The sequence below is a fragment of the Cnephaeus nilssonii genome (assembly GCF_951640355.1).
Source record: "Cnephaeus nilssonii genome assembly, chromosome: 3".
NCBI lineage: Eukaryota > Metazoa > Chordata > Mammalia > Chiroptera > Vespertilionidae > Cnephaeus > Cnephaeus nilssonii.
Genome location: NC_137074.1, coordinates 3751601 through 3866695, shown reverse-complemented (window position 1 = coordinate 3866695; position 115095 = coordinate 3751601). Strand labels below are relative to the sequence as shown.

Sequence of the window (115095 nt, the reverse complement as noted above, 5' to 3'; positions counted from 1 at the left end):
GAGCACTAACAGGGACTTCTGCACTCACGTCCTGAGGCCAAAGACCACCCTGTTTCCCAAACCGGAGAAAGACATTACAATGAAAGATAATACAGACTAATACTCCTCATGGGCATCGATGCAGACATTCTAAGGCAAATCAAAATACTGAATTCAGCAATAATCAAAAAGGATGGCCAAGTGGGGTTTATCCCAATGTAAGATGGATTTACTTGAAAATCCATGGACAGCCGAGGCTGGTTTGGCTCAGTGGATAGAGCATCGGCCTTCAGACTCAAGGGTCCCAGGTTCGATTCCGGTCAAGGGCATGTACCTTGGTTGCGGGCACATCCCCAGTGGGGAGTGTGCAGGAGGCAGCTGATTGATGTTTCTCTCTCATCGATGTTTCTAACTCTCTATCCCTCTCTTTTCATCTCTGTAAAAAATCAATAAAATATATTAAAAAAAAAAAGAAAGAAAATCCATGGGCATAATATAATTTACCATATTAACAGACTAAAAAGGGAAAACTCTATGATCATCCAAACTGATGCAGGAACAGCACTTGACAAATCCAACATTGATTTCTGATGTAAAAAACTCTCAGCAAACTAGGAATATAAAAGCTGAATCTGACGAAGCTATGAAAAACCTACAGCTTACGTCATACTTAGTGGTAAACGACTAAGTGTTTTCAGCCTAAGATGAGGACTAAGGTAAGACTGACTGCTCTCACCCTTCTGTTCCACATTTTGCTTCATTCTATTGTATGCAGTTCAGTAACATGAGACACAAAAGGTATCCAGATTGGAAAGGAAGAATTTAAACTGTCTTTATTCTCCAATGATATGATTATCTATGTAAAAAATTCTTCAGAATCCATTAAAAAAAAGCTATTAGAACTAATAAGCTGGTTTAGCTAGGTGTAGGATATAAAATAAATATACAAATACTACTTGTTTTCCAATACTCTAGTTATAAATAATCAGAAATTAAAATTAAAATTAAATAATTACCAATAGCATAAAAAATGAAAAATACAGATCAACTTGACAAAATATGTGCAAGATCTTTACACTGAAAACTGCAAAACATTCCTGAGAAAAATCAAAGAGGATTCAAATAAATGAAGAGATATACCATGTTCATGGAGTAGAAGATTCAATATTGTTAAGACATCAAGTCTCCCCATATTGATCTATAGATTTAATGCAATTCATATCAAAATCCAAGCTGGCTATTTTTCTAGAAATTGACAATTTCAAATACATATGAAAATAAAGACTAGAATAGCAAAAAGCAAATTAAAAAAAAAAAAGAAGTTTAAAGCCTTACTATACATGATCTCCAGGCTTGTTATAAAGAAGAGACAGTAATCAGGACAGCAGCATAAAGACAGAAAACTGTGTCCATGGAACAGAACAGAGTCTAGAAATAGATCCACACTTACATGGCCAATTCACTTTCAATAAATGCACCAGGCAGTTCCATGTTGAAATAACCAGTTAGCTGCATGCAAAAGAAAAATGAACCTTGATCTTCAGGAAACACCACGCACAAAAATTAACCGGAGACGGATCACAGACTTACTTGTAAGAAAACTATAAAACTTTTAGGTGAAAAATCTTACTGGCCTTCGTTAGTTTGGCAGATTTCTTTAAAGAAAAAAGGCACAAAGTATACAAGAAGAAATTACTTGGATTCCATTAAAATTAAAAACTTTGCCTATTTGGGCCCAGCTGGCATGGCTCAGTGGTTGAGCATCAACCTATGAACCAGGAGGTCATGATTCGATTCCTGGTCGGGGCACATGCCTGGGTTGCGGGCTTGATCCCCAGTGTGGGGTGTGCAGGAGGCAGCTGATCAATGACTCTCTCTCATCATTGATGTTTCTCTCTCTCCCTTTCCCTTCCTCTCTGAAATCAATAAAAATATATTTTAAAAAATAACTTGTATCTGTAGTATATAAAGCACTATTGCAACTCAATCCTAAGAATACTCCAATTTTAAAATGAGTCAAAGATTTAAGCAGCTGCATGGATTGCAAATCAGCACAAGAAAAGATGCCGGACACCCTGCAGTCACTGCCCTGGCCGCAACTGAGAGATTGGCCCGTCTCACTGTGGCCGGGCCTGGGCGACAGTAAGACCAGATGTGAGGAAGTGAGGAGAACGAGGCTGATGACCTGGGCTGGGGGTGGTAGTGATACTGGGGTGCACTGGTGTCCCGCAGCCCTGTGGGGCAGACCCACGGAGGTAGGTCTGTGGGGCCTGATGGGGTCCAGGATTTCAGTCAGGCCCAAGGCCCACTGGCTCACCCCATCCCGGGGTGCCCTGTCCCTCCTGGGAGCCTCCTACCCCTACACGGTTCACCTGATGAAGGTAAACCTGGCCTTCTTTTTTAAAAATATATATTTTATTGGTTTTTATTTATTTTATTTTATTTTTTTAAATATTTTTATTGATTTTTTACAGAGAGGAAGAGAGAGGGATAGAGAGTTAGAAACATCGATGAGAGAGAAATATCAATCAGCTGCCTCCTGCACACCCCCTACAGGGGATGTGCCCGCAACCAAGGTACATGCCCTTGACCGGAATCGAACCTGGGACCCTTCAGTCCGCAGGCCGACGCTCTATCCACTGAGCCACACCGGTTAGGGCGACCCTGACCTTCTTGCTCTGTCCTCTGGCAAGCTCTGTTCTGCTTTCACTCTGCCTGGGCCCCTAGGCCGTCCCCCCCTCCTCCACCGGTGCCCCCCACCTCTCCTCCACAGGTGTCCCGCCCCCCCACCTCCACAGGTGACCCCCCACCTCTCCTCCACAGGTGCCCCCCCACCTCCACAGGTGACCCCCCACCTCTCCTCCACAGGTGCCCCCCACCTCTCCTCCACAGGTGTCCCCCCACCTCTCCTCCACAGGTGTCCCCCCACCTCTCCTCCACAGGTGCCCCCCACCTCTCCTCCACAGGTGTCCCCCCACCTCTCCTCCACAGGTGCCCCCCACCTCTCCTCCACAGGTGCCCCCCACCTCTCCTCCACAGGTGACCCCCCACCTCTCCTCCACAGGTGACCCCCCACCTCTCCTCCACAGGTGTCCCCCCACCTCTCCTCCACAGGTGCCCCCCACCTCTCCTCCACAGGTGCCCCCCACCTCTCCTCCACAGGTGACCCCCCACCTCTCCTCCACAGGTGACCCCCCACCTCTCCTCCACAGGTGTCCCCCCACCTCTCCTCCACAGGTGCCCCCCCACCTCTCCTCCACAGGTGCCCCCCCACCTCTCCTCCACAGGTGACCCCCCATCTCTCCTCCAAAGGTGACCCCCCACCTCTCCTTCACAGGTGACCCCCCCCAGGGCTTGCACTCCACTGCTGCCTTCCCTGGCCTCCCCACCCACCCCCTCACCCCTTTCCCAGCTCCGTTTTGCTCCCATTCCCACTGACACGCCTACTTGACTGTGGTAGTTGACGGCAGTCCCCCCCGCCCCCCCATGGGAAGTTGAAGACGCTAGGATGGGCCTCCGTCCCTCTGTGCACGTACCTCCAGCTCCCAGAACAGCGCCCCACATGCTGGGCGTGAGAAGCGGGGAGTGAACTGGGCACAGTGGGTGTGCTGGAGTCGCGCCCACCAACTGGCCAGGCCTGTGGCTCTCCCGGGGCACGGAGGCTCCCGGGAGGCGTCAAGGGGAAGGTCCCTAGCCCATGGGGACGGGAGGGAGGGGGTGTGAGCTCAGCATCTCCCCAAGGCCTGGACGGTTAGCGGCCAGGGCTCTCCGGGGCAGGCGGGGGCTGGGGGCTGGAGGCGGGAGCCGGGCCGGCTGGGCAGCACCATGTGGTGGTTCAGGCTGGCTGCCCGCGGGCCTGGCTCGCCCTGGCCGGGGTGGCACGTCAGGACACGGCTCGGAGCGGGAGGCGGGCTCCCTGGAACGGGGACGGGATCTAAATTAAGCCCTTCGGGCACCGCATAAACAGAGCTGAGAGGCTGGAGGGATCAGCAGGGGGAAGGCGCTCACCGGGCAGCCATCACCTCGGAAGGGTCAGGGGTGGGGTCCCCTCCCCCCCACGCCCCACGTGAAACGAGGAAGGCCCCCCCCCCCCTGCCGCACCTTCAGGGCCATCAGCCCAGCTGTTTCTCCTACAGACACACTCCTGCCCCCACACGCTCTGGGGGTGGGGGTCGGAGCTGGGGGAGCCTTGACGGGCAGCACTGGTCCATGTCCGTGGTGTCGAACCCCACACAGCATTTCCACAACACGGGGCATGCGTGGTCCGTCAATTACCCCGAAGCACAGACGACACGCACTGCAGCAGGCAGCATGCCTTTGCCTTTTACAGCACTTACCTCACTGTCCGCACGTCCTTCCATTGTCAGCGGTTGTGCTGAACAGCCAGCCAACCGAAGCCCCGCAGGTTGAGTGACTGGCTCTTTTCCTGGGGCCAGGGGAGCCCAGACCTCACCCGAGCCCAGGCCCAGGGCCAAACGGGTCCTGGCAAAGCCGATGGTCCCACCTGCCAGCGCCAGGCAGCCCAGGACAGCTCGCGCCACCCTGCCACCAGGCGTGGCCTCTGGCGGCTCCTCGGGGTTTGGCAGCAACAGCTGGTTTGGCATCAGGCTCTGAGCCTTCACTCCCCGCTGAGCAGCTTCCTGAACCACCGCCCGGCTGAGGTCCCTGCGGGGGCTGCGGGGCCTGCACCCCAGGAGGGAGGCCTGTTCTGCGGGCGTCAGGTCCACTCCCAGCCCCCAGCCCCCGATGGAATCTAGTTTCACAGGCGAGGGCTTGTGTACAGGCCCAGCCTGCCCAGGGCCCGTGGTCACCACTATGCCTCCTGGACCCCAGTGACTCCCTTCTTTCTTTTCTGCTTTTGTTTAGGGTTTCTTAAAAATATATTTTTATTGATTGGAGAGAGCGAACGAGAGAGAGAAACACTGATGAGAACCATTGATCGGCTGTCTCCTGCACGCCCCACATTGGGGATCTAGCCCACAACCTGGGCATGTGCCCCGATTAGGAATCGAACTGTGACCTCCTGGTTCCTAGGTTGACACTCAACCACTGAGCCACGCTGGCCGAGCTGCTTTTGTTGTTTTTATTGAAAACAATTCGTACAAAAACGTGCACGGGCTTGACATGTACAGCTCCATGACCTTTCCAACTGACACGCTCAGACGAGCATCCCTCGTGGCTGACACACAGCCAGCGCCTGGGGCCACGTCCAGCCCCCTCCCCTCCTCCGCAGCACCTGAAGCAACAACCCTGGCCTCCCCACCCGCGTCCTGGTCTTGACGTTCACAGACGTGGGCTTGTGCTTTCTTTGGCTGCTTGGTGCTCTCGTGTCTGCTGTGTGCACTGAGAAGCATTCCACTGCACGGATGGCGGACGGCACCTGGGCTGTTCTGGCTGGAGGCTGTTCTGGCTGGAGGCTGTTTCTAGGTGGAGGCTGTTCTGGCTGGAGGCTGTTCTAGCTGGAGGCTGTTCTGGCTGGAGGCTGTTTCTAGGTGGAGGCTGTTCTGGCTGGAGGCTGTTCTGGCTGGAGGCTGTTTCTAGGTGGAGGCTGCTCTGGCTGGAGGCTGTTCTGGCTGGAGGCTGTTCTGGCTGGAGGCTGCTCTGGCTGGAGGCTGTTCTGGCTGGAGGCTGTTTCTAGGTGGAGGCTGCTCTGGCTGGAGGCTGTTCTGGCTGGAGGCTGTTCTGGCTGGAGGCTGTTCTAGCTGGAGGCTGTTCTGGAAGAGGCTGTTCTGGCTGGAGGCTGTTCTAGCTGGAGGCTGTTCTGGAAGAGGCTGTTCTGGCTGGAGGCTGCTCTGGCTGGAGGCTGTTCTGGCTGGAGGCTGTTTCTAGGTGGAGGCTGTTCTGGCTGGAGGCTGTTCTGGCTGGAGGCTGTTCTGGCTGGAGGCTGTTTCTAGGTGGAGGCTGTTCTGGCTAGAGGCTGTTTCTAGGTGGAGGCTGTTCTGGCTGGAGGCTGTTTCTAGGTGGAGGCTCCTCTGGCTGGAGGCTGTTCTGGCTGGAGGCTGTTCTGGCTGGAGGCTGTTCTAGCTGGAGGCTGTTCTGGCTGGAGGCTGTTCTGGCTGGAGGCTGTTCTAGCTGGAGGCTGTTCTGGCTGGAGGCTGTTTCTAGGTGGAGGCTGTTCTGGAAGAGGCTGTTCTGGCTGGAGGCTGCTCTGGCTGGAGGCTGTTCTGGCTGGAGGCTGTTCCTAGGTGGAGGCTGTTCTGGCTGGAGGCTGTTCTGGTTGGAGGCTGTTCTGGCTGGAGGCTGTTCTGGCTGGAGGCTGCTCTGGCTGGAGGCTGTTTCTAGGTGGAGGCTGCTCTGGCTGGAGGCTGTTCTGGCTGGAGGCTGTTTCTAGGTGGAGGCTGCTCTGGCTGGAGGCTGTTCTGGCTGGAGGCTGTTCTGGCTGGAGGCTGCTCTGGCTGGAGGCTGTTCTAGCTGGAGGCTGTTCTGGAAGAGGCTGTTCTGGCTGGAGGCTGTTCTAGCTGGAGCTGCTCTGGCTGGAGGCTGTTCTGTTTGGAGGCTGTTCTAGCTGGAGGCTGTTCTGGCTGGAGGCTGTTCTGGCTGGAGGCTGTTCTAGCTGGAGGCTGTTCTGGCTGGAGGCTGTTCTAGCTGGAGGCTGTTCTGGCTGGAGGCTGTTCTGGCTGGAGGCTCCTCTGGCTGGAGGCTGTTCTGGCTGGAGGCTGCTCTGGCTGGAGGCTGTTCTGGCTAGAGGCTGTTCTGGCTGGAGGCTGTTTCTAGGTGGAGGCTGTTCTGGCTGGAGGCTGTTCTGGCTGGAGGCTGTTTCTAGGTGGAGGCTGTTCTGGCTGGAGGCTGTTCTGGCTGGAGGCTGTTTCTAGGTGGAGGCTGTTCTGGCTGGAGGCTGTTTCTAGGTGGAGGCTGTTCTAGCTGGAGGCTGTTCCTAGGTGGAGGCTGTTCTGGCTGGAGGCTGTTCTGGAGAGGTCAGGGTGAACATACCTGCACTGCTGCCTGCATCCCTGGCACGTGTGCGCGTGGCCACGTCACAGATGCCGTGCCAGCTTTAGTCAACACTCTTACCGCGGTCACGCCCACCCCGCTGCCGCCAGCAGCGTCTGAAAGCTCAGCTGCTCCGCATGCCGACACTTGGCACTGGTGCTTTGATTTCTGCCTTCCTGGTAGGCAGCGGGGGGCATCTCGTTGTGGCTTCACTTGTTTCCCTCCTGATGGATACTGCAGAGCACGGGCCATCAAATGCCCACGGACCTGTGAACATCTGTGACGTGCCTATTCAAATAGTTTGCTCGTTTCTAAACGCATTTCCTTTTTCTTAAGAGATGTTTCTGGCCCTGGCCTGTGTGGCTCAGTGGATAGAGCGTCAGCCTGCGGACTGAGGGGTCCCGGGTTCGATTCCGGTCAAGGGCACATGCCTGGGTTGCGGGCTCAATCCCCAGTAGGGGGCGTGCAGGAGGCAGCCAATCCATGATTCTCTCTCCTCATGGATGTTTCTCTCTCTCTCTCTCTCCCCCTTCCTCTCTGAAATCAATAAATATATATTTTAAAAAAATGTTTCTGGCATTGCTTCTGGAACCCTCTGCTAGAAGTCCCCCACTTCCCGGCTTGACTTTTCACTCAGCAGTAACTGATTTAGTTCTGCGTCGTGGTGACGTTCCGTTTCTTGACGTTTATCCCGTGGCTGGTGCTTTCTGTGCCCTGAGAACCTCTGCCCATGCCGAGGCCAGGACTGCGTCCGTGGGACTTGACTCTCTGGCTGGGACCACGACCCATCTGGAGTTCATGTTTACGTACAAAGGGAGGCCAAAGCTCACTTTCTCCCATTTGTATCTCCCAAACTATTGTTCTTAATGAAGTTAAAAACGTCTTTTCAGAGGATTGATGGGCCGTCTCCTTAGGACCTTGTAGTTAACCAGCGCGGTTTAATTTCTGAACAACATTTAGGTTTTGTTTTTTTCCTTTTAGGGAGGGAATAGGAAGAGACGGCACAACCGGGAGGAGATGATGAAGTAACAACAGTCCTCACCCCAACCTGGGGAGCCGGGCGCCCGCGCCTTCTCCGAGAGGCACTCCAGCACCACCCGGAGCCAACCCCACAGCTCTGGTCCGAACCCCGACGGACTGCAAGGCCGCCATGAGAGCCACAGAGGCAAGCGTCCTTTGCCGGGGGTCACACTGTCCCGTCAACTCGCGGAGATGTCAGGAACAAACGGTTCCGTTCCAGAACGACTGAGGTGGCCTGGTTTCTGCTTGCTCTCTCCTCCACGGATCACCCCCAGCCGGGGCTACCCCGAGCTCCGCTGCTGTTCCAGCCGATCGTCAGGGCCTGAGGCTCCCTGTGCTACTCGCCCCCCCCCCCCCCCGGCCCCCGGCAATCGCTAGCTCCCTTACCAAAGCGCCCGTGCCAGGCACTAGGCACACTCTGTGAGTGTTATCCTCTCCCTCCCTCGCTCCCTGGCTGCTTCTTCAAAGGCCCCGGTGGCCTATGGAGGGGAAGACAGGCCCCGGGGGTCACCGCTGTCAGAACGGCTCCCAGGGCACGCGGAGGTGCTCCGGGCACATCTGTTCCCACTGGTTTCCAGGACCCGCCCACCACTCTGGGAAAAGCACTGGAGGCAGATGGCGACATGAGGGTGGGCATCCCCCTCAACAGATGGAGTCGGGGGGCAGAGGAGAAAAAAAGGAATTAGATGCGACTGGTGATCAATTGTTTGTAGTTATAATCCTGTATAATAAAAGCAGAAGATGCTAAGTGTCCGACTGATTGGTTGACCGTTCAGTTGACTGTTCAACCAGTCACTATGACGTGCAGTGACCACCAGGGGGCAGACCCTCCCACTAGTAGGTTAGCTTGCTGCTGGGGTCCGGCCAATTGGGACTGGGCAAGAGGGCTGGACATGCCCTGGAACGCTCCTGAGGTCCCTTCCCGGCTGACCAGCCCACATCGGCCCCAATTGGGACTGAGTGAGATGGCCCGAATAGGCCCTGATCATGAGCCAGGCTGAGGGACCCTCCCCCCAATACACGAATTCGTGCACTGGGCCTCTAGTCTATACATATAAAAAGCTAGTACCATAACGGCCATAATGACCTTAAATACCAGTCGCTATGACGCCCACTGTGGCCAGTGAACTGGCCTGATCAGGGGTGGGGCCAGCCAGCCAACCTCGTGGCCCCTCCCCCCCGCCAGCCTGCACCTGATCAGCCTCTTCCCACCCCAATCAAGAGTGGGCTGGCTGGCCAAATGCCCCCTCCTTTCCCCCGGCCAGCCCTGCCCAATCAGCCTGCCCCACCATGATAGGCCCACAGTCCCTCCCCCCGGCTGGCCTGCCCCTGAATGCACCCCCCACCCCAATAGGAGGCAGGGCTATCTGGCCAACCTCCTTCAGCCCCCCCGGCCAGCCCCACCCCTGATCACCCCCCGACACCGATCAGGGACAGGACCAGCTGCCCAACCACTCATAACCCCTCTCCCAGACCGCTGGCCCCTGATCGGCACCCCCCCACCCATTCGGGGGTGGGGCCTGCTGGCCAATCGCCCACAGCCCCTTCTCCCAGCCAGCCTAGCCCAGATCAGGCCCCGATCGGGGTGGGTCTGCCAGCCAACCTCCCACCGTCTCCTCCTCCCAACAGGCCCAGCCCTGATCTGACCGATTGGGGCCAGGCCGGCCAGACACCCGAGTATGAATTTGTGTACTGGGCCTCTAGTCCTATATAATAAAAGGCTAATTGCAAATTGTCCCTACGGGTGGGAATTTGACCAGGAGTTACACGTGTGCTGACCACCAGGGGGTGGTGCGGAACATGGCAGGCTTTGGCGATGGGGCAGGCAGCTGTGGGGAGGTCCCAGCTGGCAGGCGCTAGGGACCCTACCTGTGCACGAATTTTGTGCACTGAGCCTCTAGTTCTTTCAATAAAGTTTTATTGAAGTTTAATACAGATTAAACCACCTAAACGCACTTCCCGTTGCTCTTGTGCGGGTGACACTGGAGATGCTTTAGGTCCTGGTTCTGACAAGCCCAGCTCATCCGCTCCCTGTGTGCTTCTCATGAGCCTCCCAGCAAGCATCGTTGTTACTGTTTCCCCACCTGCTTCCTTTAACCCACTTCTCCAGGAGGATCTGAAAAATCACCTAATAGGTTTGTTGCTGCGTGATCACGGCCAACCTGCCTCCACTATATAGGCTGTGAATTACCTTAAAAACGCGGTAACGTTTTGCATTGCTAGGGCACGATTTTAGTCTTACTTTGCGTTACCCACTATTTATAGCACAGGTGTTTGGCAGGGAAAAGAATCTAAACTCTTAGGAATAGTCTTTGCTTTAAATTATACATTATTTTCAACAAAAGGCTATCAGATGGAAAACATATGATTACTGATTTTCTTCAATCATCTCTTAGTGTCAGCGTCCACGGGTCCTCGCAGAGGGAAGCCCTACCGATCAGCCTCCGTAGTCCACGAATCCATAGGCCTCAAGAAAAATCGGTACTGAGGAGTGCACTTCACCATCCTTAAATGTACTCCCATGAATAAACTTCCTGTCATCTGTGTGACCCTTCCATTCATCAATTTAAACAGCCAATCTCGTGAGCCTTTATTTGGACTCTAAAATGCCCTAAGACCTTGGTTAGGCCTCTCTCCTGACAAAGTCCCTTTAAAAAATGTGAGTGTAACAGCCTGGCAGCGGCTCTGTGGTGGAGTGCTGACCCAGGAACCAAGAGGTCCCGTTTGATCCCTGACCAGGGCACATGCCCGGTTGCCGGCTCGATCCCCCAATCGGGGTGGGCGGGGGGTGGGGGTACAGCAGGCGGCACACCGACGTTACTCTCTCTCTATCCCTCTCCCTTCCTCTCTCGTTAACATAAAAACATATTCTAAAATGTCAGCGTAACACAGAGGTCTTGAGTTTTCAAGTAGAATGCTTCTCCAACATTGGTGAGAAGGAACGGACACGCACACCGGTGGACTGCCATTTTAAAATGCTCTTTATTGTGACACTCACAGATGTGTAAGGCATGTGCACACGTCTCAAGTTATGTACAACGCACATTTCCCAGCTGCTGTGTGTCCTCGGTACCTGCTGCTACAAACTGGTCCCTGTGTACCTGCCTGCCGACAGTCCCCGGGCATTAGGAACATGCAGACAAGGTGGCAGGAGAATCTGCTTCAAAATAGGCACTAAGCATCGACAGACTGTCACTGAGACATCAGAACGCATGGAACAGGGCAGAGGAGGGCCACAGACCAGCTCAGGAACTTGGGACTGTGAGCTTCCAGGGCACAAAAAACACACAGAAAAATATATTGCTCCTTCCTGTTTGCGAGAAATGGAATGTGTCCAGAATTTGTGTTTCTCTGTTTACCACTGTCGATATGTCAGTAACGAGAACTAGTTTGACCTGTTTCTACTGGAGTTAGCACAGGAGGCATGCGTTACTTCGCACAAACACGGACCGAGGTAGCAGGGACACCGTGGGGTTGCCAGTTACACAAGCGGCCGTCTTAGGTGGTGGGGCCGGGAAGGGGAGGTGCTGCCTGCTCCCCACAGCGCCTGCTGCGAGCGCAGAGACCCCGGCACCTGTGTCTAACCAGGAAGCGAAGATGCCGCAGGAGAGGAGGAGCCACAAAGGCGGCGCCCCCTGGGGGTGGACGGTGAACAGAGCCTCGATTCGGGGCAAAGAGGCTGATCCAGGAAAGTGGTTTACCATCCATTTCCAAAGTCAGATGGTATCTTTACAGGCCGACAAATAAGCACTTTACAATCTACTTTGGGGAATGAAATAATTAACAATCAAAACCACACGATGTTTCACATGAGGAGATTCTAATCTTTTGGTCTAATTCAGCCAAAATTTTAACATTAAAGACATGTGATTAAAATGTGGTTTGCTGAAGCCCATGTTTAAATGCAGAATCTTTGAGGAAGCATGTTGGCGTGTTCCCAGGAACACTGACTCCGGTCACAATTCTCATCTGGGCGCCTGGACAGGTCACGCACTCGAGGACGGCTCTGGGGTGTCGAGCACAGAGCCGTGGTCCCAGCGGCAGCCCAGCCGCGTGACAATGTGGTCACGCCATTCCATCAGCCCCAGGGGCTGTTACTGAAGTGTTTAATCAGAGCGGGGAAATTACTATCAACTACATTAAGGATTTCCACTTATTAGCGCTGTGACAGTGCAAGGAAGTTTCAAATGTTTGCCTTTTACATCAAAAGTGTATAGTGTTATTCTTCCAGTTCCACAAACCGCTCAATCCCCGTGGGTGGGCCGTGACTACCTGGACAGCAGGCGGCCTCTTCCGGAAGGTGCGGTTACTCTCCTGACGGGAGGTCACGGCTGAGGCAGGCCGGGCAGGCGCTCTGGCCTTTCAGACGCTGCTTCAAGCACTGGAGGGAGAAAAGGAAGTCAGCAGTGCCATCGCCGAGCGCTCTGTGCTGCCCTCAGCAGGCAGCGCGAACTTCACCGCCAGGGAGGGGCCTGGCGCCCGGCACACGGGGCCACTGCGGCTGCTCAGGCTGGGAGCGTGGCCCAAGCCGAGGAAACGCCGCCTCAGAACCGCCCTGTGAACTCTGCGCCTCCCCCACCCCAGCTCCAGTTTTGGCGCTTCAGCAGCCCTGACCTCTAGAGCTGGCACTTCATGGTCCTTGGACTGACTCATCCAGTTCCTCCCCCAATCCTCCCCCGCTCCCCCCCCATCTGCCTGGCCCTGCACACCCAGCAGCCTGCAGAGCTGGGTGTGTGTCAGGTCTCAGATCCAGGCCGGGTGCCAGACCGCAAGCCCTCCCACTCCCCCAGTGGGAACACTGCATTTACCCCCTCCTCGGGTTCATAAGCCCACGTGGCAGAGCCCTGATCTCTTCTAAAACCCAGCATAGGGGTGCAGGACAAACACTCACAGCACCCCAAACACCAAAACAGTCACCCACCAATCCCAGAAGGGTACAAGTCAGAATCTGCCAGACTGGGCACAGGGACCAGTCAGGCGGAGTGTTTCTCCTCGGAAATGCTGCCCCCGCTTCACGCTCTGCACTAAGCTGACAAGCATGAGGCTGGTTCCACGTGCAAGCAACCGCCTGTCGGGGAGCTGGCCCTGCGCTCAGTGTCCGCACCTGCCTGGCCGATGGAGCCCGTGTGCCCGGCTGGGAGTGAGGGCGGACGGGCAGCTCAGGGCGCACAGCCGGGGCCCAGGAGCCTGTACCCTCCCTCAGCACCAGACTGGAAACGGACACAGTGATGCTACAGGAACGGGAAGTCTCTGGAAACACAGGACGTATGGATACCCAGGGAAAAACCCATTTGTTTCCAAAATCCTTCCTAGTCTAGATGCACGCTCTGCGGGGGGCCAGGGAACGCTTACCCCCTTGTGAAACTTGTGCCCACAGCTCAGCGCACGCACGTTTTTGGACTTGAACACCTCACGGCAGATCTCACAGGAATGTGCACCCAGGGTCTGCGGAAACCATTGTGGACGAATAACAAATTACTCAGTTCCTTTTACTGCACAAACTTCCTACACGTGCCTTCAACTGCTGCCGCCACTAAACTGGCAAATTATTCTACTGTTAGCTGAGCCCACTGATAAAACAACTTGTTTTTATTTAAAAAAATTATTTACTGCCCTGCCAGTGTGGCTCAGTGGTTAAGCATTGACCTGTGAACCAGAAGGTGACTGTCCAATTACTATTTGGGGCACAGGCCTGGGTTGCAGGCTTCATCCCCAGGGTGGGGCCTGCAGGAGGCAGTTGATCCATGATTCTCTCTCATCATTGATGTTTCTGTCTCTCTCTCTCTCTCCCTTCTCTATGAAATCAATAAAAAATATATTTAAAAATATTTATTTACTCTCATTTTTTACAAATTAAATTTATTGGGGTGACATTGGTAAACATGAACATATAAATTTCAGGTGTGGGTAAAACAACTTATTTTTAAATAGCATTTCTTAGGAAAAAATATAAATGTACAAAAAAAAAGTATACTTTTCAAATTCTAATTTTCTCAGAGGAAAAAATGTTTTATATGGTTAACGGATTTCCTGGTAAGTTTGGAACCAGCTGAATATTACAAATTAATCATGCATCTAATTCTCTAACACTTAGCGACTGTAACGTAAATTACGACACCTCACACTAGGGACTACTGGGTGGCCGAGTAAATCTTAACGGAAATCCATAATCCCTGACGTAAAAGCTGGCCACAACAGCCCTCTGAGTAGAAGCAGATACAGAACAGTAAGCCTCATATGACCATCAACTTATTTAAAACAACAGCAGCAACAGAGAATGTGTGTGCAGAGATGCCTAGAAAAGAGTCTGCAAAGATGTGAAATAGTAACAGTGGCTCCTTCTGGTTAAGAGAGAGTTTTTCTCTGCTATTTTCTGAAGTTTCTATGACTGTGGATTACTTGTGCAAATCCAAACAGACAGACGGCTAACTTCGGCACATAGGTGCCATCGAAAAAGCAGAGAGACAGGGCCCTGCCATTCACTGCCGGTTCTACAGGACAATGAATTAGGGCTAGAAATAAGATGGTAACTGGGCCTCAAAAGAACTGTTGGCCCAGAAAGAAACTCACTACAGACTGATTCATTTGCCTCTCAGCATAACCATTATGGCTTGTCTCATTTTCGGTTCTTATAAGTGTACTTCTAGTATCGCATGATCTCACTCATCTAGGGGAAATAATGAACAACATAAACTGATTAACAAAAACAGACCCAGAGACAGGGAAGCATCGATCAGACTGTCAAACCTCAGAGGGAAGGTAGAGGAGGGTGGGGGTAAGGGAGAGAGATCAACCAAAGGACTTGTATGCATGCACATAAGCCTAACCAGTGGTCATGTACAACAAGGGGGTGGGGGCATGCATGGGGAGGGGTTTGGGATGGGAATGGGAGGATGAAGACAAGTATGTGATACCTTAATCAATAAAGAAATTAAGATAAATAAATAAATAAAATATATGTACAGCAAAGAAAAAAGAAGAATGGGGCTAAACCAATGCCCCACAGGCTGCACAATGCGCTCATAAACAAGAAAACAGCTGTCACACAACAGCACTCACAGGGGCGCCTCCTGTCCGCTGGCCCCGGGCTCTGGGCGAAGGTCCAGCAATCACGGAGGGCGGGCCCTGGGCGGCCCCAGTCCCCGAGGCAGCGGAGCTGGGCTTGGTCAGCGGCCTGTCCTGTCCTGGACTTGGCTGCAGAGATAATGCGGGTGGGGAAGAAGGTTGGGTACCCAAAAGCCTGACCCCCTTGTCGTCAGGAAGCTGCTCACCACCTTCGGTGGGAAGCCTGTTTGGTTTTACAAGCCTCACAGCGACACCCAGAAGGACCCGGGGCCTCTCCCGTACCTGGATGGACACTGACCTTTTGGTTTTGCTGTGCCTCTAGAACGTGCGTCGTCACCCTCTGGACGATTTCATCAATGCTCAGTCCTGACAGCGAGGTCTTGCTTTTGCTTCGCACTTTTTTAATCAAACCAGCAAGCTCGGTGCTGAAGGAGAAAGTGGGAAGAAATGAGAGCAGAAAGTCAAAGTTTTCTACTCTGAGAAGTATTATGTACAAAAAAAGTATTAGGTGCCAATATCAACCCACAGCCAAGAGAAACAAATATACACAAACAAAAGGAACAGGTAGACAATAGCAATTGTATATAAAATAGCAGGATCACTCTTTCCAAGCGGAAATGAAAATTCCAGCGTTGTGTCTAAGTACTCATTGCAATCGAGTGTCACACAGCAGTTTATCTGCGGGATCAGCGGGGAGAGCCATCCCTCGGCAGACACCGGGCTCCAGCACCCACTGATGCAGCACCACTAATGACCGGACACCACTGGCCTGACCCACCACAAAACCTCTACCTAAGAGGAAGCCAGCTTGGCTGACGTCCTCCCTTAACAATCTAACCCACAACTCAGTTTGCACAGCCTGTTTCACCAGCACCAGTGGGTGTAGATGGATGGTAAATAACTGACAGCAACTTGATATTATACCACGAATAGCCCAAATGTTTGAACTTTCAGAAAATCGATGCTTTTCTATTTGGTTATTTAACTTTGCCAAATTTAGCCAGGATTGCAAACAATCTTATCTGTAAGGTACTGTTAGTAGTTCCAACTTGAATGTTCTTACAACTGGCAGGGTTATGGCTCTTGAGAGACTCTACCCCGCTTCTCACACGGGGCCCTCGGGCTAGATACCCCCGTGCAGACCGAACACTCACTCTGCCAGGGCAGGGCTGTCCCCGTGGATGCAAACTATCCATTCTGGCCAATCACAGTTCGAGGACTATTTGTTTAAAAAGCATAAAATCAGGGACTCCAACTAAAAGCGTATCAAAGGCGGAAATAACATGGGGTGCAGAGGGCCGTCCTGGCTGGGGAGTCCTCTCCTCCTGGCTGTATTCTGGAGACACCCCTGTACCTCATCTGAGACAAGGGCACCTCCATCTCCTCGTACCAACCTGGAGGGCAAGGCCAAGGTCCGGAGAAGCCCTGCTGACGTGTGGATTGGGAACTCGGGTGAAACAGCGCACCTCCCTCGGCCCCTCGGATTTCCTTTGTAACCTGCCCACACACCTGGTCACCAGCGGATCACACCCTTCTCTTCAACCTCACACCTGAGGGTCAGAGCTGCTGCCTCCTCCTTTTATGGGCCTTGTTTTCCAGAACCACGTGAAGCCAGTGATGTGCAGTTCACCCAGGGACTGCCTAACTAGTGCTGCATAACCAGGCAACTGCCTAACTAGTGCTGCATAACCAGGCAACTGCCTAACTAGTGCCGCACATGTCACTGACCTCATCAACATCTTAGGAAAGGGCCCGGTGCTGCTGCTGCGTGCTCAGAGTTGTCACTAGATTCGCACAGAAAAATCGCCTTTGAAAACGCACACCTCTGTGCTCGCTTCGGCAGCACATACACTAAAAACGCACACCTCTGTGCTTAAAAAAGAAAACGCAGCACCTGCCTTTCGGAATAAAACAACGTGCCATCCTTCCACTTCGGCCCCTAACGGGCACAACTGTACCTGCTCAGGAGACCTGTTCAATGGAAGCATTTCGCAGTCAGCGCATCGGACCCCGTACCTGCTGTAACCGGGGAGAACCGCCGACAGGTGCTCGATGATGCTGTTGAAGGGCTTTTTTGGAGACTGGCTGGTACGGGCGGTGCGTCCCGGAGGAACAGGCAGTTTCTGATCAGATGGGAGGCTGTGTTTTGGCTGAGCTGCCTGGCCGGCGCCCTCACACTCCTGCTGAGCGGAGGGCGATGCTGGCAGCGGTGGCGAGGGAGCCCCCACTGGGCGATCACCGGCAGAGACCAGGCTTGAATCCCTGGGAACCGCTGTGTGACTTGCAGACGTCGAGGGACCCTGGTCATCGTGACCTGGAGACTCAGGAAGGGACTTCGGGCAAATCTGGGAGGGACACACCACAGTGGGACTTAGAGAAACAGCCATGGCCAAGACTGATAATTAAGCATGACTATGAAAAAAATCAGAATCAATACAATTAAATGTTTGTTTTGTTTTTAATTACTTATCGTAACATGCCTGTTAGCTGTGAGAAAGGGCTGGCCTCTGACTTCTCAGCAACTCCCTTTATAATTAATTCCTTCTCTCTGTCAAGTCTGAACCACCGCCTGAGGAAGAACACCGCACCCCCCAACCTGCCCTCCTTCCCTCTCACAGGACCCCACTCCCCTCCCAGCTACACTCGGCGAGGAACCAAACAGCTGCTCCAACACTCCCCCAAACTGCCCTTGCCAAGGCCCCAACATCTCCACCACTGAGACCCCGGGGCACCGATGCTGCGGGCCACTCTCTCGCTCTGCACGCTCTGCCTCACGCCGCCTCCCTTCCCAGCTGCCTGCAGCCTGGCCAGGCCTGAGTGCTGAAGCTGCTCATGTCCCCGAGGCTGACCTCTGCCTCACGGGCCCCTTCCCCAGGTCATTTCGTCCTCTCCTGCCTCGGTGACTGCATGCTTGCTGCCGTAAGTGCCCCTTGTTAAAGATTCCCGTCTAGAATGTTTTCCCAGCCTCCAAATGCCACCCACCCCCTCACACACCCCCCACGCCCTCCTGGCTAACTATCCTGGATCTCGCGCTCACTCTGAGACCTCCCGAGGAAGCTCCCTGCGGCCTGGCCTCCTGCAGCTCAGTGCCCTCATGGACGCTGCTGCGGCACTCCAGGCGCGGAGAAACCTGGCGCACTCCGATTGTAACTATGGGCTTACCGTCTCCTTTCCCAAGCCCACAGGCCTCTGAGGGCAGGCCACATCTAATCTTGATCATCACTCAATGCCCAATGGATGAAGGGGCGGGTGACAGAGAGGGGGTGGTTTAGGGACCCTTATTGTACAAGCTCCTGGCACATTGAGAGCTCCCAGGTTCTGGGTGTGAAATCAGTTTGAGTATTTATAAAATCACATGAGCTAGAATTAAACATTAATAGTAAAATATCCTGCTGAGATCTAACTCTTCCCCTTCCATGTCTGCTATAAGAACTTGGAAAAACTGTAAATGATAAGTATCTTTAATTCTAAAGAAAACTATTTCTTACTCATTTAATGGAGAGAAAAAACTTATTCTGTAGAGACAAAACTTTGGATCTCAACAGAACGTTTTCCTCAGTTCAAGGAGGCTAAATGTTTTTTGCGAGATGAATGCACTGTTTGAATGCTTGGCGTGCTGTTCTGATGAGAAAAAGCCATTCAAGACCAGGCTCCCCCTGCAGGGCGCTGTCACCTGAGTGAAGGAGAGGAACGCACCTGACAGAAGGTCCCGGGGCGGGGAAGAGGCAGCGTGACTGGGCTCAGGGGAAGGCAGGACGCAGACAGGGAGGATGGGCTCCGGGTGGGGAAGAGCCAGGCAGTCTGGCAGTAGCAGGAAGGTGTGACTCAAGTGCTGGGGAAATGGTGGCCTAAAGACCATGTCAGAACCGGAAGATTTCAATATTGTGGCAAAACATTCTGAAATCTCTCTCTGATCAACTCTGTTTTTGTTGTTAATCCTCACCCGAGGATATTTTCCCATTGATTTTTAGAGAGAGTGGGAGGGAAGGGGAGAGACAGAGAGAGAAACACCGATGTGAGAGAGACACATTGATTGGTTGCCTCCCGCACGTGCCCCAACCAGTGTCGGGAAATGAGCCTACAACCGAGGTACATGCTCTTGATCGGAATCGAACCTGGGACTCTTCAGACCATGGGCTGACACTCTGTCCAATGAGACAAACTGGTTAGGGCTTGTTTTTCTTTTTTATTTGAGAGAGAGGAAGGGATGGGACAGGAAAGAGGAAGAGGGTGAGGGGGCGAGGGGGAGGAAAAAGGAGGGAGAGGAAGAGAGCGACATCATTTTGTTCCCCTTATTCATTGGCTGATTCCTATATGTGCCTTGACCAGGGATGAACCCGAAACTTCGGCATCAGGATGACACTCTAATGCACTGAGCTCCCCGCCAGGGCTCTAGTAAACTCTTGAATGGAGTCCTTGAATTCCTTTGATCCGATCTTCCTAGGGCTGAATTCATTTCAGTGGAGTATTTACTGAGCATCTGCTGTGTCCAGATAAGAAATACATATGCCAGCCGAAACTGGTTTGGCTCAGTGGATAGAGCGTCGGTCTGCGGACTGAAGGGTCCCAGGTTCGATTCCGGTCAAGGGCATGTACCTTGATTGCGGGCACGTCCCCGGTAGGGGGTGTGCAGGAGGCAGCTGGTGGATGTTTCTCTCTCATCATGTTTCTAGCTTTCTATCCCTCTCCCTTCCTCTCTGTAAAAAAATCAATAAAATATATTTAAAAAAAGAAAAAAAGAAATACATATGCCAGAATAAGGTGATACTAGGTTTAGCCATATGTTAAAGTCCACAAAGTAAAGGTAATGCTCTTTGTGACTGCTGCATATTTTAAAACAAGACAAGGCTTGGCAATCACTACTATTCCGAAGATTCAGCACATTCCTCATTCAAACCAGCAGCACAATGTGCCAGACCCACAAAGCACACGTGTCTCACAGATGGCAGTTTTTATCTGTATTTCACAAGAAAACAAATCTTAAATTTCAGATTGTGGTCTCCTGCCTCTAAGCATCACGGAATAAATTATACCTGAATCACAGGCACCTGCCACACCTGGAATGTTTGTTTAAATGCAGGGACACACACACACACCTCAGCACCCAGAAAAGAAAGGGGAGATGGAGCAGCAGTGTGTTCACCACCTCAGGTGTCTCCTTAGACCCGGATGTGGAAAGAAAGTCTTCTGTTTATGTAAGAATGTTTACTCTAACGCCTAAAGGTTAACCAGCCGCACCAATAATGAAAACATGAGGGCAACTATTCATCCATCCCATCCCCACTCCCAGTCAACAGCAGCAGCCAATTAAGAAAGAAACTGGCTCATTATGCTTTGTTTTCTTCCCTTCAAAAAGAAGACGACAGACTTACTGTGCTCCATGCGGGCAACGGAAGCTCGGAGATCTGCACTTCAGAAAGCTCACTGAGCCGAGAGCCAGCTTTAATGGCCTTAATTTGTTCTTCAAACTGAGACTGTAGGTAGGAGAAAAGGGTCAAGTTTTCTAACAAATTCCAAGGGAAAACCACAATCGTCAATGAATGCTCTTTTTCTTACTATACATTAAAAATGGCCAACAATCTTCCAAGAAACATAAATGAAATGAGGGTATTAAAACGACTGTTTCCTGAAGGACAGAAGTGCCGAGTAAGACCTCACTGACAGACACGCTACAGCCTCATCAACATGCTGCTCTCACTAAGCATCCAGGGTGGAGCTGGACAGTTAAGAAATATCATTACTTTCATGAAAAATTCTTCTTAAAATTTCAACAAAAAATATATATTGCTTTTAACAGCTCAAAAAAGTAACAGTTACCATCTGACTCTAGCCACTTGGGAATTATAACCATCATATACATTTTGACAGAATTATAAAATGTTTTACAACTTACCTCTGCTTTCTCAATTTCTTTTCTAACATCAGAAAGAAATGATTCCCATGAATCTATGTCAGACTCTAGTTCAGGATATGCTGCAGAATCACTGAAAAAGGAGAAAAACATGAAACTGCTAATGTCCACTTTAAAGTATTTTTAAAAATGGAAAGCACTAAAGGACAAATGAAAATAAACATTTAAACATGAAAGATATATTTCGCATGATCACACACACAAAATGACTATATTTTTGCCCGGCTGGTGTGGCTTGGAAGTTGATCATTGACCCATGAACCAGGAAGTCAAAGTTAAGATTCCCAGCCAGGGCACATGCATGGGTTTCAGGCTCAATCCCCAGTGAGAGGCGTGCAGGAGGCAGCCAATCAGTGATTCTCTCTCATCAATGATGTTTCTATCTCTCTCTCCCTTCTTCTCTGAAATTGATAAAAAATGTCCTATATAATAAAAGCCTAATATGCTAAGTGTCCGGGTGCCTGTTCAACCAATCAAAGTATAATATGCTAATGATATGCTAAGGCTGCTTAACTGCTCGTTATGACGTGCACTGACCACCTGGGGGCAGACGCTCCGACTGGTAGGTTAGATTGCTGCTGGGGTCCAGCCAATCAGGACTGAACGAGATAGGCCCTGGAGCCCTCCTGCAGTGTTTCCCTGGCTGGCCAACCTCCCTCGTCCTTCCCCAGCCTCAATGGTGCACCGGTGGGGTCCCTTGGCCTGGCCTGTGCACTCTCGCAATCCCGGACACCTCAGGAGATGTTGGAGAGTTGGTTTTGGCCCGATCCCGCAGGCCAGGCCGAGGGACCCCACTGGTGCACGAATTTGTGCACTGGGCCTCTAGTATTAAAATAAATAAGTAAGTAAGTAAGTAAATAAATAAATAAAATGGTTCTGCCTAATATAAGATCTTTTCCTCACCTGTAACTTTCATTTGCTAAATGACAGGCTGGGAAATATACCCATAATGCCCACAGTACCTTTGCAATTGGTTCAGGGTCTTCAGATACCCTTCAGCTTGTGATTCCACGATCCGTAACTTATACACTTCCATCTCTCTCCGGTTTTTAAGCACAGATACCTACCATGAGATGAGAGAACATTTAAGTATTTTAAAACTGAAAATATGAAACTATTTGAATTTGTTAAAACTTAAACATGCTAAACCAGAACTTGTTTATGTTGTAATGTCACTCAGGTGACTATGAAATAAAGCTTTTGGATTTGAAACTAGAATAACAAAACGACAGTAAAATGATATACCTTAAATGCCACTTTTCTCAGAGATGACACTCCCACGTGGCTCACTGCTGCAGCACAGAGCAAGGCTACCTGTGTGCATCCCCTGGTGGGCGTTACCTGCGTCTGTCTACCCAGGGCGAGCACCCACGGCTGCCCCTGTCGGACTCAGGCCGCAGAGACGCTGTGCTCAACTTCACAGGCGTCAGAAGCCCTGGCGCATGCTTTTAAAGCAGCGGACTCGCGGCTTCCCCACAAGCCAACCAGCCATTTTGTGAGTCACTGCAGGCAGTGCAGAACTGCCTGCTTCAGCCCAGGTGTCAGCACCTGGCCAGGACCAAAAAGGCTTGCCAGGTGGTGGTGAGAACTGACAGCTGGGGACGTGGGCGCAAGCATGGGCGCCGCAGACTACAGGTGCTCGGCTTTTACTCCCCCCCCCCCCCCCCACCGCTTCCTTAGAAGCAGCTACACAGTCGATATTTAACTGAAAGACTCATGTTTTCAGATTGCACAAGCTAAGCCTTTTTTTATTTTCCCAGGATAATTACAGACACATATACCCATAAACAACATTAACTTCTTAATTAGTTTCAGAACTAAATGAAGTGCAGCCAGGGGTCATCATTTTTATTTTTTTGTCTCACTCCTTTCTCAAACAACATACTGACATTAGTATCTATCCTTCTGGGGGGAGGGCGAGGGCGAGTATATTCTTAGTAAGTGGATGATTTTCAAATTCCTTTTCTAGTATTGGCAAACGTGCTTATGGCTGACTCTTGATTAAGTATAATGAAGCCATTCAAAGTGGAGAGCATAAAGAATGACTGAGCTAGAATGTTAAGTAAGGAAAGCAGGTTACAAAGTCTGCTGTACACTGAGCACAGCTACGTGACACATATAGCGTCAGGGCCAACAATGAAGAAGCCGCAGGCGAGGAGAGTGGCTGTTCCGGAGACAGGACACCCGGCCCCCGCGCTCCCGGCAAGGCTGTGGTGCCTCAGCTGCAGTCAGCACAGAGCAGACCAGGCCTGCCGCCTGTCTGCCCACCCCCCACCCGGGGCCTGGCTCACCTCTGCAGCCACAGCCCTTTGAAGAATCTCTTCATATTGCTCCTTCCCGCTCCTTATTTGCTCTTCTATTTTCGTTTTCTCATTTGTAAACGTATTACTGCAAATAGTAAAGGAGAAACACTTTTTGAAAAAAATCGTACCACTGAGATTACAAAGGCTAAAGCTAGGGTAACTCTGAGATCATGCCACGAAAAGACATACAACATCTTCCAGAGTAACTTCTTGCCTAATATTTTACTACGTAATACAGACTCACACGTGCTCCTTGCACTTTACACATGATCACAGGAAGGTATGAAATTGAAAGTGAGCAACTGGTGGGAAACTGGCTCACCATTTTTATGAGCACAGCTGGAGTATAAGCAGTTATATTAATAAACTTTATAGAATATCCATCATCCTTTGAGTCAGAAATTCTATCTTGACACAAATTACAAGGAAATAACCCAAAGGAAAAAATGATCTATAGAAAGTTGTTCATGGCAATATATCTGTAACAGCTAAAACAAGGCAGGCATGGACCACAATGTGAATGGAAATGTGTATATGAAACAATATATGAGAAAAGCAGAATTCAACTGCTTACTACTGAATAGACTGGTAACCAATACGTGAAAATATTATTTCCATTTAATAAAAGGTTAAAAGGAAACTTTTTATAGGTTCATACGGAAAATCCTTCAATGAACCTATAATCAGAGCAACAAACTACCATAATGTAGTTGAGACTGGTATTTCAAGTAACACAAGAAAAGTTTTTAAAATACACATTTAATTTCAAGTTAACTCAAGGGAAAAGAGGCGTAATAATCAACTATAAATTCAGATTTTTAAACTGACAATGTGAAATAAAAGTAGGAACATCACAACATAAAAATACTTAAAGAATAAATTTATTTAAATATTAAATAAAATAGGAAATAAAAAGAAACAATCATTTAAAGGACAGACAAGCAACAATATGTTTAGATGTCCAATGTGCTTGTGCCTCTGCTATTAAAAATATAATAAGACATACAAATAAATTTAAACTTAATTTGCCTGATTTCTGAAGACTGATCCAGAAGGAATTCATGTTCCTTTTCCTGTCCATCATTTTTCTGGGTGCACCTATGAAAGCATAATCACCAAATTTTAATTCACTTTTCAAGATTTTTTTTTACAAACCTGATTTAGAGTAAATTCTACCCACAGCAATGCAAAAATTCTTGAATTCTTTATAAGTTTTTACACTTTGTTTCATTTCTAGTATCTTCAAAATAGGCAAATAATTTGGGTCATTTTCCTTTTTGGAAGCTTTCCTTTTACACTTGGAGGGCAGATCATGGATTTCAGCCATTTTATTTGATCACTAAGTCATATGCCTGTCGCATACGTCATCCTATCTCAGTCCACTTCAAGGAGCACCTCTGGGAGGTTTAAGACAAGGCAGGAGTACAGTATGACCAGTGGTTCTCATTCAAAATGCAAACAGCCTCTCTTCTTCCTCTTCCTCTTCTTTTTTAGGATGTGTTTTTATTGATTATTATTTTTATTACTTATTTATTTTAAATATATATTTTTATTTATTTCAGAGAGGAAGGAAAAGTGAGATAGAGATAGAAACATCAATGATGAGAGAGAATCATTGATAGGCTGCCTCCTGCATACCCCACACTGGGGATCAAGCCTGCAACCTGGGCAAGTGCCCTAATCAGGAATCGGACGGTGACCACTTGGTTTATAGATCAATGCTCAATCATCGAGCCACACCAGCTGGGCTGTTATTGTTTTTATTTTTTTAATTTTTTTGGGGGGGCTGTTTTTATTGAGTCACAGAGAGAGAGAAAGAGAGGAAGGGGGTGGGTGAGGGGGAGAAGGGAGAGAGGGAGGGAGGGCAAGAGGAGACGGAAAGAGAGAGGGAGAGAGGGAGAGGGGGAGAGAGAGAGGAAGAGAGAGAGGGAGAGGTGAGAGAGAAATATCGATCGGTTGCTTTCTGTAGTGCCCCGACTGGGAATTGAACCCATAACTTAAGTATGTGCATTGACTGGGACTCAAACTAGTGACCTTTTGGTGTATGGGACATCGCTCCAACCAACTGAACTACTCGATCAGGGCCAGCCTCTGCTCTTTAAAATAGAATTTAAGCCCTAGCTGGTTTGGCTCAGTGAATAGAGCATCAGCGTGTGAACTGAAGGGTCCCAGGTTTGATTCCAGTCACGGGCACATGCCTGGGTTGTGGGCTCGATCCTCAGTAGAGGGTGTGCAAGAGGCAGCAGATCAATGATTATCTCCCATCATTGATGTTTCTCTCTCTTTATCCCTCTCCCTTCCTCTCTGAAATCAATAATACATATATTATTTAAAAAAATAAAATTTAAAGTCTAACACACACGCACACACGCTCTTGTGTGCACTGACAACCCTTCAAAACAAAGTGCCAATCTGACTCCTAAGCAATGCCCTGAGGAAAGGAGCTCTCCCTCTTCGTGCTCCCGACACACCTTCTTGGTCATCTCTACTTCCAGGGCACCCACCCCCCCGTTTCCACTAAGAACCAGCTCCGATGCCGTTCCTTCTGGTGCAGACACCTTCCTCTAAGCACTCCATTTTGCCTTGTCCTTTCATGGAACCTGCGTCACTTCCATGGATGCCACTGGTCTGTCCCATTGCAGCAGGCAGGAGCTCCCTATGACCCAGCCATTTTTAACACTAAGTGTGATCTGAAGTGTAGAGAAATCACATCATTGCTCATCTCCTTTGAGCTTCTTTAGAAGATCTAAAAGCTTTAAGATTTTGCTTTAAAAGCTAAATATAAAGTATTTACCTGGAAAGTGTAAAAGCACAGAGAAGCCTATCTTTAAAGCCTATCTGTATCTTTAAACAATGACCAAAAGAGGCAAAGAAATACATATATTAATAAAGTGTGTGTGTGTGTGTGTGTGTAACCAGTAAAAAGTTTATTCCACAGCAGAAATAGTTAATTTTTATGCTAGCAGAGAAAAAAATATTTTCTTATCAACAGATTCATTTATTTTTGTTTAGTTAGAGAGACTGTCTAAATTGAGCATGTTCAACATAAATATTTCTGAGTTTTTGGATAACAATGATTAAGACTAGACCTGCTCAAATGTGAGGAGGAAAAGAGCTTTACAGACATGATCTCTTGTGCAATGTGTTCCCTGAAGCTACGTGGACGTGACAGAGGCAGTGTTTTGGGTTTCACCATTCTCTTAAGGCTGCCTAGAAACTGCCCAGATGTGATGCTAGCGAGACATAATGAAAGCCAGCTGATCACATGGCACGGCAAATGGAAAACGCATACATGCCCTGAAAGATGAGTGTGGTGGTGTGGCCCCTGGTGACCCGGCCCCCACCGTGCAGCTCTTTGCGCTGGACGAGGCCGGCACCGCCTGAAACTGGAGAACGTGGTGGAAGGATGCCTGACAGCTCTGGCGCGGACCTGCAGGGCCTGGCAGCTCCTGCTTCTGCACTCTTGGAAGCGCCCAGGGCCACACAGGGAGTCTGGCTGCCATGCTGGAGACCAGATGGAGAGACCGTGTAGATGGAAGTCACAGGGCGGCCACAGGGAGAGGGAGAGAACAAGACACCAGCATCCCGGCTGAGCCCATCCCAGCTATGTGGGAGCACCATCAGCTACAGTGGCTGCTAGGTTAAGCCACGGAGTTTTGGGTGTTTTGTTACACAGTAGGTAACAAGCTAAGTAAATCGTAGGACAAGTCGCTGTGTAAGGAAGTGGAGTCAGTCATGGAGAATTTTAGCACCAACTTGGACCAGCTGACAACGGTAAGGCCTGTATGTATTTCCACATCCCACACTACAGGACGGAATGTGATGCTTTCAGGATTCAGGGTGAAAGCAATCATAAATGAAATAATCACCGCAGAATCTCTAGACTAGTCCGCTCATTTCAGATGCGGGGGGTGGGGGGTGTGAAAGGTCATGGCCACAGCAGAGGGAGTGCTCGGACTAGAAGGATGCCTCTTTAATGCAGTCTTACTTGATCTGCAGACATGGCAGGTTTAGAAAACGTTTCAGGTGACATACTTCCCCAACAGATGTTTTTTAAAATTAGATGAAACAGTATCTAAAATTTTCACTTCACTTGATTTAGTTTGAAAGGGAATATCAAAAATGCTACAGTATCAACAACCCCCACCCCAATAACAAACCACAGACATCACTGCGCTGAGCCTTACTTACGTTTCAGTGGCATCTGAAACCCTTCTCATTTCCTTCTTTAGTGCTGTTAGTCTCTCTTGTATTTCTTTTTTCTCCTGTTGCCATTTTTTAATTTCCTTTTCCAAATCTTCGAGGAACCAGTCTAATTCTGTCTTTGAGATCTAAAAGGATTTTAGAAAGATTTACTTCACCAAACAAAGGAGCCTGAGAGGTCAGAACGGTGCTGGTGACGCCCCTAGGCCCTGATTCGGCTTCAGCAGAACCATCACAGCTGGCTGAGCTCCCGGGCTGAGCCTGGGCTACGGCGTGGCCCAGTATATGGCCTCAGCCCCAGCAGCCCTCCCTGCCCTCAGGGCATCAGGCAGGGGAGAGGCTGTCCGGTACCACACCCAGAATAGACCATGGTGCTCAGAAAGGGCTTCTCAGAACCAGTGGCATCTGATCTCGGACTCCCAGCAGGAGAGTAAGGCTACGGCACGCCTGCACAAAAGCAAGAGGTGCGACGCAGCTCGAGTGCAGAGTGGACGTATGGAAGGCAGGGCAGGGAGAAATGGCTTCAGTGTCAAACTGGTTACGAGGTCTCAAGTATAAGAGGGCAAGCTCCTAGGCCATGGGGGTCTGTTCGACTACAGAGAAACAGTCCTAGCTGGGTTCTGGAAGCAGAGAGCTGTGGTGCAAGGAAGATAAGGAGGAAATCGGAGTATTTCCTCTGAGACAGTTTTGAAAAGATTCGTGTCTGTCCCCAGCAGCCTCCTGACCCCGCCAGCACTTGGTTTTCAATGGCCCAGGGAGGCAGACTGGCTGGCCAGCCCAGGTCCTTGCAGAGTGCCGAGTCCGACTGCAGTGGTAAGGCCGGGTCCAGCGGCCTGCAGGTGCACAGCCAACTGTTCTTGGGCAGCAGAGGCTCAGTGACAGGTCAGTGACACCCCTCAGCAGGGGAATGTTCTCCTCCATTTTCCTTGCTGCAACCTTGCTGACCCTGGATTTGCTGAGTCATTACAATGACTAAGGTGACCTACTCCACTTACAAAACCCTGGTTCTACCTGGATCACTCCTACAACTATGAGCAAAGGCCATTCGCATGCCTTGCTGCTGGCAGCCACGCCAACCTTGTTTCTCACCCACCGGTGCGTCTATTCTAAGCCAGTGATCTCACCTCTGAACCAGCCCTTTGGCTGGGAGATGATGTGAGACCAGAGGTTATACTGGGGCATGAGAACCAACTTGGCAACGAGTACCGAAGGAGTCAGGTATCAAAATGCACTAAGTATTAGACGAACACGCTCTGATAGCTCAACCACAACGTATGCTGCGTGAGCTCATCTGCTGTTTGTACCGACCACCTTCCAATGACACGGGCCTCACAATGCTAACCGGGCGCCTCCATGCACTTGTCTCTGACTCCACCAACGACAAGGACCTGAATCCTTTTCCTGTAAATACCAGAATAAAAGAAGGAACAGCCCAGAGGATTAACTGCATCCTCTACATGTACCAGTTTAGAGAGAGAATTATCATCACTTTCTGCTGATCTTTTTCTCAATTAGAGAAAATTTGGTTTCTATATCTCTTTTTTAAAACCTCAACTTTATTCCAAAATAAGTATTTGAGGTACCTTCCATCGAGCCACACTGGCCAGGCTCAATAAACGAGTTTCTTTCTTTTTTTAAAAAATATATTTTATTGATTTTTTACAGAGAGGAAGGGAGAGGGATAGAGTGAGAAACATCGATGGGTGAGAAACATTGATCAGCTGCCTCCTGCACACCCCCCACTGGGGATATGCCCACAACCAAGGTACATGCCCTTGACCGGAATCGAACCTGGGACCTTTCAGTCCACAGGCCGACGCTCTATCCACTGAGCCAAACCGGTTTTGGCAATAAACGAGTTTCTTGATTAAGGTCCCACGGAGCTAATTTTATTCTGTTTAATAGGTTGCCCCAGCTACTGATCCAGACTTCTGCAACAGGCTCTTCCTTGCTTAAACGGACACCATCCCTGTTCCCTCTGTATGGAAGACCGCACTTTAAAAAGAAACGGACCACCATTTCCCCACACCTGGAATTCCACGTTCCCCCAATTCAATCTGGCTTTGCCACTAATTAGTATTACTCCAATAGCAGTTACACGTAACTGATACTCTTAGCCAACATAATTCAAGATCAGTAGACTCAGAAAAGACACCCTTGGGTGGCTTTGCAGTTCTGGTGTGTGTAGGTTCTACGTGTTATTCTCACCCTTCCTTAGGAATAAGATGCAGACGATAATAATAGTAATAATAGTAGCAGCCAACACTCACAGAGCCCCTCCTATGCACCAGTTTTAACTACTTTATAAGTATTAATCTAACCCTAAATTTTCCAGGTAAGGAACTAAAGCACAGAGAAGTTAAGTAACTTGCTCCAAATCAGAACTGGGATAGGGCCAAGCCTGATCTGACCCCAGCCAGTCTGACTCCAGGCCTCACACTCCTAACCACTAATGCTCCACTGCCTCTCAATACAAACAAGGCTAACTTGGAACTTAGTCACCAGAAATAGCTTTGGTTAATCAAGTGGACTGAATTGTAGGTAAATGAAAACCCAGATTTATAGCCCCTTTCTTATATGGTAACTTGCAGAGGTCCTAAACATTGCAAAAAAAACCCACTAAAGACACCGCCACTTTAATACGTCACGGAGAAATTTGAAATAAGCAATACTGAGAAAGAATCCTTTGTGTAGCCAACATGCAAACGCTCAGCTCATGAGCTGCACAAGCACATTCTCCTAATGAAGCCACATGCTCTTAAAGAGAGGTTTCAGATAGCATTACCTTGTTTTCTTCCAAGTTCCTTTTCAACTTTTCTTCTAGGTCCCTGGTCTCTTCTGAGCCCTGCAGTTTTCTCTGCTCGTAATTTTCACAGGCTTCCTTAAGCTGCTCTTGTAAAACGTGGGACTCCTTTTCAATCTGTGAAATATCCCCCTAAAAGTAAATTACAAAGTTTTCTATTAAAGTAGCGAAAAGTGCCTATTTCTGATCTTGTTCTGACTGCCTCTTAAAATAAAGGAGCATAAAAGGCAGGTGAAAATTTTCAAGGGAAATGCCACAATGATTCAATGACTAAGGCAAAAACACACCCCTGCCACCTCGATAGCCTGGGACCGCTGCAGTGTCCTCTGTTATCTCTGGGCACACGGTTTTTTAATTAAAAATCCCTGAACACTGTTATGCAAAGCCAGCTCTTTTTAAAATAAAGTTATTCATATTACTGAAATTTATAATGAAACTTTTGATCTGTACTATAACTGGATCTGAATATTTGTCTTAGAAGGGTTTGGTATTGAATCAACAGTTTGATGTGAATATCATTCTCTAACAATTAACATCAAGAACTATTTATGTTTAAAAGCTGCATATATTATGCATATTTTAGATATGAACAGAACTTTTTTTACTTTGGCCCTACTTTAAAGTGTTTTAAATGGATAGTTGATGATTTTTTTTTGTTAAAATGTTATCAATGAATTGTTTTCAGTTATATAACTATCTTAAATCAGCTTTAAAACAAACAAAAAACAGAAGCCATAGTGGAATGTATCCAGTACCTTTTTTCAGCAACTATGGAGTCGATCAAATAACTTTTCTCTTAAGGTATATTAGCACAGTAAATTATATTAATAGATTTTTTAATGGAATCATTCTTTAGAAAGTGAAGGTATCTACACTAATAAAAGAGAAACATGCAAATTAACCATCACTCTGCTACACCCACAAGCCAATCAGGAGTGAATATGCAAATTAACCCAACCAAGATAACAGCCAGCCACAGAGCTGGAGCAAGCAGGAGGCTAGGATTGCCCTGGCAATGGAGGAAGCCAAGCTTCCCGCCCTGGCCTGCCCTGGCCTACGCTCAAGGCTACAAAGTTTCAATTATAGAAGATAAATAAATCTTAGATACTTGCTTCCAGCCAGCCCTGGCCTCCACTCAAGGAGGCACTGAAAAAAAGAGAAAAAAAGGAGGGGCTGGGACCTTGGGTCGCCAGGGGGTGATCAGGCAGGGGCTGTTGGGGGTAAGCAGACCAGCAGGGGGGCAGTTGGGGGTGAGCAGGCCAGTGGGGAGGGAAGGTAGGGGTGAGCAGGCCAGCGGCGGGGTTGGTTGGGGGCGAGCAGGCTGGCAGGCAGAGTGGTTAGGGGCAATCAGGCAGGCAGGCAGGCAGGTGAGCGGTTAGGAGCCAGCAGTCCCAGATTGTGAGAGGGATGTCCAACTGCCGGTTTAGGCCCGATCCCTGTAAACCGGCAGTAGGACATCCTTCGAGGGGTCCCAGATTGGAGAGGGTGCATGCCGGGCTGAGGAACAACCCCCTTCCCTCCCGCTGCATGAATTTCGTGCACCGGGCCTCTTGTGAATAAACACTATTTATCAATTAATACAGGCTCATTATAGCAGTTAAACAGTAAAGCCATTATACTATAAAATAATAAACTAGAAAAAAATCTTACCTTTTCTTCTGCTTCTCCTTACCCAATTCCAACAATAAAAACAAAACAGGACTTTTTTGGTTATTTTCTAAAGCTTATTCCATAATAACATTTCATATGGAATTACTAGTAGATGGCTCCAAAATAGTTCTAGTCAGTCATTCCCATCTAGTTAAATGAATGACATTCGAACCTTTACACAGTGTAATACAATTCTGACTCACCTGTTGTGCCTCAAAAGGATCATATGGCTCAGTATTGACTTCTTGATGTGCTACATTCCCAGATACCTTTGGGGCAAAACAAACAATTTCAATCTATGTCAATTGCTCTAGTAAAATAGGTCCATTATGTAATACCATTTAAAAACATGCTCACAATTTTTGTAAGGTGTTTTTTTAAAAAATGGTTTTGACTCATTACTCAACATATTTGTTCAAAGTTTTCTAGAAAATAAAAAACTCAGTGAGTAGGGGATAATCCAATCAGGGTTAATGAATTCGTGCCCGGTAAAGTTAACTACAGAGGAATCTACATTTATGCTTGTTAGGAAGGAACTTTTATGCACCTCCCTCCTGTTTCTCTCCATCTGGTTGCTTAACTCGCTCCTGCTCCCGTTTTGGTAGTAGAAACTGGGCACGCGCCTCTTGGGAGCTTCGTGTGCAGAGAGCACACTGTCCCTCCTTCTCTAGCCAGTGTTATGGGGCAGGCACGGTGGGAGGCCTCCAGGGTGCAAGCTGGTGCGTGGGGGTTCCTGGTAGGACATGAACTCTTCATAGAGAACCCCATCTTCCTACTGTGCCTTAATATTACTAAGGTGATGTTTGGTTCCATCTACTGATTCCTCTAGTTTATTTCTCAACTGGTGCAGAACCGGGGGAGAAAAAAAGGGTATTATTTACTAGGCCCCAAAATTCTTTGACAAGATTACCTATTATGTCCTACAAAAGGGCTCATATTTTTAAGACATTTTCAGGTGAAAGCATTAGTAACCATGTATGTTCAATCATTTTAGTGTCCATATATTGGCAATGAAAAATGGAAAAAAGTTTAACTTCAGTATTAAGACAACTTTTTCTATTTAAGTCTTACCTGTATGGCAACCACTTGTGCATGTGGAATATTCGTTGCTTCATCGGTCCTTTCTGGGTTTGCTTCCTGCTTGTGGGCAGCATTTCCACAGTGACCATCGTTTCTGCTGGGCTCACTCTGGGCTGGATCAGCACCACCTGTGCCGCACTGTGACTTGACTGAGATCTCCAAAGAGTTCTGAGGGATCTGTGTTTCTGAGGCAATCTGGTGGCCAGGGGCACGCTCAGCATTCAAACGACGGCGACCCTCACAATATACAGCAGCACTCTGACCTGGTCTGTCATTGGCTACGTAAGAGGACACCACTGTCATCGAGGTTTGCAGCTGATATTCAGTTGAAATGGTGGCCATCGGGGTGTAAATGTTAGTGTACTGGGGCAGCGTCGGCACCACGCTTATGTATGCTGGTGGTGGCGGGGCCATCTCGAATGGCCTAAAGGGAAGGTATGTACAGTACCCTGTGACCACACGGGCTTGAGTCCAATAGGCTGTTTTCACGTCCTCATGAACTGGCTTGGGAGAAATGGAGGAGGCTCGCTGGTGGCTCGCATCCTCAGAGGCTGCTTTGGGAGGACTGGGAGAGACCTCTTTGGGCTTCTCGACCTCTGAGACTGACCTGGGAGGATTCTCGGACACTGGTTGTGGCTTCTCAGCTTCACAGGCTGGTTTGGGAGAATCAGCAGATGCAGGCTTGGGTTTTACATCTTCAGAAGCTGGTGCTGAAGATAAACTGGACACTGCTTTGGACTTCACATCTGGTTTAAATTCCCTAGCGGTTGGATTCAGTGGGAGTTTAACTCGTAAATACTCCCCTGTTTTTGATATTTCTCCCACTTTTGTCTTGATGTTTTTCTTCTTTCTCTTTTTCTTGAGCCGTGATGCAACTTTTTTCAAAGCAATACAGTTGTCAATCACAACAAAACGAGGACATCCTAGGAGGAAAGATTTCAAACCTCCGGCTTGTTCTAGTATCTGACGAGTTTCTTCTGGGAAGAATTCATATTCTTCAGAGAACATCTTGTTACTCATATCCAAGGGACCATGCTCTTCCAACAACTGAGAGAAATAACTGGGAAAAAATTTGCATTTATATAAGTTGTTATAAGTACTTGTACATGTTCATTAAAAATATACACTGAGTGGCCAGATTATCATCTCTGAATGCATAATAATCTGGCCAGTCAGTGTATATTCTATATAATAAAAGGCTAATATGCAAATTGTCCCCTCGACCAGGAATATGACCAGCAGGCAGGCCAGTCGACCGCCCATGTCCCCTTCCCCTGGCCATGCTGGCCAGACCCCACCCATGCACAAATTCATGCATCGGGACTCTAATATATATATATGGGTGTGTGTGTGTGTGAATATATATATATGAAGCTGATTGATACTTCTCTCTCATCGATGTTTCTTTTTTTAATATATATACATTTTTATTAATTTTTACAGAGAGGAAGGGAGAGGGTCAGAGAGCCAGAAACATCGATGAGAGAGAAACATCGATCAGCTGCCTCTTGCACCCGCCCCCCACTGGGGATGTGCCCGCAACCAAGGCACATGCCCCTGACCGGAATCGAACCTGGGACCCCTGAGTCCGTAGGCCGATGCTCTATCCACTGAGCCAAACTGGTTATGGCATAAAATACATTTTTATTTATTTCAGAGAGGAAGGGAGAGGGAGAGAGAGATAGAAACATCAATGACGAGAAAGAATCATTGATTGGCTGGCTTCTGCACCCCCCCCCTACAGGGGATCAAGCCCGCAACCCAGGCATTTGCCCTTGACTGGAAATGAACCCGGGACCTTTCAGTCCACAGGCCCATGTTTCATCCACTGAGCCAAACCAGCTAGGGCATGGCTGGAAACTTTTATCAGTCCTATCAAGACATAGCAGGACAGTTTTAGAAGTAGAAAGTATCCACATTAGCAACTCAAACTGACAAAATAATCATTAGGAGAGAACCAAGACATCAGCACAGGTAAACATTTGCTGCCTCTCATAACCACATCAAAACTACAACTAAAAGGCAGAACAACTACCACCCAGAACTGCGGGAAAGCTGGCTGAGTGGAAGTTACACAACCAGTGAGGTGAAGAAAGTGCAGTGAGACTGGTAAGAGGTGCGGAGGTGTGGAGGCGCGGAAAGTGCTGGCACCTGGATGTGCTGCTCTTTTAATCGGGAGGGAGATACAAGCTCCCGCTTGCTCTGAACTCCAGTTCTGGGTGAGACTCTGGGGGACCCAGACACATACATGGAGAAACTGGACTGTCTGACATCGGGGCAGGAACGCAAGGGCGGCTTTCTCTCAGAGGTGCTCCCAGCGATCATTGTTCCTGCATGGGGCGTAGTACACAGAGACGCAGGGACCTCACCGGTGCAGGGCTGGCTGGCAGCCACTGCTGTTTGCTCCGCCCTGATGATTCCCAGAGACCCCGCTCCACCCAATTTACAATCCCACCCAAGCTGTGCACATTGGCTTTTGCATATGAATGGCCTGTCCTTTCTCCTTCTAAAACCTGTCAAACTGCAGCTGGGTCAGAGAGCCCCAGAGCTTCCAAACAAAGGTCCAAGGCCGGCAGCAGCAGCCAGCCTTGCTTCACAGCTGGGCCTTGTCTGGGCACCTCCAAACCCCATACAAAGAGGAGGAATCTGCAAACCTCTCTGTAGCTCCTGCTGGGCGGCCCCAGGCAGTGGCTGACCTTGCACCTCCTTGGAGATCCAAGAGCCAGTGTACGCAGTGGTCAGAGTGAGACCATACCGGATTACAACTCTTCACATCCATAAGAGACACAATCAAGGGGCAGACTCAGTGAGCACCAAAGCCCCACTGAAGCAAGTCCTGCCCTATAAGGGTGTCTCCTGTGCAACAGATCTTCCAGTACAGACATAGCTGGTCATCACAGCCAATTGGCCTGGAGGACAATTCCTCCCAGTGATACCAACAGCAATCAAGGGCTAACTACAACAAGACTGTGCACACAGCCCACAAAGGGGCGCACCAAGAGCGTCCACCTCAGGTGACTGGGGAGGCTGAGCCACTGGGCCATATAGGACACCTACCACACAAGGCCACTCTATCAACTCAGGGAAACTTAGCAGTTACTGAGTACATAGAAACAAACACAGGGAAGCAGCCAAAATGCGGAGACAAAGAAACAAGTCACAAATGAAAGAAATGGAGGAAAGCAAAATACTGGATATAGAGTTCAAAACCATGATTATAAGGTTACTCAAGAATCTTCTAGAAACCTCTGAGAAATTTAGTAAGACCCTCAAGGATATGAAAAGGACCAATCAGAAATTAAGCATACACTGATTGAAATAAAGAATATACAGAGATACAACAGTAGACTAGAGGATCCCAAGGATCAAGTCAAATATTTGAAATATGAAGAAGCAAAATACACCCAACCGGAAAAGCAAAAAATAAATAAATAAATAAATAAATAAATAAATAAATAAATAAATATGAAGATAGTGTAAGGCGCCTCTGGGACAACCTAAAGCATACCAATATCCAAATTATGGGGGTGCCAGAAGAAGAGAGAGGGCAAGATATGGAAAACCTATTTGAAGAAATAATGACAGAAAACTTCCCCTACCTGGTGAAAGAAATAGACTTACAAGTCCAGGAAGTGCAAAGAACCCAAACAAAAAAAATCCAAAGAGGACCTCACCAAGACACATCATAATTAAAATGCCAAGGGCAAAAGACAAAAGGAGAATCTTAACAGCAGCAAGAGAAAAACAGTTAGTTACCTACAAGGGAGTACCCATATGACTGTCAGCTGATTTCTCAACAGAAACTATGCAGGCCAGAAGGGAGTGGCTAGAAATATACAAAGTGATGAACAGCAAGAACCTACAACCAAGACTACTCTACCCAGCAAAGCTATCATTTAGAATTGAAGATCAGATAGAGTTTCACAGACAAGAAAAAGCTAAAGGAGTTCATCACCACCAAACCAGTATTATATGAAATGCTGAAGGGTATTCTCTAAGAAGAGGAAGAAGAAGAAAAAGGTAAAGATAAAAAATTATGAACAAAGTGACAACAAATACATTATCTATCAACAAGTGAACCTAAAAATCAAATGAATAAAAAACCTGATGAACAGAACAGACTGGTGAATGTAATAGAATCAGGGGCATGGAAAGGGAGCAGACTGACAATTTTCAGGGTAAGGAGTTATGGGGGGTGCGGGAAGAGATTGGACAAAGAGCTTACACCTATGGACGAGGTCAGTGGGGGGAGAGAGGGAAGGCCTGGAGTGGGGTGGGAACCGGGTGGAGGGGAGCATTGGGGGGAAAAAAAGGAACATCTGTAATAATCGGAATATAGATTTAAAAAAAATAATCATTAGGATTTTAAATTTAATAATTAAAAATCCTGAGTTTTATTTGTAGAATACTGAACAAAAGCTATAAGAACACTTTTCTTCCCCAGAGTTTACAAGCCAACAAACGATTCATTTAATAATCATTTGGGATACAAATTAAACAACTTAGCATCTTTAACTGGCAGCCTCCATATAAAATAGTAGTTGTAGAAACATTCTACTCACTCATACAGAGTTGAACTTTTTTGCTTTGGGTTAATGTCCCACAGCTTCTTCTTACGGACAACATATTCATTGCTGTGCTGTCCATACAAAGCTTCGAATTCTTCGACGTCTTGCCGAAGGTGGTCTGGCACTACAAATGGGCCTGTGGAATTTGAATTGCGCCTGTTGATTAAAAAAAAATTTTTTTGTGAATAACTGACCCAGCTTTAGGTGACCGAGAACAATACAGGGTAAGGCAAAAGTAGGTTTACAGTTGTTTGTATGGAAAATAATGCAATTAATAAATACAAGAATAAACTGTTTCATGTACTCACAACTATAAATCTACTTTTGCCTCACCAACATTAAATGAAAATAAACAAAGATAGTAACATGTTATGTGTAGGGAGCGGTTATAGGGTTAAGCCTTGGACTGACCTGCTGACAAAGTCACAAACAAGTCCCAGCTTGGAGGGCTCAGTCCTCTAAGCATAATTAAGCTTGATCTTGTGACTGCTCCCTAGATCTTTCCTGGGTAGCTAATGGGCTGTGGGAGGGGCAGCAAGTGCTGCCAAAACAAGTGAAACTTACAAGAACATTGTAAATTACCTTGTTTGCCCCTGACTATAAATAAAGCATCAGCTTTGCAGTCTGGATCTGTTCTGTGGCCTCAGCCAGGCACAGAAGATCCACCTAGACCCAGCTTATTCTCTTGTCTGTCTTTTCTTCATCCTTCACCAGCCCTCCCCTCAGGCTCGCCGAACCCTTGGCTGTGCTGGCGCAGCACAGTTATGTGGTATTATGATGCAAAAAAATAAAAACCCACTACCAAAGGATTTAATGCAGAGAAGTTACCTTACACAATTACAGTCAAGAAGCAGATGTACCTGACTACTGAATAAGCACTTTAGATTACCCTACTTATTCTTGCTACCAAGAGCAAATTTTTTAAAACTCCTGGGTTTAAAAAGCAAAAAGATTCAATGTTGCATTGATTGTATCTTGTTAAAGAGAAAAATGAAGTTTTATTATAACTGATATTCATTTAAAGTGAAATTGAGACTCGTACTTAATAAAAAGATTTAAAGAAAGGGGGGGATGATTTTAGCTCTCTAAAAAGATGCAGTTTGCGTGTGGGCTCTCCACCAGATTGCTTAAATTGGGCTTAAATTCGGCTCTGCTGTTTACAAGCTCCGTGTCCTTGGGCACATCATGCAACAACACTGCATTAGTTGCCTTACATATAAAATGAACAGAATAATAGTTATCTCCTAGGTGAAAGAGTGAATTGAATGAGTTGTACTATATGGAAAGCTCTTAGAATACTGCCTGGTATATAAGTGTAATATAAGCATAGGCTATTATAATTTTAACTTAAAACAATTTCTCCATTTAAAGAATCTATGAAAATGACTGTGCAAAACAACTGTTATACAACCCCTTTAAGAAATGTAGAAAAAACCCCAAACATTTTTTGTGTGTTTTTTTTTAGCTCAGAAAAGATTATGATATAAAAAGGTCACTGCTACATATTAGTTTTATTTCTACTTACATCTATTGGTTTCTTCAAAACTTAGCTTCAACAACCAGATGCTATTAAAAACCACTAACATTTAAGGTTAAACTATTACATCATATATATAACTTCCAAAACATCTCCATTTCTCCTATTTTAGCAAATATGCCAGTAATTATCAATTGAACATTCTCTTCAATAAACATTTTAAAGAACATTTTCTAGGATTGCCCCATAGTATCTTGCACATAGTGGGTTCTCACAATTATCAAGTGATATCATCAGCCTTGTGATTTTATTTTTTTTACTAGAGGCCCAGTGCACGAAATTCGTGCACTTGGAGGGGGGATTCCCTGCATCTGGACTGCACCCTCTCGCTCTCCATAGGGAGCGGGCCTAAGCCATCAGATGGACATCCTCGGAGGCAGGAGAGGCTCCCACCACCGCTGCTGCACTAGCCAGCCATGAGCCCGGCTTCTGGCTCAGCGGTGCTCCCCCTGTGGGAGCACAGTACCACCAGGGGACAGCTCCTGCATTGAGCATCTGCCCCCTGGTGGTCAGTGCATGTCACAGCAACTGGTCTTTCTGCTGTTTGATCGATTTGCCTATTAGCCTTTTATTATATAGGATAATGTCTTATGGGCAAGGCCTCTAATTCAATTTTTTTTTAGGTAGTTAAAGGGAGGGGCAGAATTTTCACTTGAGCCTGAAGCTAAAATTGCCCTTAGCTCAAAAATCTGCATACCACTGAGACACATCTTGGTGAGGCTCATTCTGAACCCCCACACTGTTCTAGTCATATGTGTATAAGTATTGGGAACCATCTTATCTCTTTAGTGAAAGGAACCTTTTGTTATGTTACAATGACTAACTATCTCATGAGTTGTGTTTTGGCTTCAAGCCTGTATCCAGTATTCATGCAGCAACTTCAGCTCTTCTGTTCAATATTTATCAGGCATATCTTTTATTTTATTTTCTCTAAATCTTTCTCGATTTTTATGTATTAGATAGGAATAGCCAATGGACACAGTCTGGCGAAGCCCTGGAAGGGGTGGGTGCAGGGTGGAGGAGATCAATGGGGGGAAAAAACCACCTAAAACAAAGGGACATCTGTAATACTTTCAACAATAAAGATACATTTTAAATAAAGGAAAATATCTTAGTTGAAAGAGTTTTATGTGAAATAATGTAAGTAATTGCTCTATACTGTACTTTATATTCTCAACTCCTCTCAAAGGGATATTAATTGACGCTATGTTCACTGAATGCAGGACTGCCTTCCGCTATACCGACCCAGCACTGACTGCCATGGGGGCTGCGATCAGACCCTGCTTTTCTCTCCCGGCCTCTGTCCGGGCCTGATCGCAGCCCCCTCGGCAGTCAGTGCTGGGTCGCTGAGGCGCCCGCAACGCGGCAGTCAGTGCTGGGTTGCCAGGACTGACTTCTGCCACGCCAACCCAGCACTGACTGCCACAGGGGCTGCGATCAGAGCCTGCTTTTCTCTCTGGGCCTGATCACACCCCCCTTGGTAGTCAGTGCTGGGTCCATGAGGTTCCCGCAGCGACTGACTTCCAGTGTTTGGTCGAGCCTTCAGTCATTTTGGACGTATGGACCCTGGCTCTTTATATATATAGATTGTCCTCACCTGAGGGTATGTTTTTTTAACTGGTTTTAGAGAGAAAGGGAGAGAAAAACATTGTTCAGTTGCCTCTCGTACACACCCTGACCAGAGATCAAACCTGAAGCCTTGGTAGGTGCTGTGGCTGGGAATCTAACCCACAACCTTCTGGTGTATGGGACAACACTCCAACCAATGGATCCACCCAGCCAGGGCAACCTTGTGATTTTAATGCAGTTTTTATAAATTTTCAACACTGACAAGTCATGCTATAAATTCAACCAAGATGGTCACATAAGGTTGCTGTCCTAGATGCTTATCTTTAGACAGAGAAGTTAGGGAAAGCACAAATGTAAAGTACATTAAATTAACATCGCTTAAGTTAAAACACTTGCGTTAAAATGAAGCAAAAATTTAAAAACTGTACTTACTTATGGTCTTCACCTGAAGCGATATTCTCATTGTTAGGTGCTACTGAAGTTGTTCCAGACCCAACCAACATAGGCTGGATTAAAAGACAGAAGAATGAAAATAATGTTCTGTTAAAATTACCATTAACACTGATGAATGCTTCCATAAATATGCATGCAGATTGACAATATATGAGACTTACCTAAATTGTCTTTTGAATAGGAACACATTAATAATAAAAGTTTCAACAACCATAAATAGGCCCAAATTAACATTTAGGTAGCTTACCCCACTCCAAAAAATTGAAAATGAGTTCAAAATTCCCATTAGTTTTATTGACTGCTCTCATCCTTCTCTAATATTTGTTCACTGTTTCCACACCTGCCCCCAACATGACCCCTAAATACATGAGCGCTATGAAGAGCCCCCTCGTGACCTCATGGGTTTAGAGCTCGGCCTTGGTTGAGAGGAAGGAAGGGAGATTCTGCTTTAATGGTTAGGATTCATCACCTTTATTCGGAATGTTTTCGTTATTTATAAGAGGTATCATCTCCTCATACAAACGGTTAACACTAGGGCACAGGAAAGTCAAATAACTTGCCCAAGGTCACAGAGATAATAGAAACAGCAATAAAAATCACAATAATTTGTCAAGAGCCAAGCTATAAACTCAGGTCTAGCTGTCTTGGTCACCCTGTTCTATAACCACCCAGCCCAAACTCCACATTATGACAATTGTCTTTACTCAGAAATTTTCAGAAAGTAAAAAGGACAATAAAAATAAAAGTCTCTTTTAAGAGTTACTTATATATAATATGACCTTGAACTTATTCAAATGTAGAAGACTGCCAAAATATCTTTAAAGCCTAGAAAGTCGTCTCAACAAAATACTTCAAAATATCCCAAGAACTGGTTAATTCTAATTTACATATTAAATTATTTTACATAAGAATTAACTCATGAAATACTCCATACCTTTAAATCTTTTGGCTTCTTTTTCTTGCCTTTGTTTTTTATCTTGGGAGAATTAAGCTAAAAAATGGAGAGAAAAATCACTGACCACTCAAATAACAGCATTATGAAACTACCATATATTATACCATGATTTTGAGACTGGTCATAAGTTGAATTACATAAAACGTTTAACAAAAATAACACTACGGTGTGTCAGCCCTATTGTTATGATTTATAACAGAAATTAAGAAAAAGTTTAATGTTGCCTAGTGTTATAACTAAAATTACATTGTTCCAACATTTTGAACTCATTTTCAATAAGGTTTACATCAGACTTTTAAGGTAATTCCAGTTACACGCTAATAGTATTTTAATGATTTTCCTTTTACTTAGGCAAACTAAACATGTGCACCTGGCCAGACACGGGAGCACTGGCAGTGCATTTAGGAGAAGCTTGAACCTCTCACGGGGTATCAGCTGTGCTTGCATATGTAGCTGGGCAATACCTGATAGAATGGATTAAGACAGAGCTCCCAAGTATAGATGACTTGATACTAAAAAGTCAGTAAACAAGCAATTTTCTGTTTGAAAACTGCCACAACCTACTAAGGAAGACAACTCTGGCATTCTGGTTTAACTCAATTTGGAGGCACTCAAAACACAGTCCCTTTATTCTTCTTAAAGAGCAAAACATGAAAATTTTCACAATTACAGATAACTTTTCGTTTTTATGCCAGGAAATTATTCAAGAACTGCTTTCCTCTGTCTAAGACTAATATTTATGAGCTGTGAAACTTCAAGGCGGTTGTCTAATGGAAGCCTTGCTCCGATTCCGAGGGGCAGATTGGGATTAACTGCCTAATGAAATAGTCCATGTTACCAGAAGTCCTGCAGATTGGGTTCTGGAGTGCCGCCCAGGAAGGAACTCCATGGGCCTGGGGCCTCCCCCTTCCTTTGGCTAACACAAGCCAAAACACAACATTTAAAGTGACCAAATGACTCACTGGCACATCACCGCTGTCTTGCTTCCTCAGCACAGTGCAGCGGCTGTCTGCAGGAAGAGAGAGTTTTGTGAGCAAGCGAAGCATTAACATCGCCATATAATACACTAAAACAGGGGTGGGGAACCCTTCTCCTGCCAAGGCCATTTGGATATTTTTAACATCATTCATGGGCCATACCAAATTATCAACTTAAAAATTAGCAGCTATATTTGTTCAAACATTCAATTAACTCATCCCTAATGCCTTGGCAGGGCCAGACCACATGATTACTCGGGCCTTGGCGGGCCAGACATTCCCCACCCTGCACTACGGCTTTAAAGAAAACCACCCCAGGTACACTGACACAGACTATGCTCTATGCCTCATCTGGCTTTGACACAAGTCTAGTTTGGGAGGCAAGGGTGAAATGGCTAACTAAATGGGAAACCAACTACAAAGAACCACAAAATTTCAATCCATTTCAGCATAATTTGAGTGCCTTCTAGGTGCCAAACTCTATGCCAGGTGTTGGGAATAGAGAAGCACAAAATAGTCCCTGCCACCCACATGCCTATTTCTACAAAAAAGACAACCAGGCAGATGCCTGCCACCGGTGTGCTAACCCCCACAATACATACACGGAACAAAGCTGACGGAATAATGAAGTCTTCGAGGGGAGAGGCCCAGAGGGATCATCAAGGGCTTTGGGGAGGAAGGGGCTTGAAATGAACACGCAACGGGGTGGGATGAGGCTGGAGGAACTGGATGAGCAAAGACAGGAGGCAGGAAAGCACAGGGCAGGTTGGGGCACAGTAACTGGTGTGGTGGTGTTTCAGAAGGCAGATGGGCAGAATGGCGATGAGTCCAGATACATGATGTGAATTTAATCAGCAGGCAAAACTATGCAAGTGGTTCCCAAAGAGAATAGTTTCAGGACCAAAGGGATGTTCCTCAAGAGTCCCTGGAGGCAACGCAGGAGGAAGATTTGGAGGGGGAGGGTCTAGGTATGGAGACCAGTTTGGAGGCTACTGACCTTTGCATGGGAAGACCACTGCGCTCCTGGCTAAGAAGTGGGGATGGACAGGGAAGGACAGATCCGAGATAAAGCTCATATGGATTGCTGACAAACTAGGTATGGAGTAATAGGGAAAAGGAAGAAAACAGACCAATTGCAGGTTTCCTCTTAAAAACCAGATATACAACAATGTTACTGCTCAGATAAATTCAGCAAGTGGGACGTAAACGAGGTCAGCCACATTGCTCTCAAGGGACCTCTTGGCTTTCTACACAGAAATTCCAACAGGGAAAATGCGCGCAGACTTCAGGAGGCAGGTTGGGGCTCCCAACTTACCTATCTACAAGATCTGTGGACTTTTTAAACTTTAAAGAAATATAAGTACTTCTACTGAAAGGAGACAAAACTGAAAATGTCAGGGTAAAGGTGAGAGGCAGAGCTATGGGACTTGAAAATCTGTTGGCCAGTCATTTGGCTGCTGGCTTCCGACTCTCTGGCTGAGAGCAGAGAAAGGGCTACAGCCCGGTGGACTGTGCATTTTAGGTACAGAACACCAGATTCGGGAACATGCACACAGCGGGAACTGTGTCCTTTTTAGTTGTCCTGTGGTGTGACCCAAACATGCATCAGGCTGTGCAAGCTCAGTCCCGGGACAGCATTTTATTGTCAGCAGCAGCAAACTGATGGAATAAATTCAGGCTGGCCCGTGGCCTGTCACCTCCAGTCATGAAGAGAGTCCTGGAGAAATAAAGCCTTCTATACGCCGGGTGTGCTCTTCACAAGAACCGCAGCAAAAGCAAGCCTCTGGTTCCTTATATGAATTTGAACTTGGTAACGTGACATTTTTGTCCAGGGCCAGACTTTTAATGTACATTTTAAAACAAACAGCACGAAATTTCCAAGTCTAATGCCTAACAATAAAGTCAACTTCTGATGATGGGGGGAAGGGGAGAGGCATTACCATAAGACATGCAATGTAGTAGCAAAAATAAGAAGTTCAAATTAATTTAGGATCTACAATGTTATAATTTAAGCAAAATGGGACGACACAGATCACTGGCTCCAAATTGTCTTATTTTAATGAAGAAGCTATGAATCAAGAGAAGCTAAAGAATTAACTACCAGTTATCACATTCAGCCAAACTGCACTCTGAGCCCTTACCCACACAGGTCCCTGATTGCCCGCCATCCTCTGTAGGCCAGGCAATCACTCTGTCCAATTCCACCTCCAGCTCGGACCTCACCCCCACACCAGCTTTCCTCTTCCCGGGAGAATGCACGTGCTCACTCCTTCATCTGAACCCACTTATCCCGTCTTTTCTCACTGGGCTTACCCCCACATTATATGTATATTCATCTTATTCCCTTCGTAGAGCCAAAGGTGCTGAGGCAGGGAATAGCGTAAGCATTCCTGAGTTCCTTGCTAACACCTAGCATGGGCCTCAAAGCAGCGTGAAAACAAGCTTTTAAGGAATGAGGGGAGAAGTGAGCCAGAGCCCACTATTCCTGACTCTCAGTTCCCACTCCTCCCACAGCAGATGTGCGTCTGGCTGTGTTAGCTTCTGCAAACATCACCTCCTGCGGCCATTTTCCTGCCTGCTCAGATCAAACCCATCTATATGTATAAAAGCCTAAGCCACCATTCAATTGTTGACTGGTAGCTATGACATGCACTGACCACCAAGGGGCAGACACTCCAACCAGTAGGTTAGCTTGCTGCTGGGGTCCAGCTGACTGGGACTGGGTGAGACGGGCTAGACACGCCCTGGAGCCCTCCTTAGGTCCCTCCCCAGGGGCCAACCTCCTTTTGTCCTTCCCCGGCCCCGATTATGCACTGGTGGGGTTCCAGATTGAGAGAGGGCGCAGGCCAGGTCAAGGGACCCCACCGGTGCACAAATCTGTGCACTGGGCCTCTAGTTTTGTAATAAATTCTGTCAACTTAACATGCAATCTCTGCCACAACACTGTCAAAATATCGAAGATGAGAACAGTGATCTGAATATGTCCACAACACTGAGTTCTTCCATAGAATAAAAAGGTTTGAACATGAAAAAAAGTACTATTCTTAATCACTACCCTCCACAAATATAGGATTCCCCCCAAGACTAGGTATAGTATAAACTGAAACTCGACCCACATACCCATGATATCGAAGAATTCGTCTAACGCATTGTGCAAGGCCGGAAACTTGTCTCTGTGTTCTTCCAGCAGCCAAATCAGACACCGGGCTTCCTTCAATGATGCCTGCTCGCAGAAATAGTCAAGTTGCTATCCTTCTATAGAGTTTAGTTTATGACCATACTTCTCATTCCAGAGAAAAGTCATGATGCTAAAATCAAGCTCCTTGAGAGATGCTCCATAACGAGAGAAAAAAGATTCTGTGGCATCTAAGCCTGTGATAAAAACAAAACCCAAATCAGACGGAGAACCACTTACTGTAAAATCACATTCACCTTCACATCTTGAAAATGGTTTCATTACAGTTCGCTTACAATTGCAGTGAAAACATGTAAATACTTGAGAATAAACTTGTTTAAGCTATTATACATTTCAGAAACACCATTTAACATGGACATGCAAATTACAATAATTCGTATCTATTAGTTGAATAAAGAAGGTCAAAGGCTTCTGTTATTAGTTATTTTTATTAAACTTAGGAAAAGAAAGGAATTAAATTCCTTTAAAAATACAGCAATAACCTTTTCATTAATTCATAATGACTTTCATTCCAACCAGTACAAACTAGTAAGATTTTATAATGCTTTACTACACATATTCCATAGTGACAAAACATCAGTAATATGCACAAACAAGTAATATTCCCAAACACCCTTTAAAACAGGAAATGGTTAGACAACAACTCTGCCTGCGGCCGCCTTCCCCAGTGCCTGCTTGAGGGCCTTAGGCAGAGAGACTGGTTAGGCCTTCCTCAACCAAACCAGGAAAACCAGGAGAGAGGAACAGTTTTATAACCTGTGGTAGATTTGCCTTAGGTGATCCTAAGCAATTCTTCCATCTATCCTTCCCTCTAACTTTTCCATTAAGGAATCAGACTTCTGAACCACACAATCCCAGCGGGCACGGCAGGGGGTGCTATTTACCCATGGCTGGGCCCAGTATTTACAGTTCTTACATTTTACACGTTACAAATATTTAGCATAATATGGGACTGGATTTTCTAACTGACTGAGCTTTTTTGTGTTTATACCTTTTGAAAGTGTATATTATAACCTTTGTGTAAAATAAGCTATAAATTGTGAGTTGGAAAAATAGTATTTTTAACCTTATCCATTTGTAGTCCTACTTAAGAAAAAATACAAATGACGACAGGAAAACAAAAGACTCGGAGGCCCACGTGTCCTTTCCACTAAACCGCATCTCTGAAAGGAAATGACATACCAAAGCTGTTAAGTTTCTGGATCCAAGCGGCTAACTTTGGCTCCACCTCTTTCAGCTCACTCAAAACATGCAGGAATATCCTTGTTTTGACTCTATTCTTTTCTTGAACCAAGTGACGAATGACATAGTCCACCGCTTCACTTAGGAAATTTCTGCTGGAAAAGCAGGTGGTGTAGTCTTCTGTGCTCAACACCTTCCAGGAGAGCAGCTCTTTGAGGAGCTTGGACGCATCCAGCACCCCGGACTTGATCTTGTCGGCGTACTGCTTGATGCACTGCAAGATCCTGTCGTCCAGGAACTGGCAGCTCTCAGCACGGGCTACAGTTTCTGAGGATAAACCACAGCGGTGAGTTACAGTGAGGAACAGGACCAACCTGCAGAGACGGAAACTTAGAGAGAAATGCGGTAACCTTACAGAGCAATATAAACGTGGCGCAGATGGAGTCTTGATGTTTTTAAATAAACAACTCAATAAATTTTAACTTAGGAATATAAACACAGGGTGGGGCAAAAGTATGTTTATAGTTGTTCATATAGAAAATAATACAATAACTAATAAATAACAGAAGAATAAACTCTGTGTTTCACTCAGTCACAAGTGCATTTTTGTTCCACCCTGTATTTAACAATACCTTTGAAAAAATATAGTTCACGTTCAACAAAACACAGCAAAAGTACCTTATCTCATTCACTCTGTACCACTCATGAACATCTAAAATTTGAGTCCCTCTAAAATAAAATTACTTCCCTCAACCATCCTAACCCAGCTTCATCAACTACCTAAAATTATAAATTTTATATTCAATATAACATGGTGATATCCAATAAACATGTTTAGTCATTAAAAATACCAAGGGGTTTTTTTTTGGAGTTAAAGGGATCATTTATTCAGTTACAGATTCAATTAATATATTATTCATCTTATTGTTAGATCCTAAATTGCAGACCTGTGGACTCACTGAGTACTAGTGGGAAAATATCTCAGAAGTTCATCGTCCTGCCCACTCATCTTCCTACAGGATGGCCATGTAGCCTCTGGAAGCACCCAAAGTTAAAATACCAACATTCACTGAAAACCTTTTCAGTAAGAAAGATCATTTTGGTTGATTTGTGAAACATTAATGGAATACTAGATGAAACAATAAGACAGCAAGAGGAAATATTTATTTTATAGATGGCCATCACAGAAAATGAGAATAACTTACTTCAAATCATCTGGAAGTATACACACAGACCAGTATGTCCACAGAAACAGTGAAATTACCAGATACATTCCCATGTTGATCATGGAATGATGACAAGATAAACATAAAAAAGGCTGCACTAGGCAATCTCTATGGTACCTTTTATGAACAGCTTCATTTGAACTCAGCATTGTTTCAGATAATTAGTAGTGACTTCATAGTTCACACTTTTAGGACCTAAATCCACATAGTGGAGTCCACAGACCGTTGTCAAACATTATTTCCACCTTCAGTTCAGCAATGAGTAAACGTACGGTCTGCCCCAGGTTGGCGGCAGGTAGTGTTTTGAATCCCTGTGTACCTCTTCCAAAATCAGTGCCCTGTGTACCATCTGCACCCGTGACAGTATTAAAATATTAACTGAAACCAAATTTCAATTCAGTAACAATTAATCTAAGTCCCAGAAAGATGAGTATTCACATTTATAGTCCAAGCGAGAATACATCATCATCATTATGCCTTGGACTCCAGCATACCTTTCGGCTCTTCCGTTTTGGGTGGATTACTTTCCCTTAAGTCCTCTTCCATTCTTTCTTGTGCTAATTTTTTTGCTTCCTGTTTTTGGATCTTTCTCTTCAGTTTTTTGTCTTCTTTCAGTCTTAGCTTCTTTAGGCTGATAAACATTTACAGTTAGTGATAATTCACCTGTTATAAATGCAACTATTTTCCTTTGGCTACTATAAAAAGCATTCTCTAAGTCTAAGCAGTAAGTTAGAGTGCAAGTAAGTTAGGAGTGTTCCTTTCTAGTCAGAGCTCAGTCTGCATCTTCTGTTCAATATCAAAAGCTGTTGACACGTGGTCAATGCAGTCAAACTAACGGAACTTGTTTCAAGAAAACAAGGGCTTCAGGGGACTGAGTGACTTAAGGATGGCAAGTATAGATGGTGCAGATATCATCTACATGTTTATAAGTTACTGCTTAAGGTGAATAGGAAAAATAAAAATTACTCTGCAAGATAATACATGTACACACTTATTTCAAAAAAAGATTCCACAGTAAACTATTATTTTCACATCCCAATAATGGCCCACAACTACAGAATTTGGTTAATATGGTTACAATGAATTCTCTTCAACAAATAAGTCTGTTCCTCTTTTCTTTTGCTTTTTCTTGATCACCAATGATGAAAAAAATCACTTATTAGAATGGAAAACAAGAGGCAGGACCAAAAAGAGAAGCAAAAAACATTGAAATTATTTGATCTGAACAAGAGGATACAAAGAAGGAAATAATTTTGACAGTACATTGAGTATATCAGTGTGAGAAATAAGTTACTGGTTCAAAGTGTTTGCTAAAGAGAGATAACAAGAAACTACGCTTTTGGAATTAAAGTTTAAACAACTGAGAGCTAAGTATACAACTTTTATCTAACTGCTAAATCTATTAATCAAACGTAATTTCACAACATCAAATGCCATAATTTTACTTGTAAATTCAACCACTAAATAAGGCTATGATTCAAGTTTCAGTATTAACCATTCCAGGCAAGTTCTCTTTAAATTTTAAATATCCATAAAAAGCATTTAAAAACCACTTAATTGGACATGTGTGCACAGCCAATTCAAAAACAGCATAATTTAGAAATCTGTACATAATAGAATTATATTGTAAAAGACATCATGAGGCTAGTGACGGATTGTTAAAAATCTTACCTAGAACATTTCTGTTTCAGAATAGGTTTTGAAGGAACCTTCTTTTCTTTTACGACTTTGTGTTCAAACTTTAAATAAAACAAAGATACCAGAAATTTGTCTCATACTCTCAGGACATAAAGCACAAAACCACAAGAAACAAGCATTTCAGAAGCACACACAGTCAATGGTCGGTTTGGCAGAGAACAGTGATGATGCTCTGACCCAGACAAAAGCCCAGAAAACTTCAGTAAAATAATGTATTGAAAAGAGAAACGAGAGTACACACACTTTAGCAAGAAATGTTTTTTTAAATTAAAAGTAAGCAGAGATAAAATAAACTAGAAATCTATATATATAAAACCCTAATATGCAAATAGACTGAACGGTGGAACAACTGAACAACTGGTCGTTATGACGTACGCTGACCACCAAGGGGTGCATGCGAAACATGGCGGGCATTGGCTGCGGCGGGATGGTGGAGCAGGTGAGCAGGGGTGCCAGACCAAGGCGGGGCGCCAGTCACTGTCATCGGGGAGAGCCTCTGGTGGTTAGTGAAAATTCTTTGCTCCCGCGTGCCACAATTCCGCCAGGCGCTGGCACCCAATGCTGGCCCTGATCGCCCCTGAGGGCTTCTCCACCTCCCCCTGCTCCTGAGGGGCGATCAGGGCAGCAGCGCCTGCTTGCACCCACTGCTGGCGCTAGTGCAGTCAGCGCACGGGAGTGGTGGTGGCGGGAGCGGGGCTGCTAGCAGACATACGCAGCGGGAGGGGCCTGGCAGGGATGCGGAGGATGGGTCAAGACCTGCCCCTGTGCCCACCGCAGCCTCGGGGCCCAAAGTTGCTTTCAAGGTGCATGAATTCGTACACTGGGCCCGTAGTATCAGTATAACAACCTACTCCTGCCACCTCCATATAGACTGGGTAAAGGTAATCCCTCAAGACACTCCTCCCCTCCCTAAGTACTCTCACCCCTCTAAAACCAGAAGTTTACCGGGAATAAAGAAAACAAGGTTATAAAAAGAGTGACAACAGTAAAACTAAACTGTAAAAGCCTCCTTTTCCTGTTAGGAAATAAAAGAATGTGAGAATCCTCTATTGCAAAGAAGCATTCTCACATCCTAATCATTCGTATATTGTCTGAAATTAAGTAACTGTTTCCTGGAAAAGACAAAATCCAAATCATACAACTTCTATAAATTTAAATCATGCTTTAAAAGGTATAAGCATTCTCATTGTCAACTTAATAAGATTTCCCCTCAATTAGATACTTACTTCACATTTAACTTGACCACCACTGCTGAAGATGATAATCTTAGAAATAATACCTTCACAGTCAGGGGTAAGACAAATTCCTTGTAGAAAATCCTATTTGATTAAAAAAAAAAAAAAAAGAGTGCTGTATATCAGAATAAATCTAAACATGTATACTTTTATAACCATTGGGAATGGTTAAAATAGTATCAGAAACCAGGGCGCACTGAAAGTCCCTGCTCATTGCCATGGGACCTGCAGAACCTCCCTGCAGAAGGAATGACTTGCTTGGTCAATACAAGGAGAGCTGACAGGACATACACCAAGCACGTCCCAACAAAAGCTTAAGAAATGCTGAATGGATTGGCCCTTGATCTTTATTCTCTGTCACAAGAACATGTACCAGGCAACTTCGATTCAGACACAAAAAAACAGCACACCGCCACAGTGCCCAGCCGGCATGGATCAGTGGTTGAGTGTCGACCTATGAACCAGGAGGGTATGGTTTGATTCCCAGTCAGGGCACATGCCCGGACTGTGGGCTCCATCACCAGTGTGGGGTGTGAAGGAGGCAGCCTATCAATGATTCTCTCTCATCATTGATGCTTCTCCCTCTCTCTGAAATCATTAAAAACATATTAAAAAAACAAAACACCCAATCTTATTAGTCTTACCTTGTCAATTTTATCATTAAAGGTTGTTGTTTTTAACTTCTTCCAACAGTTCATGTGAAATTCTATTTTGCAGTACTGGCAACAGCTGATTCGTATAAAACCCTGGGGGGGTTAAAAAAATATTTAATTCACATTTTAAAGGTGCCGTGTCTCACACACATACACTCCCCCCCCCCCCTCTAACTCACTAAGCATATTAAGATAAAGAGAGAGCTGTTTGCATTCACCTGGTAGACACAATTAAATACCACATTTCCTCATGGGGGAGCATCCTACTTCTGTACCCCAGAATGCCTAGTGCCAGAGATACATGCTTGACTGACATATTCCCTTTCATAGCTTACAGTTGCATTATTCTTTACAGTATATAAAATATTTTATAAACAGTATTCCATCTCAGCTTAATCAGGGACAGTGCCACAATGGGCAGCTTATTATCTTCTTGAATAAACTAAGGCCCAGTAACTTATTCACTCAACTATGTGCCAGACTTGAACAGGCAGTTGATGACACAGAGGCTAGAAAGGGGAAACGGAATTAGCCAGCCGGCCCTCAGTGTTAATTTCAGTGGCTCTGGGTTCCCATGTGAGATGATGCAGACCTAAAGAAGTCGAGGGGAAGGGGTGGACAGGACATAAACTGCTGGCACCCCGGAGAACTTGGGTGCCTCTAATTACAGGATTGGTTCTAAATTCATTGTGAGGCACAACGGTGCAAGTTAATGACCCAGTGCACAGTCATGACTTACCTTAAAGTCTGGATCTGTGATGTATATCTGGATTTTGGAATATCCATGGCACTTCTGATAGCAACAAACAGCATCTGGCACTGGAGGGAACCTGCATTCTTCAATAAATTTCTCTAAGAGCATCTAAAACAAAAAAGATACTGTTACAACACTCGTTCATCAATCAAAATGCATGTGATTTCAAATGACTAAATGTTTAGCCAAGAACAAACTACATACCACTTTTTAATGGAGGCTGATACAGAGACATGTCCATAGAAAATGATGGAATTGGGGGGGGGGGGGGGCAAGAACTAAAAAAAGGTTTTCAGAATTTCAGTCAGAATCAAAACCGTGCCGTTGTAGCCATCAAACCTCACTGTAATGTATAGCTCTCAGAGATCTCCTTTATCATACGGCGGAACGTATGCTGCCAGCGGCAGTCCTAAGGTGAACCCCCGTAGGACGCTCCTCTCCTCCTGATGCCAAGGGCTTCTCACCTCCTCCCGGAGCCCCTGCTACCTGGGCTGGTTCTTGCCCTGAGAATGATCCCACTGCTCCTGAACCTTTGTTATCAATAGTTCCCATGCCTCCATGCCAATCTAGTTTAAAGAGGAAAACCCAATGATCCTTTGTTTTACCATTTTTTTAATAGCAGCTTCGGGTAAGATATCATTCACATACCATACAATTCATATATTTAAAGCGTGTTTTTAGTACATTCACAGGGTTGTACGACCATCCCCTCAGTCTAAATGTACATTTTCATCACCCAACAAGAAACCCCATCCCCATTAGCAACCCCTCCCCATTTCCTTCAATCTCTAGCTCCTCCCAACCACTAATCTACTTCCTGTTTCTATGTAGATTTGCCTATTCTGGAGTTCCTATATAATAAAACCCTGATATACAAATTGACCAAATGGTGGAATGACCAGTCGCTATGATGTGCACTGACCACCAGGGGGCAGAAGCTCAATGCAGAAGCTGCCCCCTGGTGGTCAGTGCACTCCCACAGGGGAAGCGCCACTCAGCCAGAAGGTGGGCTCATGGCTGATGAGCGTAGCAGCAGTGGCGGGAACCTCTCCCACCTCTGCGGCAGCGCTAAGGACCCCTTGGGAAATGTCCAACTGCCAGCTTAGGCCCACTCCCCAGAGCCGGAAATACCCCGGGGGTCCCAGACTGCGAGAGGGTGCAGGCTGGGCTGAGGGACACCCCCTCCAGTGCACAAATGTCATGCACCAGACCTCTAGTTTCATATAAATGGAATCCTACCATCTGTGGCCTTTGTGTCTGGCTTCTTTCACTTAGCATAATGTTTTTGAGGTTCGTTCATGTTGTAACATGTGAGAACTTCATTCCTTTCTATGGGCTGAATAACATTCAATTGTATAAATAGACTATATTTTATTTAACCATTCATCAGTTGATGTAACACTTTTTGCCTCCTGTGAATAATGTTGCTATGAACAGTCACGTACAAGTTTTTGTGAAAACGTGTTATCTCTATATATATCCAGGAGTGGAACTGCTGGGTCACAGAATAACTATTCTTTAACCCATGAGAAGTGCCAGACTATTTTCTCAAAGCAACAGCACCGTTCTAAATACCCACACCAACGCAGGAGGGTTCTGACTTCTCCATATCCTTGTCAACACTTATCTTAGCTGCCTTCTGAGGATAACCATCCAATGGGTGTGAAGTCGTATCTCACTATGGTTTTAATGTGTGTTTCTCTGGTAGCTAATGTTGTTGAACACCATTCATGTGCTTATTGGCTATTTGTATAACTTCTTGACAGATATGTCTATTCACATCCTTGGGCTATTTTTAAATTAGATTAGTTGTCTTTCTATCATTGAGTTGTGCTTCAGGTAAGATATCATTCATATACCATACAATTCACATATTTAAAGCGTGTTTTTAGTACATTCACAGGGTTGGTCAAAAGCCAGTTCTTAGTACATGACCAGGTTCCCCACAACTAAAGGCCCATCCTAGTCAATTTACATATAATTTAGTCTCTCAAAAGCTAGCAAAGCAACCTCTGCTTCTGGATTTGAAACTAAATTTACACTTTGAGTCTTCAAGTACCCCTCAGTAACGACAGTAACTATGATGAAACAGCAATGCTACACCTTTCTGAAGGACTGCATACCTTAAGAATGCACACTGAAGTCAGAACACCTGGATTCAAGCCCAGCTCCACCATTTCCAGGCTGTTTAACCTTGAGCTCATTACCTAACCTCTCTACACTTAATCTTCCCCCTCCATAAAATTGGGATAAATCATAGTACTCATCTGTAGGACTGTTGTGAGGACTGAAGGTAATGAAATGTGGCAGGTGTGTGACTGGCAATAGGAAACATTTAGTAAATGTTAGTACTTCTCACTAGTCCTTAAAGGGGAAGCACCTGTGGGGGAGCTGAGGCCAGAAGGCTATCTCCTTGCCTTCTGACACCTGAGCCAGCCAGTGAAGGCGAGCTTTTGCAGTTGGTAAGAAGCTCTCTGCAGAAAGAAATGGTTACCTTTATTTTCCCCGGCCGAGTCTCTTCAATAACCACATTACTTGTGGGCCAAGTTAGCACTCCAGGGAGTCGACAAATCAGGGTTCTTGCTTTCTCAAAGTGATTAAGAGCTTCTAGAAATCTAGTCATAATAATGAAGGAAAAAAGGTATTAAAGATGTTACATGAATTTTCATTCCCACAATAAAAGTCAGAGATTTCAAGATAACTAGTAAGAATATTTGAGCCCAACCAGCATGACGCAGTGGTTGAGTGTCGACTTATGAACCAAGAGGTCATGGTTCACAATTAGGGGTCAAAGCACATACAAATTAATCCCCAGTGGGGGGCATGCAGGAGGCAGCCAATCGATGATTCTCTCTCATCACTGATGTTTCTCTCTTTTGCCCTCTCCCTTTCTTTCTGAAATCAATAAAAAATATATATATATGTAAAAAGAATACATTTGATAAATCACTGCATAGATATAGTACTATAAATATAGAAATACTTTTTTTAAAACATTTTTTTACTTTATTAGGACATCTACTAACCTGTTTTTTTTCAAGTATACTTTTCCAATTCCACAGAAGGCCAAGCAATCAAGGCCCTCATTGGGGTAGTGTTCAATCATCCTTTTAAATTGGTTTTCAGCTTCAGATAATTCCTTCAAAGGCAATAAGAACAATAATCACACAAAAAAGAAATGCTGGAAGTGATTTTATCTGAAGGCTGATTCTTTTTGTGTAACATTAAAAACAACTATCTGTCCAAAACTTATTTGGCAAAATTACACCTTCCAGATTTCATTTTCTTAGCAATTTATAAATTGTGACCAAATGTATGATACTCACACCCAAAGTGATTCAGCTCCAGAATGAAAAGCTGGCACTGAACACATCAAATCACCAACCAGATGAGCATTTACACCCACATACAGAGGCCCGTGGTGCTGGCAAACACCACATAGTGTGACTTCACGGTAAAAAGACTGATGTACACAATGACACCGTGCATATATCCTGGTTGAGTGCTGTCTCCTTGGGGGCACAGCATGCCAATGATGTTGCTACATGCTTTGTGGTATCGGGCAGATAAATGCTCAACCTTAAAACCAGCCCTTTAGTAACAGCTTCACAGACAGAAGTGTGTTCTTTTGAATATTATCAACTGTGGAAACCTATGCTTTACATGAATTTTGTTTTGAAAAAAATCCAAAGACACTTAGATCCAGGCAACACTGCTAACCCCATTGTGGGTGAAAAAAGAAATGTCACCACAAAATGGAGTTCGTTAGAAACTTTGAGGCCAGTTCCAAAGGAGGCATTGCAAACATGTCTTAAGCAAGGGCTGTACTGGAGTAAGTATATTGCTTACTTCCCGTTGGGGCTACTCTGAATAATGAAATTCTTTTAAAGGTTCAAGTTTTATCACATTGTTTTATTTCTGTGATTAGTCTCACTACTTCAAAGTAAATCACAAATGTAATAAACTATCTCTTCAATTCCAAAAAGGCAGACATAAAATAATTATTATTGCTCTGCCAAGAATAAAAGAATTGAGATCTTGAACTTTGTCTCCAACAATCTAAAAAATGGGCAGGTCTTAATGGAAGATATTCACCTGTCACATCCAGAACAAGGAAAGAAGCAGGTCACTAGGAAAATGAACTGCAGGCACTGGGGGCCAGTGGGAGAGTGAACATAAAAAATGACTTGCTCCTCATTAGGTAGCAATTAGAGTTAAGCCTTCATCTAGCCAAGGAAGTTAGGAGGCCATATTGGTAGCAAAAGTATATTACACCTGAGATAATTCTAGAGCCATTTCAATCTTCAAAGTTGAACTCTCTTTCCTAACTTCCCCAGGCCCGCTCCTTTCCTCCATCACTAAATGCAACCATTATTTTAAATTTGATGTAGGGCTAGTTCATGTTTGTAACCTTTACAAGATGCACAGACAGCCCTTGATGTGTGTTTTCCAAATAGTACCTCAGTGGTATCACGATGTTTATGTTCTCCAACTTGCCTTTATCCCTCAGCATGTTTCTGAAATCTATCATTATGTCCTTTACTTTTCATACAAAAAGTAGATTTCTGCTGGCTATCTGACAGCTTTTTTCTAATGAGAATACAAAATAAAATTTCTTTTCAAAAAATAACACAAACTAAATTAAACTTAGGCATTTCAGAAAAAATCATCAAGAAAGTATGCAGATGGAAATAAGCCCATATGGGAAAACAACTGTGTTTACATATCTTCTAAAATCAATGACATATTTAAATTATTATTTCTGTTACAAGTCTTACCTCAGGCTGTCCTATTCCAAGGAGAGAAATAGCAAGCCCGTAGACCACTAAGACATAGTTAATCATGGCCAGGTTCAATTGCTGCCAATAAAAATGTTTCAGTTAAAAATCTGAAGATAATTCTGCCCAATTTGCATCATACCAACCTGATAGCCACAACAGAAAAAAAGTGTAATAAAATCTCACTAATCACTATGATTGAGATAAAGGTCAAACTGAATTATTGCAAAAATATACTGCTATCAAGTATTTAAAACACAGACTCACTGTCTCAGAGTTCCTTGAAGGCATGGTTCATAATAGATTAGAATAACAGAAGTTACTCTCTTTTGAATGTTTGTGGGTACCAGTGACAGATGAAGACACTTATTTGCTGCCTTACCAACGTGCATGAAGTGTTTGCCTAGCTATTACTTTCTTTCTGAATGAAAAATGTGACCAAATCTGGTCCAAAACCTTGCTTTCGTAGTTTATCAAGAGAGAAGGCCAGGAGGCCTAAGGGACACCAAGGAGAGGAGGAGGGAGTCGCACGGTGAGCGCAGGCGTGAAGGCTGGGTCAGCGCGCCCTCTCCGCGAGGCAGAAGGTCACTGGTAACAGTGAAGGGAGAGCCCCGGTTCTCCTCCACATGCATGTGGAGCCATCAGCACTCTGAGGAGTTAGGAGACGGCAATCCTACCTTTACTTTCTGCGGATCTAGGCCGTTGAGCAGCTCGGAGAAGGACTGGGCGGCGCTGCGGCACCGCTGCTCCAGCAGAGCTGTGTAACCGTCCTGGATCAAGCTCCTCAGCATTTTCATTATATTAGCAAAGTCCTGCAGAGCAGAACAAGAAACAAACTGTTTCCTTTGGGAAGCAACAATTCTACAGTGTCAATCGCTACTTTAATCTCTGGTTAACGTAATTGAAAAATTAGTTTCTAAATTAATAATAGTTTGGTTTCTTAGCAATCACATATGAAATAACATGTCCACAAATAAAAGTCTAAAAAACAAATCTTAAGAGGTGTACATGGTTAGACTGGGCTCTTGTGAAAAGTGGTTTGCTCCCAGAGTTTGCTTTTTCCTTGGAAAAACCTTTTCTGTACCTGGTGTGCAGCTCTGGAAGATTTACAGAACTGTTTCTCCAAGAGGTTTTTCAAATCTGCTGGAAAATTCCCTTGTGAACTACAACTAAAAGAGAAGAGTGTTGTGTTGAATTATTTAAAATAAAACAGTCTGCTAGATAAAGAAAAAATACTTTTACTGAAGGTCATTTTAAACACTGAGTAAATAAGTCACAAGCTCCTGAACTGAAATATTACTATGATGCCATTTCTCCTCAGATTAATCTCTAAATCCAATGAAATCTCAATAAAAATCCCTGTAAAATTACAAGTGGAGGGAGGCCAGATAAATTAATGATGATGATATGGGGAAAAAAGAAACAAATTAAGGGGAATTTGTGTGATGATTATCCAGTTATTACCAATCTACAGTTATCTATGACAACACAGCCCCGAAACAAGAAATGTGCCCATAAATGTTGCACAGATGCTCCTCTCAAAGGAAATCTAAGAGATAGAACCTTTCAGAAAGCCTGGACCCAGTGCTGGTGAGGGGAAGAAAGATTCGGTTCTCTAGCTGTCTTCTGACACCACTTCTAACACTGATGTGTGTGTGTTTTTTATACCAGATGACTATCGTTTTTAACACCAATTCTCCACACCAACTGCGTGTCTAACAATTCCATTCAATTTTGACATTAATTCTGAGTCAATGCAGGCCCCACAGTTGCCCTCACTTCAGACCAGCCACACCGGGGTGCTAAGGTTACCTACCAATTCTGCCGAGCCAATTACAAATTCAGGGGTTCCCGTGACCCCAGTTCAGATTCAACAATTCCCTAGAACCATGGTCGGCAAACTGCGGCTCGTGAGCCACATGCGGCTCTTTGGCCCCTTGAGTGTGGCTCTTCCAAAAAATACCACAGCCTGAGCGAGTCTATTTTGAAGAAGTGGCGTTATAAGAAGTTTAAGTTTAAAAAATTTGTCTCTCAAAAGAAATTTCAATCGTTGTGCTGTTGATATTTGGCTCTGTGGACTAATGAGTTTGCTGACCACTGCCCTCAGTGGTCAGTGAGCCACATGCGGACACACAAGATGGCCGCCCCATGTGGTCAAAGATGGCCGCCCCCATATGGACACAAGATGGCTGCCACAAGATGGCCGGCAGGGGAGGCCAGTTGCTTGCGATCAAGCCAGCAGGGGAGGGCAGTTGGGAGGGACCAGGCCTGCAAGGGAGGGCAGTTGGGAGCGATCAGGCCTGCAGGGGAGGGCAGTTAGGGGTGACCAGGCCAGCAGAGGAGGGCAGTTGGGGGCGACCAGGCCTGCAGGGAAGGGCAGTTGGGGGGAACCCAGGCCGGCAGGGGAGGGCAGTTGGGGGTGACCAGATCTGCAGGGGAGGGCAGTTGGGGGCAATCAGGCTGGCAGGGGAGTAGTTAGGGGGTGATCAAGCTGGCAGGCAGAAGCGGTTAGGGGCAATCAGGCAGGCAGGCAGGTGAGCGGTTGGGAGCGAGCAGTCCTGGATTGTGAGAAGGATGTCCGACTGCCCGTTTAGGCCCGATCTGGGCCTAAACGGGCAGTCGAACATCCTTTGAGGGGTCCCAGATTGGAGAGGGTGCAGGCTGGGTTGAGGGACAACGCTCCCCCCCATGCACAAATTTCATGCACCGGGCCTCTAGTAGAATTACATAATATTCTATGCCCTTGCTTTGTATTTACTTTGTAGTAGCATGAAAAAAATGGTCTTTTTTTTTTTAATTGGGCTTTACTCATTCCTCTTAGTGTTTTGATCTTCAAATCATTCTCTTTGAAGAATCTATTGAGGAATCAGCCTTAAGAAATGAAGAAAAAACTGACAACTGGTATAACTGGCAGAAATGGCTTTGCAGCTTGTCCAGCATCATTTTTCATTAACTTCACAAACTTCTGTATCTACTGTATGACCAACAATTCTACTCTGCAGTCAATTCCTATTTTGTAGGCGATGGGGGATTAACTATAAAGATAAGTGACAAGAGTTCCTACTATTAATTTTAAGGGGTATGTTCAGTAGAACGAATTTTATAAGTGGTTGGTTCATTAATAAATACTTTCCTCCAGTGATAACTGCTCAAAAGGGCCTCGCACTGTACACATACCCATGCCTGTGTGTGCAGAGTGAGCTTCCCGGTGGCCCACAAATGGTTAGCAGTGAGTTCCTATACGAAGCTACTGGAGAAGTGTGGGAAATGCAATAAGGTGAACAGGGAAGGCAACTAATTTGCACTTTATACTTCTCTGAATATTTTTTCCTCTTATGAGCATGTATTTTGGAGTTTTAAAAAATTAATACTAATATATCTGTAGTATGACTTTCAGAAATCAGTATTAACATCCAGGATTCAGAATTCTCTAGTCCAGTGGTCAGCAAACCGTGGCTTGTGAGCCACATGAGGCTCTTTGGCCCCTTGAGTGTGGCTCTTCCACAAAATACCACGGCCTGGGCGAGTCTATTTTGAAGAAGTGGCGTTAGAAGAAGTTTAAGTTTAAAAAATTTGGCTCTCAAAAGAAATTTCAATCGTTGTACTGTTGATATGTGGCTCTGTTGACTAATGAGTTTGCTGACCACTGCTCTAGTAAAAAATGATTGTCTCCAAAAGACATGCCTTTGGTATTTGAAAGGGACTTTAGTACTCAACATAATATACATAGGTAAAGGTAGCTACTACTTAAAAGAGATTTCTTTTTTCTTAGAAAGAGGACATTAGGAGAAAAAACAGTATCTTAGATAAAAACATACCTGAACTCCAACTCATTGTTTCGAGATTTTTGTTTTCCTTTACATTTTGGAGGCTGGCCTGTGAATATAAAAGTATTTGTTCCTGAAATCTGGACATAAAAATCTATGAGCTTGAAAGTAAAATAAAAAATAAGTAAATTGCATAAGAGAGCAAAGGAAGTAATATTGTGAGCATTAACTACAAACAGGTAAGCCAAAAATAAGCTACTGATGATGTTTGTCTATGTATGCTATGAAATTATTATCTACCTAATAAAAGAGTAACATGCTAATTGACCGTACCTTCGCAACACCCACCAGCCAATCAGGAGTGCGTATGCAAATTAACCCAACAAATATGGCAGGTTAATTTGCATATACAGCTGCCAAGCGGCATTCCACGCCACCCCAGCTGCTCCAAGCCTCTGGGCAGCAGAAAGGCGCCTCCAGGTCGGAGTGGAAAGGCGGCTCTGGCCAGAGCAAAGGCCATGCCGGCAGCCAGGGGAAGGAAGGCCCATTCTTGCACGAATCTTCGTGCATCGGGCCTCTAGTAAATTATAATGGTCATTATTATGTAGGCCTAGAGCAGATACAGAGATATAGGCTAAGTTACTGTTTTCAGGTAGTTTACAATTAGATGACAAGAAAAGACATTTGTTGCAATAATTAAACAGCAATCCCATTAAGAAGAAAAGGAAATACTGAATTACAGGCCCCGTGTTTCCTCTTGCTCCTCCAGCTCTACGAGCTCAGCCTTGTCCCCTGGCAGGAGGAGGGAGCCTGTGTGCTGCTGGGTGGGGACAGATGTGCAAAGTTGTGCAGAAGAGAGCACAGCAATGGGGTCAGGTGGATCTGATGAGAGCTTTGGGGAGAGACGCAGAGGCAAGTCAGAGCCCCTGTGTAAGGACGGGATGCGAGCCTGAGCTGGTTCTGGTGGCCTCAGAAAGCAAGAGGCTCTGGAAAGGCTGTAGAGTTCCAGTGCGACTTCTGCTGTGTGACCTGCAGCGAAACCACTGCACCCTGACCGCGGCACCTCAATTTCTTCCACTGAACATAGATGCTGAAGTGTGGATGGTACTTAAATTATTTAAATGTACTGTCTGATGATAACTGCCCAAGAAATATTGACAAATGTTTTATCCTCAAAGATTTTTCACGTGCTTTTAGAGTTGCATCAGGGAAGACAGCCACCTGCGCTTCCCCTCGTTCTAATGCTGGTACTGTGCTAACCAAATGGAAATGCTCAGGAATGGGATATGTGGCATGGGAGCCTAAGAAAAGACAGAACTGCAGGAAGCACAAGACAGAAATGGCTGCCAGAAGCAAAAACACTGAAAAGAAAACAAAAAAAAACAACAAAGGAAAGGGGGGCAACAGGAAGTTCATAATCTCCCTGTCAGAGCCCAGAAGGAATGCATGAAAGATGGAGGTAAGTAACTTGTGGGTAACAACAGCTATCTTAAGTAAGTCATCAAGAAAATCTGTATTTCCTTAGGTGTTTAAAAGGCAGGGAAGCATGTAATCCACTTTAGATGGATTTCCATCAAAACCTGGTAGTATCAAGGGAGATTGGGAAATAAATGAAGCGAAAATATTCAGGCTTCTGTGGGCCCTTCATTTCCCATGATGCCAATGCCGAGTCTATGAGGTCCTGCTGTGTCTGCCTGTTTCCTAGGGGCATAAGCAAACACATGCACCAAGCACAGACAATTTAAAGTAAACTAGGATGAGCCCTGCTGGCTTGGCTCAGTGGTTGAGCATCAACCTATGAACCAGGAGATAATGGTCGGGGCACATGCCTGGGTTGCAGGCTCGATCCCCCTATATGGGGCATGTGGGAGGCAGCTAATGAATGGTTCTCTCTCATCATTGATGTTTTTATCTCTATTTATTCCTTCTTCTCTGAAATCAATAAAAATATATATTTTTTAAAAAGTAAAGTCAGCTAGGATGAGCCTAAAGCATCCATTCTCAGTAGAGGTGTCATCACCCCCAACATGAGGCAAAAGTAGGTTTACAGTTATGAGTACGTGAAACAGTTTATTCTCGTGTTACTATTAATTATTGTATTATTTCCATACGAACAACTGTAAACCCACTTTTGCCCCCACCACAGTATATAAAGCAGAGATGTACATATAGTACATAAACAGATATACAAGATCTGTGGTATTAAGATTTCAAAGGGAGGCAATTAGAAAAAAAATAAAGTATAAAAAGGCTCCTTGGCTGGGGGAGATAATGATATAAAGGTTGAAAAACACTGGTCGGCAAACCGTGGCTCGCGTGCCACATGCGGCTCTTTGGCCCCCTGAGTTTTTAGCATAGGCCAGCTTAGGAGTACCCTAATTAAGTTAATAACAATGTACCTACCTATATAGTTTAAGTTTAAAAAATTTGGCTCTCAAAAGAAATTTCAATCGTTGTACTGTTGATATTTGGCTCTGTTGACTAATGAGTTTGCTGACCACTGCCCTTAGCCAGTTTGGCTCAGAGGATAAAGCGTCAGCCTGTGGATTGAAGAGTCCCAAGTTCCAGTCAAGGGCACATGCCTGGGTTACGGGCATGATCCCCAGTGGGGGTGGGGGGTGCAGGAGGCAGCCGATCAATGATTCTCTCTTATCTTTGATGTTTCTCTCTCTCTCTCCCTCTCCCTTCCTCTCTGAAATCAATAAAAATATATATTTAGAAAAAAAACCTCGCCAAATAGAAATTAGACAGTGAGCCAAGAAGAGCTTCATCTTTCCTTTCCATCAATTTTAGTTGGAGTTCCAAAATTAGATTTATTAAATAATATGAAAAGACTGAATACTGGTTTCAAATAAATAATCAATGTTTTAACACAGAAGCACTGCAAAGTAAAAGGAGAACAAGAGCAAATATAAGTGAGGCTTGTGCGAGTTTGGGGGCATAGAAGTTTAGACACCACCACATGAACTCAGCAATGATTTACAGGGAAAAACTCACCTGATGGTGGTAGAAATTCAGGATGACAGTCACAATCATCTATATTCAAAGCTTCATCTAACACCTACCCATGAAAATAAAATTAGTGAGACTTACAAAAGAAAAAAAAGTGAAAAAATAAACAGAGACATGAATAGCTAAATAATGAAGTGGATTATATCAGAATTTATTCAAGCGCCTAAAATAGCTAGGTGGTTATTAAGCCTAAGTGAATAAACACACAAAATGATAACTGACGATAAAAGATTATGGTATGACAAATTCTCCAATGACAATTCCATTTCTGACACCTAGCATGAGGCCAGGCCGGGAAGCTGTTCAGTACTGAGTCAGCACTATCACATCTTTCCTGAGGCTGCTCTCCCTAAATGAACACAGCTTCTCTGAGATTTTCATTATTAACAAAAGAACTATGCTCTGGTCTGGTTAGAGCATCTGCCTGCGCACTGTAGGGTCATGGGCTCGATTCCCAGTCCAGGGCACGTACTTGGGTTGCAGGTTTGATCTCTGGCCCCAATTGGGGCTTGTGTGGGAGGCAACCAATCAATGTGTCTTTCTCACATTGATATTTCTCTCTCTTTTTCCCCTCCCTTTCTTCCTCTCTTTCACTCTTTCTAAAATCAATAAAAATAATATCCTCGGATATTATTAACAAACAAATATAACTACAGAGTGGGTTTAAAAAGTTCCTTCAATGACTACTATCCATCTAACCCAAGACATCGTTTTCCTTTTCCCCATCAGACACTGGAGAGGAATATAAATGTGGACTTGGTGATATCTGCTGAGTTTTGAGCACACTACAGTTCAGAGAAAAACTCAGGTGCAGATTGCCTCGGACCCTGGTCCCAGGACCAGGTTAGAGGCCTAGCAGTGCCTAAGAAGCCATCAGACCAAGGTCCAGCTGAACACAGCACAGAATCAAGGGCTTTGGCTATGGTGAGGAGCAGCAGAGGCTGCAGAAACACCTTGGGCCGAGATAGGATGGGGTGGCTCCCAGGCCCAGCATGGCACAAATTGGGTGGGTGAATGGACTGGTGCAGTGCGGGGCAGCCATGGAGTCTGCAAAAAATAAAAGATAGGAAAAGAAAAATCCAAAGCATTGCAAGGGGTGGGGGGATTTGACCACCAGTCAAGGGCACATGCCTGGGTTGTGGGCTTGATCCCCAGTGCAGGAGGCAGCCAATCAATGATTCTCTCTCATCATTGATATTTCTATCTCTCCCTCTCCCTTTCTCTTCGAAATCAATAAGAAAATGTATTTTAAAAAAATTCTCTCTTAAAAAGAAAAAAGACATGTAAAGGGATCTCACTCATTTGTGGAATATAATGGACAACATAAACTGATGAACAAAAATAGAGACAGAGAAACATCAATCAGAACGTCAAACCTCAGGGAAGGTAGGGGACAGTGGGAGTAAGGGGGAGAGAGCAACCAAAGGACTTATATGCATGCATATAAGCCTAATCAATGGACACAGACAACAGGGGGATGGGGGCATGAATGGGAGGTCGGGGGTAATGGGGGAATAAGGACACATATGTAATACCTTAATCAATAAAGAAATTTTTAAATATATATATATTAAAAAAAAGATTCTCTCTTAAAAAAAAAAAGACATGTAAAAGGAAGGCATACAAAGAGAACCATCCAAGTGTAAAATAAAATTTAGAAAAAAATAGTTTGAAAATATACAAATGTGACTGCAAAAAAATTCTATAACAATGAAATATTATTTTTATGTAATTATAGGAGGTAGCCTGAATATTTAAAAGACAGAATCATTCTCTTGATATCAATAGGCAAAAAAAAAGGTTCATATCAACAAGATATTCAGTTTCCCCTTTCACCAAAATATTATTGCAAACATATGAGACTATACTGGAAATAATTTCATTTTTAGTTTTTAACTGAGCTTACCGTTAGTTGATGATTACCACCGTATGCCATTTCGTGGTAGCTTTCTCCGGAATCTCTTTCGATCTCTACAAAGTTAAGTGAAGTACTAAACGCAGGTGCTGCTAGACTAGGTGTGTAGACTCTGAGTGGGGATAAAAGGAATTATTATTTTATTTATATTGAATAGTATACTTTTTTTTAAAAAAGTTAACCTTCAAAGAAACAAGTTCCAGCAAATTCAGCCTTTTTTTCTTGAAAACAAGATCATTTTAAAAGAATCCCTACTGCCCTAGCTGGCTTGGCTCAATGGATAGAGCCTGCCGACTGAAGGGTCCCAGGTTTGATTCCCATCAAGGGCACATACCTGGGTTGTGGGCTCAATCCCCAGTGGAGGGTGTGGGGGAGGCAGCTGATCAATGATTCTCTCTCATCGTTGATGCTTCTCTCGCTTTCTCTCCCTCTCCCTTCCTCTCTAAAATCAATAAAATATATATATATATATATATATATAAATAAAATAAAAGGATCCCTATCTCCGAGAGTGGGCCTTATACATAAACATTATTTTACATTTGGTATTAAAATCCAAAATATAATTTAAAAAACTTAAAATAGATTAAGAACAGCTCAAGAAGTGTATTCTGGTTCCTAATATTAAAATAAGTAAGTCTCCTTGTTTTAAATTAACAGCTTCAGTATCTTAAGCATGTGAGGAAAAGCTTAATCTTATTTAATTGTTAAGTAACAAATGCAGACCCTGGGTGCTATTGGCTTTACTGCAAGCATACGAAAGTCTATCTGCCGCCTACTAGTATTTCTAACAGGAAGCATCTCAGCCTTTGAAAAAAATACCGGGAGTCTAGAGGCAGTTGTTTCCAGAAGAGGCTAAGGGTTAAAAGGCAAAGACTGTGTCCTTGCTCTCTGCTGTCAGGACCATCCAGATGGCCAAAACTGGTCCCATTCAAACACAGTAATATCCTATAATCATTTCACTCCTTCCCATAGGCTAAAGCTACTGATCGCTAATATATACATATGCAAATAGTTCAGTAAAAGAGTGGGCAAAATACATTTGGCAATTCACAGGTCACCTCATCTTAGTCAGGAACACTTTAAAAACCACCTATCATCCTCCACCCACAACTTCATTGTGGTTGCTATTAGCTACTAAAGCATCAAACACAGAGATTCTTAAACTCACAGGGCAAAGCCATTCCTAATAACTTACCTGCTTTCATAAAAGACTTTAACTGGATTCCTAGTTGATGTCCCGCCTATAAAAATCAATCACATACACAGTAAACAGTGCATTGGTAACACATACTGTAAAAGATTTTCAAATTCAGAGAACTGAAAAGTAAGCCTAACCAATTTTACATTTTGAGATGCTTTTAGTTGATGAGCTTGTTAACAAAATGTTCTACAGCCATTATTTGAAATCCCATTGGATGTGATCACTGACTAGATGCAGCACTCTGAAGTGTGAATCAGAGACGGTACCTGTTTCAAGGAGCTCACAATCTTATGATCACGTTATGTTGGATGACATTTGCTAGTGAAACAGAACACTCAGCTCAGCTCTATAAGACACCAAATACCCAGAGAAGAAAAAACAGGAAAGACCTACACTGAGTGTAGAGTAAGGGGTTGTAGAATTCCTAGCCTGCACAGCAAATTTCTGAGATATATAAAATCAGCCACAAACTTGGTGCAAAAACACCAAACAATGCTATTGAAGGGGCTTTTCTTCAGGAAATAACTATAATAATAAAGGAGATAATTTTAAAACAATTTTGTTTCAAAAAGGATGTAATTTATTTCAAAATTCAAGAAGGAATACTTTCTATGCAAGAGTATATAATAATTCATTGATGAATGTTTCAAATAAAAATATCAATCATTTATAATTATCTAATGGAATATAACATTAATATAATTCTAGATAGAAATGGAAACTTAAGTGACTCAACCAAGATAACAAAGTAAGTTCAAATCATCTGAGCATTGATTTGTGGTCCTCCATTAATCCAAGAAGCCCACCCTCAAAAGTTTTAAAGGAATTTGACTGATACCGAAAGAATCTTAGGTGAAATACCTTGCAGATCTTCTATTTGTTTTTGTAACTTGACATGCTGCTGAATTAGATCGTTGATTCCCTCAGGGTCATTTTTACAGAGTTTTTGAGCTTTAATGTTTGCTTGCAGGGCCCAGTCATATTCTCCCAGCATAGAAAGAGCAGCACAATAACGATAATGACCCTGTTCCAAAAAGATAAATTTAATTTTTCTCAAAAATATGCTTAAGTTAAATGAAATCAATAAGGAAAAATATTTCACTTGAAATCTGATTAGTTACTTAAAGTGTTAAATTAGAACCTACCAATGAAAAATGAATAAAAATGTTAATACCTCTCAGGATATAAAATTACCGAAATGAGCTAGGTGAAAAGCGATGAACAGTATTCATAATAATGTTTAACAACTGCCTAGGGATCAGTATTTTCACTTAAAGAGATTTTTTTGTATGCCCAAAGAAAAAAATTCAACCTTTATTATATTTTACTAAAGAGTGAAATAATTTTTATTCCAAATAAAGTATAAAATAATTCATATAAATAACATAAATTTGCTTCACAATACTTCAAGGCAGTAGTAGTCTCCGCGTGATTACATTCCTTACAGTTTGGAAACCCATGGAATCTGAGAGCTGGAAGGACAGTCAGCTAGTGCAGCAGCTTTCCCACCTCTGCAGAGGAGCATGGGCCCATGTGAGGGTAAAGCTAAGCTAGCCACCGCTCTCTTAGCAGCTTTTCATTCTTTTTTTCCTCTACGTGTATTAGTTGGCTTTAAGAAAGAAAAGGTCCAAAACCACTGATTTACTCTTAATTCTAATGATCAGTTTTTTTGTTCTGTTCTGTTTTTGCTACAGAACCACAGCCCTGGCTGGCCCCATTTATGCATTTTGGGAAATCTTCTGTATCAAGCATGAACATTTTAATCTAGAGAGCTAACATGATCAAACCTGGGCTAACGAACTCTCCTCTAGCCAGCTACTCACAAACCAAACTCCCATTTCAGGCACAGCATCTCCACTTGAGCAGTGACTTCCAAGTGAAAAGGTTAGGAACTTGCCTAATGTCACTCACTCACAGGCCAAACAAAGAACCTGATCTATTATTCTGGGGCCAGAGCTCTTTCCTCTTTACTGCACACTTTACAAAGACCATTCTGATTCTGAGATAAAAACAAACAAACAAACAAAAAAACCTCAGAGATACAGGCAATAGTATGGTGATTACCAGAGGGAAAGGGAGGTAGGGGAGGCAAAAAGGATAAAGGGGGGTAAATAGTATAGTGATGGGAGGAAACTTGATGGGGAACACACAATATAATATGCAGTTGATGTATTAGAGAACTGTACACCTGAAACCTATGTAATTTATGAACCAATGCCATCCTAATAAATCCAATACAAAGGAATGTACAAAAAATACTAATTGGGAAAAAAAGAAAACTATCCTTTAATTTAATGAAAATATACCTTACGAAGCACAATGGTGGATACATGTCATTATAAATTTGTCCAAACCCATAGAATGTACAACACCAAGGCAGTGAACCCCAAGTTAAACTGGACTTTGGGTGATGATGATGTGCCTGTGGAGGTTCATCAATTTCACACTGCACCACTCTATAGGGGGATGCTGGCAATCGGGGAGGGTATGTGTGAGTGGGGTAATGGGATTATGGGAAATCTCTGTACCTTCCTTCTGTTAATTTTGCTGTGAATCTAAAACTGTTCTTAAAAGAAGAGTAAATATTTTGTTTGATAAACTAAGACAGGAGTAAACATTCTAAATAAGGTACTCAAAGTAATTTTAAAAGTTTAGTACTCTTTTTCTAAGTTGATACTAGATTAAAATAGCAAAAGATATCTCTGGAAAACCAATATCATGGTCTAGGTTTTAGTATTAAGAATTCTACCATCCATTCATTCTTAAAATATTTATGGAGCAGTTGCCAAATGCCAGGTGCAGAGGTCAGCAAAGACTGTTCAAGCACAACAATGACTTATATTGAAAACAGCAACAAACATCACCCTCAATCCAGTTTTGTCTTTTACTTGTAATGGATCCTTGCAAAGTCACTGTACTTTTCTGAGACTTAATTTCTTTATCTGTAAAATAATGTATTTAGAAAGTGACTCCAAAAGTTGGATGCAGAAGTCCTCTTGAGAAATTTCATAATTCCCAGATTTTACACCCTTAGACCACCTGAATCACAAATTGAAGGCTCTAAAATTCTCTGACTCTACTCACTCTGGCTTAAAAACAAATTATGGCCCTGGCTGGTGTGGCTCAGTTGGTTTGAGTGTCATCCCATTCACCAAAGGTGGAGGGTTCAATTTCTGGTCAAGGCATCTGATCAGGGCATGTACAGGAGCCAACTGATCAATGTTTCTCTCTCTCTCTTTCTCTCTCCCTCTCCATTCCCCTCTCTCTAAAAATCAATGAAAACATATTTTTAAAATAAATCAACAAAAGCATATCCTTGGGTGAGGATTAAAAAATAATAACTTAAAAATAATCTACACTAATAAAAGAGTAAGATGCAAATTGACCATACCTGCACGACGCCCACCAGCCAATCAGGAGCGAGTATGCAAATTAACCCAACAAAGAGGACGGAGTAATTTGCATATGCAGGCGTCGAGCGCCCCGCCCCAGCTGCTCTGGGCCTCTGGGCAGTGTGGGAAGGCGGAAAGGCAGTTCCGGGCCGGAGCGAAAAGGGGGCTCCGCCAGACCGAAGGCGGTGCCGGAGAGAATAAGGAAGGCCCATTCTTGCACGAATCTTCGTGCATCGGGTCTCTAGTAATAAATAAAAGCAAATTATGAAAAGCCAGAAATGAAGTCTGAAACATGAATCTTTCTGAGTCTTAACGAAGCTCTGCTTTTAAAAAACTCAGACTATTTTTATAATTTAGGAAAATATAAATTACTATAACAAACACCAGAATTAACTGTTAACATTTTGTTGTACTGGCTTCAGATTCTTTAATGCAAGAAATAATACTATACAAATATGGCTGAACTCTCCTTTGTACTTTTAATCTTTCCTGTCTCTCACTGCCCAGAAGCAAACACTATCATGAGTTTGATAAGTATTTTTCTAGAATATTATGCTTTTACTGCTTTGTTCATTCAATATTGTTTTTTAAATCTATTGATAAGCCAGTTAATTCATTTAAGCTGTAATCTAGTGTTCAATTCATTCACTAAGTCAACAAATATTTACTTAATGAGTGCCTGTATGTGTCAGGCAGTCCAGATTCAAGAATGAACCAAACAAAAAACCTGTCCTGATGGAGCTCACATTGTACTGGAGACACACACACCATAAGCAACATACTGTAAATAGTGCATACTAGTACAATATGTTTACTAACAATAAATGCCAAGAAGAAGCGAAGTCAAGCAGGGAAAGAGGAGAGCCAACGTCTAGGAAGGGCAGCTTGGCATGTAGCACTGTGGCCAGGGAAGGTTTCACTGTGAAGAGTACCTGCAGTGAAAACGAAAGGAAGCCAGGGGGCCAGGGGGCCAGCTCGTGCTCTGGGGAAAGGCATTCTCATTCCAGGCACAGGGAAGAGCAAGTACAAGTGGGGAGTGGGCCTGGCATGTTTAAGGAACTGAAAGGAGAGCAACGGACCAACAAAGAGTGAACGAGGGAGTGAAAAAAGGGGAGAGCAGAAGATCTGAGGTCAGAGAAATAATGGTTGTTCAAGACAGGGGACAGATCTGATAGAGCCTGGTAACCAAGTGAAAAACCACAATCATCACTGCTTCATTAATGGATACTTAGATATTTGCACTTCTGTACCATTAAAACATGGTGCAATGACCAACCTGTACATCTCACTATACACACATAAGCAAGAATGTTTGTTGGGTTCACGCTTAGAATCAAGTAATGACTGCGTACGCACATCATAATGCTCTCCAATGTGCTTGTAACCAATTCAACCCACTGGTTTATCGAGGGTTCCTGTTGGTACAGACACTCACCAGTACTCAAGGCTATTGTCTCGTTAATTTTTGCCAATCTGAACGACCCAAACAGTATCACATTGTTTTATTAACTCATGTACATGTAGGTCTGTTTGGAGGCTCTCTAGGTTTCGTTTTTCTGTCTCTGTACTATTTTAATGACTGGGAAACAGGGCTTAGCGTTTTTCTATTTCCCATTCAGAATTCTTCTGTGAAATGCTTGTTTATTGGCCTATTTCTACCGAGCTTTTTATTTAGCTCTTTGCATATTCTAGATATAAATCCTATCAATTATATAAGTTATATATATTACAAATGATCTTCCAGACTATGATTTCATTCATGGTGTGTTTTGACATACAAGAGTTTTTAAGTTTGATAGAGTCAAATTTATGTTTTCTCTAAGAATTTATGTACAAACACCATCTTCTATAGCTCCTTCTAAGCTTTACGTTTCACTTTTCAGTAGGTCTGTAATACATCCAGAGGAGATGCTGACAGCTCAGTGATTAAAGTGCCTTCAAGGGCCTCAAGGTTCCTCCGGGCGACCTGTGCCCTCAGACACTTGCAGCCTCGCTCTAGATGAAATCATTCTGTAACTGTACAACAGTCCGCCTCCTTTCTGACTATGGAACTGAAGAGCCCTATTTTATCCACATCTCTACATGCAAATGTACATCCTGTCATTAGATTTTTCTCCAAGTTGTATGGCATTATTTGCCCAAGGTAAAATATAAAAGAAACCTACCTTTGGCCAGTTGTTCTTCAGAATAATGGCTCTCTTTCCATCACCAAGTGCATTTCTAAGAAGAAAAACAAGAAATAAAATATTCATTTTTATTTTAATATAGGTACATAGATCATCTTACATTTCTATTTGTACTTTTTGAATTTTCCATATATAATCTAGTTAATTTTTTTTTTTAATTTTTAAGCATCCATATATGTCCATTATAGGAAATTTGGAAAATACAGAAAAGTAAAACAAAGGGAAAAAGGCATCCAGAGTCACAGTCACAACTACTCAGGAATAACTACATTTCTGGGATATTTCCTGCACATATCTTATCTACACCTCACTCTATGCCCAACTTGTTATTCATTGTATAGTTTTTTTGCACTATTTTTGTGTATTAGCAAGACTCCAGAAATAAACTCCCAGATCTTTCACACAACACCTCTGCTAAGCTACAGTGGACAGAGCATGAAAGCGGGGACTTGAAACAATGAAGCCCAATCCCTGTGAGCTGTTAGAAAGTTAAAACCTCTTCCGGCCTGCTTTCTCATCTAAAATGAGACCTGAGGGAATCCTCACTCTGAAAAAGAGATTACAAGAACAAAACTCGGTAACATACTACCACATAACAATACCCACTAAAAGGCTATATACTTTTTTTTTTTTTTTAAGAAAACACTATCTAAAGATAGATGAGCTGATCAACAGAATGGGATATGGAAATCAGAAACAGACCTTACCCACACAGTCACCTGATCTATACGACCAAGGTGACATCACAGGACACGGAGAAAAGGCGCTCTAAGAAACGGTGCTATGTCAGCGGGGCAGTCACACCCGATGAACCCCACCTCACACTAAACACAGAAACCACCTGCAGATGGACTTTACGTCTAAACACCAAAGTTAGATGGTCGAGATTTTAGAAGAAACAACATTCTGGTGACATGTGTGCTGGCAGAGATTAGAAACAAAACACAAAACTGCTTACCATAAAGGAAATAAAATAATTGGCTAACTGTACTATATTAAAATTAGTAACTTCTGTTTATGAAAAGAAAACATCAAGAGTAAAAAGCCAAGCCAGAGAGAAAATATTTGTAATTCAAATATCTGACAATGACTCATATCCAAAATTAAAAAAAAATAAACACTACTAATAAATAAGACATTCAACTCAAAATCCAAACAGGTATTTCATAAAGGAGAAAATCCAAGTAGTCAATAAGCAAATGAAAAGATGCTCAACTTAAATATCATTAATCAACTTAAGAAAATGCAAATTAAAATCACAGCACTACATCATTACACACCCACCAGAATGTCCAAATGAAATGACACAAAATAATTATTAGCGAAGACATGGAATTGAAACTCTCATATGCTGCTGGTCGGAGTGTAAAATCACACACCCACATTGGAAATTTTGTTCTAAAGCTGAATATAAGGATACCCTGCCCCTAATTATACACCCAACAGAAATGAGTACATATGTTCACAATGACACCACCTATAAAACCCAAATACTAGAAACTACCCAAATGCCCATCAACAATAGAATGGATAAAATGTGGTATATTCATGCAATAGACGAACACTTTACAACTATACATGCAACAATATGGATCTCAAAAACAATGTTGAAAGCCAAACATAAAAGAGCACATACTGTATACGTACTATGGTTTTTTTATGTTGTGCAAAAATAACCAATGGTGCTGAAGTCAGCAGAGCAGTTATCCTGCGGGGGAGGAGCAAGGGGGCGTCTGGGGTATTGGGGTGGTGATCTAGTTACGGTTGTTTGGTTTCTGCAAATTCAACCTACACACTTATGAATTGTACACTTTTCAGTATGTGTGTTTTTTTGAAGATTACAACAGTCATCCTTCTGCTGGAGACTGTACTATCCGGTTTGATGTCTGAATTACAGTAGCATCTCACATCCTGCGGTGGCAGCCGGAGGTCCAGGTCACACAGTGGGCTGGGAAAAGCCTACGTCTTTGAGGACACTGTTGAAACTCCTTCTTCTGGAACTCTGAATAAGGTAAGTTTTTTTCACCATTTAAACCAGTTGAATCAGAGTTTTGTTACTTGTAGCCAAAACATCCCAATACAACGGCACACCTTTTCTGCTCCTCACTGCCTCTCCCAATACCTCCAACAGTTGCCTATGCTGTCTCCATTTTCTCCCTCTCATTTTTCAATCCGCTCTAACCCAGATTCTGCTCCAAGCTGCCAACTAACACCTCCCCCTCCGGTAACCAAGCCACGTCCACATTGCTAAATCCAAATTCTCAGCAGCAACAGGCCCTGCTGGCCACACTTACCTCCTCGAAACCACAGAGTCTCCCTGCCACCTCTGGCAGCAGCGCAGCCTCCTGGCAGGTTCACCCTCCCCTAACTGGTCTCCAGTTGTGTGCCCCCAGGCTCAGTCCCAGGCCCTCTCCTCATCTCAGCTCACGCTCTCCAGGAGTGGGTCTCAATCTTGGCTGCACATCAGTACTGTCTGGGGGCTTCTAGAGCCCAGCACCCAATTAATTAAAGCCGAGTCTGGGGGAGGGGGTTATTGCTTCAATACTCAAGAGATTCCAATGTGCAGTCCATGCGGAGAACCACTTATGTGAGCAATGTCACCCACCTCCACAAGTCCACCGAGGTTAACTGTCCCAAACACTTGTCTCCATCCTCTCCTTTTGAGTCCAGACCCACGGAACTCATGGCCGGTACAACATTCCAATTTGGATCCTTCAAAGGCACTTCAACTCAGTATGTTTAAGAGTGAAGTCAAATTTCTCTCTTCCAGTGACCCCAGTGTCAGGGAGTGGGCCTATAACCCATGAAGCTGCTGAAGCAGAAACCTCAGAATAGTTCCAAACACAAAACTATAAGCAACTTGATTTTACCTCAAAATATTTCAAATCCTCCCACTTCCGCATTCCCACTGACATTCCCCTCTCTGAGCCACCACCTCCCGCCTGGAGCACCACAACAGCCTCCTAATCCACATCACGCTGCATCCCCTCCACACACTAGCCCGCTGCAGCCGACTGGCCTCTTGAAGGTACTAATCATGCAACTCCGCAGTTCAGTCCTTCTCGTAAAGGCTGGCAGCTGTCACGTAGCCTACGAGACCCTCCTTGGTCTAGCCTGACCACCTCCCCACTCCGTCTCCGTATTCAGTCCAGTGGGCGCACTACTAATCCTATGAATCAACATGCTCCCTCCCACCACAGGCCTTCACACTGCTGGCCCATCGTCTAGACCAGCAGTCGCCAACCTTTTGGACCTCACGGACACCAGTGGTCCGCAGACTACCGATTGGCAACCGCTGGTCTAGAACACAGGGACAATGTCTGTTTTTGTTCATTTCTGACCTATTTATAAACTGAACCCAATAATGTGTGTTAAATGTTTACTACATTATCCTATATAATAAAAGTGTAATATGCAAATCGACTGACTGGCCGCTTTGACACTCACCACCAGGAGGCAGACGCTCAATGCAGGAGCTGCCCTGCGGTGGTCAGTGAGCTTCCACAGGGGGAGCGCCGCTCAGCCAGAAGCCGGCTCACTGCTAGTGAACGCAGTGGCGGTGGCAGGAGCCTCTCCAGCCTCTGCTGCAGGACGGTGGTAAGGAGCGAGGGGTCCTGGACTGTGAGAAGGATGTCTGACTGCCAGCTTAGGCCCAATCCCTGGGGCCTAAACCCAGGCCTGGCTGAGGAACCCCCTCCCCCAGTGCACGAATCTCGTGCACCGGGCCTCTAGTAGTTTATATTTATTACTAGAGGCCCGGTGCATGAATTCGTGCATGGGTGGGGTCCCTTGGCCTGGCCAGTGATCAGGGCCAATTGGGGCCGGCCGGCTGGCCGGGGGAAGGGACCACGGGAGGTTGGCTGTGGGAGCACAATTGCGGTTCTCCAGTCAGTCGTAAAGGTCACTTAGGCTTTTATATATAGATAATATGCATACTCACCAAGGTTCTAGCTCTTACAATGCAACAAAAGCAAAACTCAGATGTAATAATGGTCAGTCACTGCTACATGTGCAGTGACTAATGCCATCAGCGAATAAACACATTTTAAATCAAAAGTCAGTGTCTGGAATTAAAATTATAGATGCTGTTTCATCCAAGTAGAAGAAATTTATCAGAAATTTATCCTACAGATATACAGGACTTGGCAGGGACAAGCTGTGACAGGAGGCAGCACGTTTCCACCACCCCTCCATCACTCCAAGCCCTTTCCCCACATTCCCAGTGCAACCTCCTGCAACCGCCACAGACCTGGAGGTGCGCTAAAGGTTTGCCTGGTTCCCAACGTGGTGGTCTACTTACATACTGCGACTGGCATTTACACCACCACTGCCGCCGCCATCTTGACCCTTTCAGAATGAACCATTTCCCACACTTGCCTCACCTCGGGTTCCCTGCCCTTGACCTTCCTTACATTTCTCTCCTTTCAAGATTATTTTTCACTTGTTTCATCCTTGATGTTCAGTGATCACTGTTGTTCTTTTTTTTCTTCATCTTAACATGTACATTTTTAATTACACTGTATTGCTTTTCAGCAAGTGTTTCAAGTACACATAAAAGTAAATAACATTAACATAATGCACACCACCTACCAGCTTAGCAAGATCTGAACGTTTTGCCGTGCTTGCTTCAGATCTTTCACAGAAGCCTGTCACAGTGGACGTCCCGGGTACCACTCTCCCATCGCCAACCTTGTTCCCTCCCTCGCTTCCTCCCTTCCCCCCATGAGACAGCCACTCCCCGGTTTTAAAGTGCCCATGCATTTTAAAACATTTTTAACACATAATAATTATGGAGATGCATATCATTTTGCATGTTTTTAAACAAAATATAAACGGTATGAGACCATTCAAATCATTTCTGCAACTTGCATTTTCACTCAGCATTGTATTCATTTTACCAATTGCATAGGTTTCCATTGTATGAATATACCATATACCATAACTGATTTATCCATTCCCCTACTGATGGACATTTAGGCTGTTTCCATTCTTTACATTGACCAACAAGGCTATAATGAAGCTTGGCACATCTCTTCTTGGGTACACGTCTGTGAGTTTGGCGTGGGCTGCAGAGGGCGCACGTTCTTCAGCTTGCCAAACTGCTCTCCAACGTGGTGGCACCAATTTACACTTTCTCCAGTGAGTATATGCAAGTTCCCTTCATTCCACATCCTCTCAAACACTTGGTATAATGAGTGTTTTACATTTTTTGCCAATCTGACGGGTGTGGAAAAAAAGACTCGTAGTTTTTAGCCTGCATGTCCTGTAAAGATGATCGTATTCACTATTTGGACCATTTATTTAATTTTTCCCCCACCTTTCACACTGCCCTTTGGTTCTATCACCACCTCTCTGTGGTGATTACTAGAGACTCTACGTCCAGGCTGCCTGGGTTCAAACTCTGGCTTCATCACATCCCCCTAGTGTCCCAGGACACCTTGTTCAACCTCCCCAGATCCCTCAGCTACAAAGACAGCAGCACCCACTCTCACAGGCATGAGCGTGCTGAGAGTTAACGTGTGTAAAGTGCTCAGAACAGTGCCCGAGGGGGGATGCTTCACCCCCACCTGTCCCTGGAGCTGCTCAGCCAAATTCCCATGACAGATCTACCAACCCCAACACATGCGAGCTTCAAAACATCTCAACCTCGGTAAGTCAGCTAAAGGACAGGTGTCCTATGTCAACGGCACTTCTGGCAACATGTTCTTTTCTGAAGCCACATCATCTACTTTCTTGATCAGGAGTTATATGTACTATGGATTCAGAAAACATCATGCCTACTTCACTGAGCCCGTCGCATCAAGAATGTGCGAGGTGGGGACCACCACCAAAACCAGTGTGGCACGAGCATTCTGCCATTAAAGAGGCATCCGATGCATATTGGTGATTAACTAAGAAACTGCTGCTGACCTGCTTCCAGCGAAAACCTCAATGGTGCTGAACCACAAGCTAGACTATCAGGAAGGAGCACGGGACAGATGCACAACCCTGCCCTTGGCCTTGACCTCACCAGGCTACCTGGCTTCTGTATTTGTACTCCGATCATCTCCTTTGCAGTGGAGTCTTAGAGAATCCTCCCCGAGTGTCTAGCATTCAGCACTCATGAAGAGGGCAGAATCCCCTGGTCTGCCTCTCAGCTCAGAGCTCCCCCATGCAGAGGGAATGACCTTCCACCCACTCAAGGTTTCAGATCAGCCACCTCCGTTTTCACAGGTGGCTAGCCACGATGCTAACCTATTCATGTTGAAAACATTCAGATTCACCTTCAAACAGCATAGGATATCTGCAATTCTGGACCTAGCCAGAGGCAATAACCTAAAGACATTTGCAGCTCATTCCTTGTCAGAACAGTTGAGGACAGTGGTAGTGATGGAAGACTGTGTCAAGCCCATCCATTCCTCTAGTCTAGACAGCCTCGGCTTATCCACAGCTTAAGCCATCTAAAAGCTGCATAACATAACACAGCGATATTCTCCAAGGTGGTTGGGTTACTGGTGATTTTTATTTTCTTCTTTTTAAACTCTTGTATTTTCCAAATTTTCTACCATGAGAATGTTTTCTGTTTATGATAAAAGAAAAACATGTTATTTTTAAAGCTACAAACTTGGAATATACTTCTTCCCCGCTCCCCACCCTCCCACATCCCAACACGGGCTTCCACTGAGGAACAACTGGCATTGACTCTGCTTCCTGAGAAAAAGTAACAGAAACTGGGAAGCCCCAGACAGCCCTTTCCAGGAGCTTTCCCGATGAACAGAGCATTGCTGGGCTCTCCTCTACTCCATCGCTAACTCGTAGCGCCCGTAAGCCACAAACTCCAGGAACACTGCTTCACCTAAGCAACCGGGCCCTTTCTTCATGGACAGAGAGAATTACATCACTTGTCAAATTTTCTTATTTTGACCTTTCTGTTGAAAGGTCAGGCACAAATAATAAGCAGGACCTCCTGCCTATGCCACTTTATTATGAGGATCCTAGGCTCTAATCTGGTTCTTCAGTATGTTTTGTTTTTATTCTTCTTCTACTGAATGGATGTATTCATTTTTTAAAGTATTTTTTTATTTATTTCAGAGAGGAAAGGAAAAGGAAGGAGATACAGAAACATCAATGATGAGAGAATCATTGATTGGCTACCTTCTGCACACCCCCTAGTGGGGATCAAGCCCATATAACCTGGGCGTGTACCCTGACCAGGAATCAAATCACTGAGCACACTGGCCGGGCTGAGTGACTGCATTCTTGAAGGTCACCTAAACCCTTACTGTAAGGCAGGACATAATTAAATGGAACCGCTTACCCTGCTCAATAGTAACGCTGATAATTTATGTCCTGGTTTTTTAAACTGAGGAACAACAAAATCATAGCATAGTGTCAACAATCTTTCTCAATAAATAAAAGCTAAGTTCAACATTAGGAACTAAAAATTCATTGTATTTCAGTCTCATAGTTAAACCACTAAATTTATTTTCCTTTTCACTTATGAAGGACATTTAGTGAATTATGTTATAGCAGGATGGAGAAAACAAGCACAACTTCTCCCAGAACTTTCTAGATTAATTCATAGAGCAAAAGGAGGTAATTTAACATAAGTGTTATAAACACAGACTTTTATATCATCAGATAAGATCTGTGTTTAAATCTTGGCATAACTACATACTAATAGTATGAGTTTGTCCAAATGTAAATGTGGAGAATAACATTACCTACCTATTTAGGGTGTTGTGAGAATTAAATAACATTAGTAAAGTGCTTAAAATAATGCATAACATGTTACCCACTCAATCAGAATAATTACTGCTGTCACTGTGATTGTTATATAGATAGCTTACAAAGCCCTCTTTTAATCATTTAACTATTTCTGCCAAAGAACTACTGAACGATTTTCTTGCATGCCTGCAAAACAGAAATGGGTGTTTAGCATAATAATTAGGGAACACTGACCAACTTACCTGAACTGTCCCGTGCGAAGAAAACAAAGAGCTCGGTTACCATAAAGATGGTGGTTTTCAGGACTTAAAAAAAAAAAAAAATGTTTAGTCAGTAAAGGAAATTACATATGAAACTAACAAAAATCATACAGAAAACCTAAGGCATGAAAAATTTTTCAAAAACTTTCTGTCTGTGGCAGAGCAGAAAGAATATAGGATTTGAAGTCCTAACTGACTAAGTCCTGGTTCCTTCACTTCCTACCTGAGTGAAGGAACTTCCTAACTGCTCAAAATCATCCTCAACTTCCCTGTATTCGAAATAAAGATTCCCACTTTTCCGGCCTACCTCATTCAGCTGTTGTGAGGATCACATGAGACACATTAACAAGCTAAAACTACAAGTATGCTGTAACTGTGCAGGATAGAATTACATATCTAAGTCAGGACTGGACACATTGACAAAGAACTCAAAAAAAGTCTGTAAATTAACAGTAGTTTAATAGCTTCACTTCTAATTCTGCCCTCTTTAGCCTTATCTGGTTACACGTGGCGGAACTTCATTCCCTTTCCTCCACCTCCTCGGAACCGAGCAGCAGCCTCCCAGGTGTGCCATGCTACCTCGATCCGCTCGTTCCCCGTGGAGACTGGCAAGGCAGGAGCAGCCGTCTACTGCACACCCTCCCAACGCTGCTACAGTCTTAGGTGGACCAGCTAAGATGCCAAGGGAGGCACACTTGCAAAAATGCTACCAAATTCTAGCAGCTGAGCAAATGCAAGACGAGGTGGAGAGAACGCATGCACTCTCAACAATCCCAACTAGTATCCTTTCAAAGTTCCCTCTTAGAAAGCAAAAATCCTTAAATGGGTGACATCTTAAGAACTAGTAAGTAACCCTGGTGATCAGTTAATAATTTGAGAGAAATTAGTTGAAGGCAAAATGAAAATAAGAACATATGAGTCTGTCTAGACCAGTGGTTCTCAACCTTTCTAATGTCGCAACCCTTTAATACAGTTCCTCACGTTGTGGTGACCCCAACCATAAAATTATTTTCGTTGCTACTTCATAACTGTAATTTTGCTACTGTTATGAATCGTAATGTAAATACCTGTGTTTTCCGATGGTCTTAGGCTCACAGGTTGAGAACCGCTGGTCTAGACAGCTTGAAAGAAAACAGAGGTGGGCAGAACGGAATTCACAGGTTTGCAAGACTTGCCTGAGTTATTCTATCTGACTAAGTTCATGCACTCAGACCCTCGAATGCTTCCAGTGCCTGAGTGAGAAACTCTCTTCTACACAGCAAGCTGAAGACAGTCTCCAGCCCCTCCTCTTTTATTTCCTGACGAGCACTCTAAGTTGATCTGCCACATAAAAAGGATTTCATTGTTCTGTTTAGTTCTTACCTATATTCAATGGCTCTGCTGTAATAGATAATAGCTAGATCAAATCTTTCTTTGGAAAACTCTTCATTTCCTTTCACTTTCATTAGTTCTCCTTGCTGAGAAACCAAGGTGAAAGAAAACCCATCAGTTAATTGCAAAAGACAATTAAGAACCCCCTTACCTAGGAAAAACGAACCTAGGTTTCTATCTTTGCTATCAAAAATAACCCAGGGGGGGGTCACTTATGTAGAAAATGATGATGCAACATTTAATATTTTGGTATGTGTAGGTAAGGAAACCTGTCCCTAAGGACTCAGTGCTAACTTTGTTAAGGGAAACTAAAACGTGAACAAAACCATTACATCACAGGTAACGGCTAACCACCGATCCCCTGGTGCAGTGCTTGCAGGCCCACGTTTACGTGTACTCAGTAAGCCTGCCGCACGACAGGGAAAAGAGATGCGAGGTACAACTTTAATTTTAGGCTAGAAAATGTGATATTGTTCAATAAACCTGGGTGCTTACAAAACAATATGTAATTCAGTAACACATATAGGCAATGCTGATTATATTAATTGCCAGAAAAGAGGCAACAAAGTCAGGAAGAATGACATTAAAAGGATATCAAAGATGCTCCAGATATCACTAAAATTTACTTTAAACACTCAAATTTTCAAAATAAATTCACTAAAATAAATTGGATCACATCAATGACTTCAGAGAATTAACTAGAACATTAAATATGTTTCTAAGTCCTTTTTTAAAAATTTCGTTAAAGTCATCTTTCTTATGAGTAATTCTGTATGGCATGTAATTACATCTCAATAATGCTGTTAACAAAGAAAATCGTATTTACTCAACTAATTAAAACTCTTTTAATTAAAAAAATCAAATTTTAGTATTTTATTAACTTTTAAAAACCTGTAACATTAGAAAATTCTCACCAAGATGCTATTTTCCTCTTCCAAAAAAATAAATATTCCAATAAAAATTTATTAAAATTTCCCTCAAACATGTTATTGGTTTTTATAGTATTACGTAGCAGTTCTACTGAACTTTCTCTGAGTGTTAATAAAAAGTCTAACAAGCAAATCTTGAAATATACTTACAAGTAAATATTTATTCTCACCTGTATACACTCCGCACAAGTTTGTCTTTCAAATTCTTCAAGTATATTGCAGTTTTCTGTTACAACTTTAGTTATGTGATACTTGTCTATTTTTTATTTTTAGGAGAGAGAGGACATTTATTTTTAAAAAATGGTATTGTTAATGTTCTAATTCTTAGGTTAGGTGAATCCATAAAGTTCATTATATTATACTTCTAAATAACATATTTGTTGTAATCTTTTACATGTATCAAATAGTATATTTAAAAAAAACAACTAGTAACATTAGATTCATTAATGCTATGAATCTAATCAGTTACATTTCTAGCATTAAGAAAATACTTGTTTATTATTATATCAGTTCTAACTGTAATTACAACAAATGCTCCCTCATAACATATTCCAAATGGGCTTCATAAACACTCAAGTCAATTCAACAAATATATCTGAGCACCTGTAGTATACCTGGCACAATTTCAATAAAAATGAGAAAGTCCTGTAAAACCACTTTCTAAATTAATATAACAAATGAAAAGTTTAAATGTCTTAATTCAACATTTGACTCTCCTGAATGAAATGTTAAAATTAGACTTTATTTGAAAGATTATTCTTATATAAATTTAATAAAATAATAAAAATGCTGTAATAACCAAAATTTACATCAAAAGTTTTACCAGGTTTCATTTTCTGTATTTTAAGCTATTCTATAAAAATATTTTTTAAGGTGTTAAAGAATAATTTTATTACAACAAAAATGTAGTTACACCTCTAGACAAACATTCATTTCAATGGCAAAAAAGAGTACCTAAAATGTAAGATTCAAGAAAGGATTTGGGTAAGTCACCAAATGAAGTAAAGTAACGCTAAGGGTCAGACTGAGATTACAGAATGAAAACCCGGGCTTTAAGATTTAAGAGACCCGACTTCTCATCTAGGTTCCACTACTTACTAGACTACAGAAATACCACTTAACCTCTCAAAGTCTTAGTTTGCTCATTTCTAAAATAGGGATAACAGCTACCTTTAGACATATTTTAAAGAAGAGAGAACAGAGACAGAGTCAAAAGTGAGCCAACATGGGTGCCTAATACATGATACTGGCCCTCTATTTCTACCATAAAATCTAGACAAGAACTAAAGGCCTCCAGAACAGAGAGACCCACCTTAATACAGCCCAGTGCCTGCTAAACCTATCAGAAGACCTGTCTCCGTGTTCAAGCTTAATCTTCTCTAACATTTAGATCAATTGTACAAAATTTGTCCTCACTGGAGATGGCAAATTCTTACCATCTACTGAAGAGCCAAATATTCCTTGTTTTAAGATTCCTATAACTGTACTATAAGAACATTCAAATGCTTTAGAGAAAAGTATTCCCCAAAGTAAAAAAATAAATATAAAGCAGTTTCATTATACATAAGAATAACAGATTCATCAGGGAAATGAAAATTATAATCTTAGCTCTTACTTAACTTCTCTTACCAGTGAGAATACTAGGTGTACCAGTTAATAATGCGGATTTTTTTCAATCGATGGGAGTTACACATATGTTGATATATATTCAATCTGATATGTATGCTATTTTGTTGTATTGACAGCAAGCTTCAAAACTTCATATGTCAAATTTTCTGAAGGTGTTAACATCATAGATATTTTTACGCTTAAAAATGTCAAATTTCATGCCAAAAAAAGAGCATTTGCGGGAAGTTTAAATTCATTATTTTGAAGAAACAGTTATCGTATACTTCGGGAAGCTTATGGAACACGTTCCATCGCAAGATACTGTGAACGCTGCTTTAAATGCTTTAAAGTGATGATTTCGATGTGAAAGACAAAGAACGTCCAGGTCAACCAAAAGTTTGAAGATCAACAATTACAAGCATTGTTGGATGAAGATGCGTGTCAAACTCAAAAACAACTTGCAGAAAGATTAAACGTTGCTCAGCAAACAATTTCCGATCACTTACAAGCAATGGAAAAGATTTTAAAGGAAGGAAAATGGGTGCCACATCAACTGAATGAAAGACAAATGGAAAACCGAAAAGTCATCAGTAAAATGTTGCTTCAACGGCACGAAAGAAAGTATATTTTTGCATCGAATTGTGACTGGAGATGTAAAGTGGATTTATTTTGAGAATCCCAAATGCACAAAATCATGGGTTGATCCAGGTCAACCATCAACATCGACTGCAAGGCCAAATTGCTTCGGAAAGAAGACAATGCTCTGCGTTTGGAGGGATCGGGAAGGTGTGGTATATTATGAGCTTCTAAAACCAGGTGAAACTGTTAATTCTGATCGCTACCGACAACAAATAATCAACCTGAACCACGCTTTGATCGTGAAACGACCAGAATGTGTCAGGAGACACGGCAAAGTAATTTTGCTTCATGATGATGCACCATCACACATTCAAAACCAGTTAAAAACACATTAAAAGATCTTGCCTGAGAAGTATTAACCCACCCGCCGTGTTCACCAGACCTTGCTCCTTCAGATTACCACTTGTTCCGATTGATGGCACACGCACTTTCTGAGCAGCACTTTAAAACGTACAAAGAAGTGGAAAATTGGGTCTCTGAATGGTTTGCCTAAAAACAAGAAAAGTTCTACTGGGACGGTATCTATAAATTGCCTGAAAGATGGGGGAAATGTGTAGCTAGTGATGGACATTACTTTGAATAAAGCAGTTTTGATGTTTCTCTTGAAATTATCATGTTTTCTTTGATTACAAAATCCACATCATTAACCGGTACACCTGGTATATGAGCCCCAGTTGTGGTCTTTTTCTGAGTATTGTATATAACTAGGGGCCAGATGCACGAAATTTGTGCAAGGGCTTGGCCTTCACAGCCCTAGCTGCTTGACGGCCCTGCCCACAGGTCGTCCCGAAAGGTCATTCTGGAGGGTTGTTCTGCCTTCTGGTCTAATTAGCATATTAGCTCTTTATTATATAGGATAACTTAAGTATTATATAGATAACTTGTGACATCTATTTGGCAAAAAAATTTTAAAGTATCAGTGTTTGAGCATCGACCCACGAACTAAGAGGTCACCAGTTTTATTCTGGTCAGGGCACATGCTAGGGTTGCAGGCTCGATTGTCAGTGGGAGGCATGCAGGAGGCAGCCAATCAATGCCTCTCTCATCGATAATTATATCCCTCTCCCTTCCTCTCTAAAATCAATAAAAACGTATTTTTTAAAAAATTCAATAAAATATATCATAAAAATCATTAAGATAGGAAATACAGAATGAAACTAACTATAAGATTAAAGTTCTTTTATGCAGGCTTTTCCCTTACTCAGAGAAAAACATTTTTTTAAATCCTAAGATAAATAACTACACATTTCATTAAAAACTGAGTCAAATAACAATCTAAAGCATTTATACTTACATTCAGTAAAGAAAATACTTAACATAGGCCAACAATTTTCAACTGCTCCTAATTTAGATAGCATTGTTACATCGCCTGTGTATTTCACCCAATTCAAAGCTTCTTCCATTGCCAATATATTCTGTTTCAAAAAAAGGGATGTAGAATGTGATTTTGGTATTAATTCTAAATGCACATGTGGCATTATATATTTATCTTATATAGTATTTCAGATTCTTAATATAAAACGTGTAACCTCATATTTTCATTCCTCTAGCACAGAACTCAGAATAACTGGACCCCAACATACACGTTAGCGGACACCACGGACTGGTGTATGTTATGTTTCAGGCCACCGTGGGCCACCCTCAGAGCTCAAGATGCTCTGCAATGATTAGAGACCTGACAGATGAAGTCCACAGCCCAGCCCGAGACGGCCCTGGGTAGCAGAAGAGTGTAATGATACAAGATGAACCTGGCGTCTCGGATCTCATCTAAATGAGAACTTCCATCCTTGTCTCAAGGTTAAAGGTATAGATTAAGGTTCTCCAAAGGGATATGGTTTTTAAAAGGTCTGTGGCAAATAGAACAATAGGAGGTAAACAAGAGGGTGTAGCTGGGCAAATGAGCACGGAGTGGGATGACCTTCACAGAACTTTCAATCGTACTTGTAGTGTCTGAAATGACTTCAGAAATTAAACAGTGGAGTTATCAGTGCAGGTGCTAGGCTTAAGAGAAACGTGTAGAAGTCTATGTTACCAATAGCATTAAAAATTGGTTTATCATTGTATGTGACGATTATCTAGTAATTATATAGCAAAACATGGTCATACCAGGGACCTAATAATTTCATTTGGGAGAACATATGCCAGGTAAATAATCTAAAGGAGAAAAAAGAATCCACTTGTAAAAGAGGTTCAAAATTATACTAGGCATAATTTGGGGGGAAAATATAAATTATGTAAACCGCCTAGAATAAGGAGAGTGCTTAAGTAAAACATAGAAATCAAAACTACCAAACACTACACATAAAATGTTGACTATGTAGACCCAGACGTGGGCAACAAGCAGCAAGACAAGTGCCATGGTCTCACAGCGGTTGTGCTGGGATCCCGTGTTTAACACTTACGTTTTCTATTTTATAACCAATTCTCAGTAAGCCTCCAATAAAGAAGGAATCGTTCTGCAAAAAAAGAGCACAAAACACATTTTTCATCTTTATTCGGTCAATTAGACATGAATTTTCCAGTGAACAATAAAATCCTACATTTTAGGAATACATAGTAGTCCACTTTCCACAAGCACTTTCATGCTCAATTTACCGCTTTAAGGACCCTAAAACAAGAATTCAGAAATAGTCCCACATTGGGTTCTAATGATAAAAAGATTTGGTGTCACTTCTAGATATATGAATTTTTATATTTTTTATAAAAATACATTGGCTGATATAAGTTACTGCAAAGGATTATCAACAGAAAATAAACATCAAATGCCCTTTCTAAATTTAAGTTTGCAATCAGAATAATACCGAGAAAAACACTTGGTTAATACTTTCAACAATAAAGAATTTTTTAAAACCCTAGTTGGCTCCATAATCAACTAAAATAAGAAAACTTATCCAATGGCTCTCAATGAAAAGCCCCCAGTGCAGCACGAGGACACCTGCTCAACTAGACAGAAGAGTACCCACACGGAAAAATACTGGGGGCAGAGGCATGAGTCTAAGTTAGAAAACAGAACCCCTCACTTGCAGAACCTGGGACAGAAGTTTCTGTGAATCAAGAGAAAACTTTCATTGGTGACAAATTCCAATTTCTATCCTTAGTAACAGAGAGCTGTCCTGGTTCTCAACATGTCCTGTCAGAACCACCACAACAGCAGTCTGCCTGATCTCTCCAACACATAGTGCAGACTCATGGAAGGCAGCACCATCTCAGGTTGATCAGAACTGAAACCTCCTAACCATTATAAATTAGTCACGTAGCCTGACACCATATACTTATAATCTTTAACTAGAGGACGACAAAGCCATATTCTACCACTTACCATAACTTTCTTCGCCAAATCCACAATATCTTCCATCAACTCTAGATGTTGCAATTCCTTCAAACTTATCTCAGAAGCATGAGAATTGCTTAAAGAAGAATTTATTTTTTAAAAATTAGGTTCTTGTGTATAAGGATTCATTAAACTTTACACTTAACTGCATGTTACTCCTTTAAGTTCTGTTCCTCCACTCTAAGTAATAATAAGTTTAACGGATAATATATTATACCTTTTCTTTTCTTGTATATAATGCTGATATTTATTTTAAAAATCATATTAACTTTCCTTACTCAGTTTCAAATTTATCATCTAGTGCTCTTCAGAATTTCATTCATTATATATAATGTTATCATGATTATTCATTCACATCCAAATCCCAAGTACCAACTTTATCCACTCTACTAAACAAGAATACAGCTGAATAGTATATAAGCATGAGACATATCCTTCCACTGTACTTGGCATTCCTCAGTACTGGGCATGTGTTTACCACTGTTTATACAAAATGAATAGTAACTTACTTGGCCTCCACACAGGGATACAGCCGTGATATTATGGAACTGTGTTGATGTTGAAACAGAAGTGGCCAGAAGATGTGTATTTTAATGGCATCACAGTAATCTCGCAGGACAGAAACTGGTTTAGTACACCACATATTGCAGATGTCGAATTCTTAATTTAAAAATTGTTTAAATTAATATTTAGTGCCTCCTTTTAGAATCAATCAACAGTGTTAATAGGAAAAAGCAAAAACAGATTACGGGAAAGTAAGAAATGAATGGATAAAATATTTCAACCTGTTAGATATTAAGAATATTCAAGTGAGCTAAAACTCTATTTTAAAAAAGGTTTTGGTTTCTAATTAAAAAGAATAGTAAGAATACATCTTCAGCCCTAGTTGCTTTGACTCAGTGGACAGAGCATCAGCCTGAGGACTGAAGGGTCCTGGGTTTGGTTCCAGTCAAAAGTATATGCCTGGGTTGTGGGCTCAATCCCCAGTAGGGGGTGTGCAGAAGGCAGCCAATCAATGATTCTCATCATTGATGTTTCTATCTCTCTCTCCCTCTTCCTTCCTCTCTAAAATCAATTATAAAAATAAATAAATAAAAGCTCTTGAGCAAAATATGTTACTTTAAAAAAAAGAATAATTTTAAGAGCTATTTAAGTCTGTTATATTAATGTGAAAGGATGAACTTCATGTGATAGTCTTTTAACAAATTACAGTTAAAATACCAGTGTACTTACCCAAGTTTCTCTCACTTTCGGCATGATCTTTATACTGCCTACCCTAAAAAACAAACACACACACACACAAAAAAAACACAGACAAAAAACCCACATTTGATTGATGTCTGATAAGATGCAAAAGCATGGTTCTTGATTTTTAATGTAAAGATTATTAGCACTGAACTAAAAACTTTCAGTGCACATTTATTTATACACTTTGAATGCAGCATCTTCAACCAACACGTCGCTAGGCCTTTTCCCGGATAGATATGTAGTTTCCCTGAGAACTCTTTAAACTCAGGCAGAAACACCTTCCACCACGCATGCTCTGGCACTGCACCTTCTTGCTGCTGAGGCGCTGCTTTCCTCTCCCTTCTGAAGTCACCTCCTCTAAAGCATGTGCAGCTCTCCGTAAAAACTCACGTAGCACCAACACCTATACTCAGATAGCGCTAAGTCAAACATCTTTAAGAAGCAAATCCCCAAAATTCTCATCACAAGAAAACAACTGTAACTTTATGTGCTGATGGATGTTAACTAGGTGATTTCACATATATCAAATCATGTAGTACACCTGAAATCATATGTTATATGTCAATTATACCTCGATTTTTAAAAACCTTATAGTAAAATCCTTTAAGAAAACATAATATTAAAAACAGAAAGTTAACTAATCTACTTACCACCACATTACAGTAGAGCTGAGTCACACGAACATAATCATTGGGAATATACTCAGAAGCAAAGACACTGTCGCCCACATACGGGCAATCGTCTAACCAGGCGTAATCGGCCGTAGTGCACTCTCCCAGGGCCAAAATGTCCATGGCGCAGCGCCCTAAGGAAACAACACAAACCCGAGTCAGTGACTAAACCCCTCGAGGTTTGAGAAGCAGTCTGCCTGGCTTCTAGGACATTTTAGAAAAACACCTGGAACTTACGCCCCAAGGAAGTAACTCCAGTAAGAACACTGAGCTCCCTGAGAGATTCCTGTCCTTATTCTGCAATTCCTTCCCCAACTGTCTTCAACTATCAGTTTAAACTATTTCTTCTTTTCCTCAAATTCAAAGTCGCCAATCTCTACTCTGAATTTATCTATTTACACGTCTCCTTCAGAAGGAGGGTAACTATGGGCCTCTTATTCATCTTCTATGTGCCTAGCACATGGAAGCCCTCAGATAGTGTTTGCTGAATGAACAAGACATCTTTCCAATATTGTCCTTTTACACCATCTGCTTTTACTGCATCCTGTGAAAATCATTATTTCACAATCCACACACTGCTACATTCTCAACCTTCTGGCCAGAACTAAATCCTGACTCCACTGAGAAAACATTTCATTTCAGCTGCTCATATTGTCTGTCCTATTCATCCCTCCGTGCGTTTATGTCTTGGGCAAAGGTGCACAGCCGAAGTGGTACCGGGTGAGTCTATCAATCTCTTCATGCCCACAGCCACATCCAGACCTTCCCTCTCAAGAGCTTCCTAACCATCCCTGCTCCAACACTCACAACTACAACAAGCAGTCAGCTCTGCTAGACTGCAAAGGTAGGCAAAAACCCTCATGTTAACACCCATGTTTAAAAATAACTATTTCAATGGGGAAAAGGAAATTAGGGCTTCCCTTTTCAAACTAAGGTTTTTTTCCCCTGAAGAAAGTTCAATAATAAGATTTAAAGCTCTCAAAGAAAAGCTGCACAACCTAAACATCATTGAAAAATGCAGCATTTATTACTTTTAAACTCTACCCAAGTAATGGCTTTCTTTTCCTATCATCATCAGCACCATTTTTTTACACCTTTTTGCTTCCCCACTATTATCTCACTATTGCTAAGACAAACCAGCTTTCTGTTTTCCTAGGCAAGATCACTATCAGGTCTTGAAACACAAATCATTTCTTTAATTCTTCTTATTACGTCAATTTGCTGTATGAAAAGACCTCACACTATCAGAAGTGAACAACAACCTTCCTAGCAAACTCTGTACTATTTGTCACGTTATTTCAAGCATGTCACATGCATCTCCTCAATCCTCACAGCACATCTTCTCAGTCCATTACCATCACCCCCACTGTTCGGATGAGAAACATTCTCGGTGAAATTAAGTAATGTGCTCAAGGTCACCCAACGAGGAAGGATTCAAACCTAGGCCCTCCGATTCCATAGTCTCTCCTCTCAAGCACTCTACTGTACCACATATACTTTTCCTTGTCATTGCCAGCTAGGTACCTCCTGGTTGTCATGTTTAAGAACACTGACAACTAGTTCAGAGTGTTCCCCTCTCCTGCAAATTCTATCATCCCAGACACACCAAGGCCCACGCAGACGACCCCTTCAAGACCTAGCCTTGCAGTTTACCTACCTTCTCAGCTAAAATGAACTGCACTGCCCACCTCCCGAAGCTCCTCCTTCCCAAGGTCACACCTCAGATCACTGCCCAGGTCTAACCGGTTTCCAAATCTAACTCTCATTAGCTCCTCTGAGAACAACCAAGAGCCATTATAGCTCGTCTCCCCTGCCGCCTACCAGAGACATTCTTCCACCTCACCAGGGCTCTTCTTCCTCTCGCCCCTCCAAATACTCTTCACATTTACTTTGTTTCCCACAACTGGGTCTCCTCTTCCAATATAACCTTCTACAACAGGTTGATTCTATATAACGTCTGGACCCTGACCTATTCTAGGTCAGTGGTCGACAATATTCTGAGTTTAGCATTTAACTCCAAAAGTGAACAATGACTTGAAAAAAATAAAAACATTTGGCACCCAAAGTGGCCATATAAAACAGGACCTATGCTATCCTGGGAAATATATACACTTTTAAACTCATTTGTTTTACAAATGTTTTGTGTGTGTAAATACAGAAAGCCAAAACTGTCACAGCCCACATTCACTGTCATGGCATCGATTACAATACAACTAATGGGCTCACATCCGGCAGACTGAGCCACTGTGACCTGTCAGCCTGGCAGATCTCACCAATTCCACCCCCCACACCAACTATACTGTAATTACACCATTGGTTTAATTTTTATTTTCTATTTTGTTTTAACCAGAAAGGAGATATAGCATAGTGGTTAAGAGCATGGACTCTGGAACCCTGGGCTTGAACCCTGGCTCTCCCATTTCCTCAGTGCGATCTTGGGCAAGTTACTTAACCTCTCTGCACTTCAGTTTCCTCACACACCAAATGCAGATAGCACTCCTACCTACCTGATTAACCAGTTCATAAATTTAAAGTGCTTAGAAGAGTACTTTAGCATATAGTGAGTGCTATAAATATCAACTATCATTAACATTAACACTAGATGAGTATTTTTCTAACACATTGTTTGGATGCTTCCAGCTAGATGGTCTACCTTAATTGCTAAGTCCAAAGAGCACTTTTCAGCTTACAACTTACTTGGCGCTGTTGACCACTTCCTCCTTTTCAGAACTCTTCATGTGGACTCCAGAGACCATCTTCTGGTTCTCCTCCTATTCTTCTGGCTGCGCTTCCTCAGTCTCCATGGGCTCTTCTTCTCCATTCCCCGCCACCCCAATGCCAACTCTCCCCTCTTTTCACGCTTACTCTCTCCTGGGTGAGCTTATCCACCACACCCATGGCTTAACAGCACTTTCTGAACTTCCATCATTTGCATAGCTTCACCATGATTTTTGCCTTTTCCACATGTCACATGTATTTTTATTTACTTGATATTTCTTTTATTGGTCTCGCTTGGCCTAATTGATAATATCCATGATGTCACAGGTTTGGTGTACAATGTATGCTTTCATACACATTAAATTCCTAACTATTCAAAAAACTGTGTTTATTTATAACCAGTTTCGGTTACCTCATACTACACAACAGTGGAAATGTCCAAACGCTCACGACTCTCAAAGCTCTCCAGACTGGGTTGTAGCTCATGATTCTAGAACCTGTCAACTGCTACTGGATTTAACCTAGATGTCCCACAAGCCTCTCAGATTCAGTAAGTTGAAAGAGAAACTTATCATTTTCCTCAAAAACTAAGGAAACCAAGTTCTTTCCTCTTTCTGTATATCATCAGTTAATTGCTCTACATGCCAGCTGCTTACCCAAACCAGAAACCTCGGGGTCAATCTAGAATCCCCAGTTTCTTTCAACATTTCTACCCAACTGACCACAAAGTCTTGTCATATCTACTCCCCTAAGAAATCTAAAATTAGCACACACACCTCTTCATGCCCAGGGCATGTTTCTCCTCTGAACTGATTTAGCAAGCAAGTCTCCTAACTGGTGACATGCCTTCAATCTTGGCATCCTCTAAAACTCTGATCATAACATCATTCAACAGCTTCTCTTCATCTTCAGAACGAAGTCCAAACTCACTAATGTAGCATCGAAGGTCTTCTGTGATCCTGCTCCTGCTTCTGTCTCCCGTCACTGCATGACACTCAACTTACAAGCCAATCGTACTCAGCAACTACCTGCATTCCTAAACAAACCTTACGCTGCCACCTAAAGCCTGCCAGTCCTTAAGACTAGATTCCAGGAGGCATTTCCTGATCTTCTTGCTCCCACCACGCTGACTGCTGGACCTCTCCTCTGGGAGCCCGGAGCACCCTGCCCATATCCGCTGACAGCTGTTTTCACAGTTTGGTCATCACAGGTTTATCTCTGCAGGTTCATTCTGGGTCCAGAGGGTAAAGTGCCCTACCCATCCTCATTCCCTAGCTCAGTGTTTCCCAAAATCTTATTCACATTCCCCAAGGTAGAAAACTTTGCAAAATTACCTGCCACCTATACTGACATTTAATATTTTTCTTTAGAATAACTTCAATATAAACATGTTTTAATAGAAAATTTGATATTACCAAGAAATCTTACGTTTGGTATGACAATATTTTTCTAGTACAAACTAAAATATTTGAATAAAATTAAATATTAAAGTAATTGACTTCCTGACTATCACTGCCAAAAAAGTGGGTCCTAGATTTTAACATTTTTTTATTTTGCTGAGTTCATAGAAATAGGGAATATTCAAAGCCACCCTTACTCTGCAACAAACAAACAAACAAACAAACAAACCCTCTTGCTAGAACTAAACCTGGCAGTCAAGAGCTATACATAGTAATGTCAAGAACAGTAGTTGGATCAGGACACTGAGCTCTGGACCAGAAACAAAGTGAGGGAACTGAAAAGTGGTCCCACGAAAACTCCTTGACTCCAGTCAAAGCTGATATATAAATCCTATCAGAAGGAAAGCGCCCCCCAACCAGACTCTTAAGAGTCCCAGAGAAAGATCAGATAGGAGTTCATAATTGATGATCACTAAACGCAGAAGGTTACAGTCCACCATGAGGGAACACAATAGAAAAAAAAAAAGCAACAAATTTAGACCTCCTAAGTACATCAGACATTGGGATTGCCAATATAGTCTATAGAATATGAATGGATTAAAAAAACTGAACAAGAAACATTAGACAAAAACAAAAAACAAAAAACTGGGTATATCTTAGAAAGAACTAAGTGAAACTTTTAGAAATTTAAAATACAGTTGTTAAAAGTAAGAGAAAAAAATGGATGGGTTAAAGAGAAAATTAGGCACAGTTGAAGAAAAAGTAATGATCTAGAAGATGTGCCTGATGAAATTACCCAGCATTGTATATTCTGGAAAAGAGACAAGGAAATAAAAACATGAAAGATAAAAAGTAAGCAATTTTCATACAGTCTAATACATATATATTCCGTTAAATTTCCAAAAAGAAAGAATAGGTAAAGCCAAAGAGAGACAAAATTTAAAGAACATATGCCTCAGAATCTTCTACACCCCATGAAAGACAAAATTCAGAATCAAAAAACATGGGTATATAAAAGAGGATAAATAAAAAGTAATCTCCATCTAGACTTAGAAATGAAAGATCATAACATCAAAGACAGAAAATCCAATGTAGCCAAAATAAAAAGAATACTTTCTTCAAAGCTTAATAAGTAAAACTGGCAGCAGACCTTGCATGTAAAACATCTTTGCTATGCAGACAGAAAATAACTATCAACCTAGAAGTGTATATACCTCAAAATTATCTCTCAGGAACAAGGGTAAATAAAAGTAATTTTAGATAAAAAACTGGATTTAACCAAGATGTCCCAGAGTTGACACCAAGAGACTGAACTAACTTCTTAGAAAATAGCAAAGACATAGTCTCAGTGAATTAAAAGAGAAATCCAGAACTATGTTCTTTATAAGAGACACATAAAATATAGAGATTTTTTTAAGTGACAGTAAAACAAAGGAAAAGAATATCCTGTAAATTATTACCAAAAGAAAGGTGGGATAGACAAAACATTAGGCATGGAGAGGATCACAACATATTTCCACTAGGAAAATAATAAGCTTTCATGTATCTAATCAAATAGCCTCAAAATACAGAAAAAGAAAAAGTGTTAGGACTACAAGAAGTCTATAAGAATAGTGGACACTGCAACACATCTCTCTCAATGAATCATAGGTGAAACAACAAAAATTAATAGACAGTCTGCACACCACAATTTACAAGCTTGACCTAGTGGATACATAGCAATTAGAATGCATACTCTTCACAGGTATACACAGAATACAATTCACTATTTACAAGGCCATAAAGCAAGGGCAAACAATTTTTTAAGACAAAATGCACATTATGTTCTCTGACAACAATTAAGAAATGAGTAAAAAGAAAAAATGTTAATGTAAATAAATTTGAAAATTTAAAAACATGTAAGTCAAAGAAGAAATCAAAATGGACATTTTAAAAATGCTTAGATTTGAAAGTTAATTAAAACATTATAAATTAAATCATGTTAGATAAAGCAAAAATGAACTTTGAGAAGCTTATGGCTTTATATGCTTATACTGGGAAAACTGAAAAAGGAATAACTGAAAATTAATAAGCATGCAATTTAAGTTAAAAAATAATATAAAAATAAACTCAAAGGAAGAAAATAAATTTAAAAGGTACCAATGAACTAAATATATATATATATATATATATATATATATATATATATATATATAATATAAAGGACTACTTAGGCCAAAAATTAATCCTCTGCCAAGATTAATAAAATAGATAAACTTTTGGCAAGACTAACCCAAGAAAAAAAGAGTAGTTGCACACAAATAAAAATCAAAATAAGACAAGGGAACACAATCACAGATAAAGATTTAAAGGGAATTAAGACAATACATGAACTTGATGCCAATAAACATGAAAATTTTGTTGAAAGGTCAAATTTCTAAAACTTACTAAATTGGCTAAAGGAAACACCTAATTTCAACTGCTAATTTCTACTAAACTATTAACATTTGCAATCCTTCCACAAAGAAAACATTCGCTCTGACAGTTAAATTCCACTAAACTTTCAAGAGACAAATCACTCCAATTCAAACTGGCTCAGAAAAGAGAAAAAGAGGACCTACTTTCTAACTGGTATAAGGCATGTGTAACCTTAATATCAAAGTTAGACTAGATAGTCAATAAAGAACAATGGCAAGTGATTTCATTCATAAGACAGATACAAAAATCCCAAGTAAAATATTAGCAAGTTCTATCTAGTAGTTTGCAAAAAAGACAATTCACCAACATCAATTTGGGTTTATCTCAGGAAAGAATGTAAGAATTAAGAATTTTAAAATGTTTTAATTGGAATCCATTAAAGGAGAGAAAAAACTCAAGACATTCCCAACAGATGCAGAAATGTGACAAAATCACAAAGACTTCCCTAACTTAAAGGGTATCTACAAAAATTCATAACAGAGTTTTTTAATGGGGAAGCATTCCCTTATAAGTCAGGAACAATACTTTTATCTCCATTATAATCACTTCTAATGAATAACCATAATCACTTCCACTAAACATAGATCTAAAAGCATGCCAGCATATTAAGACAAGAAAAATAAATAAAAGGGAAAACTGAAAGAACCCGAAGAGTCACTATTTGTAAATATAATTATCCACATAGAAACCCAAAATTACAGAAAATATTAGAAATAATTAGAGTTTATCAAATGGATGACTAAAGATCAATATTTTAAAATCCATTAAATTTCCATTTACCAACAATAAACAGAAAACAGAATCTTAAAAAAATAAGTTTATAATAGCAAAAAACCCTACTAGAAACATCAAAATCAACATTTAAAAACTGTTAGATGCGTATGGAGAAAATTACAAAACTCTACTAAAAGACATTTAAAACCTAAATACATAGAAATACCACGTTTTCAGACAGGAAGGTTTCAATTCTCCTCCAAACTTATTCAATCAATTCCAATTCATTCCCAAAGAATTTTTCATGTCACGTAGAAACTGATTCTTAAAACAAGAACAAAGATCCAACAGCTGAGACTCAAGCCCCTCTCCCGCCCCCCCCCCCCGCCCCCCAATTATCAAGATTTCTGGTTAAGCTATAGCATTAAAAATTAAGACAGTGGTATCAACACAGAGACAGACAAGTGGACAAGGGGCACAGAAAGCTTAGCCAGAAACAAAGCCATGCATGTAGAATGAAAAAGAGGGGGTTCAGGGTATCACTGGTGAACAGAATCACTTCAATGGATGATCAGAGGACAACTGTAGCCACTTGGGGGAGAAGGGGGTGGAATGAGCATCACTACCTCACACCATACACAGAAATCAATACCGATGGATTATGAAGTTAAATGTGAAAGGCATCATTTTAAAACTTCTAAACAGGAACACAGGAGAATGTCTCTACAAGCCCAGGGCTACGGAAAGTTTCCAGTTAGACTACATTAAAATTAAGAACTTCTGTTCACCAAAACAAAAACACAAAAACATCAAGAGTTAAAAGATAGGTCACAGAAGGTATTTACAGTGCATATAATCAATAAAGGATCGGACTTACAGTTTATTAGTTTTAAAAGTCAACCCAATAGAAAAATGGGTAAAAAATATGCCAAGTATTTCACAAAAGGAAAACAGAAGGTTTGTAAACATGAGAAGAAAACTCATTAATAATCAAAGAAATACAAATTAAAACCACAATGATACATCACTTCATCCCCATTTGATTGGCAAATATTAAGAAGTCTGATGAGAACAAGTGTTGGAGAGGATCTAGATCAACTAGAACTTGTACACACTGCTAAGCAAAGTATATAATGTGAAAAACTGCTGGCCAAAGTATAAGGCAGTACAACCACTTCAGAAAACAATTTGGTATCACATTGTAAACTCCAACATTCATGACCCATAACCCACAATCCACTTCCACCAGATAGCTTATCACAGTGGTGTCCACCCCTTTTTACTCACAAACCATCAAAATGCTTTTTAAAATGACATACTCTTCATAGTTTAAGAAGACAATGAAAATTTTTGGCCTAAATTTAAATAACTGCAAAGGATGAATTTCTGGAATATCAGTGACATTTTAGAATAAAAGTGACATATCACTGGTTTAAATTATGTTATAATTATTGCAGCAGAGTTAATAAAAGGACTAACTATATACAGTGACAATTACACATAAAAAGTTAAGTTTTTTTGGAATGCAGCTCTTAAGGAGATGGGAAGTGCCTGCATTGAATGAGGCTTTCCCTAACACTAAACACTGTATTTTAAGTTATCCTTTTTTTTCGGTGGAGTTTTCCCACTTGGGGTAATGCCCTAGGCAGATTCCATGTGGGTGAGTGGTACTGTGAAAAGAAGGGGGGAAACTAGAATCAGAAGGAGGCCACTGTGATAAGCCTTAGGCATTACCAAGTTCAGAGAGTCCATATGAAACTTGACCTAGAAGCTGATTCATAAACATCACGTGTGTCCAAATCCTCCCTAGAAAATCATCATCATTCCCTGGGGAGCATATACCCAGTGTGAAAATTAGAGAAATTCTTGCAACGGAGTACTAGAATATATGTACAAGAACCTTCATTAATAGCAAAACCTAGAAGCAAAATGCCCATCAACAGAAGAATGAATATACTGTGTTATATTCACCCATGGAATATTACACAGCAAAGAAAATTGATCATTTAAATCTATACTTGGTTTTGAGAGAAATAAGCAAGTCCAAGAAAACTGTATCCAATATTCTTTTTTTTTTTTTTACTCAAAAACAACAAATACCATACACTGTTGAGGGTTGTATACATCTCTGATAAAATTATTTTTTAAGAAGCAATGAATGACCAATTCAGAAGTCACTCTGGAGGTGAGCACATTCAATACAGGTTATTTTGTGGGGGTTTTTTTTGAATAAGTGGTGGATTGATAGGTGTTCATTTTATTATTTTGCTTCACAACTTAAATAGGTTATATATATTCTGAATGTATCAAATATTACATTAAATAAAAAAAAAGATCTTTAAAAACAATTCATATAAAAAAGTAATTTCACCTGCCACTAGAGAGGTACACGATGGAAATGATTAGTTTTTTATCAACCATAGGAACTGACATACCTTAGGTACAAAGTAAATGTTTATTGCAATTAATCTTATGAGGACAAATTAGATGAAGACTGAGCCAGTTAGCTGCTTCAGATAAACCTGGCTAGAGCAGAAGCCAAATTTAGCCGCAAGCTCAAATTATAAGGTAGCTGGTCATTAAAGAGAAGGCAAAAATGTACAAGTTAGCAAAGCAAGGATGTGAGAAAATGAGCATCCTCACTCAATACCAGTGACAGTCACAATTAGAACCACCATTTGGAGAGCTTCTGTGATTTTTGGTTAAGTTGAAGATGCACATATCACTACTATCCAGCAAAGGACTAGGTGTAATTCCCGGAGAAATTTCCAAATGTGTGCACAAGCATACAAGTACAAAGATGTTTATTGTGGGTTTGTTTTTAGAGTAAAAAACCAGAAACAACCTCAAAAGTCCCATCAACAGAGAAATGGATAAATAATGGTATATTCATACAATGGTTTTCCATACCAGCAATTAAAATGAACGAAAGATAACTCAAATTTCCAATTTATTTGTTTATAAATATCAAAAGGTAATGCTGATTGATAAAAAAGCAAGTTGCAAAAAGATACATTTTTTTCATACCATTAAAGTTTAAAAATACACTATATTATTGCTTATGGATTCACCGTGATCCAAGTAAACTAGTAAAATATGCAAAGGAATGATGTTCACAAACCTAAACACGGTGGCTACCTCTACGGAAGGAAGGAGAGGACATGAGACCATCTCCAATACCTACAATTTTATTTCTTAAAAAAAAACAAAAAAACGAATCTAAAGTAAATTTGGCAAAATTATTACATCTGTAAATCTGAGTCGTGGATTGATTCGATCCCCCTTAATAATGCATATATGAAGTATACCAGAAATTAAAAAGAAAGAAAAAAAAAGGGAAATTAGGCAAGTGTAAGACAATCGAGCAAATGAACACCAAAACGCAGCCCTTGAGCGGAGAGCAGGAACCTTTGCACAAGAGGAGTAGTTGGGTCCCTAATGGGTTTTTAAGTTTCTTTGCATATCCTTATAATAAATGCCATTTCCCTTAGAATAAAAATGCAAATGTCTTGTAATAGAAAAATGTCCTAGCTAGAGCTGTAACAATGAGAAATCTGCTCCCAGAGGAGGAGGAGAAGGAAAATCTTAAAAACGTCTCCCTGGTTTCCCTCGCCAGGATGTTGGGCAGAATGGAGAGAGGGAATTTCTGTGAACGCCATAAAACACTGCGTGAACCGTTAAGTATTATCGAGAATGCCAGGGTCGGCTAGAATGTTATTGGTTTTGCAAATATTGGAAAAAGTCTGCAATCGAAGGGCTTTGGGGGGGGGGGGGGGGGGTTAGGGCGCCTCTGGAAAAGGCGCCCATGGTAGCGCCCCAATTCACCTCCGCCTCCGCTCCATTTTTGGTCGCTGGCCCCCCTCGTGCCTGGGCTGGCTCGACGCAGGCGATGGCGTCAGCACCACGCAGGGGCTGGCCAGACCCGCGGCACCCCCTCCCCATCGGCCACGGGGGCGGAGGGTGCGCTGCAGTGGCGTCAGAGAGGGGAGGGCCCCCTCCGTGGGGACGGGAGGGGCCGGCCCGGCCTGGAAAACAGGTGTCGCAGACAGAGGAAACACAAGACACGGAGGACGAGGCGTGCACGAACGTTCCCGAACACCCGCACACGGACCACGCACTCCACAGGACCCAGGCGCACGCCGCGCCCGGGGACAACCGAGAACGCACACCCGGGCGCGGGATGCTGCAGGCGGGGGGGTCGCGACCGCAGGAAGCGCGGTGACGCGCGCACCCCCCGGAGAGGGGCAGTGACCCAAAGCGGGGTCACGCAACCGGCCGGGGGCGCCCACGCCGACACTGGGAAGAGCCCGCCCGACACCAAAGGGCTGGAGGCGACCCACGGGCGCGTGCCGGCGCGCTCCGGCCGGAGGGCTCCTCGCCCAGCAGCGGGGTCGCCCTCCAGACGCGGGTGCGCGGGCGGCGGGGGATGCGCACGCCCAGGGGCTGCTCCCACCCTCGCACAAATACCCCGCGGGGCCCACGCTGGCCGAAGGGGGACGCGAGACAAAAGGGACACACCCACTGGGGCCGACAGAGGCGGCCACACCCCCAGCGCCCCGGCGCCCCATCCCACGCCCCTCATCCCCCGCACCCCGTCCCCCGCAGACACACCGCGGGCACCGCCGCGAGCGACGCGCACACACCCACACTCACCACACACCCACGGAGATGAGGAGCGCCCCTCTCCCCGGGCATCGCGGCCGCTCTGCGACACGGTGACACATCCAGAAGCCTTGCCGCGCGCCGGGTGACCAGTCACCCGGGCCCGCCGACCGCAAGCCTCGGTCGCGGGCCGCCGACGCACCCGCTGCCGCCTGCGGCCCTCCACGTCAGCCAGCGCGAGCGGCTGCTGGCAGCGGCGCGGGCGGCACAGCATCACGTGGGCCGCCGCGCACATGCGCAGTCGCCCCGCTCCGCCCCCTCCTCCGCGGCGGCGGTGAGCGAGCGATCCCGCGGGACCCCGCGCTCGCGAGGTCCGGCCGGACCAGGCTCGCGCTGCGCCTGCGCCCGGGCGGGAGGCGCCGTCGCCCCTCGGCTCCTCGCTCGGCTTTTGCTCTCTCGCCTCTGCGGCTGCCGGGCCGGCGCTTGCGCAGGAGGCTCCTCGCGGAGAGGCCGAGCTGTCGGGAGGGGCCCAAGTGGGCGCTTGAAGGAGTCAAGGTCGAGGACCACCTTGACCTCGTACGTGAAACAGTAGCCTTCCCCCCACTCCCCCCGAGGCAGGTGCTCGGACCTGGGCGCCGCGGCCCAGACCCGGGGAGGCCGCGCCCTGCCCAGCTCTTCCCTTTCCGCAGAGGCGAAGTCTGCAGACTGCGGGGGCGTCTTCCCTCCAACCCCCTCATCCCCCCCTAACCCTCCAAACCCCCGCCCCCCCGCGATCCACGGCAGGCTGTGCGCGTGCTAGCGTGTGTGCGCGTGTGCACGCGAGGTTTGGCAGCCGGTGTGCGCGTGCAGGTCAGGCGTGGGTGCTGGTGTGCAAGCGGGCGTGTGTTGGGGGTGTGTGCGCAGGATAGCCATTCGCAGTGGTTTAAGCTGGGGGGAAAACACTGCAGAGGCTGCGCCCGTGGCCCGTGGCAAAGCGATGAGGTTATAACAGACCAGTGAGGGGAGTACATCACTAATGGTGATTGTGTTTCCTTCCCACAGATTGTCTCGAAGGGAAAATGGTGGAAAATTCACCGTCGCCATTGCCAGAAAGAGCGATTTATGGCTTTGTTCTTTTCTTAAGCTCCCAGTTTGGCTTCAGTAAGTACTTTGCCGATGGAAGGGTGGCCACGGCCTTCCTCTGGTGTCCAAGGACAGGAAATGACTGCCTTTGTTGTCAGAGTGCTCCCTTGAGCTGTGATTCTTTCTACCCATGTCTCTTCTTAAGAAAACCTGAAGGGGGGGACTCATGTGCGTTCAGAGGGTTCTGTAAGCCAGGTAGTAGCCTGAAAGGTTTAATCTCAGCTGCTGTTTATGCAGCACCAGGTAGGATTGCACAGTGAATAGAACCTGGGGCCGGTGGTCATGGTCTCACGGACAAGACAAGTAATCCACACTTAACACTCAGGGTGGTAAGTGCCTGGGAGCCCAGCGAGAGACATGAAACAGTTGAGGAAATCAGCTCGCTTTCTTCCCAACAATAAGGAGGAAGAAAGTGGGAAGGCCTTGGATGAGGCTTTGGAATGCATGAGGCGGGGTCTCACTCCATCCCTGTAAGATCCCATTGCACAGGTAAAAGAAACCGATGCTCACAGAGACACTAAAGCCAGAGTCACATACCAGACACACCAGGCCCCCCATCTCTCCCCAAAAGGAGTTGAGAATTATGAGGGGACAAGAGGGAGAGAACTGGGTACTCATCATCCAACTTTTTGGAATTTTGTGGAAACCAGGAAAGTGGGGGGTGTGGACCTTACCTGCATCAGCCAAGCTGTTGGGTAGAGAAGTCTATGGAATGAAGTTATAACTTGGGTTCAGAGCTTGGCTCTTCCACGGATTAGCTGTGTGACCTGAGACCATTTACTTAACTTCTTTGAGCCTTCAGGTTCTCCAGGTGTAAAAAACTGGTGACAGTGTTTATTCAGTGCTTATCATTCCCACGACAATCCTGTGGGGTGGATGTTATTATTACCCTCATTTCACTGATGAGAACACTGAGACACACCGTCCGTAAAAAACAGCTAGAATGTGAACCCAGACGCTGGGCAGACTTCACTTTGCTGCCTCTTGTGGCCTGTTGGAGCCCCTCTTGTCAGAGAATCTGTGCTCCCACCAGGAATCGAACCCTGACCCTCTGGTTCATAGGTCAACGCTCAACCCCTGAACCACGCCAGCGGGGCTTCGGTCACTTTTTTACCACAATGGAAAGATGGGAGGTAATTGTGATAACCAGAGTGATGCAAATAAGGAGCTAGGAGGTGGGGAAGGAGGGAACAGTCATTTATGAGCGAGTCAGGGCGGCTTTACGGGAGCTTTTTGCTTCACGTGATCCTTGGAGGATGAAATGCAAGCTCACCGGCCTTTTCTCCCCTCCTTACAGTCCTGTATCTCGTGTGGGCTTTTGTTCCCGAGTCCTGGCTGAACGCCTTAAGCTTGACCTATTGGCCTCAAAAGTAAGTTTAATATGTTGCTTAAGTAAAATAAGGGTATATTAATGCTGTTTTGAAGGATCAGATTTTTTGTTAAGACTACTCAAATCTTAAGTACCCTTTTAAGATCCATAAATAGCCAAATAGAAATGTAAAGCTTTTTAAAGGTCATTATAGATGTATCTCCAATTAAAAAGGATGTGTTGAATGTATGTTTGTCTTCATTTCCTTCCAACACCTTGCTAAAGTAACTCTGTAGGGAAAAAAATATATATTTTAAAGGTAACAAATAATGGGATAGCAAGTAAGAAGCATCAACAAAATTTTAGAGTTGTACATAGGTGAGAGGTAACTGACTTGGTTCCCACTTTTTCACACTGCTGAAGCAGAGAAGCCAGCAAGAATATCTGTGCCTTAGAATTCCAGAAAGGCTAAAAATGGGACGTACAGATACCTCTTTAAGGTGGTCATTCTGGATTGAGCTGAAAACAGTGTTTAAGGAGCACAAGACCCCCAAACCTTCTCCTCATCCCTTAAGGCAGGGAGACTGGCCCGCCCTCCCCTGCAGAAGTCAGTTTTACTCCCTGGAACGTTGAATAAGAGTATGTAGACATGAGGTCTGATCCTGGGAATGAGGCACCTTACTAAAGACAGGGAGGAGAATGGAAATCATTGCATTGCTGAATAATAAGCACGTTTCCTCTACGCTCTCAGGCTTGTGGCTGCCAGGCCTATACCACCCTGCTCCTCCCAGCAAAACAGGAGGCTCCCCCCTAAGGAAGTTAACCAGCTTAGGGGAAAGCATCTGTAATCTCTGACATTTGGTGGTCCTCAGTGAAATGGCTGGGTCTCCTACAGTGAGACTCGCCAGTTCGCCATCACGGCCCACATATACACGGGCCTTCCAATAACCTTGTTAGTACTTCATTTTTAAATGTGAGTGGACAACCATAACTTACTATTTTATAAAAGCCTCTAAAATGAAATACAAAAGAAAGAAAGGGAACTTGAAGGAAAGGGAGCTAACGGAAGGAACAGAAGAAAATCACTGTAAAACAAGAACAGAATGCTATAAAAAATGGAATGTTTAAGGAATTACTACTGTTTTTAGAAATATCTATATATATAAAAGGCTAATATGCTAAGTGTTCGTCCAACCGGTCGCTATGACGTGCACTGACCACCAGGGGGCAGACGCTCAATGCAGGAGCTGCCATGATGTGCATTGGCCATTTACAGAGAAAGGGCACCACGGACCTGGTGCCCAAAAAGGAACACTCAGCTTCCCCCAAGTGGGACACAGGCCCTGCCACCACCCCGGAGCGACACCCCACCAAATTGCAGCTGACACTGCCAAGATCCCATGGTGCAAAATGTGGCCCACAGCCCAGCCCAGCCTGGAAACAGTGGCTGTGGGCGCTGGGTAATGATGTCACCTAGCAATGCCCGGCTTCCTCTCCCTAGCAACTAGCCTCCTTGCAGTTTCTTCAGCCCAGGAACACAACTTGCTTTCTAGCCAGGTGGAAACATTTCACACTGTAACCAAATGTCTGTGAAGCGTTTTCCTGTGCCTCATCTCATTTGATCCTCACAGAAGTCCTGGAGTAGGTAGATAGGAGATTCAGTGGAGTCCTATTTTCTTTTCATTAGCCAGAAAACAGAGATTTAGAAAGCTTAGTAACTTGACCCGACTGAAAAGAAGTAAGAAATGGTGGACCTTGAAAATTACTTCAGGTTTTCTCACTGTGCAGAATATAGTCAAACACTGCTGCGGTTAAATATTTTACCCTTTGTTCTCCCTGCGTGATCTACAATAATAATCTGCTTCACGTTGATGTATACTGCTGTGTTGCTGACAATTACCTGAAAGAGAAGTTGGGGTGCTTCACTGGGCTGGAAAAACTTTAGCTCAGTCAGAAAGCAGGTCTAATTAAGCAAGTTTATTCTATATCTATAAAAGGATAAGTTGACTCGTGCATGCACAATACATATAACACTCTCGCTGGCGCCAATCGCACGTGTGTGTTTGGATCTGTCATTGTCAATCGTGAATTTAGTTGACACTTCTATTATAGAGAAAGGGTGAATAGTGATATTAAAATATTTCTTCTAATGTCCTTTCAATGTGCACGAATTCGTGCACCAGGCCCCCAGTGTATATATAACAGCCAAAATTGAAATTTTAATTGATGGGTTAAAGGATAAACCAAAGGTAATCTCCAGAAAGTAGAAAAAAGACAGCAAATGGAAAAAATGAGGAAAATATAACAGGGTGAAAAAAATCTTAACTCTTTAGAAGTTCCAGAAAGGGAAAACAGTGGGAGAAAATGACTAAAGAAACAGTGCACCCAGTTCAGACCTGCAGTCACTTGATGTGCTTGCTCAGCTGCATTGAGAGTCACATTAGAGCCCTTCCTGTCAGAGAAGCTGGGGGTTGAGTACTGATGGGAGCATGGAACATAAGCAAACAGACAAAAAGATGGCAGGCCTCGTAACTGTTTGTCTTTTGTGTACAGTACCTGTTTTACTTTAAATTTTATTTTATTTTATTTTTATTTTTTTTAAAATATATTTTATTGATTTTTCACAGAGAGGAAGAGAGAGGGATAGAGAGTTAGAAACATCGATGATAGAGAAACATCGATCCGCTGCCTCTTGCACAACCACTACTGGGGATGTGCCCGCAACCAAGGTACATGCCCTTGACCGGAATCGAACCTGGGACCTTTCAGTCCGCAGGCCGACGCTCTATCCACTGAGCCAAACCGGTTTCGGCTTTACTTTAAATTTTAAATGTTATGTTAACTTCCTGATGGACTCATAAGAAGTGTGGCTTTGGGGGAAGTCTGTTACCCACTGAATTTTCTCCTCTGCAGGTACTGGGCGGTCGCACTGCCCGTCTATCTCCTCATTACTATACTAATCGGGTATGTCCTCTTATTTGGAATAAACATGATGAGCACCTCGCCACTCAACTCCATTCATACAGTCACAGGTAAATTATACCAAGGGGAAGTGCTGGGGGACGGAGGAGTGGGCTCTTAGCGCTTTTATCGAGAAAAGCAACCAAGAACAGGCTGCAAAATGACACCTCGGCATACCAACCTGGGAGACATAATGCAGAGGTATACCAGAGGCAGGTTTACGTGGGAAATAAGTTCTGATGAATACCCTGTTCGTAGCACTAGTCAACAGGTGCATTTGCCCATAAAAACCACAAGTCTGTAATATGTTCCTCGGCAGCTTCGCTGACAGGAACTTCCTTTCTCCTCAACAGGCAATGTGGATGGGGTGCACGCAGGCCCATGCAGAGCTTGTCCAGGAGGAGGGATTGGGGGGGGGGGCGGTCCTCAGGATCTCTGTGTACACCTGACTCCAGTAAGGGGTAGACAAGCCACAGCATGTTTTTTGCAGTTTTATTTTTTTAAAGTTCTTTTTTCCCCCAAATCTAATGATTAAAATAGGCAGATTCCTAAGCTTGCTTAGATTCTACCAAGTAAAGTATTTTTTCAGTTTCCAGGTATGATTTTTTTTAACTTTTAAAGCCTTTTTGTGTGTGTATGAGCCTATACATTGTATTCTGCAAAAACAGTTATAGTTTTTTTTTGTTTTTAATATGTATTTTTATTGATTTCATAGAGGAAGAGAGAAAAAGAGAGAAATAGAAACATCAGTGATGAGAGGGAATCATTGATTGGCTGCCTCCTGCACGCCCCACACTGGGGATTGAGCCCGCAACCCAGACATGTGCCCTTGACCAGAATCGAACCTGGGAACCTGCAGTCCACAGGCCAACACTCTATCCACTGAGCCAAACCGGCTAGGGCAGTTATAGCTTTTATATTTCTTTTTAAAATATATTTTTATTGATTTCAGAGAGGAAGGTAAAGGGTGAGAGAGAGAGAAACATCAATGATGAAAGAGAATCATTGATTGGCTGCTTCCTGCATGCCCCACACTGGGTGGGGATCGAGCCCACAACTTGGGCATGTGCCCTGACCAGGAATCGAACCATGACCTCCTGGTTCACAGGTTGACGCTTCTTTTCTGGTAACCTACTGTATTCCCTACATTCTTGACTGGAATCATGGCAAAAAGACAACTTGTGCAGAAGGGGGAAAGTGTTAAGTTTATATGAATGATTGTACCAAATGACTTAATAGTTTTTAGGTGATTTAAATATATTCTATCAGTCTGAATAGGATTCTGTTCCTATGAGAAATGTGCAAATGGGACTTTAACACATCATTGTACTAATGAATGAAATACTACTTTCTTATCCAAGTTAGAGATGCAAAAAAGTACTTTGCTAGCCCTAGCCAGTTTGGGTCAATGGATAGAACGCAGCCTTCAGACTGAAAGGTCCTGGGTTTGATTCAGATCCAAGGCACATGCCCAGGTTGCAGGCTCAATCCCCAGTAGGGGGTGTGCAGGAGGCAGCTGATCGATGAGTCTCTCATCATTGATGTTTCTATCTCACTCCCTCTCTCTTCCTCTTTGAAATCAATCCTCCTATATAATAAAGAGCTAATATGCAAATGGTCATCACGCCCTCATGCCATCTTCAGTAAGGCTCAGACACTCAACACTGGGGAGAGAGGAATAGGGACCAGCCAGGCACAAATGAGCTCACGAGAGAGGAATGGGGACAAGCCAGGCTGCGGCCCAGGAGAGGGACAAACCACACGCCCTGCAGTCCCGGGCGCCAGCACCTGGGGCTGCGGCCCAGGCTAAGCTGCCCGCCCATGGTCCCCTGTGGCTGCAGCCAGCCCAGGTGAGGCCGGCCCGGGTCCTGGGTGCCTGCGGCTGGCCAGAGGGAGGGAAGCCCGGGTCCCGGATGCCCATGACCAGCTGGAGGAGGGAATCCTGGGTCCCGGGTGCAGGGCGAGGCAGAGGTGGTTAGGGGCGATCAGGCCAGCAGGGTAGCAGTTAGGGGTGACCAGGCAGACAGGCAGAGGTGGTTAGGGGCATTCAGGGAGGCAGGCGAGTGGTTAGGAGCCAGTGGTCCTGGATTGCAAGAGGCAGTCGGACATCCCCCGAAGGGTCCCAGATTGGAGAGGGTACAGGCCAAGCTGAGGGATAACTCCCCCCCCATGCACAAATTTCATGCACCGGGCCACTAGTCTATATAATAAAAGTCTAAGTGACCGTACGGTGGAATAACCAGAATGAATGGTCGCTATGATGTGCACTGACCACCAGGGGGCAGACGCTCAATGCAGGAGCTGCCCCCTGGTGGTCAGTGCACTCCCACAGGGGGAGCTCTGTTCAGCCATGGCTGGTGAGCGCAGCAGTGGTAGCAGGAACCTCTCCTGCCTCCACGGCAGCGTTAAGGAGCAGCAAGCAGGCAGGCGGTAAGGAGCGAGGGGTCCCGGACTGGAAGAGGGATGTCTGACTGCTGGCTTAGGCTCAGACTGCAAGAGGGCACAGGCCAGGCTGAGGGATTCCCCGCCCCACTCTGGTGCATGTATTTCATGCACCGGGCCTCTAGTAAAAGTATATATTTTTTAAAAAGTACTTTGCTAATGTCTAGTCTAATTGGGACATTTCTTCTAAAGAGAGCATTCAAGTAATCTTTTAATGACATTTAAACGTATTTGTCATTATCCAAGCATTAGCCTAGTAAATTATGTACTGGGTCTCCATAAAGAAGGTAGAAGAACTCATTGGGTAATCAGAGCCTTTTGTCCTCTTGCAGATAACTATGCTAAAAATCAGCAGCAGAAGAAATACCAGGAAGAGGCCATCCCAGCATTAAGAGATATTCCTATTAGCGAAGTAAATCAGATGTTCTTTCTGACTGCCAAAGAGTCTTACACCAAAAACTGAGTTGTATGTACACTACCATCAAACATGTATTGCAAGTTTTGGCATAATAATTTTGACCATAATTATCTCTCTTATTAATGCCCAGTATTAAAATATTTTGAAAAACGTAAGTTGAACTTCTCTTAGATTGAGCTCCATTAATATTGTAAAAGTTCTCCAATGTTAGTTACTAATGGACAGAATAAACAAAACATTGATCATTACCACGGAGCAGGCGTTTTAACAAAGAAGCATCCGTAGAAGCAGGAAGTTCCTCCAGAGAGTCATTCATGTTGTCACTTCCAGAGAGCAACTGTGTCTTTCTCACCGTTTATTCTCGAGACCCAGAACTCAGACTCCCGTTTGGGGGAAGGGTTCATCTTCTGTGTGTCCTTGCCATCAGATTCATGTCTCAGATGCAGATATTTATTTATTGAGTACTCCTAGGGACCAGGGATTTTTCTGGGCAGTGGGACGTTGCAGTGAGATTCTCAAAGAGCCCACATTTTAGAGGCAGGTGGAAATAGACCAAGCAAACCAATAAGGAAATGAGTGCTGTGCAGAGAATTAAGATAGTACAGTTTCTAGAAAGTGACTGCTTTAGATCGAGTGCTCAAGTAGGCTGCTCAGTTAGTGGCAGATGAGCTGAGATTTGATTGGCGCAAACAGGAGCCAGTCATAGGAAGAATGGCGGGCAGAGTGAGCTTCCAAGCAGCCGGAGCACTGACTTTCAGGTGGGAGGTAGCTGGTTTTCTGGGACCTCAGCACTTTGCATAACACCTCTCCAATAATGAAACATCTGTCTCGGCCTAGCTCGGCAGTAGCACCCACGCTTTGCTTTTACAGGTCATAGTCACAGAGTCACATGGCCAGGGCTGGATGACGCCAGCCCAAGACTCACAGTGACTCAGATGTCGCATTGCACCCTAGTCAGCCAGGATGGCCCCACATGAGTTATAAATCCTATTTATCTGGCTCCCAAATATTAGGAGCAGCTGAGTCAACCTGCGTCAGCTGCTGAGGCGCCATCCAGCCCTCTGGTTTCTCAGTTAATGCACCATGGATTGGCATGTTCTGGAAGCCAAAACCAGGCTCTCCTCCCCAAATCTGGTCTGAGGAGGCTGGGCCTGCAGATCTAGAGACTTCGCCCAACCAGTGGCAGGCACAGAGACTGTGGTGGGCGGGCTGCAACCTGGAGGTCGGGGCAGATAGCAGGCAACTCAGTGTGCAGCCAGTCACCTGTGCCCATTCTCACCGTCTGATCCATCACATCTCCCCTGAGTGTAAGGAGCGTGGGGAGGAGAGAATGGTTGGGGTGTCTTCCCCCAGAAGGCAGGAGGTTTCAGTCACTGAGGCAGAAACAGGAGAAGAAAGGTGATCGTTCCCTTACACTGGCCACTTGGGTTGTCTGCCTTCCCCAGTTTTAAGTAATTAGTTCAGCGAACATCTTTTATGGATAAAAATCGTGTGTGATGCCCAGCCGGCGTAGCTCAGTGGTTCAGTGTTGACCCATGATTCCCGGCCAGGTCACATGCCTGGGTTGTGGGCTCAATCCACAGTAAATCCGTGATAAATCTCTCATCTATCTTTATAGATCCTATTAGTTCTGTTTCCCTGAGTCATCCTTGGCCCCTTGTTCCTAACACAGAGAACCTAGTACAGTGGTCAGCAAACCGCGGCTCTTTGGCCCCTTGAGGATGGCTCTTCCACAAAATACCACGGCCTGGGTGAGTCTATTTTGAAGAAGTGGCGTTAGAAGAAGTTTAAGTTTAAAAAATTTGGCTCTCAAAAGAAATTTCAGTCGTTGTACTGTTGATATTTGGCTCTGTTGACTAATGAGTTTGCCGACCACTGACCTAGTATCTAGTTGGTGAATGAAAAAAAGTTCAAAGGCTCATATCTGGAATCATCAGAAGTGTTACAATTGTTTTGAAGATGTAATGAGAGAGAGATGTGTATACTTTTCATATTTTAAGGAGTTGAATAATTGAAGAACCTAAATAATCAGAATTATCACTGGAGATCTTGTAACAACCTTAAATTACTAGAAAGCCATCATTATTTGCTTTCTACTTTCAAATTTTGATGTCTTTTTAAGATATTATTTTGAAGTTACTAAAGTTTGTGAAACTAGTCCAATAGCCACTCCAGATCAAATTCCCCATCAGCATCTAACGTGAAGATTAAATTTAATGTGTGAAAGATAGATGGCCTGCTGCAGGATCAAAAGGCAGTGAGAAATAATGGCCCTGGCCACACAGACACACAAATCAAAGAATGGTCGGCCCAGGACAGAGATTCTATCAGTGATGAATCTGTCGTTTCACTTGACTGCTGATCCAGTACAATTATGGGAAAACTAACAGAAATGACCTGAGTGAACAGACAGACTGGGGCCATTTGTTTCTTAAGTGAAATTTCCAGGCACCCCACCTCAGCCTTTGCTTTTCCATCACCACCGAGTGGCAGTTGGCAGAGAGAGATGACCTTTACTTAACCTTGGGAATAACTCTACCCCTTTCTGGTCAGAATAAGGGATGTATGTCAGTGCCTATTGACCATCCAATTGCAGGAGTTATTGGGTGTTTTTGGTCTAAGTCAATGATGTCTTTGCCTTTTTGAACTTTATTTTACAAAATAAATATCTTCCTTAGGTCATCCTGACAGAACAGGCCACACACCTGGTGCAGATGCATGACAAATTCAAAAGTAACTTTGATCTGTTTTGTTTTGTTTTGGGTTGTTTTTTAACTCAAACATTCATCTGAATGAAGATAGAGAAATAACCAGGTTTCAGTCTACTTTCATTCCTTTAGGTATTTAAAAAATGCTTATTGCTGTCAGCAACCCAAGAGATAAGTAGTTCCAAAACAAATCTTAAATCAAGCACTGCTTCGAGACTTAACCTCTTCCCTCCCAAACATACCTGTGTAGTCATTTGTTCAAAGATCTGACATAAATGAAATCAGATCAGATATCCAATCCCTCAAAGAAAATGGTTTCAGTGAAGGTAGATCCCAAAACTTGCCCTCGTTTTCACCTCTCCATCCATCCTTAGCAGGACCTTCTTGTCACCAATAGGACTAGTGCATTGGGCTAAATCAGAGTTTCCCCGTTGGATAAATCATGAAAATGCCATGAGCCCAACAACTTGGGTGATTAAAAGGTATTGATGAGTCCATCAACCATACACTCTATGGATTAGTTATAGATTATTTCAGAAATACCCTTGATTAAAAGTCTATAATATCATGGCTAAGGTTATTTCATGATTGTACCATTTTAAATCTACATTAATAATATAAAATGGTACCTAAGGACTGATGTTTTAAATACTTTCATTGTTTTTATTAAGTATCACTTATTTTTAAAGTAATACAAATACATTGTAGAGCATTTTAAAACTATAGAAAACAACAAAGAAACAGTTATTTATAATCCATCACCCAAAGATAATCTTAAATAGTTTTGTATAAGCCCTTCTAAGGATGTGTTTAGCAACAATATCAACAGATTCACACTGTAAATATGTTTGCCTTATTTTTCAAATAACATCATATTGTGAGCATTTAGCAGCTGTATAATATTATATCATATAGATGCACCATAATTTATTTCACAAATTTCTTGTTATTGGATTGTAGGATGAATTGTAAGTTTTCATTTTTATAAATATTATTTTAACAAATATCCTTGTATAAAAGTATTTGTATTTATGTCTGATTATGTCCTTAGGAAATATTTCTGTAAGGGTTAGGGATATGAAATTTCTGAAAGTGCTCATCACCTATTGCCAAATTGCCCGGGAAGGAAGGCTTAATTTTATACTCTGACCAGCAAAGCATGACTTTTCACTACTCAGCATCATGTATAATTAATTATTCATGAACGTGACAGTGGGTCTTCCATGATCATTTCCAGAGTAACAAAGTGAGTTCAAAGAAGTTGAGAAGCGTCGTTTGG

The 115095-nt window shown here is 43.5% G+C and overlaps 2 protein-coding genes across 3 annotated transcripts; one reads left to right on the top strand and one right to left on the bottom strand.

Annotated features, from left to right (window-relative positions):
* Positions 1 to 10892: 10892 nt before the first annotated feature.
* TTC3 (tetratricopeptide repeat domain 3) lies at positions 10893 to 103139 on the bottom strand. Its single transcript, XM_079766354.1, is given in 47 exon segments — positions 10893 to 12310; positions 13282 to 13374; positions 14989 to 15123; positions 15293 to 15419; positions 17011 to 17339; positions 20367 to 20468; positions 20888 to 20978; positions 21868 to 21968; positions 23197 to 23293; positions 24238 to 24306; positions 27400 to 27539; positions 30197 to 30346; positions 32068 to 32133; positions 32936 to 34004; positions 37507 to 37668; positions 41051 to 41124; positions 42006 to 42062; positions 42989 to 43035; positions 46124 to 46250; positions 46254 to 46375; positions 47382 to 47708; positions 49102 to 49238; positions 50279 to 50346; positions 51532 to 51624; positions 52185 to 52286; positions 52933 to 53055; positions 55442 to 55562; positions 55974 to 56086; positions 57726 to 57806; positions 58403 to 58537; positions 58810 to 58894; positions 61544 to 61601; positions 64490 to 64553; positions 66411 to 66531; positions 67618 to 67663; positions 68485 to 68647; positions 73181 to 73235; positions 81151 to 81213; positions 82531 to 82625; positions 83639 to 83724; positions 87010 to 87130; positions 88118 to 88171; positions 89035 to 89122; positions 89556 to 89706; positions 90280 to 90322; positions 90945 to 91099; positions 102908 to 103139. Coding segments are annotated over 47 exon segments (6204 nt in total). The 5' UTR covers positions 103131 to 103139; the 3' UTR covers positions 10893 to 12235.
* Positions 103140 to 103184: 45 nt separating this feature from the next.
* Positions 103185 to 114797, top strand: PIGP (phosphatidylinositol glycan anchor biosynthesis class P). Of its 2 annotated transcripts, none has more exons than XM_079766355.1 (5): positions 103185 to 103432; positions 103898 to 103996; positions 105276 to 105348; positions 108201 to 108319; positions 111023 to 114792. In XM_079766355.1, the coding sequence occupies exons 2-5, from the start codon at positions 103915 to 103917 to the stop codon at positions 111151 to 111153; spliced, it is 405 nt and encodes a 134-aa protein (XP_079622481.1). In that variant the 5' UTR covers positions 103185 to 103432; positions 103898 to 103914; the 3' UTR covers positions 111154 to 114792. The 2 variants fall into 2 exon arrangements, with proteins under 2 accessions (XP_079622481.1, XP_079622482.1); XM_079766356.1 differs by lacking the exon at positions 103185 to 103432 and adding an exon at positions 103621 to 103705 and having other exon boundaries at positions 111023 to 114797.
* The last annotated feature ends 298 nt before the right edge of the window (positions 114798 to 115095 follow it).

What these genes read in the sequence shown, in the direction of transcription:
- PIGP (XM_079766356.1), top strand. Translation starts at nt 103,915, where the DNA reads ATGGTGGAAAATTCACCGTCGCCATTGCCAGAAAGAGCGATTTATGGC. An exon ending in TTGACCTATTGGCCTCAAAA is followed by an intron (nt 105,349 to 108,200) that starts GTAAGTTTAATA and finishes TCTCCTCTGCAG; the next exon opens with GTACTGGGCGGTCGCACTGC. An exon ending in CTCCATTCATACAGTCACAG is followed by an intron (nt 108,320 to 111,022) that starts GTAAATTATACC and finishes GTCCTCTTGCAG; the next exon opens with ATAACTATGCTAAAAATCAG.